This window comes from Anser cygnoides, unplaced genomic scaffold, assembly GCF_040182565.1.
Source record: "Anser cygnoides isolate HZ-2024a breed goose unplaced genomic scaffold, Taihu_goose_T2T_genome scaffold_62_1, whole genome shotgun sequence".
NCBI lineage: Eukaryota > Metazoa > Chordata > Aves > Anseriformes > Anatidae > Anser > Anser cygnoides.
In genome coordinates, this window is record NW_027103079.1 from 230,419 (window position 1) to 374,001 (window position 143,583).

The window sequence follows — 143,583 nt, forward strand, 5'->3', positions numbered from 1 at the left end:
ATGCCGAGGCTGGAGCGGCACTCTCTGGACTCACTGCACTGCATCACCAGTGGTGCTAGTGCACTCTCTGGACTCACTGCACTGCATCCCCAGTGGTGCTAGTGCACTCTCTGGACTCACTGCAGGGCATCCCCAGTGGTGCTAGTGCACTCTGGACTCACTGCAGTGCATCCCCAGTGGTGCCAATGCACTCTCTGGACTCACTGCACCGCATTCCCACTGGTGTCAGTGCACTCTCTGGACTCACTGCGCTGCATCCCCAGTGCTGCCTGTGCACTGTCTGGACTCACTGCACTGCATCCCCTGTGGTGCCAGTGCACTCTCTGGAGTAACTGCAGTGCATCCCCAGTGGTGCGAAATTACTCTATGCACTCCAGGCACCGCATCCCCAGTGGTGCCAGTGCACTCTCTGGACTCAGTGCACCGCATCGCCAGTGGGGCCAGTGCACTCTCTGGACTAACTGCAGTGCATCCCCAATGGTGCCAGTGCACTCTCTGGAGTCACTGCAGTGCATCCACAGTGGTGCCAAAGCACTCTCTGGACTCCTGGCACCACATCCCCAGTGGTGCCAGTGCACTCTCTGGACTCGCGGCACTGCATCCGCAGTGTTGTCAGTACACTCTCTGCAGTCACTGTAGTGCATTCCCAGTGTGGCCGGGGCACTCTCTGGACTCACGGCACTGCATCCCCAGTGGTGCCAGTGCACTCTCTGGACTCACTGCACTGCATCACCAGTGGTGCCAGTGCACTCTCTGGACTCACTGCACTTAATCCCCAAGGTGCCAGTGCACTCTCTGGACTCACTGCACTGCTCCAGCCGCGGCAGCCTCTCCAGCCACACCAGCCGCGGCATCCGCTCCAGACTCGGCATCCGCTCCAGCCGCGTTAACCGCTCCAGCCGCGGTAGCCCCTCCAGCCGCGCCAGCCGCTCCAGCCGCGGCAGCCGCTCCAGCCGCTCCAGCCGCGGCAGCCGCTCCAACCGCGGCAGCCGCTCCAGCCGCAGCAGCCGCTCCAGCCGCTCCAGCCGCGGCAGCCGCTCCAGCCGCTACCGAGTGGAGCGGCTGCCACGGCTGGAGGGTACCGCGGCTGGAGCGGTGCAGTGAGTCCAGGGAGTGCAAAGGCACCAGTGGGGATGGAGTGCAGTGAGTCCAAAGACTTCACTGTCACCACTGGGAATGCAGTGCGGTGAGTCCAGAGAGTGCACTGGCACCACTGGGGATGCGGCGCAGTGAGTCCAGAGAGTGCACTGGCACCACTCAGGGTGCAGTGCGGTGAGTCCAGAGAGTGCACTGGCACCACTGGGGATGCAGTACAGTGAGTCCAGAGAGTGCACTGGCACCACTGGGGATGCAGTGCAGTGAGTCCAGAGAGTGCACTGGCACCACTGGGGATGCGGTGCAGTGAGTCCAGAGAGTGCACTGGCACCACTGGGGATGCACTACACTGAGTCCAGGGATAGCACTGGCACCACTGGGGATGCAGTGCAGTGAGTCCAGAGAGTGCACTGGCACCACTGGGGATGCCCTGCAGTGAGTCCAGAGAGTGCACTGGCACCACTGGGGATGCAGTGCAGTGAGTCCAGACAGTGCATCCCCAATGGTGCCAGTGCACTCTCTGGAGTCACTGCAGTGCATCCACAGTGGTGCCAAAGCACTCTCTGGACTCCTGGCACCACATCCCCAGTGGTGCCAGTGCACTCTCTGGACTCGCGGCACTGCATCCGCAGTGTTGTCAGTACACTCTCTGCAGTCACTGTAGTGCATTCCCAGTGTGGCCGGGGCACTCTCTGGACTCACTGCACTGCATCCCCAGTGGTGCCAAAGCACTCTCTGGACTCACTGTACTGCATCCCCAGTGGTGCCAGTGCACTCTCTGGACTCACTGTACTGCATCCCCAGTGGTGCCAGTGCACTCTCTGGACTCACCGCACTGCACCCTGAGTGGTGCCAGTGCACTCTCTGGACTCACTGCGCCGCATCCCCAGTGGTGCCAGTGCACTCTCTGGACTCACCGCACTGCATTCCCAGTGGTGACAGTGAAGTCTTTGGACTCACTGCACTCCATCCCCACTGGTGCCTTTGCACTCCCTGGACTCACTGCACCGCTCCAGCCGCGGTACCCTCCAGCCGTGGCAGCCGCTCCACTCGGTAGCGGCTGGAGCGGCTGCCGCGGCTGGAGCGGCTGGAGCGGCTGCTGCGGCTGGAGCGGCTGCCGCGGTTGGAGCGGCTGCCGCGGCTGGAGCGGCTGGAGCGGCTGCCGCGGCTGGAGCGGCTGGCGCGGCTGGAGGGGCTACCGCGGCTGGAGCGGTTAACGCGGCTGGAGCGGATGCCGAGTCTGGAGCGGATGCCGCGGCTGGTGTGGCTGGAGAGGCTGCCGCGGCTGGAGCAGTGCAGTGAGTCCAGAGAGTGCACTGGCACCTTGGGGATTAAGTGCAGTGAGTCCAGAGAGTGCACTGGCACCACTGGTGATGCAGTGCAGTGAGTCCAGAGAGTGCACTGGCACCACTGGGGATGCAGTGCCGTGAGTCCAGAGAGTGCCCCGGCCACACTGGGAATGCACTACAGTGACTGCAGAGAGTGTACTGACAACACTGCGGATGCAGTGCCGCGAGTCCAGAGAGTGCACTGGCACCACTGGGGATGTGGTGCCAGGAGTCCAGAGAGTGCTTTGGCACCACTGTGGATGCACTGCAGTGACTCCAGAGAGTGCACTGGCACCATTGGGGATGCACTGCAGTTAGTCCAGAGAGTGCACTGGCCCCACTGGCGATGCGGTGCACTGAGTCCAGAGAGTGCACTGGCACCACTGGGGATGCGGTGCCTGGAGTGCATAGAGTAATTTCGCACCACTGGGGATGCACTGCAGTTACTCCAGAGAGTGCACTGGCACCACAGGGGATGCAGTGCAGTGAGTCCAGACAGTGCACAGGCAGCACTGGGGATGCAGCGCAGTGAGTCCAGAGAGTGCACTGACACCAGTGGGAATGCGGTGCAGTGAGTCCAGAGAGTGCATTGGCACCACTGGGGATGCACTGCAGTGAGTCCAGAGTGCACTAGCACCACTGGGGATGCCCTGCAGTGAGTCCAGAGAGTGCACTAGCACCACTGGGGATGCAGTGCAGTGAGTCCAGAGAGTGCACTAGCACCACTGGTGATGCAGTGCAGTGAGTCCAGAGAGTGCCGCTCCAGCCTCGGCATCCGCTCCAGCCCAGTCAACCGCTGCATCCGCGGTAGCCCCTCCAGCCGCGGCAGACGCTCCAGCCGCGGCAGCCGCTCCAGCCGCTCCAGCCGCGGCAGCCGCTCCAGCCCCTCCAGGCGCGCCAGCCGCTCCAGCCGCGGCAGCCGCTCCATCCGCGGCAGCCGCTCCAGCCGCTCCAGCCGCGGCAGCCGCTCCAGCCGCGGCAGCCGCTCCAGCCGCGGCAGCCGCTCCAGCCGCTACCGAGTGGAGCGGCTGCCACCGCCGGAGGGATACCGCGGCTGGAGCGGCTGCCGCGGCTGGAGCAGTGCAGTGAGTCCAGGGAGTGCACTGGCACCACTGGGGATGCAGCGCAGTGACTTCAGAGAGTGCACTGACACCACTGGGGATGCGGTGCAGTGAGTCCAGAGAGTGCACTGGCACCACTCAGGGTGCAGTGCGGTGAGTCCAGAGAGTGCACTGGCACCACTGGGGATGCAGTACAGTGAGTCCAGAGAGTGCACTGGCACCACTGGGGATGCAGTGCAGTGAGTCCAGAGAGTGCACTGGCACCACTGAGGATGCACTGCAGTGAGTCCAGAGAGTGCACTGGCACCACTGGTGATGCAGTGCAGTGAGTCCAGAGAGTGCACTGGAACCACTGGGGATGCACTGCAGTGAGTCCAGAGAGTGCACTAGCACCACTGGGGATGCAGTGCAGTGAGTCCAGAGAGTGCACTGGCACCACTGGGGATGCACTGCAGTGAGTCCAGAGAGTGCACTGGCACCACTGGGGATGCACTGCAGTGAGTCCAGAGAGTGCACTGGCACCACTGGTGATGCAGTGCAGTGAGTCCAGAGAGTGCCGCTCCAGCCTCGGCATCCGCTCCAGCCGCGTCAACCGCTCCAGCCGCGGTCGCCCCTCCAGCCGCGGCAGACGCTCTAGACGCTCCAACCGCGTCAGCCTCTCCAGCCGCGTTAGCCCCACCAGCCGCGGCAGCCGCTCCAGCCGCGGCAGCCGCTCCAGCCGCTCCAGCCGCTCCAGCCGCGGCAGCCGCTCCAAACGCGGCAGGCGCTCTAGCCGTGGCAGCCGCTCCAGCCGCTCCAGCCGCGGCAGCCGCTCCAGCCGCTACCGAGTGGAGCTGCTGCCACGGCAAGAGTGGTTGCCGCGGTTGGAGCGCCTGCCGCGTTTGGAGCGGCTACCGCGTCTGCCGCGGCTGGAGCGGCTGTAGCGGCTGCCGCGGTCGGAGAGTCTGCCGCGTATGCCGCGGACGGAGAGCTGCCGCGGCTGGAGCGGCTGCCGCGGCTGCCGCGGCTGCCGAGGCTGGAGGGCTACCGCGGCTGGAGCGACTGCCGCGGCTGGAGCAGTGCAGTGAGTCCAGAGAGTGCACTGGCAACACTGGGGATGCAGTGCAGTGAGTCCAGAGAGTGCACTGGCAACACTGGGGATGCACTGCAGTGAGTCCAGAGAGTGCACTGGCAACACTGGGGATGCAGTACAGTGAGTCCAGAGAGTGCACTGGCACCACTGGGGATGCAGTTCAGTGAGTCCAGAGAGTGCACTGGCACCACTGGGGATGCAGTGCAGTGAGTCCAGTGAGTGCTCTGGCACCACTGGGGATGCAGTGCAGTGAGTCCAGAGAGTGCACTGGCACCACTGGGGATGCAGTGCAGTGAGTGCAGAGAGTGCACTGGCACTACTGGTGATGCAGTTTAGTGAGTCCAGAGAGTGCACTGGCACCACTGGGGATGCAGTGCAGTGAGTCCAGTGAGTGAACTGGAACCACAGAGGATGCCCTGCAGTGAGTCCAGAGAGTGCAATGTCACCACTGGGGATGTAGTACAGTGAGTCCACAGAGTGCACTGGCACCACTGGGGATGCAGTGCAGTGAATCCAGTGAGTGCACTGGCACCACTGGGGATGCAGTGCAGTGAGTCCAGAGAGTGCACTGGCACCACTCGGGATGCACTGCATTTACTCCAGAGACTGCACTGGCACCACTGGGGATGCAGTGCAGTGAGTGCAGAGAGTGCACTGGCACCACTGGGGATGCAGTGCAGTGAGTCCACAGAGTGCACTGGAACCACTGGGGATGCACTGCAGTGAGTCCACAGAGTGCACTGGCACCACTAGGGATGCAGTGCAGTGAATCCAGTGAGTGCACTGGCACCACTGGGGATGCAGTTCAGTGAGTCCAGAGAGTGCACTGGCACCACTGGAGATGAAGTCCAGTGAGTCTAGTGAATGCACTGGCAGCATTGGGGATGCAGTGCAGTGAGTCCAGAGAGTGCACTGGCACCACTGGTGATGCAGTATATTGAGTCCAGAGAGTGCACTGGCACCACAGGGGATGCACTGCAGTTAGTCCAGAGAGTGCACTGGCACCACTGGGGATGCAATACAGTGAGTACAGAAATTGCACTGGCACCACTGGGGATGCAGTGCAGTGAGTCCAGAGAGTGCACTGGCACCACTGGGGATGCAGTGCAGTGAGTCCAGAGAGTGCACTGGCGCCACTGGGGATGCACTTCAGTGAGTCCAGAGAGTGCACTGGCACCACTGGGGATGCACTGCAGTGAGTCCAGAGAGTGCACTGTCACCACTGGTGATGCAGTACAGTGAGTCCAGAGAGTGCACTGGCACCACTGGGGATGCAGTGCAGTGAGTCCAGAGAGTGCACTAGCACCACCAGGGATGCAGTGTAGTGAATCCTGTTAGTACACTGGCACCACTGGGGATGCAGGGCAGTGAGTCGAGAGAGCTCAATGGCACCACTGGGGATGCACTGCAGTGAGTCCAGAGAGTGCACTGGCACTACTGGGGATGCAGTACAGTGAGTCCAGAGAGTGCACTGGCACCACTGGGGATGCAGTGCAGTGAGTCCAGAGAGTGCACTGGCACCACGGGGGATGCACTGCAGTGAGTCCAGAGATTGCACTGGCACCACTGGGGATGCAGTACAGTGAGTCCACAGAGTGCACTGGCACCACTGGGGATGCAGTACAGTGAGTCCAGAGAGTGCACTGGCACCACTGGGGATGCAGTGCAGTGAGTCCAGAGAGTGCACTGGCAACACTGGGGATGCAGTGCAGTGAGTCCAGAGACTTCACTGGCTCCACTGGGGATGCAGTGCAGTGAGTCCAGAGAGTGCTCTGGCACCCATGGGGATGCCCTGCAGTGAGTCCAGAGAGGGCACTGGCACCACTGGGGATGCAGTGCAGTGAGTCCAGAGAGTGCACTGGCACCAATGGGGATGTGTCCAGTGAGTCCAGTGAGTGCACTGGCACCACTGGGGATGCAGTACAGTGAGTCCAGAGAGTGCACTGGCACGACTGGGGATGCACTGCAGTGAGTCCAGAGAGTGCACTGGCACCACTGGGGATGCAGTGCAGTGAGTCCAGAGAGTGCACTGGAACCACTGGGGATACAGTGCAGTGAGTCCAGAGAGTGCACTGGCACCACTGGGGATGCAGTGCAGTGAGTCCAGAGAGTGCACTGGCACCACTGGGGATGCAGTGCAGTGAGTCCAGAGAGTGCACTGGCACAACCTGTGATGCAGTACAGTGTGTCCAGTGAGTGCACTGGCACAACTGGGGATGCAGTGCTGTGACTCCGGAGATCGCACTGGCACCACTGGGGATGCAGTGCAGTCAGTCCAGTGAGTACACTAGCACCACTGGGGATGCAGTGCAGTGAGTCCAGAGAGTGCACTGGCACCACTGGGGATGCACTGCAGTGAGTCCAGAGAGTGCACTGGCACCACTGCGGATGCAGTGCAGTGAGTCCAGTGAGTGCACTAGCACCACTGGGGGTGCAGTACAGTGAGTCCAGAGAGTGCACTGGCACCACTGGGGATGCCCTGCAGTGAGTCCAGACAGTGCACTGGCACCACTGGGGATGCCCTGCAGTGAGTCCAGAGAGTGCACTGGCACCACTGGGGATGCAAGTGCAGTGAGTCCAGAGAGTGCACTGGCACCACTGGGGATGCAGTGCAGTGAGTCCAGAGAGTGCACTGGCACCACTGGGGATGCAGTACAGTGAGTCCAATGAGTGCACTGGCACCACTGGGGATGCCCTGCAGTGAGTCCAGAGAGTGCACTGGCACCACTGGGGATGCCCTGCAGTGAGTCCAGAGAGTGCACTGGCACCACTGGTGATGCAGTGCAGTGAGTCCAGAGAGTGCACTGGCAGCACTGGGTTTGCAGTGCAGTGAGTCCAGAGAGTGCACTGGCACCACAGGTGATGCACTCCAGTGAGTCCAGAGAGTGCACTGGCACCACTGGGGATGCCCTGCAGTGAGTCCATAGAGTGCACTGGCACCACTGGGGATGCAGTGCAGTGAGTCCAGAGAGTGCACTGGCACCACTGGGGATGCACTGCAGTGAGTCCAGAGAGTGCACTGGCACCACTGAGAATGCACTTCATAGAGTGCAGAGAGTGCACTGGCACCACTGGGGATGCACTGCAGTGACTCCAGAGAGTGCACTGGCAGCACTGGGGATGCAGTGCAGTGAGTCCAGAGAGTGCACTGGCACCACTGGGGATGCAGTACAGTGAGTCCAGAGAGTGCTTTGGCACCACTGGGGATGCAGTGCAGTGAGTCCAGAGAGTGCACTGGCACCACTGGGGATGCGGTGCAGTGAGTCCAGAGAGTGCTTTGGCACCACTGGGGATGCACTGCAGTTACTCCAGAGACTGCACTGGCACCACTGGGGATGAACTGCAGTGAGTACAGAGAGTGCAGTGGCACCACTGGGGATGCCCTGCAGTGAGTCCAGAGAGTGCACTGTCACCACTGGGGATGCAGTACAGTGAGTCCAGAGAGTGCACTGGCTCCACTGGGGATGCAGTGCTGTGACTCCAGAGAGCGCCCTGGCACCACTGGGGATGCAGTGCAGTGAGTGCAGAGAGTGCACTGGCACCACTGGGGATGCACTTCAGTGAGTTCAGAGAGTGCACTGGCACCACTGGGGATGGGTTTCAAGCCAACTGCATTAACCGCTCATGCTTCTTTCTTATGAGACGTTAGTAAACCAATTACTTAGCCTTGTCAAACTAAATCACAGGTAAAAATCCTGTACATCTCATGTGGCCAACCACTCCCAACTAGGATTCCAAGAACCAGGAGGTTCGGTGAAAATAGGGCTAGTGGTATTAGAGGGGTGATTATTAGGGTAAGCCCTAAGCTGTCTTTAATGGAGAAGTATGGGTGGAATGGGATTTTGTCGCAGTCTGATACGATTCCTAGTGGGTTATTTGAGCCTGATTCGTGTAGGAAGGTTAGGTGGACTAGGGTGATTCCTGCAATTAGGAAGGGCAGTAGGAAGTGGATGGCGAAGAATCGGGTTAAGGTTGGATTGTCTACTGAGAATCCTCCTCAGGCTCATTCTACTAGAGTTTGCCCAATGTACGGGATGGCTGAGAATAGGTTGGTGATTACGGTGGCCCCTCAGAATGACATTTGTCCTCATGGTAGGACATACCCTACGAAGGCAGTTGCTATTAGGGTGAGTAGGAGGATTACTCCTGTGTTTCAGGTTTCTTTTTATAGGTAGGAGCCGTAGTAGAGGCCTCGTCCGATGTGTAAGTAGATGCAGATAAAGAAGAGCGAAGCACCGTTGGCGTGGAGGTTGCGGATGAGCCATCCGTACTGGACGTCTCGGCATGTGTGAGCTACTGAGGAGAAGGCGAGTGAAGTGTCTGCGGTGTAGTGTATGGCTAGTAGCAGGCCTGTTAGGATTTGTGTGGCTAAGCAGATGGCTAGAAGGGAGCCGAAGTTTCATCAGGCAGAGATGTTGGAGGGGGCGGGTAGGTCGATTAGGGAGTTGTTGATTATTTTTAGTAGGGGATGGGATTTGCGGATGTTAGGGGCCATTAGTGAGTCTGTGTGTTATTAGGATTATTACCAGGATGGAGAGGGCGAAGGATCCTAGGTAGGCCTTAATTAGCCCTGTGTGTATTGAGGTTGCGGCTTTGCTTGCGGCTACTTGTAGTTCAGCAAGGCCCTCTGGCCCTATTTTTTTGAGTCAGGAGAGGTCGATCAAGTGTAGGGCAATGTTTTGTCCCTTTTCTAGTAGGTTTTTGGAGAAGAATCGGTGTACTAGGGGGTTGAAGTACCCTAATGCAGAGGAGAAGTTTATGAGGGGGGTTGGTTTGGGGTGAGTGAGGGTGTGTGTTATGTTCGATAGTTCTAGGGCTAGGATGATTCCTAGGATTGTTATGAGGATGGCAGCGGTTTTGGTGATAAGGGGTATGGTTATTGGGGGGGTTTTGGTTGGTGTGATGAAAGAGGTAATGATTATTCCTGCTGTAATGCTGCCTAGGGCGAGTCGGGTTAGGGGGGGCGGTGATTAGTGGGTTGTTTTCGTTTATTGATACTATTGGGGGGATTCGGGTTTGTCCAGCTTGGACTAGGATGGTTATGCGGATGCTGTAGGTTGCGGTGAATGCTGTGGCTATAAGGGCTCAAGTATTTAGGTATGATGTGTTTAAGCTTTCGATGATGAGGTCTTTTGAGTAGAATCCGGCTAGGAATGGGGTTCCTATCAGCGCCAGGTTTCCGATGGTTAGGCAGGAAGTAGTGACTGGGAGTATTTTCTGTAGGCCTCCTATCTTTCGGATATCTTGTTCTCCGTTTAGGTTGTGGATGATAGACCCTGAGCATAGGAATAGTATGGCTTTAAAGAAGGCATGGGTTGAGATGTGTAGGAAGGCTAGTTGTGGGAGGTTTAGTCCGATAGTGACTATTATTAGTCCTAGTTGGCTGGATGCTGAGAAAGCAATGATTTTTTTGATGTCATTTTGGGTTAGGGCGCATGTGGCAGCGAATAGGGTTGATAGAGCACCTAGGCATAGGCAGGCAGTTAGGGCTGTCTGGTTGGTGGCTAGCAGGGGGTGCATGCGGATGAGCAGGAAGATTCCGGCTACTACTATGGTACTGGAGTGCAGTAGGGCTGATACTGGGGTGGGGCCTTCTATTGCTGCGGGCAGTCATGGGTGCAGTCCAAATTGGGCGGATTTTCCTGCGGCTGCGAGGATTAATCCTATGAGGGGGAGGATTGGGGTTTGGTGGGGGTGTACGGCTTGTTGGATCTCTCAGGTGTTGAATGTTGAAGCTAGTCATGCTATGCTCAGGATCAGTCCGATGTCTCCGATTCGGTTGTAGATTACGGCTTGTAGGGCGGCGGTGTTGGCATCTGCTCGGCCTTGTCATCAGCTGATGAGAAGGAAGGACATGATTCCTACTCCTTCCCAGCCTACGAATAGGAGGAATATGTTGTTTGCGGTTGTTAGGAGGAGTATGGCGACTAGGAATGTCAGTAGGTAGGTGAAAAATTTTGTTACGTATGGCTCTGAGGCCATGTATCATATGGCGAATTGTAGGATTGATCATGTTACAAATAGGGCGATTGGAAGAAATGTTATTGAGTATTGGTCTATTTTTAGGCTCAGGGGGATTTTAAAGTTTATAATGAATTTTCACTCCCAGTGGCAGGTGACAGATTCTACTCCCGAGTAGATGAATGCGGTTGTAGGGGCTAGGCTAATTAGGAATGCGGTTTTAACAGCGCGGGTGGTGGCTTGTGGGGTGTTTTTAAAGTTTTTAAATAGAAATGGCAGGATGATTGGGGTTAGGAGGATTGTCAGCGTGAGTAGTGTGAGGGAGTTGATTAGTAGTGTGGGGTTCACTACTTTTACTTGGATTTGCACCAAGATGGGTGGTTCCTAAGACCAGTGGATTGCTGTTATCCTTTAAAAGTAAGGGGGCTGAGGTTTTAGGCTCAGATGTAAGAGTTAGCAGCTCTTGTTGGTTAAACCCTCCCCTCGGCAGGTAAGAAGGTTTGAACTTCTATTCTTAGAATCACAGTCTAATGTTTGGTTTAAACTATACTTGCATGAGGGGATTCCGGAGATCAGTTCGGGTTTGAGGATTAGGAGGAATATTGGGATAATGTGGAGTGTTATGAGCAGGTGTTCTCGCGTGGTTGAGTTTTGCATAGATGTGATGTGGGAGGGGATTGAGCCTCGTTGGGTCATTAGTAGTATGAATAAGGTGTAGGAGGCGGTTAGTAGGGTTGCGATTCCTGTTAGGATGATCGTGAAGGCAGATCAGTTGAATAAGGTGATTATAATGGTTAGCTCTGCTATGAGGTTTGTTGTTGGGGGTAAGGCTATGTTTGTTAGATTGGCCAGCAATCATCAGGTAGCTATGAGTGGTAGGAGAGGTTGTAGGCCTCGTGTGAGTAGTAGAATTCGGCTGTGCGTACGTTCATAGTTTGTGTTGGCTAGGCAGAATAGTATGGAGGAAGTTAGTCCATGGGAAATTATTAGGATCATTGCCCCTGAGAATGATCAGTGGGTTTGGATTATTCCTGCGGCGATAACTAGGCCTATGTGGCTAACGGATGAATAAGCGATTAGTGATTTTAGGTCTGTCTGTCGTAGGCAGATTGAGCTAGTCATTAGGGCGCCTCATAGGGCCAGGGTTAGGAAGGGGTAGTGCAGGAGGTTGGACAGTGGGCCCATAAATAGAGTGACTCGTATAATTCCGTATCCTCCTAGCTTTAGTAGTAGGGCGGCGAGGAGTATTGAGCCTGCGATGGGTGCTTCTACGTGGGCTTTTGGCAGTCAGAGGTGTAGGCCGTATAGTGGGGCTTTTACTATGAATGCTATGAGCAGTGCTAGACCTGATAGTATTCCTGTCCATGAGGTGGATAGGGTTGGGTGGGTTAGTTGTAGGGTTGGCAGGTGCAGGGTGCCAATTTTCACGTATAGGTGTATGATTGTGATTAGCAGGGGTAGAGAGCTTACTAGCGTGTAGAATAGCAGGTAGATGCCAGCGCTTAGGCGTTCTGGTTGGTTCCCCCATCGGGTGATTAAGATTAGGGTGGGAATGAGGGTTGCTTCAAATGAGATGTAAAATAGTGCTAGTTCTGTGGTGGAAAAGGCTAGTAGGATGAATGGCTGGACTGCGACTAAGGTTGAGATAAAGATTCGTTTGCGTTGTAGGGGTTCTTGTTGCAGGTGGTTTTGGCTTGCTATGATTATGAGTGGGAGTAGTCAGCAGGATAGTACTAGGAGGGGGGATGAGATTTGGTCAATTCCTGTTCAGTTGGATAAAAATTTGTAGGGGTAGTAGGTTGGGATTAATCACTGTAGGCTTAGGGCAGCGATTAGGAGGCTGTATAAGGTGGTGTTAGTCCATAGAAATTTTGGTGGAGACAGCAGGGCTGTTGGAAGAAGTATGATTGTGGGTAGGATGATTTTTAGCATTGCAGGAGGTTTAGGTTGTGTAGATGGTCGGAGCCATGTGTGCGGGTGGAGGCTACTAGGATGGCCAGGCCTGTGCCCGCCTCACACGCTGAGAAGGTTAGCATGAGAATTGGTACCATGGTGAATGAGGAGACTTGGTTTTCGATGGATCATATTGATAGGCCTACGAATATCGATAATATTATGCTTTCAAGGCATAGTAGGGCGGATACTAGGTGGGTTCGGTGGAAGGCTAGTCCTAGTCCGCTGAAAATGAAGGCTGAGTAGAAGCTTAAATGTAGGGGCGACATAAGAAAGTTACAGGGTTGGCTGTAATCTGCTGGGTCGAAACCAGCTATCTTTTTGGTTAGACTAACTTTCTGTTATTCTGCTCATTCTAGGCCCCCTTGAATTCACTCGTAGGCCAGTCCGAGTGTTAGGAGAAGGAGGATCACTACAGTTCAGGTGAGGGTCATTAGGGGGGATTGGAGTTGGACGGCTCATGGCAGGGGGAGTAGGAGGGCGATTTCTAGGTCGAATAGGACGAACAGGATGGCTACTGAGGAAGAATCGGACTGAGAATGGTAATCGAGCAGATCCAAGTGGGTCGAACCCACATTCGTACGGTGAGAGTTTCTCTGAGTCGGGGTTTATTTGGGCGAGTCAGAAGTTTAATGCGGTTAGGGCGGCGCTTAGGATTGATGATAGGGCGAATATGAACATGAGTGCGTTCATTGCTCTCCTCTGGGTTTATACCAGATTCTAGAGATTGGAAGTCAATTGTAATTAATATACTAGAAGAGCAAGATCCTCATCAGTAGATGGTTATGTAGAGGAATAGTCAGATGACGTCTACGAAGTGTCAGTATCAGGCTGCTGCCTCGAATCCGAAGTGGTGGTCTGATGTAAAGTGGAACTTGATCAGTCGGAAGAGGCAGACGGTCAGGAAGGAGGATCCGATGATTACGTGGAGTCCGTGGAATCCAGTGGCAACGAAGAAGGTAGATCCGTAGACGCTATCGGCGATTGAGAATGGGGCTTCGTGGTATTCTATTGCTTGTAGGGCTGTGAAGTAGAATCCCAGGAGGATCGTTAGGGTTAGGGCGTGGATGGCGTGTTTTCGGTTTCCTTCTGTGATGCTGTGATGGGCTCACGTTACGGTAACGCCTGAGGCTAGTAGGATGGCTGTGTTTAGTAGGGGGACTTCTATCGGGTTGAGTGGTTTAATTCCTGTTGGGGGTCATTGGCCTCCTAGTTCTGGGGTTGGGGCCAGGCTCGAGTGGAAGAACGCTCAGAAGAACCCTAAGAAGAAGAATGCTTCGGATGTGATGAAAAGGATTATGCCGTATCGTAGGCCTTTTTGGACTGTGGGAGTGTGATGGCCTTGGAAGGTGCTTTCTCGTACAATGTCTCGTCATCATTGGAGTATTACTAGGAGTATTGAGATGAGGCCTAGGGTTAGTAGTATGGATGAGTTGTAGTGGAATCACATGATTAATCCTGAGGTTGTGAGTAGGGCGGCGGCTGCCCCGAAGATTGGTCAAGGGCTTGGGTCAACTATGTGGTATGAGTGTGCTTGGTGTGCCATTAGATGTTTTCTTGTAAGTATAGGCTTAGAAGGAGCACGAAGACGTAGGCCTGGATTATGGCTACTGCTACTTCTAGGATGGTTAGGAGTAGTAGGATGATTATTGTTAGGATGGATACTGCAGGAAGGGTGGGTATTAATGCAATGGAGGCTGTAGAGATGAGTTGGATGAGTAAGTGTCCTGCTGTAAGGTTGGCTGTAAGGCGGACTCCGAGGGCTAGGGGGCGGATTAGTAGGCTGGTTGTTTCGATCAGGATTAGTGCGGGGATTAGGGGTGTAGGGGTACCTTCGGGTAATAGGTGGGCTAAAGAGGCTGATGGTTGGTTTCGTAGGCCTGTTAGTAGTGTGGCGAGCCATAGTGGGAAGGCTAGGGCTATGTTCATAGATAGTTGGGTGGTTGGGGTGAATGTATATGGAAGGAGGCCTAGAAGGTTGATTGTAAGAAGTATGATTATTAGGGATGTAAATATTATGGCTCATTTGTGGCCATTTTTGTTGAGTGGGACTATTAGTTGTTTTGTGATTAGGTGAAGGAGTCATGTTTGGATAGTAGAAAGGCGGTTGTTGATTCATCGGTTGTTTGGGGACGGGAATAGTAGGGCTGGGAAGAGTAGGGATAGTAGGATTAAGGGGATGCCGAATAGATTGGGGCTGGAAAATTGGTCAAAGAAGCTTAGGTTCATGGTCAGGATCATGGTGTGGGTTTGGTAGTGAGGGAGGTCTTATTTGATGGGGGGTTGGTTGTGGTGAAGGCTAGTAGTTTTGGTTGGATGAGGAGTGCTAGGGTTAATCAGGTTATAATTATGATTGAAAATCATGGTGCGGGGTTAAGCTGTGGCATATCATTAAGGAGGGGGAAGTCCCTCTTTGGCTAGCTTAAAAGGCTAGTGCTGTTGCATAGCTTCTTAATGATTAGGATGATGATAGAAGGGACGATCAGGCCTCGAAATGTGGGAGTGGGGTTGATTCTACTACAATGGGTATGTAGCTGTGATTAGCCCCGCAAATTTCTGAGCATTGTCCGTAAAAAATCCCAGGCCGGGTGGTAATGAATGAAGTTTGGTTTAGTCGGCCTGGGATTGCGTCTGTTTTAACTCCGAGCGTTGGGACTGCTCAGGAGTGGAGTACGTCTCCTGCAGTAATGATTACGCGGATGGGGGATTCTATTGGGATAACTACGCGGTGGTCAACTTCTAGCAGTCGGAAGTGGCCGTTGGGTAAGTCTGGGGTGGGCACTATGTAGGAGTCGAATGATAGGTCTTTGAAGTCTGTGTATTCGTAGCTTCAGTATCATTGGTGGCCGATGGCTTTTAGGGTGAGGTCTGGTTCATCGATTTCGTCCATTATGTAGAGGATTTGTAGGGATGGGAGGGCGAGGAGTACCAGGACGATAGCAGGTAGGATTGTCCAGATCAGCTCTACTTCTTGGGCGTCTACAGCATTGGACGAGAGTTTTTCTGTTAGTATGTGGGCTAAAAGGTAGAGAACTAGGCTGCAGATAGCTAGGGCAACGATTAGGGCGTGGTCGTGGAATTCAACGAGTTCTTCTATGATGGGTGATGAGGCGTCTTGGAATCCTAGTTGGGAGTGGTTGGCCACATGAGATGTACAGGATTTTTACCTGTGATTTAGTCTTGACAAGGCTATGTAATTGGTTTACTAACGTCTCATAAGAAAGAAGCATGAGCGGTTAATGCAGTTGGCTTGAAACCAGCATGTGAGGGTTCGATTCCTTCCTTTCTTGTACTTGGACGAAGGCCGGTTCCTCGAAAGTATGGTATGGGGGAGGGCAGCCGTGGATTCATTCAACGTTTGTGGTAGTTAGTTCTGGTTGTAGGACTTTTCGTTTGGCCGAAAAGGCTTCTCAGATGATGAATATTAGTATGATTACGGCTACTATTGAGATTAGGGAGCCGATGGAGGAAATGGTGTTTCATAGTGTGTAGGCGTCGGGATAGTCCGAGTATCGTCGGGGTATTCCTGCTAGGCCTAGGAAGTGCTGGGGGAAGAACGTTAGGTTTACTCCTGTAAATATTACCCCGAAGTGGGCTTTTGCTCATGTTTGGTGTAGGGTAAACCCAGTGAGTAGTGGGAATCAGTGAGTAAATCCTGCTAGAATGGCAAAGACGGCGCCTATGGATAGGACGTAGTGGAAGTGGGCAACTACGTAGTACGTGTCGTGCAGGGCGATGTCTAGGGAAGAGTTTGCAAGAACGATTCCTGTTAATCCTCCGATGGTAAATAGGAAGATAAATCCTAGAGCTCATAGTATTGGGGGGTCTCATTTGATTGTTCCTCCGTGCAGGGTGGCTAGTCAGCTAAATACTTTGATTCCGGTAGGGATGGCAATGATTATAGTGGCTGATGTAAAGTAGGCTCGGGTATCAACGTCTATTCCTACTGTAAACATGTGGTGAGCTCAGACGATGAATCCTAGGAAGCCGATGGATAGTATGGCTCAGACTATTCCCATGTAGCCGAAGGGCTCCTTTTTGCCTGAGTAGTACGTGACTACGTGTGAGATGATTCCGAACCCCGGTAGGATCAGAATATAGACTTCTGGGTGTCCGAAGAATCAGAATAGGTGTTGGTACAGGATTGGGTCTCCTCCTCCAGCGGGGTCGAAGAATGTGGTGTTTAGGTTTCGATCAGTTAGTAATATTGTAATACCGGCGGCGAGTACGGGGAGTGATAGAAGGAGTAGGATGGCGGTAATTAGTACGGATCAGACAAATAGTGGGGTTTGGTATTGTGAGAGTGCGGGGGGTTTTATGTTGATGGCTGTGGTGATAAAGTTGATGGCCCCAAGGATGGAGGAGATACCGGCTAAGTGGAGTGAGAAGATAGCCAGGTCTACTGAAGCTCCGGCGCGGGCAAGGTTACCTGCTAGGGGAGGGTAGACAGTTCAGCCTGTGCCGGCGCCAGCTTCTACAGTGGATGAGGCTAGTAGTAGGAGGAATGATGGGGGGAGGAGTCAAAAGCTTATGTTGTTTATTCGCGGGAATGCTATGTCGGGGGCACCGATTATGAGGGGGACTAATCAGTTGCCGAATCCTCCGATCATGATGGGTATGACTATAAAGAAGATTATTACAAAGGCGTGAGCGGTAACGATTACATTGTAAATTTGGTCGTCGCCTAGGAGAGTCCCTGGTTGTCCTAGTTCTGCGCGGATTAATAGGCTGAGTGCGGTGCCGACTATTCCTGCTCATGCCCCGAAGATGAGGTACAGGGTGCCAATATCCTTATGGTTAGTGGAAAATAGTCATCGGTTGATGAAGGTGACGGGTAAGATGGCTGAGTGTTGAAGCGTTAGGCTGTAGTCCTTTTTACAGAGGTTTAATTCCTCTTCTTATCGGCTCTGTAGTGAAATTCATGTTGAGTTGCAAGCTCATCGATGCGCACTAGGGTGCGTCAGGGTCTTTGTAGGCAGAAGCCAATTGGTTTAGGCATTTAGCTGTTAACTAGAGTTTTGTGGGATCGAAGCCCATCTGTCTAGGGAGGCTTTAGCTTAATTAAAGCGTCTGACTTGCATTCAGAAGATACAGGTTAATATTCTGTAAGTCTTAATGTGCAGAAACTAAGAGGGTTTAACTCTTATTTAAGGCTTTGAAGGCCTTCGGTTTGGGGTGTTATCCTAAGTTTCTAGACAATGGCATGTATTATTGGGGACAGGGGAAGTAAGAGGATTGATAGTGAGGCAAGGACCGCAGTAGGTGTGCTTGGGGCTTTGCTAGTGTATCATTGTTTTATGTGGTTAGAGGAGTTGGGGGGAAGGGTAATTGTTGAGTGGTATGCGAGGCGTAGGTAGAAGAAGAGGCTGAGCAGTGATAGCATGGCAATTGCCATGGCTGCTGGTGTTATTTCCTGTTTAGTTAGTTCTTGGATGATAAGTCACTTTGGTATAAAGCCTGTTAATGGGGGGAGGCCTGCTAGGGATAAAAGTACTAGTATTAGGGTGGCGTTTAGCACTGGGGTTTTTGTTCATGAGGTTGTGATCATGGATAGGTTAAGGGCTTTGATTTTGTTAAGGGCTAGGAATACGGCTGATGTTATGATTGTGTATAGGTAGAAGGTAAGTAAGGCCAATTTGGGGCTGTAAACTAGGATGATGGCGATTCAGCCTAAGTGGGAGATGGACGAGAAGGCTAGGATTTTGCGTGTTTGTGTTTGGTTCAGTCCTATTCAGCCTCCTAGTGCTGTTGAGGCTAGGGCCATGGCGGTGAGTAGAGCTGGGTCGAGGGATTTGGATGTTAGTAGGAGCAGGGTTAGTGGGGGGAATTTTATGAGGGTCGAGAGTAGCAGGGCTGTTATTAGTGGCGATCCTTGTAGTACTTCTGGGAATCAGAAGTGAAATGGCACTAGGCCCAGTTTAATAGCGATTGCTGCTGTCAGTAGTAGACAGGAGGTTGGGTGGTTTATTAGTGTGATGTCTCATTGGCCGGTGACTCAGGCATTGGTTATGCTAGAGAATAGGACCAGGGCGGAAGCAGCTGCTTGGGTTAGGAAGTCTCTGGACTCACTGAAGTGCATCCCCAGTGGTGCCAGTGCACTCTCTGGACTCACTGCACTGCATCCCCAGTGGTGCCAGTGCACTCTCTGGACTCACTGCACTGCATCCCCAGTGGTGCCAGTGCACTCCCTGGACTCACTGCACTGCATCCTCAGTGGTTCCAGTGCATTCACTGGACTCACAGTACTGCATCTCCAGTGGTGCCAGTGCACTCTCTGGGCTCACTGCAGTGCATCCCCAGTGGTGCCAGTGCACTCTCTGGACTCACTGCACTGCATCCCCAGCGGTGCCAGTGCACTCACTGGATTCACTGCACTGCATCCCCAGTGGTGCTAGTGCACTCTCTGGAGTCACTGCGCTGCATCCCCAGTGGTGCCAGTGCACTCTCTGGACACACTGAAGTGCATTCTCAGTGGTGCCAGTGCACTCTCTTGACTCACTGCACTGCATCCCCAGTGGTGCCAGTGCAATCCCTGGACTCACTGCAGGGCATCCCCAGTGGTGCCAGTGCACTCACTGGACTGACTGCACTGCATCCCCAGTGGAGCCAGTGCGCTCTCCGGAGTCAGAGCACTGCATCCCCAGTGGTGCCAGTGCACTCACTGGACTCACTGTACTGCATCACAGGTGGTGCCAGTGCACTCTCTGGACTAACTGCAGTGCATCCCCAGTGGTGCCAGTGCACTCTCTGGACTCACTGCAGTGCATCCCCAGTGGTGCCAGTGCACTCTCTGGACTCACTGCACTGCATCCCCAGTGGTTCCAGTGCATTCACTGGACTCACTGCACTGCATCCACAGTGGTGCTAGTGCACTCTGTGGACTCACTGCACCGCATCCCCAGTGGTGCCAGTGCACTCTCTGGACTCACTGAAGGGCATTCGCAGTGGTGCCAGTGCACTCCCTGGACTCACTGCACTGCATCCTCAGTGGTTCCAGTGCATTCACTGGACTCACAGTACTGCATCTCCAGTGGTGCCAGTGCACTCTCTGGGCTCACTGCAGTGCATCCCCAGTGGTGCCAGTGCACTCTCTGGACTCACTGCACTGCATCCCCAGCGGTGCCAGTGCACTCACTGGATTCACTGCACTGCATCCCCAGTGGTGCTAGTGCACTCTCTGGAGTCACTGCGCTGCATCCCCAGTGGTGCCAGTGCACTCTCTGGACACACTGAAGTGCATTCTCAGTGGTGCCAGTGCACTCTCTTGACTCACTGCACTGCATCCCCAGTGGTGCCAGTGCAATCCCTGGACTCACTGCAGGGCATCCCCAGTGGTGCCAGTGCACTCACTGGACTGACTGCACTGCATCCCCAGTGGAGCCAGTGCGCTCTCCGGAGTCAGAGCACTGCATCCCCAGTGGTGCCAGTGCACTCACTGGACTCACTGTACTGCATCACAGGTGGTGCCAGTGCACTCTCTGGACTAACTGCAGTGCATCCCCAGTGGTGCCAGTGCACTCTCTGGACTCACTGCAGTGCATCCCCAGTGGTGCCAGTGCACTCTCTGGACTCACTGCACTGCATCCCCAGTGGTTCCAGTGCATTCACTGGACTCACTGCACTGCATCCACAGTGGTGCTAGTGCACTCTGTGGACTCACTGCACTGCATCCCCAGTGGTGCCAGTGCACTCTCTGGACTCACTGAAGGGCATTCGCAGTGGTGCCAGTGCACTCTCTGGACTCACTGCAGTGCATCCCCAGTGGTGCCAGTACACTCACTGGGCTGACTGCACTGCATCCCCAGTGGTGCAAGTGCACTCTCTGGACTCACTGCACTGCATCCCCATTGGTGCCAGTGCATTCTCTGGACTCACCACACTGCACCCTGAGTGGTGACAGTGCACTCTCTGGAGTAACTGCAGTGCATCACCAGTGGTGCCAGTGCACTCTCTGGACTCACTGCACTGCATCCCCAGTGGTGCCAGTGCACTCTCTGGACTCACTGCAGTGCATCCCCAGTGGTGCCAGTGCACTCTCTGGACTCACTGCAGTGCATCACCAGTGTTGCCAGTGCACTCTCTGGAGTAACTGCAGTGCATCCCCAGTGGTGCCAAAGCACTCACTGGACTCCCGACACCGCATCCCCAGTGGTGCCAGTGAAGTCTTTGGACTCACTGCACTGCATCCCCAGTGGTGCCAGTGCACTCTCTGGAGTCACTGAAGTGCATCCCCAGTGGTGCCAGTGCACTCTCTGTACTCACTGCACTGCATAACCAGTGCTGCCAGTGCACTCTGTGGACTCACTGCAGTGCATCCCCAGTGGTGCCAGTGCGCTCTCTGGACTCACTGCACTGCATCCCCAGTGGTGCCAGTGCACTCTCTGGACTCACTGCACTGCATCCCCAGTGCTGCCAGTGCACTCTCTGGACTCACTGCACTGCATCCCCAGTGCTGCCAGTGCACTCTCTGGACTCACTGCACTGCATCCCCAGTGGTGCCAGTGCACCCTCTGGACTCACTGCACTGCATCCCCAGTGGTGCCAGTGCACTCTCTGGACTCACTGCACTGCATCCCCAGTGGTGCCAGTGCACTCTGTGGACTCACTGTACTGCATCCCCAGTGGTGCCAGTGCACTCACTGGACTTACTGTACTGCATCATCAGAGGTGCCAGTGCACTCTCTGGACTCACTGCAGTGCATCCCCAGTGGTGCCAGTGCACTCTCTGGACTCACTGCACTGCATCCCCAGTGGTGCCAGTGCACTCTCTGGACTCACTATACTGCATCACCAGTGGTGCCAGTGCACTCTCTGGACTCACTGCACTGCATCCCCAGTGCTGCCAGTGCATTCACTGGACTCACTGTACTGCATCTCCAGTGGTGCCAGTGCACTCTCTGGGCTCACTGCAGTGCATCCCCAGTGGTGCCAGTGCACTCTCTGTACTCACTGCACTGCATCCCCAGTGGAGCCCGTGCACTCTCTGGACTCACTGCAGTGCATCTCCAGTGGTGCCAGTGCACTCTCTGGACTCACTGCAGTGCATCCCCAGTGGTGCCAGTGCACTCTCTGGACTCACTGCACTGCATTCCCAGTGGTGCCAGTGCACTCTCTGGACTCACTGCAGGGCATCCCCAGTGGTGCCAGTGCACTCTCTGGACTCAGTGCACTGCATCCCCAGTGGTGCCAGTGCACTCTCTGGACTCACTGCACTGCATCCCCAGTGGTGCCAGTGCACTCACTGGACTCACTGTACTGCATCATCAGTGGTGCCAGTGCACTCTCTGGACTCACTGCACTGCATCCCCAGTGGTGCCAGTGCATTCTCTGGACTCACCGCACTGCACCCTGAGTGGTGCCAGTGCACTCTCTGGACTCACTGCACTGCATCCCCAGTGGTGCCAGTGCACTCACTGGACTCACTGTACTGCATCACCAGTGGTGCCAGTGCACTCTCTGGACTCACTGCAGTGCATCCCCAGTGGTGCCAGTGCACTCTCTGGACTCACTGAAGTGCATCCCCAGTGGTGCCAGTGCACTCTCTGGACTCACTGCAGTGCATCCCCAGTGGTGCCAGTGCACTCTCTGGACTCACTGCACTGCATCCCCCATGGTGCCAGTGCACTCTCTGGACTGACTACAGGGCATCCCCAGTGGTGCCAGTGCACTCTCTGGACTCACTGCACTGCATCACCAGTGGTGCCAGTGCTATCCCTGCACTCACTGTAGTGCATCCCCAGTGGTGCCAGTGCACTCTCTGGAGTCACTGCACTGCATCCCCAGTGGTGCCAGTGCACTCTCTGGACTCACTGCACTGCATCCCCAGTGGTGCCAGTGCACTCTCTGGAGTAACTGCAGTGCATCCCCAGTGGTGCCAGTGCACTCTCTGCACTCACTTCACTGCATCCCCAGTGGTGCCAGTGTATTCACTGGACTCACTGTACTGCATCCCCAGTGGTGCCAGTGCACTCTCTGGACTCACTGCACTGCATCCCCAGTGCTGCCTGTGCACTCTCTGGACTCACTGCACTGCATCCCCAGTGGTGCCAGTGCACTCTCTGGACTCACTGCACTGCATCCCCAGTGGTGCCAGTGCTATCCCTGGACTCACTGTAGTGCATCCCCAGTGGTGCCAGTGCACTCTCTGGACTCACTGCAGGGCATCCCCAGTGGTGCCAGTGCACTCACTGGACTCACTGCAGTGCATTCCCTCTGGTGCCAGTGCACTCTCTGGACTCACTGCAGTGCATCCCCAGTGGTGCCAGTTCACTCTCTGGACTCACTGCACTGCATCCCCAGTGGTGCCAGTGCACTCTCTGGACTCACTGCTGTGCATCACCTGTGGTGCCAGTGCACTCTCTGGACTCACTGAAGTGCATCCCCAGTGGTGCCAGTGCAATCTCTGGACTTACTGCACTGCATTCCCAGGGGTGCCAGTGCACACTCTGCACTCCCTGCACTGCATCCCCAGTGGTGCCAGTGCACTCTCTGGACTCACTGTACTGCACCCCCAGTGGTGCCAGTGCACTCACTGGACTGACTGCACTGCATCCCCAGTGGTGCCAGTGCACTCACTGGACTCACTGGACACATCCCCAGTGGTGCCAGTGCACTCTCTGGACTCACTGCAGGGCATCCCCAGTGGTGCCAGTGCACTCTCTGGACTCACTGCACTGCATCCCCAGTGGTGCCAGTGTACTCACTGGACTGACTGCACTGCATCCCCAGTGGTGCCAGTGCGCTCTCCGGAGTCACAGCACTGCATCCCCAGTGGTTCCAGTGCATTCACTGGACTCACTGTACTGCATCTCCAGTGGTGCCAGTGCACTCTCTGGACTCACTGCACTGCATCACCAGTGGTGCCAGTGCACTCACTGGATTCACTGTACTGCATCCACAGTGGTGCTAGTGCACTCTCTGGACTCACTGTACTGCATCCCCAGTGGTGCCAGTTCACTCTCTGGACTCACTGAAGTGCATTCTCAGTGGTGCCAGTGCACTCTCTGCACTCACTGCACTGCATCCACAGTGGTGCCAGTGCACTCTCTGGACTCACTGCACTGCATCCCCAGTGGTGCCAGTGCACTCTCTGGACTCACTGCAGGGCATCCCCAGTGGTGCCAGTGCACTCTCTGGACTCACTGCACTGCATCCCCAGTGGTGCCAGTGCTATCCCTGGACTCACTGTAGTGCATCCCCAGTGGTGCCAGTGCACTCTCTGGACTCACTGCAGGGCATCCCCAGTGGTGCCAGTGCACTCTCTGGACTCACTGCACTGCATCCCCAGTGGTGCCAGTGCACTCTCTGGACTCACTGCAGTGCATCCCCAGTAGTGCCAGTGCACTCTCTGCACTCACTTCACTGCATCACCAGTGGTGCCAGTGCACTCTCTGGACTCACTGCAGTGCATCCCCAGTGGTGCCAGTGCACTCTCTGGACTCACTGCAGTGCATCCCCAGTGCTGCCTGTGCACTCTCTGGACTCACTGCACTGCATCCCAGTGGTGCCACTGCACTATCTGGACTCACTGCACTGCATCCCCAGTGGTGCCAGTGCTCTCTCTGCACTCACTGCACTGCATACCCAGTGGTGCCAGTGCACTCACTGGACTCACTGCAGTGCATTCCCTCTGGTGCCAGTGCACTCTCTGGACTCACTGCAGTGCATCCCCAGTGGTGCCAGTGCACTCTCTGGACTCACTGCACTGCATCCCCAGTGGTGCCAGTGCACTCTCTGGACTCACTGCAGTGCATCACCAGTGGTGCCAGTGCACTCTCTGGACTCACTGAAGTGCATCCCCCGTGGTGCCAGTGCACTTTCTGGACTCACTGCACTGCATTCCCAGAAGTGCCAGTGCACACTCTGGAGTCACTGCACTGCATCCCCAGTGGTGCCAGTGCACTCTCTGGACTCACTGCAGTGCATCCCCAGTGTTGCCAGTGCACTCTCTGGACTCACTGCAGTGCAATCCCTCTGTTGCCAGTGCACTCTCTGGACTCACTGCACTGCATCCCCAGTGGTGCCACAGCACTCTCTGGACTCACTGCACTGCATCCCCAGTGGTGCCAGTGCACTCTCTGGACTCACTGCAGTGCATCCCCAGTGGTGCCAGTGCACTCTCTGGACTCACTGTACTGCATCCCCAGTGGAGCCCGTGCACTCTCTGGACTCACTGAAGTGCAACCCCAGTGGTGCCAGTGCACTCTCTGGACTCACTGCACTGCATCCCCAGTGGTGCTAGTGCACTCTGTGGACTCACTGCAGTGCATCCCCAGTGGTGCCAGTGCACTCTCTGGACTCACTGAAGGGCATTCTCAGTGGTGCCAGTGCACTCTCTGGACTCACTGCAGTGCATCTCCAGTGGTGCCAGTACACTCACTGGACTGACTGCACTGCATCCCCAGTGGTGCCAGTGCACTCTCTGGACTCACTGCACTGCATTCCCATTGGTGCCAGTGCATTCTCTGGACTCACCGCACTGCACCCTGAGTGGTGCCAGTGCACTCTCTGGACTCACTGCACCGCATCCCCAGTGGTGCCAGTGCACTCTCTGGAGTAACTGCAATGCATCACCAGTGGTGCCAGTGCACTCTCTGGACTCACTGCACTGCATCCCCAGTGGTGCCAGTGCACTCTCTGGACTCACTGCACTGCATCCCCAGTGGTTCCAGAGCACTCTCTGGACTCACTGCAGTGCATCCCCAGTGGTGCCAGTGCACTCTCTGGACTCACTGTACTGCATCCCCAGTGGTGCCAGTGCACTCTCTGGACTCACTGCACTGCATCCCCAGTGGTGCCAGTGCACTCTCTGGAGTCACTGCGCTGCATCTCCAGTGGTGGCAGTGCACTCTCTGGACTCACTGCAGTGCATCCCCAGTGTTGCCTGTGCACTCTCTGGAGTAAATGCAGTGCATCCCCAGTGGTGCCAAAGCACTCTCTGGACTCCCGGCACCGCATCCATAGTGGTGCCAGGGCACTCTCTGGGCTCACTGCAGTGCATCCCCAGTGGTGCCAGTGCACTCTCTGGAGTCACTGCAGTGCATCCCCAGTGGTGCCAGTGCACTCTCTGGACTCACTGCACTGCATCCCCAGTGGTGCCAGTGCACTCTCTGGACTCACTGCAGTGCATCCCCAGTAGTGCCAGTGCACTCTCTGCACTCACTTCACTGCATCACCAGTGGTGCCAGTGCACTCTCTGGACTCACTGCAGTGCATCCCCAGTGGTGCCAGTGCACTCTCTGGACTCACTGCAGTGCATCCCCAGTGCTGCCTGTGCACTCTCTGGACTCACTGCACTGCATCCCAGTGGTGCCACTGCACTATCTGGACTCACTGCACTGCATCCCCAGTGGTGCCAGTGCTCTCTCTGCACTCACTGCACTGCATACCCAGTGGTGCCAGTGCACTCACTGGACTCACTGCAGTGCATTCCCTCTGGTGCCAGTGCACTCTCTGGACTCACTGCAGTGCATCCCCAGTGGTGCCAGTGCACTCTCTGGACTCACTGCACTGCATCCCCAGTGGTGCCAGTGCACTCTCTGGACTCACTGCAGTGCATCACCAGTGGTGCCAGTGCACTCTCTGGACTCACTGAAGTGCATCCCCCGTGGTGCCAGTGCACTTTCTGGACTCACTGCACTGCATTCCCAGAAGTGCCAGTGCACACTCTGGAGTCACTGCACTGCATCCCCAGTGGTGCCAGTGCACTCTCTGGACTCACTGCAGTGCATCCCCAGTGTTGCCAGTGCACTCTCTGGACTCACTGCAGTGCAATCCCTCTGTTGCCAGTGCACTCTCTGGACTCACTGCACTGCATCCCCAGTGGTGCCAGAGCACTCTCTGGACTCACTGCACTGCATCCCCAGTGGTGCCAGTGCACTCTCTGGACTCACTGCAGTGCATCCCCAGTGGTGCCAGTGCACTCTCTGGACTCACTGTACTGCATCCCCAGTGGAGCCCGTGCACTCTCTGGACTCACTGAAGTGCATCCCCAGTGGTGCTAGTGCACTCTGTGGACTCACTGCAGTGCATCCCCAGTGGTGCCAGTGCACTCTCTGTACTCACTGAAGGGCATTCTCAGTGGTGCCAGTGCACTCTCTGGACTCACTGCAGTGCATCTCCAGTGGTGCCAGTACACTCACTGGACTGACTGCACTGCATCCCCAGTGGTGCCAGTGCACTCTCTGGACTCACTGCACTGCATTCCCATTGGTGCCAGTGCATTCTCTGGACTCACCGCACTGCACCCTCAGTGGTGCCAGTGCACTCTCTGGACTCACTGCACCGCATCCCCAGTGGTGCCAGTGCACTCTCTGGAGTAACTGCAATGCATCACCAGTGGTGCCAGTGCACTCTCTGGACTCACTGCACTGCATCCCCAGTGGTGCCAGTGCACTCTCTGGACTCACTGCACTGCATCCCCAGTGGTTCCAGAGCACTCTCTGGACTCACTGCAGTGCATCCCCAGTGGTGCCAGTGCACTCTCTGGACTCACTGTACTGCATCCCCAGTGGTGCCAGTGCACTCTCTGGACTCACTGCACTGCATCCCCAGTGGTGCCAGTGCACTCTCTGGAGTCACTGCGCTGCATCTCCAGTGGTGGCAGTGCACTCTCTGGACTCACTGCAGTGCATCCCCAGTGTTGCCTGTGCACTCTCTGGAGTAAATGCAGTGCATCCCCAGTGGTGCCAAAGCACTCTCTGGACTCCCGGCACCGCATCCCCAGTGGTGCCAGGGCACTCTCTGGGCTCACTGCAGTGCATCCCCAGTGGTGCCAGTGCACTCTCTGGAGTCACTGCAGTGCATCCCCAGTGGTGCCAATGCACTCTCTGGACCTCCGGCACCGCATCCCCAGTGGTGCCAGTGCACTCTCTGGACTCACGGCACTGCATCCCCATTGGTGCCAGTGCACTCTCTCGAGTCACTGCACTACATCCCCAGTGGTGCCAGTACACTCTCTCGAGTCACTGCACTACATCCCCAGTGGTGCCAGTGCACTCACTGGACTCACTGTACTGCATCATCAGTGGTGCCAGTGCACTCTCTGGACTCACTGCACTGCATCCCCAGTGGTGCCAGTGCACTCTCTGGACTCACTGCACTGCATCCCCAGTGGTGCCAGTGCACTCACTGGACTCACTGCAGTGCATCCCCAGTGGTGCCAGTGCACTCTCTGGACTCATTGCACTGCATCCCCAGTGGTTCCAGTGAATTCACTGGACTCACTGTACTGCATCTCCAGTGGTGCCAGTGCACTCTCTGGACTCACTGCACTGCATCACCAGTGGTGCCGGTGCACTCACTGGATTCACTGCACTGCATCCCCAGTGGTGCTAGTGCACTCTCTGGACTCACTGCAGTGCATCCCCAGTGGTGCCAGTGCACTCTCTGGACTCACTGCACTGCATCCCCAGTGGTGCCAGTGCACTCTCTGGACTCACTGCAGTGCATCCCCAGTGGTGCCAGTGCACTCACTGGACTCACTGCACTGCATCCCCAGTGATGCCAGTGCACTCTCTCGACTCACTGCAGGACATCCCCAGTGGTGCCAGTGCACTCTCTGGACTCACTGCACTGCATCCCCAGTGGTGCCAGCGCTATCCCTGGACTCACTGTAGTGCATCCCCAGTGGTGCCAGTGCACTCTCTGGACTCACTGCAGGGCATCCCCAGTGGTGCCAGTGCACTCACTGGACTCACTGCAGTGCATTCCCTCTGGTGCCAGTGCACTCTCTGGACTCACTGCAGTGCATCCCCAGTGGTGCCAGTGCACTCTCTGGACTCACAGAAGTGCATTCTCAGTGGTGCCAGTGCACTCTCTGGACTCACTGTACTGCATCCCCAGTGGTGCCAGTGCACTCTCTGGACTCACTGCAGGGCATCCCCAGTGGTGCCAGTGCACTCTCTTAGTCACTGCACTGCATCCCCAGTGGTGCCAGTGCTATCCCTGGACTCACTGTAGTGCATCCCCAGTGGTGCCATTGCACTGGACTCACTGCAGGGCATCCCCAGTGGTGCCAGTGCACTCACTGGACTCACTGCAGTGCATTCCCTCTGGTGCCAGTGCACTCTCTGGACTCACTGCACTGCATCCCCAGTGGTGCCAGTGCACTCTCTGGACTCACTGCTGTGCATCACCTGTGGTGCCAGTGCACTCTCTGGACTCACTGAAGTGCATCCCCAGTGGTGCCAGTGCAATCTCTGGACTCACTGCACTGCATCCCCAGTGGTGCCAGTGCACACTCTGGACTCACTGCAGTGCATCCCCAGTGGTGCCAGTGCACTCTCTGGACTCACTGCACTGCATCCCCAGTGGTGCCAGTGCACTCTCTGGACTCACTGCACTGCATACCCAGTGGTGCCAGTGCACTCTCTGGACTCAGTGCACTGCATCCCCAGTGGTGCCAGTGCACTCTCTGGACTCACTGCACTGCATCCCCAGTGGTGCCATTGCACTCTCTGCACTCACTGCACTGCAGCCCCAGTGGTGCCAGTGCACTCTCTGGACTCACTGCACTACATCCCCAGTATTGCCAGTGCACTCTGTGGACTAACTGCACTGCATCCCCAGTGCTGCCTGTGCACTCACTGGACTCACTGCAGTGCATTCCCTCTGGTGCCAGTGCACTCTCTGGACTCACTGCACTGCATCCCCAGTGCTGCCTGTGCACTCACTGGACTCACTGCAGTGCATTCCCTCTGGTGCCAGTGCACTCTCTGGACTCACTGCAGTGCATCACCAGTGGTGCCAGTGCACTCTCTGGACTCACTGAATTGCATCCCCCGTGGTGCCAGTGCAAACTCTGGACTCACTGCACTGCATTCCCAGTGGTGCCAGTGGACACTCTGGACTCACTGCACTGCATCCCCAGTGGTGCCAGTGCACTCTCTGGACTCACTGCACTGCATTCCCAGTGGTGCCAGTGCACACTCTGGACTCACTGCACTGCATCCCCGGTGGTGCCAGAGCACTCTCTGGACTCACTGCACTGCATCCCCAGTGGTGCCAATGCACTCTCTGGACTCACTGCACTGCAGCCCCATTGGTGCCAGTGCACTCTCTGCACTCACTGCACTGCATCCCCAGTGGTGCCAGTGCACTCACTAGACTCACTGCAGTGCATTCCCTCTGGTGCCAGTGCACTCTCTGGACTCACTGCACTGCATCCCCAGTGGTGCCAGTGCAATCTCTGGACTCAGTGCAATGCATCCCCAGTGGTGCCAGTGCACTCTCTGGACTCACTGCAGTGCATCCCCAGTGGTGCCTGTGCACTCTCTGGACTAACTGAAGTGCATCCCCCGTGGTGCCAGTGCAATCTCTGAACTCACTGCACTGCATTCGCAGTGGTGCCAGTGCACACTCTGGACTCACTGCACTGCATCCCCAGTGGTGCCAGTGCACTCTCTTGACTCACTGCAGTGCATCCCCAGTGTTGCCAGTGCACTCTCTGGACTCACTGCACTGCATCCCCAGTGGTGCCAGTGCACTCTCTGGACTCACTGCACTGCATCCCCAGTGGTGCCAGAGCACTCTCTGGACTCACTGCACTGCATCCCCAGTGGTGCCAGTGCACTCACTGGACTCACTGCACTGCATCCCCAGTGGTGCCAGTGCACTCTCTGGACTCACTGCACTTGCATCCCCAGTGGTGCTAGTGCACTCTGTGGACTCACTGCAGTGCATCCCCAGTGGTGCCAGTGCACTCTCTGGACTCACTGCACTGCATCCCCAGTGGTGCCAGTGCACTCTCTGGACTCACTGCACTGCATCCCCAGTGGTGCCAGTACACTCACTGGACTGACTGCACTGCATCCCCAGTGGTGCCAGTGCATTCTCTGGACTCACTGCACCGCATCCCCAGTGTTGCCAGTGCACTCTCTGGAGTAACTGCACTGCATCCCCAGTGGTGCCAGTGCACTCTCTGGACTCACTGCACTGCATCCCCAGTGGTGCCAGAGCACTCTCTGGACTCACTGCAGTGCATCCCCAGTGGTGCCAGTGCACTCTCTGGACTCACTGCACTGCATCCCCAGTGGTTCCAGTGCACTCTCTGGAGTAACTGCAGTGCATCCCCAGTGGTGCCAAAGTACTCTCTGGACTCCCGGCACCGCATCCCCAGTGGTGCCAGTGCACTCTCTGGACTCACTGTACTGCATCCCCAGTGGTGCCAGTGCACTCTGTGGACTCACTGCACTGCATCCCCAGTGGTGCCAGTGCACTCTCTGGACTCACTGTACTGCATCCCCACTGGTGCCAGTGCACTCTCTGGACTCGGTGCACTGCATCCCAAGTGGTGCCAGTGCACTCTCTGGACTCACTGCACTGCATCCCCAGTGGTGCCAGTGCACTCTCTGGACTCACTGCAGTGCATCCCCAGTGGTGCCAGTGCACTCTCTGGACTCACTGCAGTGCATCCCCAGTGTTGCCTGTGCACTCTCTGGAGTCACTGTACTGCATCCCCAGTGGTGCCAGTGCACTCACTGGACTCACTGTACTGCATCACAGGTGGTGCCAGTGCACTCTCTGGACTCAGTGCACTGCATCCCAAGTGGTGCCAGTGCAATCTCTGGACTCACTGCACTGCATCCCCATTGGTGCCAGTGCATTCTCTGGACTCACCGCACTGCACCCTGAGTGGTGCCAGTGCACTCTCTGGACTCACTGCACCGCATCCCCAGTGGTGCCATTGCACTCTCTGGAATCACTGCGTGTCATCTCCAGTGGTGGCAGTGCACTCTCTGGACTCACTGCACTGCATCCCCAGTGGTGCCTGTGCACTCTCTGGAGTAACTGCAGTGCATCCCCAGTGGTGCCAAAGCACTCTCTGGACTCCCGGCACCGCATCCCAGTGGTGCCAGTGCACTCTCTGGGCTCACTGCAGTGCATCCCCATTGGTGCCAGTGCACTCTCTGGAGTCACTGCAGTGCATCCCCAGTGGTGCCAATGCACTCTCTGGACCTCCGGCACCGCATCCCCTGTGGTGCCAGTGCACTCTCTGGACTCGCGGCACTGCATCCCCAGTGGTGCCAGTGCACTCTCTCGAGTCACTGCACTACATCCCCAGTGGTGCCAGTGCACTCACTGGACTCACTGTACTGCATCCCCAGTGGTGCCAGTGCACTCTGTGGACTCACTGCACTGCATCCCCAGTGGTGCCAGTACACTCACTGGACTCACTGTACTGCATCACCAGTGGTGCCAGTGCACTCTCTGGACTCAGTGCACTGCATCCCCAGTGGTTCCAGTGCATTCACTGGACTCACTGTACTGCATCTCCAGTGGTGCCAGAGCACTCTCTGGACTCACTGCACTGCATCACCAGTGGTGCCAGTGCACTCACTGGATTCACTGCACTGCATCCCCAGTGGTGCTAGTGCACTCTCTGGACTCACTGCAGTGCATCCCCAGTGGTGCCAGTGCACTCTCTGGACTCACTGAAGTGCATCCTCAGTGGTGCCAGTGCACTCTCTGGACTCACTTCACTGCATCCCCAGTGGTGCCAGTGCACTCTCTGGACTCACTGCTCTGCATTCCCAGTGGTGACAGTGAAGTCTTTGGACTCACTGCACTGCATCCCCAGTGGTGCCAGTGCACTCTCTGGACTCACTGCACTGCATCCCCATTGGTGCCATTACATTCTCTGGACTCACCGCACTGCACCCTGAGTGGTGCCAGTGCACTCTCTGGACTCACTGCACCGCATCCCCAGTGGTGCCAGTGCACTCTCTGGACTGACTGGACACATCCCCAGTGGTGCCAGTGCACTCTCTGGACTCACTGCACTGCATCCCCAGTGGAGCCAGTGCACTCTCTGGACTCACTGCACTGCATCCCCAGTGGTGCCAGTGCACTCTCTGGACTCACTGAAGTGCATCCCCAGTGGTGCCAGTGCACTCTCTGGACTCACTGCAGTGCATCCCCAGTGGTGCCAGTGCACTCTCTGGACTCACTGCACTGCATCCCCAGTGGGGCCAGTGCACTCTCTGGACTCACTGCAGGGCATCCCCAATGGTGCCAGTGCACTCTCTGGACTCACTGCAGTGCATCCCCAGTGGTGCCAGTGCTATCCCTGGACTCAGTGTAGTGCATCCCCAGTGGTGCCAGTGCACTCTCTGGACTCACTGTAGGGCATCCCCAGTGGTGCCAGTGCACTGTCTGGACTCACTGCACTGCATCCCCAGTGGTGCCAGTGCACTCTCTGGACTCACTGCAGGGCATCCCCAGTGGTGCCAGTGCACTCTCTGGACTCACTGCACTGCATCCCCAGTGGTGCCAGTGCTATCCCTGGACTCAGTGTAGTGCATCCCCAGTGGTGCCAGTGCACTCTCTGGACTCACTGCACCGCATCCCCAGTGGTGCCAGTGCACTCTCTGGACTCACTGCACTGCATCCCCAGTGGTGCCAGTGCACTCTCTGGACTCACTGTACTGCATCCCCAGTGGTGCCAGTGCACTCTCTGGACTCACCGCACTGCACCCTGAGTGGTGCCAGTGCACTCTCTGGACTCACTGCGCCGCATCCCCAGTGGTGCCAGTGCACTCTCTGGACTCACCGCACTGCATTCCCAGTGGTGACAGTGAAGTCTTTGGACTCACTGCACTCCATCCCCACTGGTGCCTTTGCACTCCCTGGACTCACTGCACCGCTCCAGCCGCGGTACCCTCCAGCCGTGGCAGCCGCTCCACTCGGTAGCGGCTGGAGCGGCTGCCGCGGCTGGAGCGGCTGGAGCGGCTGCTGCGGCTGGAGCGGCTGCCGCGGTTGGAGCGGCTGCCGCGGCTGGAGCGGCTGGAGCGGCTGCCGCGGCTGGAGCGGCTGGCGCGGCTGGAGGGGCTACCGCGGCTGGAGCGGTTAACGCGGCTGGAGCGGATGCCGAGTCTGGAGCGGATGCCGCGGCTGGTGTGGCTGGAGAGGCTGCCGCGGCTGGAGCAGTGCAGTGAGTCCAGAGAGTGCACTGGCACCTTGGGGATTAAGTGCAGTGAGTCCAGAGAGTGCACTGGCACCACTGGTGATGCAGTGCAGTGAGTCCAGAGAGTGCACTGGCACCACTGGGGATGCAGTGCCGTGAGTCCAGAGAGTGCCCCGGCCACACTGGGAATGCACTACAGTGACTGCAGAGAGTGTACTGACAACACTGCGGATGCAGTGCCGCGAGTCCAGAGAGTGCACTGGCACCACTGGGGATGTGGTGCCAGGAGTCCAGAGAGTGCTTTGGCACCACTGTGGATGCACTGCAGTGACTCCAGAGAGTGCACTGGCACCATTGGGGATGCACTGCAGTTAGTCCAGAGAGTGCACTGGCCCCACTGGCGATGCGGTGCACTGAGTCCAGAGAGTGCACTGGCACCACTGGGGATGCGGTGCCTGGAGTGCATAGAGTAATTTCGCACCACTGGGGATGCACTGCAGTTACTCCAGAGAGTGCACTGGCACCACAGGGGATGCAGTGCAGTGAGTCCAGACAGTGCACAGGCAGCACTGGGGATGCAGCGCAGTGAGTCCAGAGAGTGCACTGACACCAGTGGGAATGCGGTGCAGTGAGTCCAGAGAGTGCATTGGCACCACTGGGGATGCACTGCAGTGAGTCCAGAGTGCACTAGCACCACTGGGGATGCCCTGCAGTGAGTCCAGAGAGTGCACTAGCACCACTGGGGATGCAGTGCAGTGAGTCCAGAGAGTGCACTAGCACCACTGGTGATGCAGTGCAGTGAGTCCAGAGAGTGCCGCTCCAGCCTCGGCATCCGCTCCAGCCCAGTCAACCGCTGCATCCGCGGTAGCCCCTCCAGCCGCGGCAGACGCTCCAGCCGCGGCAGCCGCTCCAGCCGCTCCAGCCGCGGCAGCCGCTCCAGCCCCTCCAGGCGCGCCAGCCGCTCCAGCCGCGGCAGCCGCTCCATCCGCGGCAGCCGCTCCAGCCGCTCCAGCCGCGGCAGCCGCTCCAGCCGCGGCAGCCGCTCCAGCCGCGGCAGCCGCTCCAGCCGCTACCGAGTGGAGCGGCTGCCACCGCCGGAGGGATACCGCGGCTGGAGCGGCTGCCGCGGCTGGAGCAGTGCAGTGAGTCCAGGGAGTGCACTGGCACCACTGGGGATGCAGCGCAGTGACTTCAGAGAGTGCACTGACACCACTGGGGATGCGGTGCAGTGAGTCCAGAGAGTGCACTGGCACCACTCAGGGTGCAGTGCGGTGAGTCCAGAGAGTGCACTGGCACCACTGGGGATGCAGTACAGTGAGTCCAGAGAGTGCACTGGCACCACTGGGATGCAGTGCAGTGAGTCCAGAGAGTGCACTGGCACCACTGAGGATGCACTGCAGTGAGTCCAGAGAGTGCACTGGCACCACTGGTGATGCAGTGCAGTGAGTCCAGAGAGTGCACTGGAACCACTGGGGATGCACTGCAGTGAGTCCAGAGAGTGCACTAGCACCACTGGGGATGCAGTGCAGTGAGTCCAGAGAGTGCACTGGCACCACTGGGGATGCACTGCAGTGAGTCCAGAGAGTGCACTGGCACCACTGGGGATGCACTGCAGTGAGTCCAGAGAGTGCACTGGCACCACTGGTGATGCAGTGCAGTGAGTCCAGAGAGTGCCGCTCCAGCCTCGGCATCCGCTCCAGCCGCGTCAACCGCTCCAGCCGCGGTCGCCCCTCCAGCCGCGGCAGACGCTCTAGACGCTCCAACCGCGTCAGCCTCTCCAGCCGCGTTAGCCCCACCAGCCGCGGCAGCCGCTCCAGCCGCGGCAGCCGCTCCAGCCGCTCCAGCCGCTCCAGCCGCGGCAGCCGCTCCAAACGCGGCAGGCGCTCTAGCCGTGGCAGCCGCTCCAGCCGCTCCAGCCGCGGCAGCCGCTCCAGCCGCTACCGAGTGGAGCTGCTGCCACGGCAAGAGTGGTTGCCGCGGTTGGAGCGCCTGCCGCGTTTGGAGCGGCTACCGCGTCTGCCGCGGCTGGAGCGGCTGTAGCGGCTGCCGCGGTCGGAGAGTCTGCCGCGTATGCCGCGGACGGAGAGCTGCCGCGGCTGGAGCGGCTGCCGCGGCTGCCGCGGCTGCCGAGGCTGGAGGGCTACCGCGGCTGGAGCGACTGCCGCGGCTGGAGCAGTGCAGTGAGTCCAGAGAGTGCACTGGCAACACTGGGGATGCAGTGCAGTGAGTCCAGAGAGTGCACTGGCAACACTGGGGATGCACTGCAGTGAGTCCAGAGAGTGCACTGGCAACACTGGGGATGCAGTACAGTGAGTCCAGAGAGTGCACTGGCACCACTGGGGATGCAGTTCAGTGAGTCCAGAGAGTGCACTGGCACCACTGGGGATGCAGTGCAGTGAGTCCAGTGAGTGCTCTGGCACCACTGGGGATGCAGTGCAGTGAGTCCAGAGAGTGCACTGGCACCACTGGGGATGCAGTGCAGTGAGTGCAGAGAGTGCACTGGCACTACTGGTGATGCAGTTTAGTGAGTCCAGAGAGTGCACTGGCACCACTGGGGATGCAGTGCAGTGAGTCCAGTGAGTGAACTGGAACCACAGAGGATGCCCTGCAGTGAGTCCAGAGAGTGCAATGTCACCACTGGGGATGTAGTACAGTGAGTCCACAGAGTGCACTGGCACCACTGGGGATGCAGTGCAGTGAATCCAGTGAGTGCACTGGCACCACTGGGGATGCAGTGCAGTGAGTCCAGAGAGTGCACTGGCACCACTCGGGATGCACTGCATTTACTCCAGAGACTGCACTGGCACCACTGGGGATGCAGTGCAGTGAGTGCAGAGAGTGCACTGGCACCACTGGGGATGCAGTGCAGTGAGTCCACAGAGTGCACTGGAACCACTGGGGATGCACTGCAGTGAGTCCACAGAGTGCACTGGCACCACTAGGGATGCAGTGCAGTGAATCCAGTGAGTGCACTGGCACCACTGGGGATGCAGTTCAGTGAGTCAGAGAGTGCACTGGCACCACTGGAGATGAAGTCCAGTGAGTCTAGTGAATGCACTGGCAGCATTGGGGATGCAGTGCAGTGAGTCCAGAGAGTGCACTGGCACCACTGGTGATGCAGTATATTGAGTCCAGAGAGTGCACTGGCACCACAGGGATGCACTGCAGTTAGTCCAGAGAGTGCACTGGCACCACTGGGGATGCAATACAGTGAGTACAGAATTGCACTGGCACCACTGGGGATGCAGTGCAGTGAGTCCAGAGAGTGCACTGGCACCACTGGGGATGCAGTGCAGTGAGTCCAGAGAGTGCACTGGCGCCACTGGGGATGCACTTCAGTGAGTCCAGAGAGTGCACTGGCACCACTGGGGATGCACTGCAGTGAGTCCAGAGAGTGCACTGTCACCACTGGTGATGCAGTACAGTGAGTCCAGAGAGTGCACTGGCACCACTGGGGATGCAGTGCAGTGAGTCCAGAGAGTGCACTAGCACCACCAGGGATGCAGTGTAGTGAATCCTGTTAGTACACTGGCACCACTGGGGATGCAGGGCAGTGAGTCGAGAGAGCTCAATGGCACCACTGGGGATGCACTGCAGTGAGTCCAGAGAGTGCACTGGCACTACTGGGGATGCAGTACAGTGAGTCCAGAGAGTGCACTGGCACCACTGGGGATGCAGTGCAGTGAGTCCAGAGAGTGCACTGGCACCACGGGGGATGCACTGCAGTGAGTCCAGAGATTGCACTGGCACCACTGGGGATGCAGTACAGTGAGTCCACAGAGTGCACTGGCACCACTGGGGATGCAGTACAGTGAGTCCAGAGTGCACTGGCACCACTGGGGATGCAGTGCAGTGAGTCCAGAGAGTGCACTGGCAACACTGGGGATGCAGTGCAGTGAGTCCAGAGACTTCACTGGCTCCACTGGGGATGCAGTGCAGTGAGTCCAGAGAGTGCTCTGGCACCCATGGGGATGCCCTGCAGTGAGTCCAGAGAGGGCACTGGCACCACTGGGGATGCAGTGCAGTGAGTCCAGAGTGCACTGGCACCAATGGGGATGTGTCCAGTGAGTCCAGTGAGTGCACTGGCACCACTGGGGATGCAGTACAGTGAGTCCAGAGAGTGCACTGGCACGACTGGGGATGCACTGCAGTGAGTCCAGAGTGCACTGGCACCACTGGGGATGCAGTGCAGTGAGTCCAGAGAGTGCACTGGAACCACTGGGGATACAGTGCAGTGAGTCCAGAGAGTGCACTGGCACCACTGGGGATGCAGTGCAGTGAGTCCAGAGAGTGCACTGGCACCACTGGGGATGCAGTGCAGTGAGTCCAGAGAGTGCACTGGCACAACCTGTGATGCAGTACAGTGTGTCCAGTGAGTGCACTGGCACAACTGGGGATGCAGTGCTGTGACTCCGGAGATCGCACTGGCACCACTGGGATGCAGTGCAGTCAGTCCAGTGAGTACACTAGCACCACTGGGGATGCAGTGCAGTGAGTCCAGAGAGTGCACTGGCACCACTGGGGATGCACTGCAGTGAGTCCAGAGAGTGCACTGGCACCACTGCGGATGCAGTGCAGTGAGTCCAGTGAGTGCACTAGCACCACTGGGGGTGCAGTACAGTGAGTCCAGAGAGTGCACTGGCACCACTGGGGATGCCCTGCAGTGAGTCCAGACAGTGCACTGGCACCACTGGGGATGCCCTGCAGTGAGTCCAGAGAGTGCACTGGCACCACTGGGGATGCAAGTGCAGTGAGTCCAGAGTGCACTGGCACCACTGGGGATGCAGTGCAGTGAGTCCAGAGAGTGCACTGGCACCACTGGGGATGCAGTACAGTGAGTCCAATGAGTGCACTGGCACCACTGGGGATGCCCTGCAGTGAGTCAGAGAGTGCACTGGCACCACTGGGGATGCCCTGCAGTGAGTCCAGAGAGTGCACTGGCACCACTGGTGATGCAGTGCAGTGAGTCCAGAGAGTGCACTGGCAGCACTGGGTTTGCAGTGCAGTGAGTCCAGAGAGTGCACTGGCACCACAGGTGATGCACTCCAGTGAGTCCAGAGAGTGCACTGGCACCACTGGGGATGCCCTGCAGTGAGTCCATAGAGTGCACTGGCACCACTGGGGATGCAGTGCAGTGAGTCCAGAGAGTGCACTGGCACCACTGGGGATGCACTGCAGTGAGTCCAGAGAGTGCACTGGCACCACTGAGAATGCACTTCATAGAGTGCAGAGAGTGCACTGGCACCACTGGGGATGCACTGCAGTGACTCCAGAGAGTGCACTGGCAGCACTGGGGATGCAGTGCAGTGAGTCCAGAGAGTGCACTGGCACCACTGGGGATGCAGTACAGTGAGTCCAGAGAGTGCTTTGGCACCACTGGGGATGCAGTGCAGTGAGTCCAGAGAGTGCACTGGCACCACTGGGGATGCGGTGCAGTGAGTCCAGAGAGTGCTTTGGCACCACTGGGGATGCACTGCAGTTACTCCAGAGACTGCACTGGCACCACTGGGGATGAACTGCAGTGAGTACAGAGAGTGCAGTGGCACCACTGGGGATGCCCTGCAGTGAGTCCAGAGAGTGCACTGTCACCACTGGGGATGCAGTACAGTGAGTCCAGAGAGTGCACTGGCTCCACTGGGGATGCAGTGCTGTGACTCCAGAGAGCGCCCTGGCACCACTGGGGATGCAGTGCAGTGAGTGCAGAGAGTGCACTGGCACCACTGGGGATGCACTTCAGTGAGTTCAGAGAGTGCACTGGCACCACTGGGGATGGGTTTCAAGCCAACTGCATTAACCGCTCATGCTTCTTTCTTATGAGACGTTAGTAAACCAATTACTTAGCCTTGTCAAACTAAATCACAGGTAAAAATCCTGTACATCTCATGTGGCCAACCACTCCAACTAGGATTCCAAGAACCAGGAGGTTCGGTGAAAATAGGGCTAGTGGTATTAGAGGGGTGATTATTAGGGTAAGCCCTAAGCTGTCTTTAATGGAGAAGTATGGGTGGAATGGGATTTTGTCGCAGTCTGATACGATTCCTAGTGGGTTATTTGAGCCTGATTCGTGTAGGAAGGTTAGGTGGACTAGGGTGATTCCTGCAATTAGGAAGGGCAGTAGGAAGTGGATGGCGAAGAATCGGGTTAAGGTTGGATTGTCTACTGAGAATCCTCCTCAGGCTCATTCTACTAGAGTTTGCCCAATGTACGGGATGGCTGAGAATAGGTTGGTGATTACGGTGGCCCCTCAGAATGACATTTGTCCTCATGGTAGGACATACCCTACGAAGGCAGTTGCTATTAGGGTGAGTAGGAGGATTACTCCTGTGTTTCAGGTTTCTTTTTATAGGTAGGAGCCGTAGTAGAGGCCTCGTCCGATGTGTAAGTAGATGCAGATAAAGAAGAGCGAAGCACCGTTGGCGTGGAGGTTGCGGATGAGCCATCCGTACTGGACGTCTCGGCATGTGTGAGCTACTGAGGAGAAGGCGAGTGAAGTGTCTGCGGTGTAGTGTATGGCTAGTAGCAGGCCTGTTAGGATTTGTGTGGCTAAGCAGATGGCTAGAAGGGAGCCGAAGTTTCATCAGGCAGAGATGTTGGAGGGGGCGGGTAGGTCGATTAGGGAGTTGTTGATTATTTTTAGTAGGGGATGGGATTTGCGGATGTTAGGGGCCATTAGTGAGTCTGTGTGTTATTAGGATTATTACCAGGATGGAGAGGGCGAAGGATCCTAGGTAGGCCTTAATTAGCCCTGTGTGTATTGAGGTTGCGGCTTTGCTTGCGGCTACTTGTAGTTCAGCAAGGCCCTCTGGCCCTATTTTTTTGAGTCAGGAGAGGTCGATCAAGTGTAGGGCAATGTTTTGTCCCTTTTCTAGTAGGTTTTTGGAGAAGAATCGGTGTACTAGGGGGTTGAAGTACCCTAATGCAGAGGAGAAGTTTATGAGGGGGGTTGGTTTGGGGTGAGTGAGGGTGTGTGTTATGTTCGATAGTTCTAGGGCTAGGATGATTCCTAGGATTGTTATGAGGATGGCAGCGGTTTTGGTGATAAGGGGTATGGTTATTGGGGGGGTTTTGGTTGGTGTGATGAAAGAGGTAATGATTATTCCTGCTGTAATGCTGCCTAGGGCGAGTCGGGTTAGGGGGGGCGGTGATTAGTGGGTTGTTTTCGTTTATTGATACTATTGGGGGGATTCGGGTTTGTCCAGCTTGGACTAGGATGGTTATGCGGATGCTGTAGGTTGCGGTGAATGCTGTGGCTATAAGGGCTCAAGTATTTAGGTATGATGTGTTTAAGCTTTCGATGATGAGGTCTTTTGAGTAGAATCCGGCTAGGAATGGGGTTCCTATCAGCGCCAGGTTTCCGATGGTTAGGCAGGAAGTAGTGACTGGGAGTATTTTCTGTAGGCCTCCTATCTTTCGGATATCTTGTTCTCCGTTTAGGTTGTGGATGATAGACCCTGAGCATAGGAATAGTATGGCTTTAAAGAAGGCATGGGTTGAGATGTGTAGGAAGGCTAGTTGTGGGAGGTTTAGTCCGATAGTGACTATTATTAGTCCTAGTTGGCTGGATGCTGAGAAAGCAATGATTTTTTTGATGTCATTTTGGGTTAGGGCGCATGTGGCAGCGAATAGGGTTGATAGAGCACCTAGGCATAGGCAGGCAGTTAGGGCTGTCTGGTTGGTGGCTAGCAGGGGGTGCATGCGGATGAGCAGGAAGATTCCGGCTACTACTATGGTACTGGAGTGCAGTAGGGCTGATACTGGGGTGGGGCCTTCTATTGCTGCGGGCAGTCATGGGTGCAGTCCAAATTGGGCGGATTTTCCTGCGGCTGCGAGGATTAATCCTATGAGGGGGAGGATTGGGGTTTGGTGGGGGTGTACGGCTTGTTGGATCTCTCAGGTGTTGAATGTTGAAGCTAGTCATGCTATGCTCAGGATCAGTCCGATGTCTCCGATTCGGTTGTAGATTACGGCTTGTAGGGCGGCGGTGTTGGCATCTGCTCGGCCTTGTCATCAGCTGATGAGAAGGAAGGACATGATTCCTACTCCTTCCCAGCCTACGAATAGGAGGAATATGTTGTTTGCGGTTGTTAGGAGGAGTATGGCGACTAGGAATGTCAGTAGGTAGGTGAAAAATTTTGTTACGTATGGCTCTGAGGCCATGTATCATATGGCGAATTGTAGGATTGATCATGTTACAAATAGGGCGATTGGAAGAAATGTTATTGAGTATTGGTCTATTTTTAGGCTCAGGGGGATTTTAAAGTTTATAATGAATTTTCACTCCCAGTGGCAGGTGACAGATTCTACTCCCGAGTAGATGAATGCGGTTGTAGGGGCTAGGCTAATTAGGAATGCGGTTTTAACAGCGCGGGTGGTGGCTTGTGGGGTGTTTTTAAAGTTTTTAAATAGAAATGGCAGGATGATTGGGGTTAGGAGGATTGTCAGCGTGAGTAGTGTGAGGGAGTTGATTAGTAGTGTGGGGTTCACTACTTTTACTTGGATTTGCACCAAGATGGGTGGTTCCTAAGACCAGTGGATTGCTGTTATCCTTTAAAAGTAAGGGGGCTGAGGTTTTAGGCTCAGATGTAAGAGTTAGCAGCTCTTGTTGGTTAAACCCTCCCCTCGGCAGGTAAGAAGGTTTGAACTTCTATTCTTAGAATCACAGTCTAATGTTTGGTTTAAACTATACTTGCATGAGGGGATTCCGGAGATCAGTTCGGGTTTGAGGATTAGGAGGAATATTGGGATAATGTGGAGTGTTATGAGCAGGTGTTCTCGCGTGGTTGAGTTTTGCATAGATGTGATGTGGGAGGGGATTGAGCCTCGTTGGGTCATTAGTAGTATGAATAAGGTGTAGGAGGCGGTTAGTAGGGTTGCGATTCCTGTTAGGATGATCGTGAAGGCAGATCAGTTGAATAAGGTGATTATAATGGTTAGCTCTGCTATGAGGTTTGTTGTTGGGGGTAAGGCTATGTTTGTTAGATTGGCCAGCAATCATCAGGTAGCTATGAGTGGTAGGAGAGGTTGTAGGCCTCGTGTGAGTAGTAGAATTCGGCTGTGCGTACGTTCATAGTTTGTGTTGGCTAGGCAGAATAGTATGGAGGAAGTTAGTCCATGGGAAATTATTAGGATCATTGCCCCTGAGAATGATCAGTGGGTTTGGATTATTCCTGCGGCGATAACTAGGCCTATGTGGCTAACGGATGAATAAGCGATTAGTGATTTTAGGTCTGTCTGTCGTAGGCAGATTGAGCTAGTCATTAGGGCGCCTCATAGGGCCAGGGTTAGGAAGGGGTAGTGCAGGAGGTTGGACAGTGGGCCCATAAATAGAGTGACTCGTATAATTCCGTATCCTCCTAGCTTTAGTAGTAGGGCGGCGAGGAGTATTGAGCCTGCGATGGGTGCTTCTACGTGGGCTTTTGGCAGTCAGAGGTGTAGGCCGTATAGTGGGGCTTTTACTATGAATGCTATGAGCAGTGCTAGACCTGATAGTATTCCTGTCCATGAGGTGGATAGGGTTGGGTGGGTTAGTTGTAGGGTTGGCAGGTGCAGGGTGCCAATTTTCACGTATAGGTGTATGATTGTGATTAGCAGGGGTAGAGAGCTTACTAGCGTGTAGAATAGCAGGTAGATGCCAGCGCTTAGGCGTTCTGGTTGGTTCCCCCATCGGGTGATTAAGATTAGGGTGGGAATGAGGGTTGCTTCAAATGAGATGTAAAATAGTGCTAGTTCTGTGGTGGAAAAGGCTAGTAGGATGAATGGCTGGACTGCGACTAAGGTTGAGATAAAGATTCGTTTGCGTTGTAGGGGTTCTTGTTGCAGGTGGTTTTGGCTTGCTATGATTATGAGTGGGAGTAGTCAGCAGGATAGTACTAGGAGGGGGGATGAGATTTGGTCAATTCCTGTTCAGTTGGATAAAAATTTGTAGGGGTAGTAGGTTGGGATTAATCACTGTAGGCTTAGGGCAGCGATTAGGAGGCTGTATAAGGTGGTGTTAGTCCATAGAAATTTTGGTGGAGACAGCAGGGCTGTTGGAAGAAGTATGATTGTGGGTAGGATGATTTTTAGCATTGCAGGAGGTTTAGGTTGTGTAGATGGTCGGAGCCATGTGTGCGGGTGGAGGCTACTAGGATGGCCAGGCCTGTGCCCGCCTCACACGCTGAGAAGGTTAGCATGAGAATTGGTACCATGGTGAATGAGGAGACTTGGTTTTCGATGGATCATATTGATAGGCCTACGAATATCGATAATATTATGCTTTCAAGGCATAGTAGGGCGGATACTAGGTGGGTTCGGTGGAAGGCTAGTCCTAGTCCGCTGAAAATGAAGGCTGAGTAGAAGCTTAAATGTAGGGGCGACATAAGAAAGTTACAGGGTTGGCTGTAATCTGCTGGGTCGAAACCAGCTATCTTTTTGGTTAGACTAACTTTCTGTTATTCTGCTCATTCTAGGCCCCCTTGAATTCACTCGTAGGCCAGTCCGAGTGTTAGGAGAAGGAGGATCACTACAGTTCAGGTGAGGGTCATTAGGGGGGATTGGAGTTGGACGGCTCATGGCAGGGGGAGTAGGAGGGCGATTTCTAGGTCGAATAGGACGAACAGGATGGCTACTGAGGAAGAATCGGACTGAGAATGGTAATCGAGCAGATCCAAGTGGGTCGAACCCACATTCGTACGGTGAGAGTTTCTCTGAGTCGGGGTTTATTTGGGCGAGTCAGAAGTTTAATGCGGTTAGGGCGGCGCTTAGGATTGATGATAGGGCGAATATGAACATGAGTGCGTTCATTGCTCTCCTCTGGGTTTATACCAGATTCTAGAGATTGGAAGTCAATTGTAATTAATATACTAGAAGAGCAAGATCCTCATCAGTAGATGGTTATGTAGAGGAATAGTCAGATGACGTCTACGAAGTGTCAGTATCAGGCTGCTGCCTCGAATCCGAAGTGGTGGTCTGATGTAAAGTGGAACTTGATCAGTCGGAAGAGGCAGACGGTCAGGAAGGAGGATCCGATGATTACGTGGAGTCCGTGGAATCCAGTGGCAACGAAGAAGGTAGATCCGTAGACGCTATCGGCGATTGAGAATGGGGCTTCGTGGTATTCTATTGCTTGTAGGGCTGTGAAGTAGAATCCCAGGAGGATCGTTAGGGTTAGGGCGTGGATGGCGTGTTTTCGGTTTCCTTCTGTGATGCTGTGATGGGCTCACGTTACGGTAACGCCTGAGGCTAGTAGGATGGCTGTGTTTAGTAGGGGGACTTCTATCGGGTTGAGTGGTTTAATTCCTGTTGGGGGTCATTGGCCTCCTAGTTCTGGGGTTGGGGCCAGGCTCGAGTGGAAGAACGCTCAGAAGAACCCTAAGAAGAAGAATGCTTCGGATGTGATGAAAAGGATTATGCCGTATCGTAGGCCTTTTTGGACTGTGGGAGTGTGATGGCCTTGGAAGGTGCTTTCTCGTACAATGTCTCGTCATCATTGGAGTATTACTAGGAGTATTGAGATGAGGCCTAGGGTTAGTAGTATGGATGAGTTGTAGTGGAATCACATGATTAATCCTGAGGTTGTGAGTAGGGCGGCGGCTGCCCCGAAGATTGGTCAAGGGCTTGGGTCAACTATGTGGTATGAGTGTGCTTGGTGTGCCATTAGATGTTTTCTTGTAAGTATAGGCTTAGAAGGAGCACGAAGACGTAGGCCTGGATTATGGCTACTGCTACTTCTAGGATGGTTAGGAGTAGTAGGATGATTATTGTTAGGATGGATACTGCAGGAAGGGTGGGTATTAATGCAATGGAGGCTGTAGAGATGAGTTGGATGAGTAAGTGTCCTGCTGTAAGGTTGGCTGTAAGGCGGACTCCGAGGGCTAGGGGGCGGATTAGTAGGCTGGTTGTTTCGATCAGGATTAGTGCGGGGATTAGGGGTGTAGGGGTACCTTCGGGTAATAGGTGGGCTAAAGAGGCTGATGGTTGGTTTCGTAGGCCTGTTAGTAGTGTGGCGAGCCATAGTGGGAAGGCTAGGGCTATGTTCATAGATAGTTGGGTGGTTGGGGTGAATGTATATGGAAGGAGGCCTAGAAGGTTGATTGTAAGAAGTATGATTATTAGGGATGTAAATATTATGGCTCATTTGTGGCCATTTTTGTTGAGTGGGACTATTAGTTGTTTTGTGATTAGGTGAAGGAGTCATGTTTGGATAGTAGAAAGGCGGTTGTTGATTCATCGGTTGTTTGGGGACGGGAATAGTAGGGCTGGGAAGAGTAGGGATAGTAGGATTAAGGGGATGCCGAATAGATTGGGGCTGGAAAATTGGTCAAAGAAGCTTAGGTTCATGGTCAGGATCATGGTGTGGGTTTGGTAGTGAGGGAGGTCTTATTTGATGGGGGGTTGGTTGTGGTGAAGGCTAGTAGTTTTGGTTGGATGAGGAGTGCTAGGGTTAATCAGGTTATAATTATGATTGAAAATCATGGTGCGGGGTTAAGCTGTGGCATATCATTAAGGAGGGGGAAGTCCCTCTTTGGCTAGCTTAAAAGGCTAGTGCTGTTGCATAGCTTCTTAATGATTAGGATGATGATAGAAGGGACGATCAGGCCTCGAAATGTGGGAGTGGGGTTGATTCTACTACAATGGGTATGTAGCTGTGATTAGCCCCGCAAATTTCTGAGCATTGTCCGTAAAAAATCCCAGGCCGGGTGGTAATGAATGAAGTTTGGTTTAGTCGGCCTGGGATTGCGTCTGTTTTAACTCCGAGCGTTGGGACTGCTCAGGAGTGGAGTACGTCTCCTGCAGTAATGATTACGCGGATGGGGGATTCTATTGGGATAACTACGCGGTGGTCAACTTCTAGCAGTCGGAAGTGGCCGTTGGGTAAGTCTGGGGTGGGCACTATGTAGGAGTCGAATGATAGGTCTTTGAAGTCTGTGTATTCGTAGCTTCAGTATCATTGGTGGCCGATGGCTTTTAGGGTGAGGTCTGGTTCATCGATTTCGTCCATTATGTAGAGGATTTGTAGGGATGGGAGGGCGAGGAGTACCAGGACGATAGCAGGTAGGATTGTCCAGATCAGCTCTACTTCTTGGGCGTCTACAGCATTGGACGAGAGTTTTTCTGTTAGTATGTGGGCTAAAAGGTAGAGAACTAGGCTGCAGATAGCTAGGGCAACGATTAGGGCGTGGTCGTGGAATTCAACGAGTTCTTCTATGATGGGTGATGAGGCGTCTTGGAATCCTAGTTGGGAGTGGTTGGCCACATGAGATGTACAGGATTTTTACCTGTGATTTAGTCTTGACAAGGCTATGTAATTGGTTTACTAACGTCTCATAAGAAAGAAGCATGAGCGGTTAATGCAGTTGGCTTGAAACCAGCATGTGAGGGTTCGATTCCTTCCTTTCTTGTACTTGGACGAAGGCCGGTTCCTCGAAAGTATGGTATGGGGGAGGGCAGCCGTGGATTCATTCAACGTTTGTGGTAGTTAGTTCTGGTTGTAGGACTTTTCGTTTGGCCGAAAAGGCTTCTCAGATGATGAATATTAGTATGATTACGGCTACTATTGAGATTAGGGAGCCGATGGAGGAAATGGTGTTTCATAGTGTGTAGGCGTCGGGATAGTCCGAGTATCGTCGGGGTATTCCTGCTAGGCCTAGGAAGTGCTGGGGGAAGAACGTTAGGTTTACTCCTGTAAATATTACCCCGAAGTGGGCTTTTGCTCATGTTTGGTGTAGGGTAAACCCAGTGAGTAGTGGGAATCAGTGAGTAAATCCTGCTAGAATGGCAAAGACGGCGCCTATGGATAGGACGTAGTGGAAGTGGGCAACTACGTAGTACGTGTCGTGCAGGGCGATGTCTAGGGAAGAGTTTGCAAGAACGATTCCTGTTAATCCTCCGATGGTAAATAGGAAGATAAATCCTAGAGCTCATAGTATTGGGGGGTCTCATTTGATTGTTCCTCCGTGCAGGGTGGCTAGTCAGCTAAATACTTTGATTCCGGTAGGGATGGCAATGATTATAGTGGCTGATGTAAAGTAGGCTCGGGTATCAACGTCTATTCCTACTGTAAACATGTGGTGAGCTCAGACGATGAATCCTAGGAAGCCGATGGATAGTATGGCTCAGACTATTCCCATGTAGCCGAAGGGCTCCTTTTTGCCTGAGTAGTACGTGACTACGTGTGAGATGATTCCGAACCCCGGTAGGATCAGAATATAGACTTCTGGGTGTCCGAAGAATCAGAATAGGTGTTGGTACAGGATTGGGTCTCCTCCTCCAGCGGGGTCGAAGAATGTGGTGTTTAGGTTTCGATCAGTTAGTAATATTGTAATACCGGCGGCGAGTACGGGGAGTGATAGAAGGAGTAGGATGGCGGTAATTAGTACGGATCAGACAAATAGTGGGGTTTGGTATTGTGAGAGTGCGGGGGGTTTTATGTTGATGGCTGTGGTGATAAAGTTGATGGCCCCAAGGATGGAGGAGATACCGGCTAAGTGGAGTGAGAAGATAGCCAGGTCTACTGAAGCTCCGGCGCGGGCAAGGTTACCTGCTAGGGGAGGGTAGACAGTTCAGCCTGTGCCGGCGCCAGCTTCTACAGTGGATGAGGCTAGTAGTAGGAGGAATGATGGGGGGAGGAGTCAAAAGCTTATGTTGTTTATTCGCGGGAATGCTATGTCGGGGGCACCGATTATGAGGGGGACTAATCAGTTGCCGAATCCTCCGATCATGATGGGTATGACTATAAAGAAGATTATTACAAAGGCGTGAGCGGTAACGATTACATTGTAAATTTGGTCGTCGCCTAGGAGAGTCCCTGGTTGTCCTAGTTCTGCGCGGATTAATAGGCTGAGTGCGGTGCCGACTATTCCTGCTCATGCCCCGAAGATGAGGTACAGGGTGCCAATATCCTTATGGTTAGTGGAAAATAGTCATCGGTTGATGAAGGTGACGGGTAAGATGGCTGAGTGTTGAAGCGTTAGGCTGTAGTCCTTTTTACAGAGGTTTAATTCCTCTTCTTATCGGCTCTGTAGTGAAATTCATGTTGAGTTGCAAGCTCATCGATGCGCACTAGGGTGCGTCAGGGTCTTTGTAGGCAGAAGCCAATTGGTTTAGGCATTTAGCTGTTAACTAGAGTTTTGTGGGATCGAAGCCCATCTGTCTAGGGAGGCTTTAGCTTAATTAAAGCGTCTGACTTGCATTCAGAAGATACAGGTTAATATTCTGTAAGTCTTAATGTGCAGAAACTAAGAGGGTTTAACTCTTATTTAAGGCTTTGAAGGCCTTCGGTTTGGGGTGTTATCCTAAGTTTCTAGACAATGGCATGTATTATTGGGGACAGGGGAAGTAAGAGGATTGATAGTGAGGCAAGGACCGCAGTAGGTGTGCTTGGGGCTTTGCTAGTGTATCATTGTTTTATGTGGTTAGAGGAGTTGGGGGGAAGGGTAATTGTTGAGTGGTATGCGAGGCGTAGGTAGAAGAAGAGGCTGAGCAGTGATAGCATGGCAATTGCCATGGCTGCTGGTGTTATTTCCTGTTTAGTTAGTTCTTGGATGATAAGTCACTTTGGTATAAAGCCTGTTAATGGGGGGAGGCCTGCTAGGGATAAAAGTACTAGTATTAGGGTGGCGTTTAGCACTGGGGTTTTTGTTCATGAGGTTGTGATCATGGATAGGTTAAGGGCTTTGATTTTGTTAAGGGCTAGGAATACGGCTGATGTTATGATTGTGTATAGGTAGAAGGTAAGTAAGGCCAATTTGGGGCTGTAAACTAGGATGATGGCGATTCAGCCTAAGTGGGAGATGGACGAGAAGGCTAGGATTTTGCGTGTTTGTGTTTGGTTCAGTCCTATTCAGCCTCCTAGTGCTGTTGAGGCTAGGGCCATGGCGGTGAGTAGAGCTGGGTCGAGGGATTTGGATGTTAGTAGGAGCAGGGTTAGTGGGGGGAATTTTATGAGGGTCGAGAGTAGCAGGGCTGTTATTAGTGGCGATCCTTGTAGTACTTCTGGGAATCAGAAGTGAAATGGCACTAGGCCCAGTTTAATAGCGATTGCTGCTGTCAGTAGTAGACAGGAGGTTGGGTGGTTTATTAGTGTGATGTCTCATTGGCCGGTGACTCAGGCATTGGTTATGCTAGAGAATAGGACCAGGGCGGAAGCAGCTGCTTGGGTTAGGAAGTCTCTGGACTCACTGAAGTGCATCCCCAGTGGTGCCAGTGCACTCTCTGGACTCACTGCACTGCATCCCCAGTGGTGCCAGTGCACTCTCTGGACTCACTGCACTGCATCCCCAGTGGTGCCAGTGCACTCCCTGGACTCACTGCACTGCATCCTCAGTGGTTCCAGTGCATTCACTGGACTCACAGTACTGCATCTCCAGTGGTGCCAGTGCACTCTCTGGGCTCACTGCAGTGCATCCCCAGTGGTGCCAGTGCACTCTCTGGACTCACTGCACTGCATCCCCAGCGGTGCCAGTGCACTCACTGGATTCACTGCACTGCATCCCCAGTGGTGCTAGTGCACTCTCTGGAGTCACTGCGCTGCATCCCCAGTGGTGCCAGTGCACTCTCTGGACACACTGAAGTGCATTCTCAGTGGTGCCAGTGCACTCTCTTGACTCACTGCACTGCATCCCCAGTGGTGCCAGTGCAATCCCTGGACTCACTGCAGGGCATCCCCAGTGGTGCCAGTGCACTCACTGGACTGACTGCACTGCATCCCCAGTGGAGCCAGTGCGCTCTCCGGAGTCAGAGCACTGCATCCCCAGTGGTGCCAGTGCACTCACTGGACTCACTGTACTGCATCACAGGTGGTGCCAGTGCACTCTCTGGACTAACTGCAGTGCATCCCCAGTGGTGCCAGTGCACTCTCTGGACTCACTGCAGTGCATCCCCAGTGGTGCCAGTGCACTCTCTGGACTCACTGCACTGCATCCCCAGTGGTTCCAGTGCATTCACTGGACTCACTGCACTGCATCCACAGTGGTGCTAGTGCACTCTGTGGACTCACTGCACTGCATCCCCAGTGGTGCCAGTGCACTCTCTGGACTCACTGAAGGGCATTCGCAGTGGTGCCAGTGCACTCCCTGGACTCACTGCACTGCATCCTCAGTGGTTCCAGTGCATTCACTGGACTCACAGTACTGCATCTCCAGTGGTGCCAGTGCACTCTCTGGGCTCACTGCAGTGCATCCCCAGTGGTGCCAGTGCACTCTCTGGACTCACTGCACTGCATCCCCAGCGGTGCCAGTGCACTCACTGGATTCACTGCACTGCATCCCCAGTGGTGCTAGTGCACTCTCTGGAGTCACTGCGCTGCATCCCCAGTGGTGCCAGTGCACTCTCTGGACACACTGAAGTGCATTCTCAGTGGTGCCAGTGCACTCTCTTGACTCACTGCACTGCATCCCCAGTGGTGCCAGTGCAATCCCTGGACTCACTGCAGGGCATCCCCAGTGGTGCCAGTGCACTCACTGGACTGACTGCACTGCATCCCCAGTGGAGCCAGTGCGCTCTCCGGAGTCAGAGCACTGCATCCCCAGTGGTGCCAGTGCACTCACTGGACTCACTGTACTGCATCACAGGTGGTGCCAGTGCACTCTCTGGACTAACTGCAGTGCATCCCCAGTGGTGCCAGTGCACTCTCTGGACTCACTGCAGTGCATCCCCAGTGGTGCCAGTGCACTCTCTGGACTCACTGCACTGCATCCCCAGTGGTTCCAGTGCATTCACTGGACTCACTGCACTGCATCCACAGTGGTGCTAGTGCACTCTGTGGACTCACTGCACTGCATCCCCAGTGGTGCCAGTGCACTCTCTGGACTCACTGAAGGGCATTCGCAGTGGTGCCAGTGCACTCTCTGGACTCACTGCAGTGCATCCCCAGTGGTGCCAGTACACTCACTGGGCTGACTGCACTGCATCCCCAGTGGTGCAAGTGCACTCTCTGGACTCACTGCACTGCATCCCCATTGGTGCCAGTGCATTCTCTGGACTCACCACACTGCACCCTGAGTGGTGACAGTGCACTCTCTGGAGTAACTGCAGTGCATCACCAGTGGTGCCAGTGCACTCTCTGGACTCACTGCACTGCATCCCCAGTGGTGCCAGTGCACTCTCTGGACTCACTGCAGTGCATCCCCAGTGGTGCCAGTGCACTCTCTGGACTCACTGCAGTGCATCACCAGTGTTGCCAGTGCACTCTCTGGAGTAACTGCAGTGCATCCCCAGTGGTGCCAAAGCACTCACTGGACTCCCGACACCGCATCCCCAGTGGTGCCAGTGAAGTCTTTGGACTCACTGCACTGCATCCCCAGTGGTGCCAGTGCACTCTCTGGAGTCACTGAAGTGCATCCCCAGTGGTGCCAGTGCACTCTCTGTACTCACTGCACTGCATAACCAGTGCTGCCAGTGCACTCTGTGGACTCACTGCAGTGCATCCCCAGTGGTGCCAGTGCGCTCTCTGGACTCACTGCACTGCATCCCCAGTGGTGCCAGTGCACTCTCTGGACTCACTGCACTGCATCCCCAGTGCTGCCAGTGCACTCTCTGGACTCACTGCACTGCATCCCCAGTGCTGCCAGTGCACTCTCTGGACTCACTGCACTGCATCCCCAGTGGTGCCAGTGCACCCTCTGGACTCACTGCACTGCATCCCCAGTGGTGCCAGTGCACTCTCTGGACTCACTGCAGTGCATCCCCAGTGGTGCCAGTGCACTCTCTGGACTCACTGTACTGCATCCCCAGTGGTGCCAGTGCACTCACTGGACTTACTGTACTGCATCATCAGAGGTGCCAGTGCACTCTCTGGACTCACTGCAGTGCATCCCCAGTGGTGCCAGTGCACTCTCTGGACTCACTGCACTGCATCCCCAGTGGTGCCAGTGCACTCTCTGGACTCACTATACTGCATCACCAGTGGTGCCAGTGCACTCTCTGGACTCACTGCACTGCATCCCCAGTGCTGCCAGTGCATTCACTGGACTCACTGTACTGCATCTCCAGTGGTGCCAGTGCACTCTCTGGGCTCACTGCAGTGCATCCCCAGTGGTGCCAGTGCACTCTCTGTACTCACTGCACTGCATCCCCAGTGGAGCCCGTGCACTCTCTGGACTCACTGCAGTGCATCTCCAGTGGTGCCAGTGCACTCTCTGGACTCACTGCAGTGCATCCCCAGTGGTGCCAGTGCACTCTCTGGACTCACTGCACTGCATTCCCAGTGGTGCCAGTGCACTCTCTGGACTCACTGCAGGGCATCCCCAGTGGCGCCAGTGCACTCTCTGGACTCAGTGCACTGCATCCCCAGTGGTGCCAGAGCACTCTCTGGACTCACTGCACTGCATCCCCAGTGGTGCCAGTGCACTCACTGGACTCACTGTACTGCATCATCAGTGGTGCCAGTGCACTCTCTGGACTCACTGCACTGCATCCCCAGTGGTGCCAGTGCATTCTCTGGACTCACCGCACTGCACCCTGAGTGGTGCCAGTGCACTCTCTGGACTCACTGCACTGCATCCCCAGTGGTGCCAGTGCACTCACTGGACTCACTGTACTGCATCACCAGTGGTGCCAGTGCACTCTCTGGACTCACTGCAGTGCATCCCCAGTGGTGCCAGTGCACTCTCTGGACTCACTGAAGTGCATCCCCAGTGGTGCCAGTGCACTCTCTGGACTCACTGCAGTGCATCCCCAGTGGTGCCAGTGCACTCTCTGGACTCACTGCACTGCATCCCCCGTGGTGCCAGTGCACTCTCTGGACTGACTACAGGGCATCCCCAGTGGTGCCAGTGCACTCTCTGGACTCACTGCACTGCATCACCAGTGGTGCCAGTGCTATCCCTGCACTCACTGTAGTGCATCCCCAGTGGTGCCAGTGCACTCTCTGGAGTCACTGCACTGCATCCCCAGTGGTGCCAGTGCACTCTCTGGACTCACTGCACTGCATCCCCAGTGGTGCCAGTGCACTCTCTGGAGTAACTGCAGTGTATCCCCAGTGGTGCCAGTGCACTCTCTGCACTCACTTCACTGCATCCCCAGTGGTGCCAGTGTATTCACTGGACTCACTGTACTGCATCCCCAGTGGTGCCAGTGCACTCTCTGGACTCACTGCACTGCATCCCCAGTGCTGCCTGTGCACTCTCTGGACTCACTGCACTGCATCCCCAGTGGTGCCAGTGCACTCTCTGGACTCACTGCACTGCATCCCCAGTGGTGCCAGTGCTATCCCTGGACTCACTGTAGTGCATCCCCAGTGGTGCCAGTGCACTCTCTGGACTCACTGCAGGGCATCCCCAGTGGTGCCAGTGCACTCACTGGACTCACTGCAGTGCATTCCCTCTGGTGCCAGTGCACTCTCTGGACTCACTGCAGTGCATCCCCAGTGGTGCCAGTGCACTCTCTGGACTCACTGCACTGCATCCCCAGTGGTGCCAGTGCACTCTCTGGACTCACTGCTGTGCATCACCTGTGGTGCCAGTGCACTCTCTGGACTCACTGAAGTGCATCCCCAGTGGTGCCAGTGCAATCTCTGGACTTACTGCACTGCATTCCCAGGGGTGCCAGTGCACACTCTGCACTCCCTGCACTGCATCCCCAGTGGTGCCAGTGCACTCTCTGGACTCACTGTACTGCACCCCCAGTGGTGCCAGTGCACTCACTGGACTGACTGCACTGCATCCCCAGTGGTGCCAGTGCACTCACTGGACTCACTGGACACATCCCCAGTGGTGCCAGTGCACTCTCTGGACTCACTGCAGGGCATCCCCAGTGGTGCCAGTGCACTCTCTGGACTCACTGCACTGCATCCCCAGTGGTGCCAGTGTACTCACTGGACTGACTGCACTGCATCCCCAGTGGTGCCAGTGCGCTCTCCGGAGTCACAGCACTGCATCCCCAGTGGTTCCAGTGCATTCACTGGACTCACTGTACTGCATCTCCAGTGGTGCCAGTGCACTCTCTGGACTCACTGTACTGCATCCCCAGTGGTGCCAGTTCACTCTCTGGACTCACTGAAGTGCATTCTCAGTGGTGCCAGTGCACTCTCTGCACTCACTGCACTGCATCCACAGTGGTGCCAGTGCACTCTCTGGACTCACTGCACTGCATCCCCAGTGGTGCCAGTGCACTCTCTGGACTCACTGCAGGGCATCCCCAGTGGTGCCAGTGCACTCTCTGGACTCACTGCACTGCATCCCCAGTGGTGCCAGTGCTATCCCTGGACTCACTGTAGTGCATCCCCAGTGGTGCCAGTGCACTCTCTGGACTCACTGCAGGGCATCCCCAGTGGTGCCAGTGCACTCTCTGGACTCACTGCACTGCATCCCCAGTGGTGCCAGTGCACTCTCTGGACTCACTGCAGTGCATCCCCAGTAGTGCCAGTGCACTCTCTGCACTCACTTCACTGCATCACCAGTGGTGCCAGTGCACTCTCTGGACTCACTGCAGTGCATCCCCAGTGGTGCCAGTGCACTCTCTGGACTCACTGCAGTGCATCCCCAGTGCTGCCTGTGCACTCTCTGGACTCACTGCACTGCATCCCAGTGGTGCCACTGCACTATCTGGACTCACTGCACTGCATCCCCAGTGGTGCCAGTGCTCTCTCTGCACTCACTGCACTGCATACCCAGTGGTGCCAGTGCACTCACTGGACTCACTGCAGTGCATTCCCTCTGGTGCCAGTGCACTCTCTGGACTCACTGCAGTGCATCCCCAGTGGTGCCAGTGCACTCTCTGGACTCACTGCACTGCATCCCCAGTGGTGCCAGTGCACTCTCTGGACTCACTGCAGTGCATCACCAGTGGTGCCAGTGCACTCTCTGGACTCACTGAAGTGCATCCCCCGTGGTGCCAGTGCACTTTCTGGACTCACTGCACTGCATTCCCAGAAGTGCCAGAGCACTCTCTGGACTCACTGCACTGCATCCCCAGTGGTGCCAGTGCACTCTCTGGACTCACTGCAGTGCATCCCCAGTGGTGCCTGTGCACTCTCTGGACTAACTGAAGTGCATCCCCCGTGGTGCCAGTGCAATCTCTGAACTCACTGCACTGCATTCGCAGTGGTGCCAGTGCACACTCTGGACTCACTGCACTGCATCCCCAGTGGTGCCAGTGCACTCTCTTGACTCACTGCAGTGCATCCCCAGTGTTGCCAGTGCACTCTCTGGAATCACTGCACTGCATCCCCAGTGGTGCCAGTGCACTCTCTGGACTCACTGCACTGCATCCCCAGTGGTGCCAGAGCACTCTCTGGACTCACTGCACTGCATCCCCAGTGGTGCCAGTGCACTCTCTGGACTCACTGCACTGCATCCCCAGTGGTGCCAGTGCACTCTCTGGACTCACTGCACTTGCATCCCCAGTGGTGCTAGTGCACTCTGTGGACTCACTGCAGTGCATCCCCAGTGGTGCTGGTGCACTCTCTGGACTCACTGCACTGCATCCCCAGTGGTGCCAGTGCACTCTCTGGACTCACTGCACTGCATCCCCAGTGGTGCCAGTACACTCACTGGACTGACTGCACTGCATCCCCAGTGGTGCCAGTGCATTCTCTGGACTCACTGCACCGCATCCCCAGTGTTGCCAGTGCACTCTCTGGAGTAACTGCACTGCATCCCCAGTGGTGCCAGTGCACTCTCTGGACTCACTGCACTGCATCCCCAGTGGTGCCAGAGCACTCTCTGGACTCACTGCAGTGCATCCCCAGTGGTGCCAGTGCACTCTCTGGACTCACTGCACTGCATCCCCAGTGGTTCCAGTGCACTCTCTGGAGTAACTGCAGTGCATCCCCAGTGGTGCCAAAGTACTCTCTGGACTCCCGGCACCGCATCCCCAGTGGTGCCAGTGCACTCTCTGGACTCACTGTACTGCATCCCCAGTGGTGCCAGTGCACTCACTAGACTCACTGCAGTGCATTCCCTCTGGTGCCAGTGCACTCTCTGGACTCACTGCACTGCATCCCCAGTGGTTCCAGTGCACTCTCTGGAGTAACTGCAGTGCATCCCCAGTGGTGCCAAAGTACTCTCTGGACTCCCGGCACCGCATCCCCAGTGGTGCCAGTGCACTCTCTGGACTCACTGCACTGCATCCCCAGTGGTGCCAGTGCACTCACTAGACTCACTGCAGTGCATTCCCTCTGGTGCCAGTGCACTCTCTGGACTCACTGCACTGCATCCCCAGTGGTGCCAGTGCAATCTCTGGACTCAGTGCAATGCATCCCCAGTGGTGCCAGTGCACTCTCTGGACTCACTGCAGTGCATCCCCAGTGGTGCCTGTGCACTCTCTGGACTAACTGAAGTGCATCCCCCGTGGTGCCAGTGCAATCTCTGAACTCACTGCACTGCATTCGCAGTGGTGCCAGTGCACACTCTGGACTCACTGCACTGCATCCCCAGTGGTGCCAGTGCACTCTCTTGACTCACTGCAGTGCATCCCCAGTGTTGCCAGTGCACTCTCTGGAATCACTGCACTGCATCCCCAGTGGTGCCAGTGCACTCTCTGGACTCACTGCACTGCATCCCCAGTGGTGCCAGAGCACTCTCTGGACTCACTGCACTGCATCCCCAGTGGTGCCAGTGCACTCTCTGGACTCACTGCACTGCATCCCCAGTGCTGACAGTGCACTCTCTGGACTCACTGCACTTGCATCCCCAGTGGTGCTAGTGCACTCTGTGGACTCACTGCAGTGCATCCCCAGTGGTGCTGGTGCACTCTCTGGACTCACTGCACTGCATCCCCAGTGGTGCCAGTGCACTCTCTGGACTCACTGCACTGCATCCCCAGTGGTGCCAGTACACTCACTGGACTGACTGCACTGCATCCCCAGTGGTGCCAGTGCATTCTCTGGACTCACTGCACCGCATCCCCAGTGTTGCCAGTGCACTCTCTGGAGTAACTGCACTGCATCCCCAGTGGTGCCAGTGCACTCTCTGGACTCACTGCACTGCATCCCCAGTGGTGCCAGAGCACTCTCTGGACTCACTGCAGTGCATCCCCAGTGGTGCCAGTGCACTCTCTGGACTCACTGCACTGCATCCCCATTGGTTCCAGTGCACTCTCTGGAGTAACTGCAGTGCATCCCCAGTGGTGCCAAAGTACTCTCTGGACTCCCGGCACCGCATCCCCAGTGGTGCCAGTGCACTCTCTGGACTCACTGTACTGCATCCCCAGTGGTGCCAGTGCACTCTGTGGACTCACTGCACTGCATCCCCAGTGGTGCCAGTGCACTCTCTGGACTCACTGTACTGCATCCCCACTGGTGCCAGTGCACTCTCTGGACTCACTGTACTGCATCACAGGTGGTGCCAGTGCACTCTCTGGACTCAGTGCACTGCATCCCAAGTGGTGCCAGTGCAATCTCTGGACTCACTGCACTGCATCCCCATTGGTGCCAGTGCATTCTCTGGACTCACCGCACTGCACCCTGAGTGGTGCCAGTGCACTCTCTGGACTCACTGCACCGCATCCCCAGTGGTGCCATTGCACTCTCTGGAATCACTGCGTGTCATCTCCAGTGGTGGCAGTGCACTCTCTGGACTCACTGCACTGCATCCCCAGTGGTGCCTGTGCACTCTCTGGAGTAACTGCAGTGCATCCCCAGTGGTGCCAAAGCACTCTCTGGACTCCCGGCACCGCATCCCCAGTGGTGCCAGTGCACTCTCTGGGCTCACTGCAGTGCATCCCCATTGGTGCCAGTGCACTCTCTGGAGTCACTGCAGTGCATCCCCAGTGGTGCCAATGCACTCTCTGGACCTCCGGCACCGCATCCCCTGTGGTGCCAGTGCACTCTCTGGACTCGCGGCACTGCATCCCCAGTGGTGCCAGTGCACTCTCTCGAGTCACTGCACTACATCCCCAGTGGTGCCAGTGCACTCACTGGACTCACTGTACTGCATCCCCAGTGGTGCCAGTGCACTCTGTGGACTCACTGCACTGCATCCCCAGTGGTGCCAGTACACTCACTGGACTCACTGTACTGCATCACCAGTGGTGCCAGTGCACTCTCTGGACTCAGTGCACTGCATCCCCAGTGGTTCCAGTGCATTCACTGGACTCACTGTACTGCATCTCCAGTGGTGCCAGAGCACTCTCTGGACTCACTGCACTGCATCACCAGTGGTGCCAGTGCACTCACTGGATTCACTGCACTGCATCCCCAGTGGTGCTAGTGCACTCTCTGGACTCACTGCAGTGCATCCCCAGTGGTGCCAGTGCACTCTCTGGACTCACTGAAGTGCATCCTCAGTGGTGCCAGTGCACTCTCTGGACTCACTTCACTGCATCCCCAGTGGTGCCAGTGCACTCTCTGGACTCACTGCTCTGCATTCCCAGTGGTGACAGTGAAGTCTTTGGACTCACTGCACTGCATCCCCAGTGGTGCCAGTGCAATCTCTGGACTCACTGCACTGCATCCCCAGTGGTGCCAGTGCACTCTCTGGACTCACTGCACTGCATCCCCATTGGTGCCATTACATTCTCTGGACTCACCGCACTGCACCCTGAGTGGTGCCAGTGCACTCTCTGGACTCACTGCACCGCATCCCCAGTGGTGCCAGTGCACTCTCTGGACTGACTGGACACATCCCCAGTGGTGCCAGTGCACTCTCTGGACTCACTGCAGTGCACCCCCAGTGGTGCCAGTGCACTCTCTGGACTCACTGCACTGCATCCCCAGTGGAGCCAGTGCACTCTCTGGACTCACTGCACTGCATCCCCAGTGGTGCCAGTGCACTCTCTGGACTCACTGAAGTGCATCCCCAGTGGTGCCAGTGCACTCTCTGGACTCACTGCAGTGCATCCCCAGTGGTGCCAGTGCACTCTCTGGACTCACTGCACTGCATCCCCAGTGGGGCCAGTGCACTCTCTGGACTCACTGCAGGGCATCCCCAATGGTGCCAGTGCACTCTCTGGACTCACTGCAGTGCATCCCCAGTGGTGCCAGTGCTATCCCTGGACTCAGTGTAGTGCATCCCCAGTGGTGCCAGTGCACTCTCTGGACTCACTGTAGGGCATCCCCAGTGGTGCCAGTGCACTGTCTGGACTCACTGCACTGCATCCCCAGTGGTGCCAGTGCACTCTCTGGACTCACTGCAGGGCATCCCCAGTGGTGCCAGTGCACTCTCTGGACTCACTGCACTGCATCCCCAGTGGTGCCAGTGCTATCCCTGGACTCAGTGTAGTGCATCCCCAGTGGTGCCAGTGCACTCTCTGGACTCACTGCACCGCATCCCCAGTGGTGCCAGTGCACTCTCTGGACTCACTGCACTGCATCCCCAGTGGTGCCAGTGCACTCTCTGGACTCACTGTACTGCATCCCCAGTGGTGCCAGTGCACTCTCTGGACTCACCGCACTGCACCCTGAGTGGTGCCAGTGCACTCTCTGGACTCACTGCGCCGCATCCCCAGTGGTGCCAGTGCACTCTCTGGACTCACCGCACTGCATTCCCAGTGGTGACAGTGAAGTCTTTGGACTCACTGCACTCCATCCCCACTGGTGCCTTTGCACTCCCTGGACTCACTGCACCGCTCCAGCCGCGGTACCCTCCAGCCGTGGCAGCCGCTCCACTCGGTAGCGGCTGGAGCGGCTGCCGCGGCTGGAGCGGCTGCCGCGGCTGGAGCGGCTGCCGCGGCTGGAGCGGCTGGAGCGGCTGCCGCGGATGGAGCGGCTGCCGCGGCTGGAGCGGCTGGCGCGCCTGGAGGGGCTGGAGCGGCTGCCGCGGCTGGAGCAGTGCAGTGAGTCCAGAGAGTGCACTGGCACCTTGGGGATTAAGTGCAGTGAGTCCAGAGAGTGCACTGGCACCACTGGTGATGCAGTGCAGTGAGTCCAGAGAGTGCACTGGCACCACTGGGGATGCAGTGCCGTGAGTCCAGAGAGTGCCCCGGCCACACTGGGAATGCACTACAGTGACTGCAGAGAGTGTACTGACAACACTGCGGATGCAGTGCCGCGAGTCCAGAGAGTGCACTGGCACCACTGGGGATGTGGTGCCAGGAGTCCAGAGAGTGCTTTGGCACCACTGTGGATGCACTGCAGTGACTCCAGAGAGTGCACTGGCACCATTGGGGATGCACTGCAGTTAGTCCAGAGAGTGCACTGGCCCCACTGGCGATGCGGTGCACTGAGTCCAGAGAGTGCACTGGCACCACTGGGGATGCGGTGCCTGGAGTGCATAGAGTAATTTCGCACCACTGGGGATGCACTGCAGTTACTCCGGAGAGTGCACTGGCACCACAGGGGATGCAGTGCAGTGAGTCCAGACAGTGCACAGGCAGCACTGGGGATGCAGCGCAGTGAGTCCAGAGAGTGCACTGACACCAGTGGGAATGCGGTGCAGTGAGTCCAGAGAGTGCATTGGCACCACTGGGGATGCACTGCAGTGAGTCCAGAGTGCACTAGCACCACTGGGGATGCCCTGCAGTGAGTCCAGAGAGTGCACTAGCACCACTGGGGATGCAGTGCAGTGAGTCCAGAGAGTGCACTAGCACCACTGGTGATGCAGTGCAGTGAGTCCAGAGAGTGCCGCTCCAGCCTCGGCATCCGCTCCAGCCCAGTCAACCGCTGCATCCGCGGTAGCCCCTCCAGCCGCGGCAGACGCTCCAGCCGCGGCAGCCGCTCCAGCCGCTCCAGCCGCGGCAGCCGCTCCAGCCCCTCCAGGCGCGCCAGCCGCTCCAGCCGCGGCAGCCGCTCCATCCGCGGCAGCCGCTCCAGCCGCTCCAGCCGCGGCAGCCGCTCCAGCCGCGGCAGCCGCTCCAGCCGCGGCAGCCGCTCCAGCCGCTACCGAGTGGAGCGGCTGCCACCGCCGGAGGGATACCGCGGCTGGAGCGGCTGCCGCGGCTGGAGCAGTGCAGTGAGTCCAGGGAGTGCACTGGCACCACTGGGGATGCAGCGCAGTGACTTCAGAGAGTGCACTGACACCACTGGGGATGCGGTGCAGTGAGTCCAGAGAGTGCACTGGCACCACTCAGGGTGCAGTGCGGTGAGTCCAGAGAGTGCACTGGCACCACTGGGGATGCAGTACAGTGAGTCCAGAGAGTGCACTGGCACCACTGGGGATGCAGTGCAGTGAGTCCAGAGAGTGCACTGGCACAACTGAGGATGCACTGCAGTGAGTCCAGAGAGTGCACTGGCACCACTGGTGATGCAGTGCAGTGAGTCCAGAGAGTGCACTGGAACCACTGGGGATGCACTGCAGTGAGTCCAGAGAGTGCACTAGCACCACTGGGGATGCAGTGCAGTGAGTCCAGAGAGTGCACTGGCACCACTGGGGATGCACTGCAGTGAGTCCAGAGAGTGCACTGGCACCACTGGGGATGCACTGCAGTGAGTCCAGAGAGTGCACTGGCACCACTGGTGATGCAGTGCAGTGAGTCCAGAGAGTGCCGCTCCAGCCTCGGCATCCGCTCCAGCCGCGTCAACCGCTCCAGCCGCGGTCGCCCCTCCAGCCGCGGCAGACGCTCTAGACGCTCCAACCGCGTCAGCCTCTCCAGCCGCGTTAGCCCCACCAGCCGCGGCAGCCGCTCCAGCCGCGGCAGCCGCTCCAGCCGCTCCAGCCGCTCCAGCCGCGGCAGCCGCTCCAAACGCGGCAGGCGCTCTAGCCGTGGCAGCCGCTCCAGCCGCTCCAGCCGCGGCAGCCGCTCCAGCCGCTACCGAGTGGAGCTGCTGCCACGGCAAGAGTGGTTGCCGCGGTTGGAGCGCCTGCCGCGTTTGGAGCGGCTACCGCGTCTGCCGCGGCTGGAGCGGCTGTAGCGGCTGCCGCGGTCGGAGAGTCTGCCGCGTATGCCGCGGACGGAGAGCTGCCGCGGCTGGAGCGGCTGCCGCGGCTGCCGCGGCTGCCGAGGCTGGAGGGCTACCGCGGCTGGAGCGACTGCCGCGGCTGGAGCAGTGCAGTGAGTCCAGAGAGTGCACTGGCAACACTGGGGATGCAGTGCAGTGAGTCCAGAGAGTGCACTGGCAACACTGGGGATGCACTGCAGTGAGTCCAGAGAGTGCACTGGCAACACTGGGGATGCAGTACAGTGAGTCCAGAGAGTGCACTGGCACCACTGGGGATGCAGTTCAGTGAGTCCAGAGAGTGCACTGGCACCACTGGGGATGCAGTGCAGTGAGTCCAGTGAGTGCTCTGGCACCACTGGGGATGCAGTGCAGTGAGTCCAGAGAGTGCACTGGCACCACTGGGGATGCAGTGCAGTGAGTACAGAGAGTGCACTGGCACTACTGGTGATGCAGTTTAGTGAGTCCAGAGAGTGCACTGGCACCACTGGGGATGCAGTGCAGTGAGTCCAGTGAGTGAACTGGAACCACAGAGGATGCCCTGCAGTGAGTCCAGAGAGTGCAATGTCACCACTGGGGATGTAGTACAGTGAGTCCACAGAGTGCACTGGCACCACTGGGGATGCAGTGCAGTGAATCCAGTGAGTGCACTGGCACCACTGGGGATGCAGTGCAGTGAGTCCAGAGAGTGCACTGGCACCACTGGGGATGCACTGCATTTACTCCAGAGACTGCACTGGCACCACTGGGGATGCAGTGCAGTGAGTGCAGAGAGTGCACTGGCACCACTGGGGATGCAGTGCAGTGAGTCCACAGAGTGCACTGGAACCACTGGGGATGCACTGCAGTGAGTCCACAGAGTGCACTGGCACCACTAGGGATGCAGTGCAGTGAATCCAGTGAGTGCACTGGCACCACTGGGGATGCAGTTCAGTGAGTCCAGAGAGTGCACTGGCACCACTGGAGATGAAGTCCAGTGAGTCTAGTGAATGCACTGGCAGCATTGGGGATGCAGTGCAGTGAGTCCAGAGAGTGCACTGGCACCACTGGTGATGCAGTATATTGAGTCCAGAGAGTGCACTGGCACCACAGGGGATGCACTGCAGTTAGTCCAGAGAGTGCACTGGCACCACTGGGGATGCAATACAGTGAGTACAGAGATTGCACTGGCACCACTGGGGATGCAGTGCAGTGAGTCCAGAGAGTGCACTGGCACCACTGGGGATGCAGTGCAGTGAGTCCAGAGAGTGCACTGGCGCCACTGGGGATGCACTTCAGTGAGTCCAGAGAGTGCACTGGCACCACTGGGGATGCACTGCAGTGAGTCCAGAGAGTGCACTGTCACCACTGGTGATGCAGTACAGTGAGTCCAGAGAGTGCACTGGCACCACTGGGGATGCAGTGCAGTGAGTCCAGAGAGTGCACTAGCACCACCAGGGATGCAGTGTAGTGAATCCTGTTAGTACACTGGCACCACTGGGGATGCAGGGCAGTGAGTCGAGAGAGCTCAATGGCACCACTGGGGATGCACTGCAGTGAGTCCAGAGAGTGCACTGGCACTACTGGGGATGCAGTACAGTGAGTCCAGAGAGTGCACTGGCACCACTGGGGATGCAGTGCAGTGAGTCCAGAGAGTGCACTGGCACCACGGGGGATGCACTGCAGTGAGTCCAGAGATTGCACTGGCACCACTGGGGATGCAGTACAGTGAGTCCACAGAGTGCACTGGCACCACTGGGGATGCAGTACAGTGAGTCCAGAGAGTGCACTGGCACCACTGGGGATGCAGTGCAGTGAGTCCAGAGAGTGCACTGGCAACACTGGGGATGCAGTGCAGTGAGTCCAGAGACTTCACTGGCTCCACTGGGGATGCAGTGCAGTGAGTCCAGAGAGTGCTCTGGCACCCATGGGGATGCCCTGCAGTGAGTCCAGAGAGGGCACTGGCACCACTGGGGATGCAGTGCAGTGAGTCCAGAGAGTGCACTGGCACCAATGGGGATGTGTCCAGTGAGTCCAGTGAGTGCACTGGCACCACTGGGGATGCAGTACAGTGAGTCCAGAGAGTGCACTGGCACGACTGGGGATGCACTGCAGTGAGTCCAGAGAGTGCACTGGCACCACTGGGGATGCAGTGCAGTGAGTCCAGAGAGTGCACTGGAACCACTGGGGATACAGTGCAGTGAGTCCAGAGAGTGCACTGGCACCACTGGGGATGCAGTGCAGTGAGTCCAGAGAGTGCACTGGCACCACTGGGGATGCAGTGCAGTGAGTCCAGAGAGTGCACTGGCACAACCTGTGATGCAGTACAGTGTGTCCAGTGAGTGCACTGGCACAACTGGGGATGCAGTGCTGTGACTCCGGAGATCGCACTGGCACCACTGGGGATGCAGTGCAGTCAGTCCAGTGAGTACACTAGCACCACTGGGGATGCAGTGCAGTGAGTCCAGAGAGTGCACTGGCACCACTGGGGATGCACTGCAGTGAGTCCAGAGAGTGCACTGGCACCACTGCGGATGCAGTGCAGTGAGTCCAGTGAGTGCACTAGCACCACTGGGGGTGCAGTACAGTGAGTCCAGAGAGTGCACTGGCACCACTGGGGATGCCCTGCAGTGAGTCCAGACAGTGCACTGGCACCACTGGGGATGCCCTGCAGTGAGTCCAGAGAGTGCACTGGCACCACTGGGGATGCAGTGCAGTGAGTCCAGAGAGTGCACTGGCACCACTGGGGATGCAGTGCAGTGAGTCCAGAGAGTGCACTGGCACCACTGGGGATGCAGTACAGTGAGTCCAATGAGTGCACTGGCACCACTGGGGATGCCCTGCAGTGAGTCCAGAGAGTGCACTGGCACCACTGGGGATGCCCTGCAGTGAGTCCAGAGAGTGCACTGGCACCACTGGTGATGCAGTGCAGTGAGTCCAGAGAGTGCACTGGCAGCACTGGGGTTGCAGTGCAGTGAGTCCAGAGAGTGCACTGGCACCACAGGTGATGCACTCCAGTGAGTCCAGAGAGTGCACTGGCACCACTGGGGATGCCCTGCAGTGAGTCCATAGAGTGCACTGGCACCACTGGGGATGCAGTGCAGTGAGTCCAGAGAGTGCACTGGCACCACTGGGGATGCACTGCAGTGAGTCCAGAGAGTGCACTGGCACCACTGAGAATGCACTTCATAGAGTGCAGAGAGTGCACTGGCACCACTGGGGATGCACTGCAGTGACTCCAGAGAGTGCACTGGCAGCACTGGGGATGCAGTGCAGTGAGTCCAGAGAGTGCACTGGCACCACTGGGGATGCAGTACAGTGAGTCCAGAGAGTGCTTTGGCACCACTGGGGATGCAGTGCAGTGAGTCCAGAGAGTGCACTGGCACCACTGGGGATGCGGTGCAGTGAGTCCAGAGAGTGCTTTGGCACCACTGGGGATGCACTGCAGTTACTCCAGAGACTGCACTGGCACCACTGGGGATGAACTGCAGTGAGTACAGAGAGTGCAGTGGCACCACTGGGGATGCCCTGCAGTGAGTCCAGAGAGTGCACTGTCACCACTGGGGATGCAGTACAGTGAGTCCAGAGAGTGCACTGGCTCCACTGGGGATGCAGTGCAGTGTGTCCAGAGAGTGCACTGGCACCACTGGAGATGCAGTGCAGTGAATCCAGTGAGTGCACTGGCACCACTGGGGATGCAGTGCAGTGAGTCCAGAGAGTGCACTGGCACCACTGGGGATGCAGTGCAGTGAGTCCAGAGATTGCACTGGCACCACTGGGGATGCAGTGCAGTGAGTCCAGAGACTTCACTGGCACCACTGGGAATGCAGTGCAGTGAGTCCAGAGAGTGCACTGGCACCAATGGGGATGCCCTGCAGTGAGTCCAGAGAGTGCACTGGCACCACTGGGGATGCAGTGCAGTGAGTCCAGATAGTGCACTGGCACCACTGCGGATGTGTCCAGTGAGTCCAGTGAGTGCAATGGCACCACTGGGGATGCACTGCAGTGAGTCCAGAGAGTGCACTGGCACCACTGGGGATGCACTGCAGTGAGTCCAGAGATTGCACTGGCACCACTGGGGATACAGTGCAGTGAGTCCAGAGAGTGCACTGGCACCACTGGGTATGCAGTGCAGTGAGAACAGAGAGTGCACTGGCACCACTGGGGATGCAGTGCAGTGAGAACAGAGAGTGCACTGGCAACACTGGGGATGCAGTGCAGTGAGTCCAGAGAGTGCACTGGCACCACTGGGGATGCAGTACAGTGAGTCCAGTGAGTGCACTGGCACCACTGGGGATGCCCTGCAGTGAGTCCAGAGAGTGCACTGGCACCACTGGGGATGCAGTGCAGTGAGTCCAGAGAGTGCACTGGCAGCACTGGGGTTGCAGTGCAGTGAGTCCAGAGAGTGCACTGGCAGCACTGGGGATGCAGTACAGTGAGTCCAGAGAGTGCACTGGCACCACTGGGGATGCCCTGCAGTGAGTCCATAGAGTGCACTGGCACCACTGGGGATGCAGTGCAGTGAGTCCAGAGAGTGCACTGGCACCACTGGGGATGCACTGCAGTGAGTCCAGAGAGTGCACTGGCACCACTGAGAATGCACTTCATAGAGTGCAGAGAGTGCACTGGCACCACTGGGGTTGCACTGCAGTGACTCCAGAGAGTGCACTGGCAGCACTGGGGATGCACTGCAGTGAGTCCAGAGAGTGCACTGGCACCACTGGGGATGCAGTGCAGTGAGTCCAAAGAGTGCACTGGCACCACTGGGGATGCAGTGCAGTGAGTCCAGAGAGTGCACTGGCACCACTGGGGATGCGGTGCCGGGAGTCCAGAGAGTGCTTTGGCACCACTGGGGATGCACTGCAGTTACTCCAGAGACTGCACTGGCACCACTGGGGATGCAGTGCAGTGAGTGCAGAGAGTGCACTGGCACCACTGGGGATGCACTGCAGTGAGTACAGAGAGTGCAGTGGCACCACTGGGGATGCCCTGCAGTGAGTCCAGAGAGTGCACTGTCACCACTGGGGATGCAGTACAGTGAGTCCAGAGAGTGCACTGGCACCACTGGGGATGCAGTGCAGTGTGTCCAGAGAGTGCACTGGCACCACTGGAGATGCAGTGCAGTGAATCCAGTGAGTGCACTGGCACCACTGGGGATGCAGTGCAGTGAGTCCAGAGAGTGCACTGGCACCACTGGGGATGCAGTGCAGTGAGTCCAGAGACTTCACTGGCACCACTGGGAATGCAGTACAGTGAGTCCAGAGAGTGCACTGGCACCAATGGGGATGCCCTGCAGTGAGTCCAGAGAGTGCACTGGCACCACTGGGGATGCAGTGCAGTGAGTCCAGAGAGTGCTCTGGCACCACTGGGGATGTGTCCAGTGAGTCCAGTGAGTGCAATGGCACCACTGGGGATGCACTGCAGTGAGTCCAGAGAGTGCACTGGCACCACTGGGGATGCACTGCAGTGAGTCCAGAGATTGGCTTGGCACCACTGGGGATACAGTGCAGTGAGTCCAGAGAGTGCACTGGCACCACTGGGGATGCAGTGCAGTGAGAACAGAGAGTGCACTGCCACCACTGGGGATGCAGTGCAGTGAGTCCAGAGAGTGCACTGGCACCTCTGGGGATGCACTTCAGTGTCTACAGAGAGTGCACTGACACCACTGGGGATACAGTGCAGTGAGTCCAGAGAGTGCACTGGCACCACTGGGGATGCAGTGCAGTGAGTCCAGAGAGTGCTCTGGCACCACTGGGGATGCAGTGCAGTGAGTCCAGAGAGTACACTGGCACCACTGGGGATGCAGTGCAGTGAGTCCAGAGAGTGCACTGGCACCACTGGGGATGCAGTGCAGTGAGTCCAGAGAGTGCACTGGCACCACTGGGGATGCACTGCAGTGAGTCCAGTGAATGCACTGGCACCACTGGGGATGCTGTGCAGTGAGTGCAGAGAGATCACTGGCACCACTGGGAATGCAGAGAAGTGAGTCCAGAGAGTGCACTGGCACCACTAGGGATGCAGTGCAGTGAGTCCATAGAGTGCACTGGCACCACTGGGGATGCAGTGCAGTGAGTCCAGAGAGTGCACTGGCACCACTGGGGATGCACTGCAGTGAGTCCAGAGAGTGCACTGGCACCACTGAGAATGCACTTCATAGAGTGCAGAGAGTGCACTGGCACCACTGGGGATGCACTGCAGTGAGTCCATAGAGTGCACTGGCACCACTGGGGATGCAGTGCAGTGAGTCCAGAGAGTGCACTGGCACCACTGGGGATGCACTGCAGTGAGTCCAGAGAGTGCACTGGCACCACTGAGAATGCACTTCATAGAGTGCAGAGAGTGCACTGGCACCACTGGGGATGCACTGCAGTGACTCCAGAGAGTGCACTGGCAGCACTGGGGATGCAGTGCAGTGAGTCCAGAGAGTGCACTGGCACCACTGGGGATGCAGTACAGTGAGTCCAGAGAGTGCACTGGCACCACTGGGGATGCAGTGCAGTGAGTCCAGAGAGTGCACTGGCACCACTGGGGATGCGGTGCAGTGAGTCCAGAGAGTGCTTTGGCACCACTGGGGATGCACTGCAGTTACTCCAGAGACTGCACTGGCACCACTGGGGATGAACTGCAGTGAGTACAGAGAGTGCAGTGGCACCACTGGGGATGCCCTGCAGTGAGTCCAGAGAGTGCACTGTCACCACTGGGGATGCAGTACAGTGAGTCCAGAGAGTGCACTGGCTCCACTGGGGATGCAGTGCAGTGTGTCCAGAGAGTGCACTGGCACCACTGGAGATGCAGTGCAGTGAATCCAGTGAGTGCACTGGCACCACTGGGGATGCAGTGCAGTGAGTCCAGAGAGTGCACTGGCACCACTGGGGATGCAGTGCAGTGAGTCCAGAGATTGCACTGGCTCCACTGGGGATGCAGTGCAGTGAGTCCAGAGACTTCACTGGCACCACTGGGAATGCAGTGCAGTGAGTCCAGAGAGTGCACTGGCACCAATGGGGATGCCCTGCAGTGAGTCCAGAGAGTGCACTGGCACCACTGGGGATGCAGTGCAGTGAGTCCAGAGAGTGCACTGGCACCACTGCGGATGTGTCCAGTGAGTCCAGTGAGTGCAATGGCACCACTGGGGATGCACTGCAGTGAGTCCAGAGAGTGCACTGGCACCACTGGGGATGCACTGCAGTGAGTCCAGAGATTGCACTGGCACCACTGGGGATACAGTGCAGTGAGTCCAGAGAGTGCACTGGCACCACTGGGTATGCAGTGCAGTGAGAACAGAGAGTGCACTGGCACCACTGGGGATGCAGTGCAGTGAGAACAGAGAGTGCACTGGCAACACTGGGGATGCAGTGCAGTGAGTCCAGAGAGTGCACTGGCACCACTGGGGATGCAGTACAGTGAGTCCAGTGAGTGCACTGGCACCACTGGGGATGCCCTGCAGTGAGTCCAGAGAGTGCACTGGCACCACTGGGGATGCAGTGCAGTGAGTCCAGAGAGTGCACTGGCAGCACTGGGGTTGCAGTGCAGTGAGTCCAGAGAGTGCACTGGCAGCACTGGGGATGCAGTACAGTGAGTCCAGAGAGTGCACTGGCACCACTGGGGATGCCCTGCAGTGAGTCCATAGAGTGCACTGGCACCACTGGGGATGCAGTGCAGTGAGTCCAGAGAGTGCACTGGCACCACTGGGGATGCACTGCAGTGAGTCCAGAGAGTGCACTGGTACCACTGAGAATGCACTTCATAGAGTGCAGAGAGTGCACTGGCACCACTGGGGTTGCACTGCAGTGACTCCAGAGAGTGCACTGGCAGCACTGGGGATGCACTGCAGTGAGTCCAGAGAGTGCACTGGCACCACTGGGGATGCAGTGCAGTGAGTCCAAAGAGTGCACTGGCACCACTGGGGATGCAGTGCAGTGAGTCCAGAGAGTGCACTGGCACCACTGGGGATGCGGTGCCGGGAGTCCAGAGAGTGCTTTGGCACCACTGGGGATGCAGTGCAGTTACTCCAGAGACTGCACTGGCACCACTGGGGATGCAGTGCAGTGAGTGCAGAGAGTGCACTGGCACCACTGGGGATGCACTGCAGTGAGTACAGAGAGTGCAGTGGCACCACTGGGGATGCCCTGCAGTGAGTCCAGAGAGTGCACTGTCACCACTGGAGATGCAGTGCAGTGAATCCAGTGAGTGCACTGGCACCACTGGGGATGCAGTGCAGTGAGTCCAGAGAGTGCACTGGCACCACTGGGGATGCAGTGCAGTGAGTCCAGAGACTTCACTGGCACCACTGGGAATGCAGTACAGTGAGTCCAGAGAGTGCACTGGCACCAATGGGGATGCCCTGCAGTGAGTCCAGAGAGTGCACTGGCACCACTGGGGATGCAGTGCAGTGAGTCCAGAGAGTGCTCTGGCACCACTGGGGATGTGTCCAGTGAGTCCAGTGAGTGCAATGGCACCACTGGGGATGCACTGCAGTGAGTCCAGAGAGTGCACTGGCACCACTGGGGATGCACTGCAGTGAGTCCAGAGATTGCACTGGCACCACTGGGGATACAGTGCAGTGAGTCCAGAGAGTGCACTGGCACCACTGGGGATGCAGTGCAGTGAGAACAGAGAGTGCACTGCCACCACTGGGGATGCAGTGCAGTGAGTCCAGAGAGTGCACTGGCACCTCTGGGGATGCACTTCAGTGTCTACAGAGAGTGCACTGACACCACTGGGGATACAGTGCAGTGAGTCCAGAGAGTGCACTGGCACCACTGGGGATGCAGTGCAGTGAGTCCAGAGAGTGCTCTGGCACCACTGGGGATGCAGTGCAGTGAGTCCAGAGAGTACACTGGCACCACTGGGGATGCAGTGCAGTGAGTCCAGAGAGTGCACTGGCACCACTGGGGATGCAGTGCATTGAGTCCAGAGAGTGCACTGGCACCACTGGTGATGCAGTCCAGTGAGTCCAGTGAATGCACTGGCACCACTGGGGATGCTGTGCAGTGAGTGCAGAGAGTTCACTGGCACCACTGGGAATGCAGAGAAGTGAGTCCAGAGAGTGCACTGGCACCACTAGGGATGCAGTGCAGTGAGTCCAGAGAGTGCACTGGCACCACTGGGGATGCAGTGCAGTGAGTCCAGAGAGTGCACTGGCACCACTGGGGCTGCAGTGCACTAAGTCCAGAGAGTGCACTGGCACCAGTGGGGATGCACTGCAATGAGTCCAGAGAGTGCACTGGCACCACTGGTGATGCAGTACAGTGAGTCCAGAGAGTGCACTGGCACCACTGGGGATGCACTGCAGTGAGTCCAGAGAGTGCACTGGCACCACTGGGGATGCACTACAGTGAGTCCAGAGATTGCACTGGCACCACTGGGGATGCAGTGCAGTGAGTCCAGAGTGCACTGGCACCACCTGTGATGCAGTACAGTGAGTCCAGAGAGTGCACTGGCACCACTGGGGATGCACTGCAGTGAGTCCAGTGAGTGCACTGGCACCACTGGGGATGCAGTGCTGTGACTCCGGAGAGCGCACTGGCACCACTGGGGATGCAGTGCAGTCAGTCCAGTGAGTACACTGGCACCACTGGGGATGCAGTGCAATGAGTCCAGAGAGTGCACTGGCACCACTGGGGATGCCCTGCAGTGAGTCCAGAGAGTGCACTGGCACCACTGCGGATGTGTCCAGTGAGTCCAGTGAGTGCACTGGCACCACTGGGGATGCAGTGCAGTCAGTCCAGTGAGTGCACTGGCACCACTGGGGGTGCAGTACAGTGAGTCCAGAGAGTGCACTGGCACCACTGGGGATGCACTGCAGTGAGTCCAGACAGTGCACTGGCACCACTGGGGATGCCCTGCAGTGAGTCCAGAGAGTGCACTGGCACCACTGGGGATGCCGTGTAGTGAGTCCAGAGAGTGCACTGGCACCACTGGGAATGCAGTGCAGTGAGTCCAGAGAGTGCACTGGCACCACTGGGGATGCAGTTCAGTGAGTCCAGAGAGTGCACTGGCACCCCTGGGGATGCACTGCAGTGAGACCAGAGAGTGCACTGGCACGACTGAGAATGCACTTCAGTGAGTCCAGAGAGTGCACTGGCACCACTGGGGATGCACTGCAGTGAGTCCAGCGAGTGCACTAGCACCACTGGGGATGCGGTGCAGTGAATCCAGCGAGTGCACTGGCACCACTGGGGATGCAGTGCAGTGAGTCCAGAGAGTGCACTGGCACCACTGGGGATGCACTGCAGTGAGCCTAGAGAGTGCACTGGCACCACTGGAGATGCAGTAAAGTGAGTCCAGTGAATGCACTGGCAGCACTGGGGTTGCAGTGCACTGAGTCCAGAGAGTGCACTGGCACCACTGGTGATGCAGTTTAGTGAGTCCAGAGAGTGCACTGGCACCACTGGGGATGCAGTGCAGTGATTCCAGTGAGTGTACTGGCACCACTGGGGATGCACTGCAGTGAGTCCAGAGAATGCACTGGCACCACTGAGAATGCAGTGCAGTGAGTCCAGAGAGTGCACTGGCACCACTGGGGATGCACTGCAGTGAGTCCAGAGAGTGCACTGGCACCACTGGGGATGCACTGCAGTGAGTCCAGAGAGTGCACTGGCACCACTGGGGATGCAGTGCAGTGAGTCCAGAGAGTGCACTGGCACCACTGGGGATGCAGTGCAGTGAGTCCAGAGAGTGCACTGGCACCACTGGGGATGCGGTGCCGGGAGTCCAGAGAGTGCTTTGGCACCACTGGGGATGCACTGCAGTTACTCCAGAGACTGCACTGGCACCACTGGGGATGCAGTGCAGTGAGTGCAGAGAGTGCACTGGCACCACTGGGGATGCACTGCAGTGAGTACAGAGAGTGCACTGGCACCACTGGGGATGCCCTGCAGTGAGTCCAGAGAGTGCACTGGCACCACAGATGATGCAGTACAGTGAGTCCAGTGAGTGCACTGGCACCACTGGGGATGTAGTACAGTGACTCGAGAGAGTGCACTTGCACCATTGGGGATGCATTGCAGTGAGTCCAGAGAGTGCACTGGCACCACTGGTGATGCACTGCAGTGAGTCCAGAGAGTGCACTGGCACCACTGGGGATGCAGTGCAGTGAGTCCAGAGAGTGCACTGGCACCACTGGGGATGCAGTGCAGTGTGTCCAGAGAGTGCACTGGCACCACTGGGGATGCGGTGCCGGGAGTCCAGAGAGTGCTTTGGCACCACTGGGGATGCACTGCAGTTACTCCAGAGACTGCACTGGCACCACTGGGGATGCAGTGCAGTGAGTCCAGAGAGTGCACTGGCACCACTGGGGATGCACTTCAGTGTCTACAGAGAGTGCACTGACACCACTGGGGATACAGTGCAGTGAGTCCAGAGAGTGCACTGGCACCACTGGGGATGCAGTGCAGTGAGTCCAGAGAGTGCTCTGGCACCACTGGGGATGCAGTGCAGTGAGTCCAGAGAGTACACTGGCACCACTGGGGATGCAGTGCAGTGAGTCCAGAGAGTGCACTGGCACCACTGGGGATGCACTGCAGTGAGTCCAGAGAGTGCACTGGCACCACTGGGGATGCACTGCAGTGAGTCCAGTGAATGCACTGGCACCACTGGGGATGCTGTGCAGTGAGTGCAGAGAGATCACTGGCACCACTGGGAATGCAGAGAAGTGAGTCCAGAGAGTGCACTGGCACCACTAGGGATGCAGTGCAGTGAGTCCATAGAGTGCACTGGCACCACTGGGGATGCAGTGCAGTGAGTCCAGAGAGTGCACTGGCACCACTGGGGATGCACTGCAGTGAGTCCAGAGAGTGCACTGGCACCACTGAGAATGCACTTCATAGAGTGCAGAGAGTGCACTGGCACCACTGGGGATGCACTGCAGTGAGTCCATAGAGTGCACTGGCACCACTGGGGATGCAGTGCAGTGAGTCCAGAGAGTGCACTGGCACCACTGGGGATGCACTGCAGTGAGTCCAGAGAGTGCACTGGCACCACTGAGAATGCACTTCATAGAGTGCAGAGAGTGCACTGGCACCACTGGGGATGCACTGCAGTGACTCCAGAGAGTGCACTGGCACCACTGGGGATGCGGTGCAGTGAGTCCAGAGAGTGCACTGGCACCACTGGGGATGCAGTACAGTGAGTCCAGAGAGTGCACTGGCACCACTGGGGATGCAGTGCAGTGAGTCCAGAGAGTGCACTGGCACCACTGGGGATGCGGTGCAGTGAGTCCAGAGAGTGCTTTGGCACCACTGGGGATGCACTGCAGTTACTCCAGAGACTGCACTGGCACCACTGGGGATGAACTGCAGTGAGTACAGAGAGTGCAGTGGCACCACTGGGGATGCCCTGCAGTGAGTCCAGAGAGTGCACTGTCACCACTGGGGATGCAGTACAGTGAGTCCAGAGAGTGCACTGGCTCCACTGGGGATGCAGTGCAGTGTGTCCAGAGAGTGCACTGGCACCACTGGAGATGCAGTGCAGTGAATCCAGTGAGTGCACTGGCACCACTGGGGATGCAGTGCAGTGAGTCCAGAGAGTGCACTGGCACCACTGGGGATGCAGTGCAGTGAGTCCAGAGATTGCACTGGCACCACTGGGGATGCAGTGCAGTGAGTCCAGAGACTTCACTGGCACCACTGGGAATGCAGTGCAGTGAGTCCAGAGAGTGCTCTGGCACCAATGGGGATGCCCTGCAGTGAGTCCAGAGAGTGCACTGGCACCACTGGGGATGCAGTGCAGTGAGTCCAGAGAGTGCACTGGCACCACTGCGGATGTGTCCAGTGAGTCCAGTGAGTGCAATGGCACCACTGGGGATGCACTGCAGTGAGTCCAGAGAGTGCACTGGCACCACTGGGGATGCACTGCAGTGAGTCCAGAGATTGCACTGGCACCACTGGGGATACAGTGCAGTGAGTCCAGAGAGTGCACTGGCACCACTGGGTATGCAGTGCAGTGAGAACAGAGAGTGCACTGGCACCACTGGGGATGCAGTGCAGTGAGAACAGAGAGTGCACTGGCAACACTGGGGATGCAGTGCAGTGAGTCCAGAGAGTGCACTGGCACCACTGGGGATGCAGTACAGTGAGTCCAGTGAGTGCACTGGCACCACTGGGGATGCCCTGCAGTGAGTCCAGAGAGTGCACTGGCACCACTGGGGATGCAGTGCAGTGAGTCCAGAGAGTGCACTGGCAGCACTGGGGTTGCAGTGCAGTGAGTCCAGAGAGTGCACTGGCAGCACTGGGGATGCAGTACAGTGAGTCCAGAGAGTGCACTGGCACCACTGGAGATGCCCTGCAGTGAGTCCATAGAGTGCACTGGCACCACTGGGGATGCAGTGCAGTGAGTCCAGAGAGTGCACTGGCACCACTGGGGATGCACTGCAGTGAGTCCAGAGAGTGCACTGGTACCACTGAGAATGCACTTCATAGAGTGCAGAGAGTGCACTGGCACCACTGGGGTTGCACTGCAGTGACTCCAGAGAGTGCACTGGCAGCACTGGGGATGCACTGCAGTGAGTCCAGAGAGTGCACTGGCACCACTGGGGATGCAGTGCAGTGAGTCCAAAGAGTGCACTGGCACCACTGGGGATGCAGTGCAGTGAGTCCAGAGAGTGCACTGGCACCACTGGGGATGCGGTGCCGGGAGTCCAGAGAGTGCTTTGGCACCACTGGGGATGCAGTGCAGTTACTCCAGAGACTGCACTGGCACCACTGGGGATGCAGTGCAGTGAGTGCAGAGAGTGCACTGGCACCACTGGGGATGCACTGCAGTGAGTACAGAGAGTGCAGTGGCACCACTGGGGATGCCCTGCAGTGAGTCCAGAGAGTGCACTGTCACCACTGGAGATGCAGTGCAGTGAATCCAGTGAGTGCACTGGCACCACTGGGGATGCAGTGCAGTGAGTCCAGAGAGTGCACTGGCACCACTGGGGATGCAGTGCAGTGAGTCCAGAGACTTCACTGGCACCACTGGGAATGCAGTACAGTGAGTCCAGAGAGTGCACTGGCACCAATGGGGATGCACTGCAGTGAGTCCAGAGAGTGCACTGGCACCACTGGGGATGCAGTGCAGTGAGTCCAGAGAGTGCTCTGGCACCACTGGGGATGTGTCCAGTGAGTCCAGTGAGTGCAATGGCACCACTGGGGATGCACTGCAGTGAGTCCAGAGAGTGCACTGGCACCACTGGGGATGCACTGCAGTGAGTCCAGAGATTGCACTGGCACCACTGGGGATACAGTGCAGTGAGTCCAGAGAGTGCACTGGCACCACTGGGGATGCAGTGCAGTGAGAACAGAGAGTGCACTGCCACCACTGGGGATGCAGTGCAGTGAGTCCAGAGAGTGCACTGGCACCTCTGGGGATGCACTTCAGTGTCTACAGAGAGTGCACTGACACCACTGGGGATACAGTGCAGTGAGTCCAGAGAGTGCACTGGCACCACTGGGGATGCAGTGCAGTGAGTCCAGAGAGTGCTCTGGCACCACTGGGGATGCAGTGCAGTGAGTCCAGAGAGTACACTGGCACCACTGGGGATGCAGTGCAGTGAGTCCAGAGAGTGCACTGGCACCACTGGGGATGCAGTGCATTGAGTCCAGAGAGTGCACTGGCACCACTGGTGATGCAGTCCAGTGAGTCCAGTGAATGCACTGGCACCACTGGGGATGCTGTGCAGTGAGTGCAGAGAGTTCACTGGCACCACTGGGAATGCAGAGAAGTGAGTCCAGAGAGTGCACTGGCACCACTAGGGATGCAGTGCAGTGAGTCCAGAGAGTGCACTGGCACCACTGGGGCTGCAGTGCACTAAGTCCAGAGAGTGCACTGGCACCAGTGGGGATGCACTGCAATGAGTCCAGAGAGTGCACTGGCACCACTGGTGATGCAGTACAGTGAGTCCAGAGAGTGCACTGGCACCACTGGGGATGCACTGCAGTGAGTCCAGAGAGTGCACTGGCACCACTGGGGATGCACTACAGTGAGTCCAGAGATTGCACTGGCACCACTGGGGATGCAGTGCAGTGAGTCCAGAGTGCACTGGCACCACCTGTGATGCAGTACAGTGAGTCCAGAGAGTGCACTGGCACCACTGGGGATGCACTGCAGTGAGTCCAGTGAGTGCACTGGCACCACTGGGGATGCAGTGCTGTGACTCCGGAGAGCGCACTGGCACCACTGGGGATGCAGTGCAGTCAGTCCAGTGAGTACACTGGCACCACTGGGGATGCAGTGCAATGAGTCCAGAGAGTGCACTGGCACCACTGGGGATGCCCTGCAGTGAGTCCAGAGAGTGCACTGGCACCACTGCGGATGTGTCCAGTGAGTCCAGTGAGTGCACTGGCACCACTGGGGATGCAGTGCAGTCAGTCCAGTGAGTGCACTGGCACCACTGGGGGTGCAGTACAGTGAGTCCAGAGAGTGCACTGGCACCACTGGGGATGCACTGCAGTGAGTCCAGACAGTGCACTGGCACCACTGGGGATGCCCTGCAGTGAGTCCAGAGAGTGCACTGGCACCACTGGGGATGCCGTGTAGTGAGTCCAGAGAGTGCACTGGCACCACTGGGAATGCAGTGCAGTGAGTGCAGAGAGTGCACTGGCACCACTGGGGATGCAGTTCAGTGAGTCCAGAGAGTGCACTGGCACCCCTGGGGATGCACTGCAGTGAGACCAGAGAGTGCACTGGCACCACTGAGAATGCACTTCAGTGAGTCCAGAGAGTGCACTGGCACCACTGGGGATGCACTGCAGTGAGTCCAGCGAGTGCACTAGCACCACTGGGGATGCGGTGCAGTGAATCCAGCGAGTGCACTGGCACCACTGGGGATGCAGTGCAGTGAGTCCAGAGAGTGCACTGGCACCACTGGGGATGCACTGCAGTGAGCCTAGAGAGTGCACTGGCACCACTGGAGATGCAGTAAAGTGAGTCCAGTGAATGCACTGGCAGCACTGGGGTTGCAGTGCACTGAGTCCAGAGAGTGCACTGGCACCACTGGTGATGCAGTTTAGTGAGTCCAGAGAGTGCACTGGCACCACTGGGGATGCAGTGCAGTGATTCCAGTGAGTGTACTGGCACCACTGGGGATGCACTGCAGTGAGTCCAGAGAATGCACTGGCACCACTGAGAATGCAGTGCAGTGAGTCCAGAGAGTGCACTGGCACCACTGGGGATGCACTGCAGTGAGTCCAGAGAGTGCACTGGCACCACTGGGGATGCACTGCAGTGAGTCCAGAGAGTGCACTGGCACCACTGGGGATGCAGTGCAGTGAGTCCAGAGAGTGCACTGGCACCACTGGGGATGCAGTGCAGTGAGTCCAGAGAGTGCACTGGCACCACTGGGGATGCGGTGCCGGGAGTCCAGAGAGTGCTTTGGCACCACTGGGGATGCACTGCAGTTACTCCAGAGACTGCACTGGCACCACTGGGGATGCAGTGCAGTGAGTGCAGAGAGTGCACTGGCACCACTGGGGATGCACTGCAGTGAGTACAGAGAGTGCACTGGCACCACTGGGGATGCCCTGCAGTGAGTCCAGAGAGTGCACTGGCACCACAGATGATGCAGTACAGTGAGTCCAGTGAGTGCACTGGCACCACTGGGGATGTAGTACAGTGACTCGAGAGAGTGCACTTGCACCATTGGGGATGCAGTGCAGTGAGTCCAGAGAGTGCACTGGCACCACTGGTGATGCACTGCAGTGAGTCCAGAGAGTGCACTGGCACCACTGGGGATGCAGTGCAGTGAGTCCAGAGAGTGCACTGGCACCACTGGGGATGCAGTGCAGTGAGTCCAGAGAGTGCACTGGCACCACTGGGGATGCGGTGCCGGGAGTCCAGAGAGTGCTTTGGCACCACTGGGGATGCACTGCAGTTACTCCAGAGACTGCACTGGCACCACTGGGGATGCACTTCAGTGAGTACAGAGAGTGCACTGACACCACTGGGGATACAGTGCAGTGAGTCCAGAGAGTGCACTGGCACCACTGGGCATGCAGTCCAGTGAGTCCAGTGAATGCACTGGCACCACTGGGGATGCTGTGCAGTGAGTGCAGAGAGTGCACTGGCACCACATGTGATGCAGTACAGTGTGTCCAGAGAGTGCACTGGCACCACTGGGGATGCAGTGCAGTGAGTCCACAGAGTGCACTGGACCAGTGGGGATGCAGTACAGTGAGTCCAGAGAGTGCACTGGCACCACTGGGGATGCAGTGCAGTGATTCCAGAGAGTGCACTGGCACCACTGGGGATGCACTTCAGTGACTCCAGAGAGTGCACTGGCACCACTGGGGATGCAGTGCAGTGAGTCCAGAGAGTGCACTGGCACCACTGGGGATGCAGTGCAGTGAGTCCAGAGAGTGCACTGGCACCACTGGGGATGCAGTGCAGTGAGTCCAGAGAGTGCACTGGCACCACTGGGGATGCGGTGCCGGGAGTCCAGAGAGTGCTTTGGCACCACTGGGGATGCACTGCAGTTACTCCAGAGACTGCACTGGCACCACTGGGGATGCACTTCAGTGAGTACAGAGAGTGCACTGACACCACTGGGGATACAGTGCAGTGAGTCCAGAGAGTGCACTGGCACCACTGGGCATGCAGTCCAGTGAGTCCAGTGAATGCACTGGCACCACTGGGGATGCTGTGCAGTGAGTGCAGAGAGTGCACTGGCACCACATGTGATGCAGTACAGTGTGTCCAGAGAGTGCACTGGCACCACTGGGGATGCAGTGCAGTGAGTCCACAGAGTGCACTGGACCAGTGGGGATGCAGTACAGTGAGTCCAGAGAGTGCACTGGCACCACTGGGGATGCAGTGCAGTGATTCCAGAGAGTGCACTGGCACCACTGGGGATGCACTTCAGTGACTCCAGATAGTGCACTGGCACCACTGGGGATGCAGTGCAGTGAGTCCAGAGAGTGCACTGGCACCACTGGGGATGCAGTGAAGTGAGTGCAGAGAGTGCACTGGCACCACTGGGGATGCCCTGCAGTGAGTCCAGAGAGTGCACTGGCACCACTGGGGATGCAGTGCAGTGAGTGCAGAGAGTGCACTGACACCACTGGTGATGCAGTGCAGTGAGTCCAGAGAGTGCACTGGCACCACTGGGGATGCACTGCAGTGAGTCCAGAGAGTGCACTGGCACCACTGGGGTTGCACTGCAGTGAGTGCAGAGAGTGCACTGGCACCACTGGGGATGCAGTGCAGTGAGTCCAGAGAGAGCACTGGCACCACTGGGGATGCACTACAGTGAGTCCACAGAGTGCACTGGCACCACTGGGGATGCTCTGCAGTGAGTCCAGAGAGTGCACTGGCACCACTGGGGATGCACTGCAGTGAGTCCAGAGAGTGCACTGGCACCACTGGGGATGCAGTGCTGTGACTCCAGAGAGCGCCCTGGCACCACTGGGGATGCAGTGCAGTGAGTGCAGAGAGTGCACTGGCACCACTGGGGATGCACTTCAGTGAGTTCAGAGAGTGCACTGGCACCACTGGGGATGGGTTTCAAGCCAACTGCATTAACCGCTCATGCTTCTTTCTTATGAGACGTTAGTAAACCAATTACTTAGCCTTGTCAAACTAAATCACAGGTAAAAATCCTGTACATCTCATGTGGCCAACCACTCCCAACTAGGATTCCAAGAACCAGGAGGTTCGGTGAAAATAGGGCTAGTGGTATTAGAGGGGTGATTATTAGGGTAAGCCCTAAGCTGTCTTTAATGGAGAAGTATGGGTGGAATGGGATTTTGTCGCAGTCTGATACGATTCCTAGTGGGTTATTTGAGCCTGATTCGTGTAGGAAGGTTAGGTGGACTAGGGTGATTCCTGCAATTAGGAAGGGCAGTAGGAAGTGGATGGCGAAGAATCGGGTTAAGGTTGGATTGTCTACTGAGAATCCTCCTCAGGCTCATTCTACTAGAGTTTGCCCAATGTACGGGATGGCTGAGAATAGGTTGGTGATTACGGTGGCCCCTCAGAATGACATTTGTCCTCATGGTAGGACATACCCTACGAAGGCAGTTGCTATTAGGGTGAGTAGGAGGATTACTCCTGTGTTTCAGGTTTCTTTTTATAGGTAGGAGCCGTAGTAGAGGCCTCGTCCGATGTGTAAGTAGATGCAGATAAAGAAGAGCGAAGCACCGTTGGCGTGGAGGTTGCGGATGAGCCATCCGTACTGGACGTCTCGGCATGTGTGAGCTACTGAGGAGAAGGCGAGTGAAGTGTCTGCGGTGTAGTGTATGGCTAGTAGCAGGCCTGTTAGGATTTGTGTGGCTAAGCAGATGGCTAGAAGGGAGCCGAAGTTTCATCAGGCAGAGATGTTGGAGGGGGCGGGTAGGTCGATTAGGGAGTTGTTGATTATTTTTAGTAGGGGATGGGATTTGCGGATGTTAGGGGCCATTAGTGAGTCTGCATCTCCAGTGGTGGCAGTGCACTCTCTGGACTCACTGCAGTGCATCCCCAGTGTTGCCTGTGCACTCTCTGGAGTAAATGCAGTGCATCCCCAGTGGTGCCAAAGCACTCTCTGGACTCCCGGCACCGCATCCCCAGTGGTGCCAGGGCACTCTCTGGGCTCACTGCAGTGCATCCCCAGTGGTGCCAGTGCACTCTCTGGAGTCACTGCAGTGCATCCCCAGTGGTGCCAATGCACTCTCTGGACCTCCGGCACCGCATCCCCAGTGGTGCCAGTGCACTCTCTGGACTCACGGCACTGCATCCCCATTGGTGCCAGTGCACTCTCTCGAGTCACTGCACTACATCCCCAGTGGTGCCAGTACACTCTCTCGAGTCACTGCACTACATCCCCAGTGGTGCCAGTGCACTCACTGGACTCACTGTACTGCATCATCAGTGGTGCCAGTGCACTCTCTGGACTCACTGCACTGCATCCCCAGTGGTGCCAGTGCACTCTCTGGACTCACTGCACTGCATCCCCAGTGGTGCCAGTGCACTCACTGGACTCACTGCAGTGCATCCCCAGTGGTGCCAGTGCACTCTCTGGACTCATTGCACTGCATCCCCAGTGGTTCCAGTGAATTCACTGGACTCACTGTACTGCATCTCCAGTGGTGCCAGTGCACTCTCTGGACTCACTGCACTGCATCACCAGTGGTGCCGGTGCACTCACTGGATTCACTGCACTGCATCCCCAGTGGTGCTAGTGCACTCTCTGGACTCACTGCAGTGCATCCCCAGTGGTGCCAGTGCACTCTCTGGACTCACAGAAGTGCATTCTCAGTGGTGCCAGTGCACTCTCTGGACTCACTGCAGTGCATCCCCAGTGGTGCCAGTGCACTCACTGGACTCACTGCACTGCATCCCCAGTGATGCCAGTGCACTCTCTCGACTCACTGCAGGACATCCCCAGTGGTGCCAGTGCACTCTCTGGACTCACTGCACTGCATCCCCAGTGGTGCCAGCGCTATCCCTGGACTCACTGTAGTGCATCCCCAGTGGTGCCAGTGCACTCTCTGGACTCACTGCAGGGCATCCCCAGTGGTGCCAGTGCACTCACTGGACTCACTGCAGTGCATTCCCTCTGGTGCCAGTGCACTCTCTGGACTCACTGCAGTGCATCCCCAGTGGTGCCAGTGCACTCTCTGGACTCACAGAAGTGCATTCTCAGTGGTGCCAGTGCACTCTCTGGACTCACTGTACTGCATCCCCAGTGGTGCCAGTGCACTCTCTGGACTCACTGCAGGGCATCCCCAGTGGTGCCAGTGCACTCTCTTAGTCACTGCACTGCATCCCCAGTGGTGCCAGTGCTATCCCTGGACTCACTGTAGTGCATCCCCAGTGGTGCCAGTGCACTGGACTCACTGCAGGGCATCCCCAGTGGTGCCAGTGCACTCACTGGACTCACTGCAGTGCATTCCCTCTGGTGCCAGTGCACTCTCTGGACTCACTGCACTGCATCCCCAGTGGTGCCAGTGCACTCTCAGGACTCACTGCTGTGCATCACCTGTGGTGCCAGTGCACTCTCTGGACTCACTGAAGTGCATCCCCAGTGGTGCCAGTGCAATCTCTGGACTCACTGCACTGCATCCCCAGTGGTGCCAGTGCACACTCTGGACTCACTGCAGTGCATCCCCAGTGGTGCCAGTGCACTCTCTGGACTCACTGCACTGCATCCCCAGTGGTGCCAGTGCACTCTCTGGACTCACTGCACTGCATACCCAGTGGTGCCAGTGCACTCTCTGGACTCAGTGCACTGCATCCCCAGTGGTGCCAGTGCACTCTCTGGACTCACTGCACTGCATCCCCAGTGGTGCCATTGCACTCTCTGCACTCACTGCACTGCAGCCCCAGTGGTGCCAGTGCACTCTCTGGACTCACTGCACTACATCCCCAGTATTGCCAGTGCACTCTGTGGACTAACTGCACTGCATCCCCAGTGCTGCCTGTGCACTCACTGGACTCACTGCAGTGCATTCCCTCTGGTGCCAGTGCACTCTCTGGACTCACTGCACTGCATCCCCAGTGCTGCCTGTGCACTCACTGGACTCACTGCAGTGCATTCCCTCTGGTGCCAGTGCACTCTCTGGACTCACTGCAGTGCATCACCAGTGGTGCCAGTGCACTCTCTGGACTCACTGAATTGCATCCCCCGTGGTGCCAGTGCAAACTCTGGACTCACTGCACTGCATTCCCAGTGGTGCCAGTGGACACTCTGGACTCACTGCACTGCATCCCCAGTGGTGCCAGTGCACTCTCTGGACTCACTGCACTGCATTCCCAGTGGTGCCAGTGCACACTCTGGACTCACTGCACTGCATCCCCGGTGGTGCCAGAGCACTCTCTGGACTCACTGCACTGCATCCCCAGTGGTGCCAATGCACTCTCTGGACTCACTGCACTGCAGCCCCATTGGTGCCAGTGCACTCTCTGCACTCACTGCACTGCATCCCCAGTGGTGCCAGTGCACTCACTAGACTCACTGCAGTGCATTCCCTCTGGTGCCAGTGCACTCTCTGGACTCACTGCACTGCATCCCCAGTGGTGCCAGTGCAATCTCTGGACTCAGTGCAATGCATCCCCAGTGGTGCCAGTGCACTCTCTGGACTCACTGCAGTGCATCCCCAGTGGTGCCTGTGCACTCTCTGGACTAACTGAAGTGCATCCCCCGTGGTGCCAGTGCAATCTCTGAACTCACTGCACTGCATTCGCAGTGGTGCCAGTGCACACTCTGGACTCACTGCACTGCATCCCCAGTGGTGCCAGTGCACTCTCTTGACTCACTGCAGTGCATCCCCAGTGTTGCCAGTGCACTCTCTGGAATCACTGCACTGCATCCCCAGTGGTGCCAGTGCACTCTCTGGACTCACTGCACTGCATCCCCAGTGGTGCCAGAGCACTCTCTGGACTCACTGCACTGCATCCCCAGTGGTGCCAGTGCACTCTCTGGACTCACTGCACTGCATCCCCAGTGGTGCCAGTGCACTCTCTGGACTCACTGCACTTGCATCCCCAGTGGTGCTAGTGCACTCTGTGGACTCACTGCAGTGCATCCCCAGTGGTGCCAGAGCACTCTCTGGACTCACTGCAGTGCATCCCCAGTGGTGCCAGTGCACTCTCTGGACTCACTGCACTGCATCCCCAGTGGTGCCAGTGCACTCTCTGGAGTAACTGCAGTGCATCCCCAGTGGTGCCAAAGTACTCTCTGGACTCCCGGCACCGCATCCCCAGTGGTGCCAGTGCACTCTCTGGACTCACTGTACTGCATCCCCAGTGGTGCCAGTGCACTCTGTGGACTCACTGCACTGCATCCCCAGTGGTGCCAGTGCACTCTCTGGACTCACTGTACTGCATCCCCACTGGTGCCAGTGCACTCTCTGGACTCGGTTCACTGCATCCCAAGTGGTGCCAGTGCACTCTCTGGACTCACTGCACTGCATCCCCAGTGGTGCCAGTGCACTCTCTGGACTCACTGCAGTGCATCCCCAGTGGTGCCAGTGCACTCTCTGGACTCACTGCAGTGCATCCCCAGTGTTGCCTGTGCACTCTCTGGAGTCACTGCAGTGCATTCCTAGTGGTGCCAATGCACTCTCTGGACCTCCGGCACCGCATCCCCTGTGGTGCCAGTGCACTCTCTGGACTCACTGCAGTGCATCCCCAGTGGTGCCAGTGCACTCTCTGGACTCACTGTACTGCATCCCCAGTGGTGCCAGTGCACTCTGTGGACTCACTGCAGTGCATCCCCAGTGGTGCCAGTGCACTCTCTGGACTCACTGCACTGCATCCCCAGTGGTGCCAGTGCACTCACTGGACTCACTGTACTGCATCACAGGTGGTGCCAGTGCACTCTCTGGACTCAGTGCACTGCATCCCCAGTGGTTCCAGTGCATTCACAGGACTCACTGTATTGTATCTCCAGTGGTGCCAGTGCACTCTCTGGACTCACTGCACTGCATCCCCAGTGGTGCCAGTGCACTCACTGGATTCACTGCACTGCATCCCCAGTGGTGCTAGTGCACTCTCTGGACTCACTGCAGTGCATCCCCAGTGGTGCCAGTGCACTCTCTGGACTCACTGAAGTGCATTCTCAGTGGTGCCAGTGCACTCTCTGGACTCACTGCAGTGCATCCCCAGTGGCGCCAGTGCACTCACTGGACTCACTGCACTGCATCCCCAGTGGTGCCAGTGCACTCTCTGGACTCACTGCACTGCATCCCCAGTGGTGCCAGTGCAATCTCTGGACTCACTGCACTGCATCCCCATTGGTGCCAGTGCATTCTCTGGACTCACCGCACTGCACCCTGAGTGGTGCCAGTGCACTCTCTGGACTCACTGCACCGCATCCCCAGTGGTGCCATTGCACTCTCTGGAATCACTGCGTGTCATCTCCAGTGGTGGCAGTGCACTCTCTGGACTCACTGCAGTGCATCCCCAGTGTTGCCTGTGCACTCTCTGGAGTAACTGCAGTGCATCCCCAGTGGTGCCAAAGCACTCTCTGGACTCCCGGCACCGCATACCCAGTGGTGCCAGTGCACTCTCTGGGCTCACTGCAGTGCATCCCCATTGGTGCCAGTGCACTCTCTGGAGTCACTGCAGTGCATCCCCAGTGGTGCCAATGCACTCTCTGGACCTCCGGCACCGCATCCCCTGTGGTGCCAGTGCACTCTCTGGACTCGCGGCACTGCATCCCCAGTGGTGCCAGTGCACTCTCTCGAGTCACTGCACTACATCCCCAGTGGTGCCAGTGCACTCACTGGACTCACTGTACTGCATCCCCAGTGGTGCCAGTGCACTCTGTGGACTCACTGCACTACATCCCCAGTGGTGCCAGTACACTCACTGGACTCACTGTACTGCATCACCAGTGGTGCCAGTGCACTCTCTGGACTCAGTGCACTGCATCCCCAGTGGTTCCAGTGCATTCACTGGACTCACTGTACTGCATCTCCAGTGGTGCCAGAGCACTCTCTGGACTCACTGCACTGCATCACCAGTGGTGCCAGTGCACTCACTGGATTCACTGCACTGCATCCCCAGTGGTGCTAGTGCACTCTCTGGACTCACTGCAGTGCATCCCCAGTGGTGCCAGTGCACTCTCTGGACTCACTGAAGTGCATCCTCAGTGGTGCCAGTGCACTCTCTGGACTCACTTCACTGCATCCCCAGTGGTGCCAGTGCACTCTCTGGACTCACTGCTCTGCATTCCCAGTGGTGACAGTGAAGTCTTTGGACTCACTGCACTGCATCCCCAGTGGTGCCAGTGCACTCTCTGGACTCACTGCACTGCATCCCCATTGGTGCCATTACATTCTCTGGACTCACCGCACTGCACCCTGAGTGGTGCCAGTGCACTCTCTGGACTCACTGCACCGCATCCCCAGTGGTGCCAGTGCACTCTCTGGACTCACTGGACACATCCCCAGTGGAGCCAGTGCACTCTCTGGACTCACTGCAGTGCACCCCCAGTGGTGCCAGTGCACTCTCTGGACTCACTGCACTGCATCCCCAGTGGAGCCAGTGCACTCTCTGGACTCACTGCAGTGCATCCCCAGTGGTGCCAGTGCACTCTCTGGACTCACTGAAGTGCATCCCCAGTGGTGCCAGTGCACTCTCTGGACTCACTGCAGTGCATCCCCAGTGGTGCCAGTGCACTCTCTGGACTCACTGCACTGCATCCCCAGTGGTGCCAGTGCACTCTCTGGACTCACTGCAGGGCATCCCCAATGGTGCCAGTGCACTCTCTGGACTCACTGCAGTGCATCCCCAGTGGTGCCAGTGCTATCCCTGGACTCAGTGTAGTGCATCCCCAGTGGTGCCAGTGCACTCTCTGGACTCACTGTAGGGCATCCCCAGTGGTGCCAGTGCACTCTCTGGACTCACTGCACTGCATCCCCAGTGGTGCCAGTGCACTCTCTGGACTCACTGCAGGGCATCCCCAGTGGTGCCAGTGCACTCTCTGGACTCACTGCACTGCATCCCCAGTGGTGCCAGTGCTATCCCTGGACTCAGTGTAGTGCATCCCCAGTGGTGCCAGTGCACTCTCTGGACTCACTGCAGTGCATCCCCAGTGGTGCCAGTGCACTCTCTGGACTCACTGCACTGCATCCCCAATGGTGCCAGTGCACTCTCTGGACTCACTGCAGGGCATCCCCAGTGGTGCCAGTGCACTCTCTGGACTCACTGCAGTGCATCCCCAGTGGTGCCAGTGCACTCTCTGGACTCACTGTACTGCATCCCCAGTGGAGCCCGTGCACTCTCTGGACTCACTGCACTGCATCCCCAGTGGTGCCAGTGCACTCTCTGGACTCACTGCACTTGCATCCCCAGTGGTGCTAGTGCACTCTGTGGACTCACTGCAGTGCATCCCCAGTGGTGCCAGTGCACTCTCTGGACTCACTGCACTGCATCCCCAGTGGTGCCAGTGCACTCTGTGGACTCACTGTACTGCACCCCCAGTGGTGCCAGTGCACTCACTGGACTGACTGCACTGCATCCCCAGTGGTGCCAGTGCACTCTCTGGACTCACTGCACTGCATCCCCAGTGGTGCCAGTGCATTCTCTGGACTCACTGCACCGCATCCCCAGTGGTGCCAGTGCACTCTCTGGAGTAACTGCACTGCATCCCCAGTGGTGCCAGTGCACTCTCTGGACTCACTGCACTGCATCCCCAGTGGTGCCAGAGCACTCTCTGGACTCACTGCAGTGCATCCCCAGTGGTGCCAGTGCACTCTCTGGACTCACTGCACTGCATCCCCAGTGGTTCCAGTGCACTCTCTGGAGTAACTGCAGTGCATCCCCAGTGGTGCCAAAGTACTCTCTGGACTCCCGGCACCGCATCCCCAGTGGTGCCAGTGCACTCTCTGGACTCACTGTACTGCATCCCCAGTGGTGCCAGTGCACTCTGTGGACTCACTGCACTGCATCCCCAGTGGTGCCAGTGCACTCTCTGGACTCACTGTACTGCATCCCCACTGGTGCCAGTGCACTCTCTGCACTCGGTTCACTGCATCCCAAGTGGTGCCAGTGCACTCTCTGGACTCACTGCACTGCATCCCCAGTGGTGCCAGTGCACTCTCTGGACTCACTGCAGTGCATCCCCAGTGGTGCCAGTGCACTCTCTGGACTCACTGCAGTGCATCCCCAGTGTTGCCTGTGCACTCTCTGGAGTCACTGCAGTGCATTCCTAGTGGTGCCAATGCACTCTCTGGACCTCCGGCACCGCATCCCCTGTGGTGCCAGTGCACTCTCTGGACTCACTGTACTGCATCCCCAGTGGTGCCAGTGCACTCTGTGGACTCACTGCAGTGCATCCCCAGTGGTGCCAGTGCACTCTCTGGACTCACTGCACTGCATCCCCAGTGGTGCCAGTGCACTCACTGGACTCACTGTACTGCATCACAGGTGGTGCCAGTGCACTCTCTGGACTCAGTGCACTGCATCCCCAGTGGTTCCAGTGCATTCACAGGACTCACTGTATTGTATCTCCAGTGGTGCCAGTGCACTCTCTGGACTCACTGCACTGCATCCCCAGTGGTGCCAGTGCACTCACTGGATTCACTGCACTGCATCCCCAGTGGTGCTAGTGCACTCTCTGGACTCACTGCAGTGCATCCCCAGTGGTGCCAGTGCACTCTCTGGACTCACTGAAGTGCATTCTCAGTGGTGCCAGTGCACTCTCTGGACTCACTGCAGTGCATCCCCAGTGGCGCCAGTGCACTCACTGGACTCACTGCACTGCATCCCCAGTGGTGCCAGTGCACTCTCTGGACTCACTGCACTGCATCCCCAGTGGTGCCAGTGCAATCTCTGGACTCACTGCACTGCATCCCCATTGGTGCCAGTGCATTCTCTGGACTCACCGCACTGCACCCTGAGTGGTGCCAGTGCACTCTCTGGACTCACTGCACCGCATCCCCAGTGGTGCCATTGCACTCTCTGGAATCACTGCGTGTCATCTCCAGTGGTGGCAGTGCACTCTCTGGACTCACTGCAGTGCATCCCCAGTGTTGCCTGTGCACTCTCTGGAGTAACTGCAGTGCATCCCCAGTGGTGCCAAAGCACTCTCTGGACTTCTGGCACCGCATCCCCAGTGGTGCCAGTGCACTCTCTGGGCTCACTGCAGTGCATCCCCATTGGTGCCAGTGCACTCTCTGGAGTCACTGCAGTGCATCCCCAGTGGTGCCAATGCACTCTCTGGACCTCCGGCACCGCATCCCCTGTGGTGCCAGTGCACTCTCTGGACTCGCGGCACTGCATCCCCAGTGGTGCCAGTGCAAACTCTGGACTCACTGCACTGCATCCCCAGTGGTGCCAGTGCACTCACTGGACTCACTGTACTGCATCCCCAGTGGTGCCAGTGCACTCTGTGGACTCACTGCACTGCATCCCCAGTGGTGCCAGTACACTCACTGGACTCACTGTACTGCATCACCAGTGGTGCCAGTGCACTCTCTGGACTCAGTGCACTGCATCCCCAGTGGTTCCAGTGCATTCACTGGACTCACTGTACTGCATCTCCAGTGGTGCCAGAGCACTCTCTGGACTCACTGCACTGCATCACCAGTGGTGCCAGTGCACTCACTGGATTCACTGCACTGCATCCCCAGTGGTGCTAGTGCACTCTCTGGACTCACTGCAGTGCATCCCCAGTGGTGCCAGTGCACTCTCTGGACTCACTGAAGTGCATCCTCAGTGGTGCCAGTGCACTCTCTGGACTCACTTCACTGCATCCCCAGTGGTGCCAGTGCACTCTCTGGACTCACTGCTCTGCATTCCCAGTGGTGACAGTGAAGTCTTTGGACTCACTGCACTGCATCCCCAGTGGTGCCAGTGCACTCTCTGGACTCACTGCACTGCATCCCCATTGGTGCCATTACATTCTCTGGACTCACCGCACTGCACCCTGAGTGGTGCCAGTGCACTCTCTGGACTCACTGCACCGCATCCCCAGTGGTGCCAGTGCACTCTCTGGACTCACTGGACACATCCCCAGTGGAGCCAGTGCACTCTCTGGACTCACTGCAGTGCACCCCCAGTGGTGCCAGTGCACTCTCTGGACTCACTGCACTGCATCCCCAGTGGAGCCAGTGCACTCTCTGGACTCACTGCAGTGCATCCCCAGTGGTGCCAGTGCACTCTCTGGACTCACTGAAGTGCATCCCCAGTGGTGCCAGTGCACTCTCTGGACTCACTGCAGTGCATCCCCAGTGGAGCCCGTGCACTCTCTGGACTCACTGCACTGCATCCCCAGTGGTGCCAGTGCACTCTCTGGACTCACTGCAGGGCATCCCCAATGGTGCCAGTGCACTCTCTGGACTCACTGCAGTGCATCCCCAGTGGTGCCAGTGCTATCCCTGGACTCAGTGTAGTGCATCCCCAGTGGTGCCAGTGCACTCTCTGGACTCACTGTAGGGCATCCCCAGTGGTGCCAGTGCACTCTCTGGACTCACTGCACTGCATCCCCAGTGGTGCCAGTGCACTCTCTGGACTCACTGCACTGCATCCCCAGTGGTGCCAGTGCTATCCCTGGACTCAGTGTAGTGCATCCCCAGTGGTGCCAGTGCACTCTCTGGACTCACTGCACCGCATCCCCAGTGGTGCCAGTGCACTCTCTGGACTCACTGCACTGCATCCCCAGTGGTGCCAGTGCACTCTCTGGACTCACTGTACTGCATCCCCAGTGGTGCCAGTGCACTCTCTGGACTCACCGCACTGCACCCTGAGTGGTGCCAGTGCACTCTCTGGACTCACTGCGCCGCATCCCCAGTGGTGCCAGTGCACTCTCTGGACTCACCGCACTGCATTCCCAGTGGTGACAGTGAAGTCTTTGGACTCACTGCACTCCATCCCCACTGGTGCCTTTGCACTCCCTGGACTCACTGCACCGCTCCAGCCGCGGTACTCTCCAGCCGTGGCAGCCGCTCCACTCGGTAGCGGCTGGAGCGGCTGCCGCGGCTGGAGCGGCTGGAGCGGCTGCTGCGGCTGGAGCGGCTGCCGCGGTTGGAGCGGCTGCCGCGGCTGGAGCGGCTGGAGCGGCTGCCGCGGCTGGAGCGGCTGGCGCGGCTGGAGGGGCTACCGCGGCTGGAGCGGTTAACGCGGCTGGAGCGGATGCCGAGTCTGGAGCGGATGCCGCGTCTGGTGTGGCTGGAGAGGCTGCCGCGGCTGGAGCAGTGCAGTGAGTCCAGAGAGTGCACTGGCACCTTGGGGATTAAGTGCAGTGAGTCCAGAGAGTGCACTGGCACCACTGGTGATGCAGTGCAGTGAGTCCAGAGAGTGCACTGGCACCACTGGGGATGCAGTGCTGTGAGTCCAGAGCGTGCCCCGGCCACACTGGGAATGCACTACAGTGACTGCAGAGAGTGTACTGACAACACTGCGGATGCAGTGCCGCGAGTCCAGAGAGTGCACTGGCACCACTGGGGATGTGGTGCCAGGAGTCCAGAGAGTGCTTTGGCACCACTGTGGATGCACTGCAGTGACTCCAGAGAGTGAACTGGCACCAATGGGGATGCACTGCAGTTAGTCCAGAGAGTGCACTGGCCCCACTGGCGATGCGGTGCACTGAGTCCAGAGAGTGCACTGGCACCACTGGGGATAGGGTGCCGGGAGTCCAGAGTGTGCACTGACACCACTGGGGATGCGGTGCCTGGAGTGCATAGAGTAATTTCGCACCACTGGGGATGCATTGCAGTTACTCCAGAGAGTGCACTGGCACCACAGGGGATGCAGTGCAGTGAGTCCAGACAGTGCACAGGCAGCACTGGGGATGCAGCGCAGTGAGTCCAGAGAGTGCACTGACACCAGTGGGAATGCGGTGCAGTGAGTCCAGAGAGTGCATTGGCACCACTGGGGATGCACTGCAGTGAGTCCAGAGTGCACTAGCACCACTGGGGATGCACTGCAGTGAGTCCAGAGAGTGCACTAGCACCACTGGGGATGCAGTGCAGTGAGTCCAGAGAGTGCACTAGCACCACTGGTGATGCAGTGCAGTGAGTCCAGAGAGTGCCGCTCCAGCCTCGGCATCCGCTCCAGCCCAGTCAACCGCTGCATCCGCGGTAGCCCCTCCAGCCGCGGCAGACGCTCCAGCCGCGGCAGCCGCTCCAGCCGCTCCAGCCGCGGCAGCCGCTCCAGCCCCTCCATCCGCGGCAGCCGCTCCATCCGCGGCAGCCGCTCCAGCCGCTCCAGCCGCGGCAGCCGCTCCAGCCGCGGCAGCCGCTCCAGCCGCGGCAGCCGCTCCAGCCGCTACCGAGTGGAGCGGCTGCCACCGCCGGAAGGATACCGAGGCTGGAGCGGCTGCCGCGGCTGGAGCAGTGCAGTGAGTCCAGGGAGTGCACTGGCACCACTGGGGATGCAGCGCAGTGACTTCAGAGAGTGCACTGACACCACTGGGGATGCGGTGCAGTGAGTCCAGAGAGTGCACTGGCACCACTCAGGGTGCAGTGCGGTGAGTCCAGAGAGTGCACTGGCACCTCTGGTGATGCAGTACAGTGAGTCCAGAGAGTGCACTGGCACCACTGGGGATGCAGTGCAGTGAGTCCAGAGAGTGCACTGGCACCACTGGGGATGCACTGCAGTGAGTCCAGAGAGTGCACTGGCACCACTGGTGATGCAGTGCAGTGAGTCCAGAGAGTGCACTGGAACCACTGGGGATGCACTGCAGTGAGTCCAGAGAGTGCACTAGCACCACTGGGGATGCAGTGCAGTGAGTCCAGAGTGTGCACTGGCACCACTGGGGATGCACTGCAGTGAGTCCAGAGAGTGCACTGGCACCACTGGGGATGCACTGCAGTGAGTCCAGAGAGTGCACTGGCACCACTGGTGATGCAGTGCAGTGAGTCCAGAGAGTGCCACTCCAGCCTCGGCATCCGCTCCAGCCGCGTCAACCGCTCCAGCCGCGGTCGCCCCTCCAGCCGCGGCAGACGCTCTAGACGCTCCAACCGCGTCAGCCTCTCCAGCCGCGTTAGCCCCACCAGCCGCGGCAGCCGCTCCAGCCGCGGCAGCCGCTCCAGCCGCTCCAGCCGCTCCAGCCGCGGCAGCCGCTCCAAACGCGGCAGGCGCTCTAGCCGTGGCAGCCGCTCCAGCCGCTCCAGCCGCGGCAGCCGCTCCAGCCGCTACCGAGTGGAGCTGCTGCCACGGCTAGAGTGGTTGCCGCGGTTGGAGCGCCTGCCGCGTTTGGAGCGGCTACCGCGTCTGCCGCGGCTGGAGCGGCTGTAGCGGCTGCCGCGGTCGGAGAGTCTGCCGCGTATGCCGCGGACGGAGAGCTGCCGCGGCTGGAGCGGCTGCCGCGGCTGCCGCGGCTGCCGAGGCTGGAGGGCTACCGCGGCTGGAGCGACTGCCGCGGCTGGAGCAGTGCAGTGAGTCCAGAGAGTGCACTGGCAACACTGGGGATGCAGTGCAGTGAGTCCAGAGAGTGCACTGGCACCACTGGGGATGCACTGCAGTGAGTCCAGAGAGTGCACTGGCAACACTGGGGATGCAGTACAGTGAGTCCAGAGAGTGCACTGGCACCACTGGGGATGCAGTTCAGTGAGTCCAGAGAGTGCACTGGCACCACTGGGGATGCAGTGCAGTGAGTCCAGTGAGTGCACTGGCACCACTGGGGATGCAGTGCAGTGAGTCCAGAGAGTGCACTGGCACCACTGGGGATGCAGTGCAGTGAGTACAGAGAGTGCACTGGCACTACTGGTGATGCAGTTTAGTGAGTCCAGAGAGTGCACTGGCACCACTGGGGATGCAGTGCAGTGAGTCCAGAGAGTGCACTGGCACCACTGGGGATGCAGTGCAGTGAGTCCACAGAGTGCACTGGAACCACTGGGGATGCAGTGCAGTGAATCCAGTGAGTGCACTGGCACCACTGGGGATGCAGTTCAGTGAGTCCAGAGAGTGCACTGGCACCACTGGAGATGAAGTCCAGTGAGTCTAGTGAATGCACTGGCAGCATTGGGGATGCAGTGCAGTGAGTCCAGAGAGTGCACTGGCACCACTGGTGATGCAGTATATTGAGTCCAGAGAGTGCACTGGCACCACAGGGGATGCACTGCAGTTAGTCCAGAGAGTGCACTGGCACCATAGATTATGCAGTACAGTGAGTCCAGTGAGTGCACTGGCTCCACTGGGGATGTAGGGCAGTGACTCGAGAGAGTGCACTGGCACCACTGATGTTGCACTGCAGTGAGTCCAGAGAGTGCACTGGCACCACTGGGGATGCAGTGCAGTGAGTCCAGAGAGTGCACTGGCACTACTGGGGATGCACTGCAGTGAGTCCAGAGAGTGCACTGGCGCTACTGGGAATGCAGTGCAGTGTGTCCAGAGAGTGCACTGGCACCACTGGGGATGCACTTCAGTGAGTCCAGAGAGTGCACTGGCACCACTGGGGATGCACTGCAGTGAGTCCTGAGAGTGCACTGGCACCATTGGGGATGCAGTACAGTGAGTACACAGAGTGCACTGGCAACACTGGGGATGCAGTACAGTGAGTCCAGAGAGTGCACTGGCACCACTGGGGATGCAGTGCAGTGAGTCCAGAGACTTCACTGGCACTACTGGGAATGCAGAGAAGTGAGTCCAGAGAGTGCACTGGCACCACTAGGGATGCAGTGCAGTGAGTCCAGAGAGTGCACTGGCACCACTGGGGATGCAGTGCAGTGAGTCCAGAGAGTGCACTGGCACCACTGGGGCTGCAGTGCAGTAAGTCCAGAGAGTGCACTGGCACCAGTGGGGATGCACTGCAATGAGTCCAGAGAGTGCACTGGCACCACTGGTGATGCAGTACAGTGAGTCCAGAGAGTGCACTGGCACCACTGGGGATGCACTGCAGTGAGTCCAGAGAGTGCACTGGCACCACTGCGGATGCAATACAGTGAGTACAGAGATTGCACTGGCACCACTGGGGATGCAGTGCAGTGAGTCCAGAGAGTGCACTGGCACCACTGGGGATGCAGTGCAGTGAGTCCAGAGAGTGCACTGGCTCCACTGGGGATGCACTTCAGTGAGTCCAGAGAGTGCACTGGCACCACTGGGGATGCACTGCAGTGAGTCCAGAGAGTGCACTAGCACCACCAGGGATGCAGTGCAGTGAATCCTGTTAGTACACTGGCACCACTGGGGATGCAGGGCAGTGAGTCGAGAGAGCTCAATGGCACCACTGGGGATGCACTGCAGTGAGTCCAGAGAGTGCACTGGCACTACTGGGGATGCAGTACAGTGAGTCCAGAGAGTGCACTGGCACCACTGGGGATGCAGTGCAGTTAGTCCAGAGAGTTCACTGGCACCACTGGGGCTGCAGTGCAGTGAGTCCAGAGAGTGCACTGGCACCACTGGGGATGCAGTGCAGTGAGTCCAGAGAGTGCACTGGCACCACGGGGGATGCACTGCAGTGAGTCCAGAGATTGCACTGGCACCACTGGGGATGCAGTACAGTGAGTCCACAGAGTGCACTGGCACCACTGGGGATGCAGTACAGTGAGTCCAGAGAGTGCACTGGCACCACTGGGGATGCAGTGCAGTGAGTCCAGAGATTGCACTGGCAACACTGGGGATGCAGTGCAGTGAGTCCAGAGACTTCACTGGCTCCACTGGGGATGCAGTGCAGTGAGTCCAGAGAGTGCTCTGGCACCAATGGGGATGCCCTGCAGTGAGTCCAGAGAGGGCACTGGCACCACTGGGGATGCAGTGCAGTGAGTCCAGAGAGTGCACTGGCACCAATGGGGATGTGTCCAGTGAGTCCAGTGAGTGCACTGGCACCACTGGGGATGCAGTACAGTGAGTCCAGAGAGTGCACTGGCACGACTGGGGATGCACTGCAGTGAGTCCAGAGAGTGCACTGGCACCACTGGGGATGCAGTGCAGTGAGTCCAGAGAGTGCACTGGAACCACTGGGGATACAGTGCAGTGAGTCCAGAGAGTGCACTGGCACCACTGGGGATGCAGTGCAGTGAGTCCAGAGAGTGCACTGGCACCACTGGGGATGCAGTGCAGTGAGTCCAGAGAGTGCACTGGCACAACCTGTGATGCAGTACAGTGTGTCCAGTGAGTGCACTGGCACAACTGGGGATGCAGTGCTGTGACTCCGGAGATCGCACTGGCACCACTGGGGATGCAGTGCAGTCAGTCCAGTGAGTACACTAGCAGCACTGGGGATGCAGTGCAGTGAGTCCAGAGAGTGCACTGGCACCACTGGGGATGCACTGCAGTGAGTCCAGAGAGTGCACTGGCACCACGTCGGATGCAGTGCAGTGAGTCCAGTGAGTGCACTAGCACCACTGGGGGTGCAGTACAGTGAGTCCAGAGAGTGCACTGGCACCACTGGGGATGCACTGCAGTGAGTCCAGACAGTGCACTGGCACCACTGGGGATGCCCTGCAGTGAGTCCAGACAGTGCACTGGCACCACTGGGGATGCCCTGCAGTGAGTCCAGACAGTGCACTGGCACCACTGGGGATGCCCTGCAGTGAGTCCAGACAGTGCACTGGCACCACTGGGGATGCCCTGCAGTGAGTCCAGAGAGTGCACTGGCACCACTGGGGATGCAGTACAGTGAGTCCAGTGAGTGCACTGGCACCACTGGGGATGCCCTGCAGTGAGTCCAGAGAGTGCACTGGCACCACTGGGGATGCCCTGCAGTGAGTCCAGAGAGTGCACTGGCACCACTGGTGATGCACTCCAGTGAGTTCAGAGAGTGCACTGGCACCACTGGGGATGCCCTGCAGTGAGTCCATAGAGTGCACTGGCACCACTGGGGATGCAGTGCAGTGAGTCCAGAGAGTGCACTGGCACCACTGGGGATGCACTGCAGTGAGTCCAGAGAGTGCACTGGCACCACTGAGAATGCACTTCATAGAGTGCAGAGAGTGCACTGGCACCACTGGGGATGCACTGCAGTGACTCCAGAGAGTGCACTGGCAGCACTGGGGATGCAGTGCAGTGAGTCCAGAGAGTGCACTGGCACCATTGGGGATGCAGTACAGTGAGTCCAGAGAGTGCACTGGCACCACTGGGGATGCAGTGCAGTGAGTCCAGAGAGTGCACTGGCACCACTGGGGATGCGGTGCAGTGAGTCCAGAGAGTGCTTTGGCACCACTGGGGATGCACTGCAGTTACTCCAGAGACTGCACTGGCACCACTGGGGATGAACTGCAATGAGTACAGAGAGTGCAGTGGCACCACTGGGGATGCCCTGCAGTGAGTCCAGAGAGTGCACTGTCACCACTGGGGATGCAGTACAGTGAGTCCAGAGAGTGCACTGGCTCCACTGGGGATGCAGTGCAGTGTGTCCAGAGAGTGCACTGGCACCACTGGAGATGCAGTGCAGTGAATCCAGTGAGTGCACTGGCACCACTGGGGGTGCAGTGCAGTGAGTCCAGAGAGTGCACTGGCACCACTGGGGATGCAGTGCAGTGAGTCCAGAGATTGCACTGGCACCACTGGGGATGCAGTGCAGTGAGTCCAGAGACTTCACTGGCACCACTGGGAATGCAGTGCAGTGAGTCCAGAGAGTGCACTGGCACCAATGGGGATGCCCTGCAGTGAGTCCAGAGAGTGCACTGGCACCACTGGGGATGCAGTGCAGTGAGTCCAGAGAGTGCACTGGCACCACTGCGGATGTGTCCAGTGAGTCCAGTGAGTGCAATGGCACCACTGGGGATGCACTGCAGTGAGTCCAGAGAGTGCACTGGCACCACTGGGGATGCACTGCAGTGAGTCCAGAGATTGCACTGGCACCACTGGGGATACAGTGCAGTGAGTCCAGAGAGTGCACTGGCACCACTGGGTATGCAGTGCAGTGAGAACAGAGAGTGCACTGGCACCACTGGGGATGCAGTGCAGTGAGAACAGAGAGTGCACTGGCAACATTGGGGATGCAGTGCAGTGAGTACAGAGAGTGCACTGGCACCACTGGGGATGCAGTACAGTGAGTCCAGTGAGTGCACTGGCACCACTGGGGATGCCCTGCAGTGAGTCCAGAGAGTGCACTGGCACCACTGGGGATGCAGTGCAGTGAGTCCAGAGAGTGCACTGGCAGCACTGGGGTTGCAATGCAGTGAGTCCAGAGAGTGCACTGGCAGCACTGGGGATGCAGTACAGTGAGTCCAGAGAGTGCACTGGCACCACTGGGGATGCCCTGCAGTGAGTCCATAGAGTGCACTGGCACCACTGGGGATGCAGTGCAGTGAGTCCAGAGAGTGCACTGGCACCACTGGGGATGCACTGCAGTGAGTCCAGAGAGTGCACTGGCACCACTGAGAATGCACTTCATAGAGTGCAGAGAGTGCACTGGCACCACTGGGTTTGCACTGCAGTGACTCCAGAGAGTGCACTGGCAGCACTGGGGATGCACTGCAGTGAGTCCAGAGAGTGCACTGGCACCACTGGGGATGCAGTGCAGTGAGTCCAAAGAGTGCACTGGCACCACTGGGGATGCAGTGCAGTGAGTCCAGAGAGTGCACTGGCACCACTGGGGATGCGGTGCCGGGAGTCCAGAGAGTGCTTTGGCACCACTGGGGATGCACTGCAGTTACTCCAGAGACTGCACTGGCACCTCTGGGGATGCAGTGCAGTGAGTGCAGAGAGTGCACTGGCACCACTGGGGATGCACTGCAGTGAGTACAGAGAGTGCAGTGGCACCACTGGGGATGCCCTGCAGTGAGTCCAGAGAGTGCACTGTCACCACTGGGGATGCAGTACAGTGAGTCCAGAGAGTGCACTGGCACCACTGGGGATGCAGTGCAGTGTGTCCAGAGAGTGCACTGGCACCACTGGAGATGCAGTGCAGTGAATCCAGTGAGTGCACTGGCACCACTGGGGATGCAGTGCAGTGAGTCCAGAGAGTGCACTGGCACCACTGGGGATGCAGTGCAGTGAGTCCAGAGACTTCACTGGCACCACTGGGAATGCAGTACAGTGCGTCCAGAGAGTGCACTGGCACCAATGGGGATGCCCTGCAGCGAGTCCAGAGAGTGCACTGGCACCACTGGGGATGCAGTGCAGTGAGTCCAGAGAGTGCTCTGGCACCACTGGGGATGTGTCCAGTGAGTCCAGTGAGTGCAATGGCACCACTGGGGATGCACTGTAGTGAGTCCAGAGAGTGCACTGGCACCACTGGGGATGCACTGCAGTGAGTCCAGAGATTGCACTGGCACCACTGGGGATACAGTGCAGTGAGTCCAGAGAGTGCACTGGCACCACTGGGGATGCAGTGCAGTGAGAACAGAGAGTGCACTGCCACCACTGGGGATGCAGTGTAGTGAGTCCAGAGAGTTTACTGGCACCTCTGGGGATGCACTTCAGTGTCTACAGAGAGTGCACTGACACCACTGGGGATACAGTGCAGTGAGTCCAGAGAGTGCACTGGCACCACTGGGGATGCAGTGCAGTGAGTCCAGAGAGTGCTCTGGCACCACTGGGGATGCAGTGCAGTGAGTCCAGAGAGTACACTGGCACCACTGGGGATGCAGTGCAGTGAGTCCAGAGAGTGCACTGGCACCACTGGGGATGCAGTGCATTGAGTCCAGAGAGTGCACTGGCACCACTGGTGATGCAGTCCAGTGAGTCCAGTGAATGCACTGGCACCAATGGGGATGCTGTGCAGTGAGTGCAGAGAGTTCACTGGCACCACTGGGAATGCAGAGAAGTGAGTCCAGAGAGTGTACTGGCACCACTAGGGATGCAGTGCAGTGAGTCCAGAGAGTGCACTGGCACCACTGGGGATGCAGTGCAGTGAGTCCAGAGAGTGCACTGGCACCACAGGGGCTGCAGTGCACTAAGTCCAGAGAGTGCACTGGCACCAGTGGGGATGCACTGCAATGAGTCCAGAGAGTGCACTGGCACCACTGGTGATGCAGTACAGTGAGTCCAGAGAGTGCACTGGCACCACTGGGGATGCACTGCAGTGAGTCCAGAGAGTGCACTGGCACCACTGGGGATGCACTACAGTGAGTCCAGAGATTGCAATGGCACCACTGGGGATGCAGTGCAGTGAGTCCAGAGAGTGCACTGGCACAACCTGTGATGCAGTACAGTGAGTCCAGAGAGTGCACTGGCACCACTGGGGATGCACTGCAGTGAGTCCAGTGAGTGCACTGGCACCACTGGGGATGCAGTGCTGTGACTCCGGAGAGCGCACTGGCACCACTGGGGATGCAGTGCAGTCAGTCCAGTGAGTACACTGGCACCACTGGGGATGCAGTGCAATGAGTCCAGAGAGTGCACTGGCACCACTGGGGATGCCCTGCAGTGAGTCCAGTGAGTGCACTGGCACCACTGGGGATGCAGTGCAGTCAGTCCAGTGAGTGCACTGGCACCACTGGGGGTGCAGTACAGTGAGTCCACAGAGTGCACTGGCACCACTGGGGATGCACTGCAGTGAGTCCAGACAGTGCACTGGCACCACTGGGGATGCCGTGTAGTGAGTCCAGAGAGTGCACTGGCACCACTGGGGATGCAGTGCAGTGAGTCCAGAGAGTGCACTGGCACCACTGGGGATGCAGTTCAGTGAGTCCAGAGAGTGCACTGGCACCCCTGGGGATGCACTGCAGTGAGACCAGAGAGTGCACTGGCACCACTGAGAATGCACTTCAGTGAGTCCAGAGAGTGCACTGGCACCACTGGGGATGCACTGCAGTGAGTCCAGCGAGTGCACTAGCACCACTGGGGATGCAGTGCAGTGAATCCAGCGAGTGCACTGGCACCACTGGGGATGCAGTGCAGTGAGTCCAGAGAGTGCACTGGCACCACTGGGGATGCACTGCAGTGAGCCTAGAGAGTCCACTGGCACCACTGGAGGTGCAGTAAAGTGAGTCCAGTGAATGCACTGGCAGCACTGGGGTTGCAGTGCACTGAGTCCAGAGAGTGCACTGGCACCACTGGTGATGCAGTTTAGTGAGTCCAGAGAGTGCACTGGCACCACTGGGGATGCAGTGCAGTGAGTCCAGTGAGTGTACTGGCACCACTGGGGATGCACTGCAGTGAGTCCAGAGAATGCACTGGCACCACTGAGAATGCAGTGCAGTGAGTCCAGAGAGTGCACTGGCACCACTGGGGATGCACTGCAGTGAGTCCAGAGAGTGCACTGGCACCACTTGGGATGCACTGCAGTGAGTCCAGAGAGTGCACTGGCACCACTGGGGATGCAGTGCAGTGAGTCCAGAGAGTGCACTGGCACCACTGGGGATGCAGTGCAGTGAGTCCAGAGAGTGCACTGGCACCACTGGGGATGCGGTGCCGGGAGTCCAGAGAGTGCTTTGGCACCACTGGGGATGCACTGCAGTTACTCCAGAGACTGCACTGGCACCACTGGGGATGCAGTGCAGTGAGTGCAGAGAGTGCACTGGCACCACTGGGGATGCACTGCAGTGAGTACAGAGAGTGCACTGGCACCACTGGGGATGCCCTGCAGTGAGTCCAGAGAGTGCACTGGCACCACAGATGATGCAGTACAGTGAGTCCAGTGAGTGCACTGGCACCACTGGGGATGTAGTACAGTGACTCGAGAGAGTGCACTTGCACCATTGGGGATGCAGTGCAGTGAGTCCAGAGAGTGCACTGGCACCACTGGTGATGCACTGCAGTGAGTCCAGAGAGTGCACTGGCACCACTGGGGATGCAGTGCAGTGAGTGCAGAGAGTGCACTGGCACCACTGGGGATGCACTGCAGTGAGTCCAGAGAGTGCACTGGCGCCACTGGTGATGCAGTGCAGTGTGTCCAGAGAGTGCACTGGCACTACAGGGGATGCAGTGCAGTGACTCCAGAGAGTGCACTGGCAGCACTGGGGATGCACTGCAGTGAGTCCAGAGAGTGCACTGGTACCACTGGGGATGCAGTGCAGTGAGTCCAGAGAGTGCACTGGCACCACTGGGGATGCAGTGCAGTGAGTCCAGAGAGTGCACTACACCACTGGGGATGCGGTGCCGGGAGTCCAGAGAGTGCTTTGGCACCACTGGGGATGCAGTGCAGTTACTCCAGAGACTGCACTGGCACCACTGGGGATGCAGTGCAGTGAGTCCAGAGAGTGCACTGACACCACTGGGGATGCGGTGCCGGGAGTCCAGAGAGTGCTTTGGCACCACTGGGGATGCACTGCAGTTACTCCAGAGACTGCACTGGCACCACTGGGGATGCACTTCAGTGAGTACAGAGAGTGCACTGACACCACTGGGGATACAGTGCAGTGAGTCCAGAGAGTGCACTGGCACCACTGGGCATGCAGTCTAGTGAGTCCAGTGAATGCACTGGCACCACTGGGGATGCTGTGCAGTGAGTGCAGAGAGTGCACTGGCACCACATGTGATGCAGTACAGTGTGTCCAGAGAGTGCACTGGCACCACTGGGGATGCAGTGCAGTGAGTCCACAGAGTGCACTGGACCAGTGGGGATGCAGTACACTGAGTCCAGAGAGTGCACTGGCACCACTGGGGATGCAGTGCAGTGATTCCAGAGAGTGCACTGGCACCACTGGGGATGCACTTCAGTGACTGCAGAGAGTGCACTGGCACCACTGGGGATGCAGTGCAGTGAGTCCAAAGACTTCACTGGCACCACTGGGGATGCAGTGCAGTGAGTCCAGAGAGTGCACTGGCACCACTGGGGATGCAGTGAAGTGAGTGCAGAGAGTGCACTGGCACCACTGGGGATGCCCTGCAGTGAGTCCAGAGAGTGCACTGGCACCACTGGGGATGCAGTGCAGTGAGTGCAGAGAGTGCACTGGCACCACTGGTGATGCAGTGCAGTGAGTCCAGAGAGTGCACTGGCACCACTGGGGATGCAGTGCAGTGAGTCCAGAGAGTGCACTGGCACCACTGGGGTTGCACTGCAGTGAGTGCAGAGAGTGCACTGGCACCACTGGGGATGCAGTGCAGTGAGTCCAGAGAGAGCACTGGCACCACTGGGGATGCACTACAGTGAGTCCACAGAGTGCACTGGCACCACTGGGGATGCTCTGCAGTGAGTCCAGAGAGTGCACTGGCACCACTGGGGATGCACTGCAGTGAGTCCAGAGAGTGCACTGGCACCACTGGGGATGCAGTGCTGTGACTCCAGAGAGAGCCCTGGCACCACTGGGGATGCAGTGCAGTGAGTGCAGAGAGTGCACTGGCACCACTGGGGATGCACTTCAGTGAGTTCAGAGAGTGCACTGGCACCACTGGGGATGCAGTGAAGTGAGTGCAGAGAGTGCACTGGCACCACTGGTGATGCCCTGCAGTGAGTCCAGAGAGTGCACTGGCACCACTGGGGATGCAGTGCAGTGAGTGCAGAGAGTGCACTGGCACCACTGGGGATGCAGTGCAGTGAGTCCAGAGAGTGCACTGGCACCACTGGGGTTGCACTGCAGTGAGTCCAGAGAGTGCACTGGCACCACTGGGGATGCAGTGCAGTGAGTCCAGAGAGAGCACTGGCACCACTGGGGATGCACTACAGTGAGTCCACAGAGTGCACTGGCACCACTGGGGATGCTCTGCAGTGAGTCCAGAGAGTGCACTGGCACCACTGGGGATGCAGTGCAGTGAGTCCAGAGAGTGCACTGGCACCACTGGGGTTGCACTGCAGTGAGTGCAGAGAGTGCACTGGCACCACTGGGGATGCAGTGCAGTGAGTCCAGAGAGAGCACTGGCACCACTGGGGATGCACTACAGTGAGTCCAGAGAGTGCACTGGCACCACTGGGGATGCTCTGCAGTGAGTCCAGAGAGTGCACTGGCACCACTGGGGATGCACTGCAGTGAGTCCAGAGAGTGCACTGGCACCACTGGGGATGCAGTGCTGTGACTCCAGAGAGCGCCCTGGCACCACTGGGGATGCAGTGCAGTGAGTGCAGAGAGTGCACTGGCACCACTGGGGATGCACTTCAGTGAGTTCAGAGAGTGCACTGGCACCACTGGGGATGGGTTTCAAGCCAACTGCATTAACCGCTCATGCTTCTTTCTTATGAGACGTTAGTAAACCAATTACTTAGCCTTGTCAAACTAAATCACAGGTAAAAATCCTGTACTTCTCATGTGGCCAACCACTCCCAACTAGGATTCCAAGAACCAGGAGGTTCGGTGAAAATAGGGCTAGTGGTATTAGAGGGGTGATTATTAGGGTAAGCCCTAAGCTGTCTTTAATGGAGAAGTATGGGTGGAATGGGATTTTGTCGCAGTCTGATACGATTCCTAGTGGGTTATTTGAGCCTGATTCGTGTAGGAAGGTTAGGTGGACTAGGGTGATTCCTGCAATTAGGAAGGGCAGTAGGAAGTGGATGGCGAAGAATCGGGTTAAGGTTGGATTGTCTACTGAGAATCCTCCTCAGGCTCATTCTACTAGAGTTTGCCCAATGTACGGGATGGCTGAGAATAGGTTGGTGATTACGGTGGCCCCTCAGAATGACATTTGTCCTCATGGTAGGACATACCCTACGAAGGCAGTTGCTATTAGGGTGAGTAGGAGGATTACTCCTGTGTTTCAGGTTTCTTTGTATAGGTAGGAGCCGTAGTAGAGGCCTCGTCCGATGTGTAAGTAGATGCAGATAAAGAAGAGCGAAGCACCGTTGGCGTGGAGGTTGCGGATGAGCCATCCGTACTGGACGTCTCGGCATGTGTGAGCTACTGAGGAGAAGGCGAGTGAAGTGTCTGCGGTGTAGTGTATGGCTAGTAGCAGGCCTGTTAGGATTTGTGTGGCTAAGCAGATGGCTAGAAGGGAGCCGAAGTTTCATCAGGCAGAGATGTTGGAGGGGGCGGGTAGGTCGATTAGGGAGTTGTTGATTATTTTTAGTAGGGGATGGGATTTGCGGATGTTAGGGGCCATTAGTGAGTCTGTGTGTTATTAGGATTATTACCAGGATGGAGAGGGCGAAGGATCCTAGGTAGGCCTTAATTAGCCCTGTGTGTATTGAGGTTGCGGCTTTGCTTGCGGCTACTTGTAGTTCAGCAAGGCCCTCTGGCCCTATTTTTTTGAGTCAGGAGAGGTCGATCAAGTGTAGGGCAATGTTTTGTCCCTTTTCTAGTAGGTTTTTGGAGAAGAATCGGTGTACTAGGGGGTTGAAGTACCCTAATGCAGAGGAGAAGTTTATGAGGGGGTTTGGTTTGGGGTGAGTGAGGGTGTGTGTTATGTTCGATAGTTCTAGGGCTAGGATGATTCCTAGGATTGTTATGAGGATGGCAGCGGTTTTGGTGATAAGGGGTATGGTTATTGGGGGGGTTTTGGTTGGTGTGATGAAAGAGGTAATGATTATTCCTGCTGTAATGCTGCCTAGGGCGAGTCGGGTTAGGGGGGGGCGGTGATTAGTGGGTTGTTTTCGTTTATTGATACTATTGGGGGGATTCGGGTTTGTCCAGCTTGGACTAGGATGGTTATGCGGATGCTGTAGGTTGCGGTGAATGCTGTGGCTATAAGGGTTAGGAGTAGGGCTCAAGTATTTAGGTATGATGTGTTTAAGCTTTCGATGATGAGGTCTTTTGAGTAGAATCCGGCTAGGAATGGGGTTCCTATCAGCGCCAGGTTTCCGATGGTTAGGCAGGAAGTAGTGACTGGGAGTATTTTCTGTAGGCCTCCTATCTTTCGGATATCTTGTTCTCCGTTTAGGTTGTGGATGATAGACCCTGAGCATAGGAATAGTATGGCTTTAAAGAAGGCATGGGTTGAGATGTGTAGGAAGGCTAGTTGTGGGAGGTTTAGTCCGATAGTGACTATTATTAGTCCTAGTTGGCTGGATGCTGAGAAAGCAATGATTTTTTTGATGTCATTTTGGGTTAGGGCGCATGTGGCAGCGAATAGGGTTGATAGAGCACCTAGGCATAGGCAGGCAGTTAGGGCTGTCTGGTTGGTGGCTAGCAGGGGGTGCATGCGGATGAGCAGGAAGATTCCGGCTACTACTATGGTACTGGAGTGCAGTAGGGCTGATACTGGGGTGGGGCCTTCTATTGCTGCGGGCAGTCATGGGTGCAGTCCAAATTGGGCGGATTTTCCTGCGGCTGCGAGGATTAATCCTATGAGGGGGAGGATTGGGGTTTGGTGGGGGTGTACGGCTTGTTGGATCTCTCAGGTGTTGAATGTTGAAGCTAGTCATGCTATGCTCAGGATCAGTCCGATGTCTCCGATTCGGTTGTAGATTACGGCTTGTAGGGCGGCGGTGTTGGCATCTGCTCGGCCTTGTCATCAGCCGATGAGAAGGAAGGACATGATTCCTACTCCTTCCCAGCCTACGAATAGGAGGAATATGTTGTTTGCGGTTGTTAGGAGGAGTATGGCGACTAGGAATGTCAGTAGGTAGGTGAAAAATTTTGTTACGTATGGCTCTGAGGCCATGTATCATATGGCGAATTGTAGGATTGATCATGTTACAAATAGGGCGATTGGAAGAAATGTTATTGAGTATTGGTCTATTTTTAGGCTCAGGGGGATTTTAAAGTTTATAATGAATTTTCACTCCCAGTGGCAGGTGACAGATTCTACTCCCGAGTAGATGAATGCGGTTGTAGGGGCTAGGCTAATTAGGAATGCGGTTTTAACAGCGCGGGTGGTGGCTTGTGGGGTGTTTTTAAAGTTTTTAAATAGAAATGGCAGGATGATTGGGGTTAGGAGGATTGTCAGCGTGAGTAGTGTGAGGGAGTTGATTAGTAGTGTGGGGTTCACTACTTTTACTTGGATTTGCACCAAGATGGGTGGTTCCTAAGACCAGTGGATTGCTGTTATCCTTTAAAAGTAAGGGGGCTGAGGTTTTAGGCTCAGATGTAAGAGTTAGCAGCTCTTGTTGGTTAAACCCTCCCCTCGGCAGGTAAGAAGGTTTGAACTTCTATTCTTAGAATCACAGTCTAATGTTTGGTTTAAACTATACTTGCATGAGGGGATTCCGGAGATCAGTTCGGGTTTGAGGATTAGGAGGAATATTGGGATAATGTGGAGTGTTATGAGCAGGTGTTCTCGCGTGGTTGAGTTTTGCATAGATGTGATGTGGGAGGGGATTGAGCCTCGTTGGGTCATTAGTAGTATGAATAAGGTGTAGGAGGCGGTTAGTAGGGTTGCGATTCCTGTTAGGATGATCGTGAAGGCAGATCAGTTGAATAAGGTGATTATAATGGTTAGCTCTGCTATGAGGTTTGTTGTTGGGGGTAAGGCTATGTTTGTTAGATTGGCCAGCAATCATCAGGTAGCTATGAGTGGTAGGAGAGGTTGTAGGCCTCGTGTGAGTAGTAGAATTCGGCTGTGCGTACGTTCATAGTTTGTGTTGGCTAGGCAGAATAGTATGGAGGAAGTTAGTCCATGGGAAATTATTAGGATCATTGCCCCTGAGAATGATCAGTGGGTTTGGATTATTCCTGCGGCGATAACTAGGCCTATGTGGCTAACGGATGAATAAGCGATTAGTGATTTTAGGTCTGTCTGTCGTAGGCAGATTGAGCTAGTCATTAGGGCGCCTCATAGGGCCAGGGTTAGGAAGGGGTAGTGCAGGAGGTTGGACAGTGGGCCCATAAATAGAGTGACTCGTATAATTCCGTATCCTCCTAGCTTTAGTAGTAGGGCGGCGAGGAGTATTGAGCCTGCGATGGGTGCTTCTACGTGGGCTTTTGGCAGTCAGAGGTGTAGGCCGTATAGTGGGGCTTTTACTATGAATGCTATGAGCAGTGCTAGACCTGATAGTATTCCTGTCCATGAGGTGGATAGGGTTGGGTGGGTTAGTTGTAGGGTTGGCAGGTGCAGGGTGCCAATTTTCACGTATAGGTGTATGATTGTGATTAGCAGGGGTAGAGAGCTTACTAGCGTGTAGAATAGCAGGTAGATGCCAGCGCTTAGGCGTTCTGGTTGGTTCCCCCATCGGGTGATTAAGATTAGGGTGGGAATGAGGGTTGCTTCAAATGAGATGTAAAATAGTGCTAGTTCTGTGGTGGAAAAGGCTAGTAGGATGAATGGCTGGACTGCGACTAAGGTTGAGATAAAGATTCGTTTGCATTGTAGGGGTTCTTGTTGCAGGTGGTTTTGGCTTGCTATGATTATGAGTGGGAGTAGTCAGCAGGATAGTACTAGGAGGGGGGATGAGATTTGGTCAATTCCTGTTCAGTTGGATAAAAATTTGTAGGGGTAGTAGGTTGGGATTAATCACTGTAGGCTTAGGGCAGCGATTAGGAGGCTGTATAAGGTGGTGTTAGTCCATAGAAATTTTGGTGGAGACAGCAGGGCTGTTGGAAGAAGTATGATTGTGGGTAGGATGATTTTTAGCATTGCAGGAGGTTTAGGTTGTGTAGATGGTCGGAGCCATGTGTGCGGGTGGAGGCTACTAGGATGGCCAGGCCTGTGCCCGCCTCACACGCTGAGAAGGTTAGCATGAGAATTGGTACCATGGTGAATGAGGAGACTTGGTTTTCGATGGATCATACTGATAGGCCTACGAATATCGATAATATTATGCTTTCAAGGCATAGTAGGGCGGATACTAGGTGGGTTCGGTGGAAGGCTAGTCCTAGTCCGCTGAAAATGAAGGCTGAGTAGAAGCTTAAATGTAGGGGCGACATAAGAAAGTTACAGGGTTGGCTGTAATCTGCTGGGTCGAAACCAGCTATCTTTTTGGTTAGACTAACTTTCTGTTATTCTGCTCATTCTAGGCCCCCTTGAATTCACTCGTAGGCCAGTCCGAGTGTTAGGAGAAGGAGGATCACTACAGTTCAGGTGAGGGTCATTAGGGGGGATTGGAGTTGGACGGCTCATGGCAGGGGGAGTAGGAGGGCGATTTCTAGGTCGAATAGGACGAACAGGATGGCTACTGAGGAAGAATCGGACTGAGAATGGTAATCGAGCAGATCCAAGTGGGTCGAATCCACATTCGTACGGTGAGAGTTTCTCTGAGTCGGGGTTTATTTGGGTGAGTCAGAAGTTTAATGCGGTTAGGGCGGCGCTTAGGATTGATGATAGGGCGAATATGAACATGAGTGCGTTCATTGCTCTCCTCTGGGTTTATACCAGATTCTAGAGATTGGAAGTCAATTGTAATTAATATACTAGAAGAGCAAGATCCTCATCAGTAGATGGTTATGTAGAGGAATAGTCAGATGACGTCTACGAAGTGTCAGTATCAGGCTGCTGCCTCGAATCCGAAGTGGTGGTCTGATGTAAAGTGGAACTTGATCAGTCGGAAGAGGCAGACGGTCAGGAAGGAGGATCCGATGATTACGTGGAGTCCGTGGAATCCAGTGGCAACGAAGAAGGTAGATCCGTAGACGCTATCGGCGATTGAGAATGGGGCTTCGTGGTATTCTATTGCTTGTAGGGCTGTGAAGTAGAATCCCAGGAGGATCGTTAGGGTTAGGGCGTGGATGGCGTGTTTTCGGTTTCCTTCTGTGATGCTGTGATGGGCTCACGTTACGGTAACGCCTGAGGCTAGTAGGATGGCTGTGTTTAGTAGGGGGACTTCTATCGGGTTGAGTGGTTTAATTCCTGTTGGGGGTCATTGGCCTCCTAGTTCTGGGGTTGGGGCCAGGCTCGAGTGGAAGAACGCTCAGAAGAACCCTAAGAAGAAGAATGCTTCGGATGTGATGAAAAGGATTATGCCGTATCGTAGGCCTTTTTGGACTGTGGGAGTGTGATGGCCTTGGAAGGTGCTTTCTCGTACAATGTCTCGTCATCATTGGAGTATTACTAGGAGTATTGAGATGAGGCCTAGGGTTAGTAGTATGGATGAGTTGTAGTGGAATCACATGATTAATCCTGAGGTTGTGAGTAGGGCGGCGGCTGCCCCGAAGATTGGTCAAGGGCTTGGGTCAACTATGTGGTATGAGTGTGCTTGGTGTGCCATTAGATGTTTTCTTGTAAGTATAGGCTTAGAAGGAGCACGAAGACGTAGGCCTGGATTATGGCTACTGCTACTTCTAGGATGGTTAGGAGTAGTAGGATGATTATTGTTAGGATGGATACTGCAGGAAGGGTGGGTATTAATGCAATGGAGGCTGTAGAGATGAGTTGGATGAGTAAGTGTCCTGCTGTAAGGTTGGCTGTAAGGCGGACTCCGAGGGCTAGGGGGCGGATTAGTAGGCTGGTTGTTTCGATCAGGATTAGTGCGGGGATTAGGGGTGTAGGGGTACCTTCGGGTAATAGGTGGGCTAAAGAGGCTGATGGTTGGTTTCGTAGGCCTGTTAGTAGTGTGGCGAGCCATAGTGGGAAGGCTAGGGCTATGTTCATAGATAGTTGGGTGGTTGGGGTGAATGTATATGGAAGGAGGCCTAGAAGGTTGATTGTAAGAAGTATGATTATTAGGGATGTAAATATTATGGCTCATTTGTGGCCATTTTTGTTGAGTGGGACTATTAGTTGTTTTGTGATTAGGTGAAGGAGTCATGTTTGGATAGTAGAAAGGCGGTTGTTGATTCATCGGTTGTTTGGGGACGGGAATAGTAGGGCTGGGAAGAGTAGGGATAGTAGGATTAAGGGGATGCCGAATAGATTGGGGCTGGAAAATTGGTCAAAGAAGCTTAGGTTCATGGTCAGGATCATGGTGTGGGTTTGGTAGTGAGGGAGGTCTTATTTGATGGGGGGTTGGTTGTGGTGAAGGCTAGTAGTTTTGGTTGGATGAGGAGTGCTAGGGTTAATCAGGTTATAATTATGATTGAAAATCATGGTGCGGGGTTAAGCTGTGGCATATCATTAAGGAGGGGGAAGTCCCTCTTTGGCTAGCTTAAAAGGCTAGTGCTGTTGCATAGCTTCTTAATGATTAGGATGATGATAGAAGGGACGATCAGGCCTCGAAATGTGGGAGTGGGGTTGATTCTACTACAATGGGTATGTAGCTGTGATTAGCCCCGCAAATTTCTGAGCATTGTCCGTAAAAAATCCCAGGCCGGGTGGTAATGAATGAAGTTTGGTTTAGTCGGCCTGGGATTGCGTCTGTTTTAACTCCGAGCGTTGGGACTGCTCAGGAGTGGAGTACGTCTCCTGCAGTAATGATTACGCGGATGGGGGATTCTATTGGGATAACTACGCGGTGGTCAACTTCTAGCAGTCGGAAGTGGCCGTTGGGTAAGTCTGGGGTGGGCACTATGTAGGAGTCGAATGATAGGTCTTTGAAGTCTGTGTATTCGTAGCTTCAGTATCATTGGTGGCCGATGGCTTTTAGGGTGAGGTCTGGTTCATCGATTTCGTCCATTATGTAGAGGATTTGTAGGGATGGGAGGGCGAGGAGTACCAGGACGATAGCAGGTAGGATTGTCCAGATCAGCTCTACTTCTTGGGCGTCTACAGCATTGGACGAGAGTTTTTCTGTTAGTATGTGGGCTAAAAGGTAGAGAACTAGGCTGCAGATAGCTAGGGCAACGATTAGGGCGTGGTCGTGGAATTCAACGAGTTCTTCTATGATGGGTGATGAGGCGTCTTGGAATCCTAGTTGGGAGTGGTTGGCCACATGAGATGTACAGGATTTTTACCTGTGATTTAGTCTTGACAAGGCTATGTAATTGGTTTACTAACGTCTCATAAGAAAGAAGCATGAGCGGTTAATGCAGTTGGCTTGAAACCAGCATGTGAGGGTTCGATTCCTTCCTTTCTTGTACTTGGACGAAGGCCGGTTCCTCGAAAGTATGGTATGGGGGAGGGCAGCCGTGGATTCATTCAACGTTTGTGGTAGTTAGTTCTGGTTGTAGGACTTTTCGTTTGGCCGAAAAGGCTTCTCAGATGATGAATATTAGTATGATTACGGCTACTATTGAGATTAGGGAGCCGATGGAGGAAATGGTGTTTCATAGTGTGTAGGCGTCGGGATAGTCCGAGTATCGTCGGGGTATTCCTGCTAGGCCTAGGAAGTGCTGGGGGAAGAACGTTAGGTTTACTCCTGTAAATATTACCCCGAAGTGGGCTTTTGCTCATGTTTGGTGTAGGGTAAACCCAGTGAGTAGTGGGAATCAGTGAGTAAATCCTGCTAGAATGGCAAAGACGGCGCCTATGGATAGGACGTAGTGGAAGTGGGCAACTACGTAGTACGTGTCGTGCAGGGCGATGTCTAGGGAAGAGTTTGCAAGAACGATTCCTGTTAATCCTCCGATGGTAAATAGGAAGATAAATCCTAGAGCTCATAGTATTGGGGGGTCTCATTTGATTGTTCCTCCGTGCAGGGTGGCTAGTCAGCTAAATACTTTGATTCCGGTAGGGATGGCAATGATTATAGTGGCTGATGTAAAGTAGGCTCGGGTATCAACGTCTATTCCTACTGTAAACATGTGGTGAGCTCAGACGATGAATCCTAGGAAGCCGATGGATAGTATGGCTCAGACTATTCCCATGTAGCCGAAGGGCTCCTTTTTGCCTGAGTAGTACGTGACTACGTGTGAGATGATTCCGAACCCCGGTAGGATCAGAATATAGACTTCTGGGTGTCCGAAGAATCAGAATAGGTGTTGGTACAGGATTGGGTCTCCTCCTCCAGCGGGGTCGAAGAATGTGGTGTTTAGGTTTCGATCAGTTAGTAATATTGTAATACCGGCGGCGAGTACGGGGAGTGATAGAAGGAGTAGGATGGCGGTAATTAGTACGGATCAGACAAATAGTGGGGTTTGGTATTGTGAGAGTGCGGGGGGTTTTATGTTGATGGCTGTGGTGATAAAGTTGATGGCCCCAAGGATGGAGGAGATACCGGCTAAGTGGAGTGAGAAGATAGCCAGGTCTACTGAAGCTCCGGCGCGGGCAAGGTTACCTGCTAGGGGAGGGTAGACAGTTCAGCCTGTGCCGGCGCCAGCTTCTACAGTGGATGAGGCTAGTAGTAGGAGGAATGATGGGGGGAGGAGTCAAAAGCTTATGTTGTTTATTCGCGGGAATGCTATGTCGGGGGCACCGATTATGAGGGGGACTAATCAGTTGCCGAATCCTCCGATCATGATGGGTATGACTATAAAGAAGATTATTACAAAGGCGTGAGCGGTAACGATTACATTGTAAATTTGGTCGTCGCCTAGGAGAGTCCCTGGTTGTCCTAGTTCTGCGCGGATTAATAGGCTGAGTGCGGTGCCGACTATTCCTGCTCATGCCCCGAAGATGAGGTACAGGGTGCCAATATCCTTATGGTTAGTGGAAAATAGTCATCGGTTGATGAAGGTGACGGGTAAGATGGCTGAGTGTTGAAGCGTTAGGCTGTAGTCCTTTTTACAGAGGTTTAATTCCTCTTCTTATCGGCTCTGTAGTGAAATTCATGTTGAGTTGCAAGCTCATCGATGCGCACTAGGGTGCGTCAGGGTCTTTGTAGGCAGAAGCCAATTGGTTTAGGCATTTAGCTGTTAACTAGAGTTTTGTGGGATCGAAGCCCATCTGTCTAGGGAGGCTTTAGCTTAATTAAAGCGTCTGACTTGCATTCAGAAGATACAGGTTAATATTCTGTAAGTCTTAATGTGCAGAAACTAAGAGGGTTTAACTCTTATTTAAGGCTTTGAAGGCCTTCGGTTTGGGGTGTTATCCTAAGTTTCTAGACAATGGCATGTATTATTGGGGACAGGGGAAGTAAGAGGATTGATAGTGAGGCAAGGACCGCAGTAGGTGTGCTTGGGGCTTTGCTAGTGTATCATTGTTTTATGTGGTTAGAGGAGTTGGGGGGAAGGGTAATTGTTGAGTGGTATGCGAGGCGTAGGTAGAAGAAGAGGCTGAGCAGTGATAGCATGGCAATTGCCATGGCTGCTGGTGTTATTTCCTGTTTAGTTAGTTCTTGGATGATAAGTCACTTTGGTATAAAGCCTGTTAATGGGGGGAGGCCTGCTAGGGATAAAAGTACTAGTATTAGGGTGGCGTTTAGCACTGGGGTTTTTGTTCATGAGGTTGTGATCATGGATAGGTTAAGGGCTTTGATTTTGTTAAGGGCTAGGAATACGGCTGATGTTATGATTGTGTATAGGTAGAAGGTAAGTAAGGCCAATTTGGGGCTGTAAACTAGGATGATGGCGATTCAGCCTAAGTGGGAGATGGACGAGAAGGCTAGGATTTTGCGTGTTTGTGTTTGGTTCAGTCCTATTCAGCCTCCTAGTGCTGTTGAGGCTAGGGCCATGGCGGTGAGTAGAGCTGGGTCGAGGGATTTGGATGTTAGTAGGAGCAGGGTTAGTGGGGGGAATTTTATGAGGGTCGAGAGTAGCAGGGCTGTTATTAGTGGCGATCCTTGTAGTACTTCTGGGAATCAGAAGTGAAATGGCACTAGGCCCAGTTTAATAGCGATTGCTGCTGTCAGTAGTAGACAGGAGGTTGGGTGGTTTATTAGTGTGATGTCTCATTGGCCGGTGACTCAGGCATTGGTTATGCTAGAGAATAGGACCAGGGCGGAAGCAGCTGCTTGGGTTAGGAAGTCTCTGGACTCACTGAAGTGCATCCCCAGTGGTGCCAGTGCACTCTCTGGACTCACTGCACTGCATCCCCAGTGGTGCCAGTGCACTCTCTGGACTCACTGCACTGCATCCCCAGTGGTGCCAGTGCACTCCCTGGACTCACTGCACTGCATCCTCAGTGGTTCCAGTGCATTCACTGGACTCACAGTACTGCATCTCCAGTGGTGCCAGTGCACTCTCTGGGCTCACTGCAGTGCATCCCCAGTGGTGCCAGTGCACTCTCTGGACTCACTGCACTGCATCCCCAGCGGTGCCAGTGCACTCACTGGATTCACTGCACTGCATCCCCAGTGGTGCTAGTGCACTCTCTGGAGTCACTGCGCTGCATCCCCAGTGGTGCCAGTGCACTCTCTGGACACACTGAAGTGCATTCTCAGTGGTGCCAGTGCACTCTCTTGACCCACTGCACTGCATCCCCAGTGGTGCCAGTGCAATCCCTGGACTCACTGTAGTGCATCCCCAGTGGTGCCAGTGCACTCTCTGGACTCACTGCAGGGCATCCCCAGTGGTGCCAGTGCACTCACTGGACTGACTGCACTGCATCCCCAGTGGAGCCAGTGCGCTCTCCGGAGTCAGAGCACTGCATCCCCAGTGGTGCCAGTGCACTCACTGGACTCACTGTACTGCATCACAGGTGGTGCCAGTGCACTCTCTGGACTAACTGCAGTGCATCCCCAGTGGTGCCAGTGCACTCTCTGGACTCACTGCAGTGCATCCCCAGTGGTGCCAGTGCACTCTCTGGACTCACTGCACTGCATCCCCAGTGGTTCCAGTGCATTCACTGGACTCACTGCACTGCATCCACAGTGGTGCTAGTGCACTCTGTGGACTCACTGCACTGCATCCCCAGTGGTGCCAGTGCACTCTCTGGACTCACTGAAGGGCATTCGCAGTGGTGCCAGTGCACTCTCTGGACTCACTGCAGTGCATCCCCAGTGGTGCCAGTACACTCACTGGGCTGACTGCACTGCATCCCCAGTGGTGCAAGTGCACTCTCTGGACTCACTGCACTGCATCCCCATTGGTGCCAGTGCATTCTCTGGACTCACCACACTGCACCCTGAGTGGTGACAGTGCACTCTCTGGACTCACTGCACCGCATCCCCAGTGGTGCCAGTGCACTCTCTGGAGTAACTGCAGTGCATCACCAGTGGTGCCAGTGCACTCTCTGGACTCACTGCACTGCATCCCCAGTGGTGCCAGTGCACTCTCTGGACTCACTGCAGTGCATCCCCAGTGGTGCCAAAGCACTCTCTGGACTCCCGACACCGCATCCCCAGTGGTGCCAGTGAAGTCTTTGGACTCACTGCACTGCATCCCCAGTGGTGCCAGTGCACTCTCTGGAGTCACTGAAGTGCATCCCCAGTGGTGCCAGTGCACTCTCTGTACTCACTGCACTGCATCACCAGTGGTGCCAGTGCACTCTGTGGACTCACTGCAGTGCATCCCCAGTGGTGCCAGTGCGCTCTCTGGACTCACTGCAGTGCATCCCCAGTGGTGCCAGTGCACTCTCTGGACTCACTGCACTGCATCCCCAGTGCTGCCAGTGCACTCTCTGGACTCACTGCACTGCATCCCCAGTGGTGCCAGTGCACTCTCTGGACTCACTGCACTGCATCCCCAGTGGTGCCAGTGCACTCTCTGGACTCACTGCACTGCATCCCCATTGGTGCCAGTGCACTCTGTGGACTCACTGTACTGCATCCCCAGTGGTGCCAGTGCACTCTCTGGACTCACTGCAGTGCATCCCCAGTGGTGCCAGTGCACTCTGTGGACTCACTGCAGTGCATCCCCAGTGGTGCCAGTGCACTCTCTGGACTCACTGCAGTGCATCCCCAGTGGTGCCAGTGCACTCTCTGGACTCACTGCAGTGCATCCCCAGTGGTGCCAATGCACTCTCTGGACTCACTGCACTACATCCCCAGTGGTGCCAGTGCACTCACTGGACTTACTGTACTGCATCATCAGAGGTGCCAGTGCACTCTCTGGACTCACTGCAGTGCATCCCCAGTGGTGCCAGTGCACTCTCTGGACTCACTGCACTGCATCCCCAGTGGTGCCAGTGCACTCTCTGGACTCACTATACTGAATCACCAGTGGTGCCAGTGCACTCTCTGGACTCACTGCACTGCATCCCCAGTGCTGCCAGTGCATTCACTGGACTCACTGTACTGCATCTCCAGTGGTGCCAGTGCACTCTCTGGGCTCACTGCAGTGCATCCCCAGTGGTGCCAGTGCACTCTCTGGACTCACTGCACTGCATCCCCAGTGGAGCCCGTGCACTATCTGGACTCACTGCAGTGCATCTCCAGTGGTGCCAGTGCACTCTCTGGACTCACTGCAGTGCATCCCCAGTGGTGCCAGTGCACTCTCTGGACTCACTGCACTGCATTCCCAGTGGTGCCAGTGCACTCTCTGGACTCACTGCAGGGCATCCCCAGTGGTGCCAGTGCACTCTCTGGACTCAGTGCACTGCATCCCCAGTGGTGCCAGTGCACTCTCTGGACTCACTGCACTGCATCCCCAGTGGTGCCAGTGCACTCACTGGACTCACTGTACTGCATCATCAGTGGTGCCAGTGCACTCTCTGGACTCACTGCACTGCATCCCCAGTGGTGCCAGTGCATTCTCTGGACTCACCGCACTGCACCCTGAGTGGTGCCAGTGCACTCTCTGGACTCACTGCACTGCATCCCCGGTGGTGCCAGTGCACTCACTGGACTCACTGTACTGCATCACCAGTGGTGCCAGTGCACTCTCTGGACTCAGTGCACTGCATCCCCAGTGGTTCCAGTGCATTCACTGGACTCACTCTACTGCATCTCCAGTGGTGCCAGTGCACTCTCTGGACTCACTGCACTGCATCCCCAGTGGTGCCAGTGCACTCACTGGATTCACTGCACTGCATCCCCAGTGGTGCTAGTGCACTCTCTGGACTCACTGCAGTGCATCCCCAGTGGTGCCAGTGCACTCTCTGGACTCACTGAAGTGCATTCTCAGTGGTGCCAGTGCACTCTCTGGACTCACTGCAGTGCATCCCCAGTGGTGCCAGTGCACTCTCTGGACTCACTGCACTGCATCCCCAGTGGTGCCAGTGCACTCTCTGGACTGACTACAGGGCATCCCCAGTGGTGCCAGTGCACTCTCTGGACTCACTGCACTGCATCACCAGTGGTGCCAGTGCTATCCCTGGACTCACTGTAGTGCATCCCCAGTGGTGCCAGTGCACTCTCTGGAGTCACTGCACTGCATCCACAGTGGTGCCAGTGCACTCTCTGGACTCACTGCACTGCATCCCCAGTGGTGCCAGTGCACTCTCTGGAGTAACTGCAGTGCATCCCCAGTGGTGCCAGTGCACTCTCTGCACTCACTTCACTGCATCCCCAGTGGTGCCAGTGCATTCACTGGACTCACTGTACTGCATCCCCAGTGGTGCCAGTGCACTCTCTGGACTCACTGCACTGCATCCCCAGTGCTGCCTGTGCACTCTCTGGACTCACTGCACCGCATCCCCAGTGGTGCCAGTGCACTCTCTGGACTCACTGCACTGCATCCCCAGTGGTGCCAGTGCTATCCCTGGACTCACTGTAGTGCATCCCCAGTGGTGCCAGTGCACTCTCTGGACTCACTGCAGGGCATCCCCAGTGGTGCCAGTGCACTCACTGGACTCACTGCAGTGCATTCCCTCTGGTGCCAGTGCACTCTCTGGACTCACTGCAGTGCATCCCCAGTGGTGCCAGTGCACTCTCTGGACTCACTGCACTGCATCCCCAGTGGTGCCAGTGCACTCTCTGGACTCACTGCTGTGCATCACCTGTGGTGCCAGTGCACTCTCTGGACTCACTGAAGTGCATCCCCAGTGGTGCCAGTGCAATCTCTGGACTTACTGCACTGCATTCCCAGGGGTGCCAGTGCACACTCTGCACTCCCTGCACTGCATCCCCAGTGGTGCCTGTGCACTCTCTGGACTCACTGTACTGCACCCCCAGTGGTGCCAGTGCACTCACTGGACTGACTGCACTGCATCCCCAGTGGTGCCAGTGCACTCACTGGACTCACTGGACACATCCCCAGTGGTGCCAGTGCACTCTCTGGACTCACTGCAGGGCATCCCCAGTGGTGCCAGTGCACTCTCTGGACTCACTGCACTGCATCCCCAGTGGTGCCAGTGTACTCACTGGACTGACTGCACTGCATCCCCAGTGGTGCCAGTGCGCTCTCCGGAGTCACAGCACTGCATCCCCAGTGGTTCCAGTGCATTCACTGGACTCACTGTACTGCATCTCCAGTGGTGCCAGTGCACTCTCTGGACTCAGTGCACTGCATCCCCAGTGGTTCCAGTGCATTCATTGGACTCACTGTACTGCATCTCCAGTGGTGCCAGTGCACTCTCTGGACTCAGTGCACTGCATCCCCAGTGGTTCCAGTGCATTCACTGGACTCAATGTACTGCATCCCCAGTGGTGCCAGTGCTCTCTCTGCACTCACTGCACTGCATACCCAGTGGTGCCAGTGCACTCACTGGACTCACTGCAGTGCATTCCCTCTGGTGCCAGTGCACTCTCTGGACTCACTGCAGTGCATCCCCAGTGGTGCCAGTGCACTCTCTGGACTCACTGCACTGCATCCCCAGTGGTGCCAGTGCACTCTCTGGACTCACTGCAGTGCATCACCAGTGGTGCCAGTGCACTCTCTGGACTCACTGAAGTGCATCCCCCGTGGTGCCAGTGCACTTTCTGGACTCACTGCACTGCATTCCCAGAAGTGCCAGTGCACACTCTGGAGTCACTGCACTGCATCCCCAGTGGTGCCAGTGCACTCTCTGGACTCACTGCAGTGCATCCCCAGTGTTGCCAGTGCACTCTCTGGACTCACTGCAGTGCAATCCCTCTGTTGCCAGTGCACTCTCTGGACTCACTGCACTGCATCCCCAGTGGTGCCAGAGCACTCTCTGGACTCACTGCACTGCATCCCCAGTGGTGCCAGTGCACTCTCTGGACTCACTGCAGTGCATCCTCAGTGGTGCCAGTGCACTCTCTGGACTCACTGTACTGCATCCCCAGTGGAGCCCGTGCACTCTCTGGACTCACTGAAGTGCAACCCCAGTGGTGCCAGTGCACTCTCTGGACTCACTTCACTGCATCCCCAGTGGTGCTAGTGCACTCTGTGGACTCACTGCAGTGCATCCCCAGTGGTGCCAGTGCAGTCTCTGGACTCACTGAAGGGCATTCTCAGTGGTGCCAGTGCACTCTCTGGACTCACTGCAGTGCATCTCCAGTGGTGCCAGTACACTCTCTGGACTCACTGCACTGCATCCCCAGTGGTGCCAGTGCACTCTCTGGACTCACTGCACTGCATCCCCAGTGGTGCCAGTGCACTCTCTGGACTCACTGCACTGCATCCCCAGTGGTGCCAGTGCACTCCCTGGACTCACTGCACTGCATCCTCAGTGGTTCCAGTGCATTCACTGGACTCACAGTACTGCATCTCCAGTGGTGCCAGTGCACTCTCTGGGCTCACTGCAGTGCATCCCCAGTGGTGCCAGTGCACTCTCTGGACTCACTGCACTGCATCCCCAGCGGTGCCAGTGCACTCACTGGATTCACAGCACTGCATCCCCAGTGGTGCTAGTGCACTCTCTGGAGTCACTGCGCTGCATCCCCAGTGGTGCCAGTGCACTCTCTGGACACACTGAAGTGCATTCTCAGTGGTGCCAGTGCACTCTCTAGACCCACTGCACTGCATCCCCAGTGGTGCCAGTGCAATCCCTGGACTCACTGTAGTGCATCCCCAGTGGCGCCAGTGCACTCTCTGGACTCACTGCAGGGCATCCCCAGTGGTGCCAGTGCACTCACTGGACTGACTGCACTGCATCCCCAGTGGAGCCAGTGCGCTCTCCGGAGTCAGAGCACTGCATCCCCAGTGGTGCCAGTGCACTCACTGGACTCACTGTACTGCATCACAGGTGGTGCCAGTGCACTCTCTGGACTAACTGCAGTGCATCCCCAGTGGTGCCAGTGCACTCTCTGGACTCACTGCAGTGCATCCCCAGTGGTGCCAGTGCACTCTCTGGACTCACTGCACTGCATCCCCAGTGGTTCCAGTGCATTCACTGGACTCACTGCACTGCATCCACAGTGGTGCTAGTGCACTCTGTGGACTCACTGCACTGCATCCCCAGTGGTGCCAGTGCACTCTCTGGACTCACTGAAGGGCATTCGCAGTGGTGCCAGTGCACTCTCTGGACTCACTGCAGTGCATCCCCAGTGGTGCCAGTACACTCACTGGGCTGACTGCACTGCATCCCCAGTGGTGCAAGTGCACTCTCTGGACTCACTGCACTGCATCCCCATTGGTGCCAGTGCATTCTCTGGACTCACCACACTGCACCCTGAGTGGTGACAGTGCACTCTCTGGACTCACTGCACCGCATCCCCAGTGGTGCCAGTGCACTCTCTGGAGTAACTGCAGTGCATCACCAGTGGTGCCAGTGCACTCTCTGGACTCACTGCACTGCATCCCCAGTGGTGCCAGTGCACTCTCTGGACTCACTGCAGTGCATCCCCAGTGGTGCCAAAGCACTCTCTGGACTCCCGACACCGCATCCCCAGTGGTGCCAGTGAAGTCTTTGGACTCACTGCACTGCATCCCCAGTGGTGCCAGTGCACTCTCTGGAGTCACTGAAGTGCATCCCCAGTGGTGCCAGTGCACTCTCTGTACTCACTGCACTGCATCACCAGTGGTGCCAGTGCACTCTGTGGACTCACTGCAGTGCATCCCCAGTGGTGCCAGTGCGCTCTCTGGACTCACTGCAGTGCATCCCCAGTGGTGCCAGTGCACTCTCTGGACTCACTGCACTGCATCCCCAGTGCTGCCAGTGCACTCTCTGGACTCACTGCACTGCATCCCCAGTGGTGCCAGTGCACTCTCTGGACTCACTGCACTGCATCCCCAGTGGTGCCAGTGCACTCTCTGGACTCACTGCACTGCATCCCCATTGGTGCCAGTGCACTCTGTGGACTCACTGTACTGCATCCCCAGTGGTGCCAGTGCACTCTCTGGACTCACTGCAGTGCATCCCCAGTGGTGCCAGTGCACTCTGTGGACTCACTGCAGTGCATCCCCAGTGGTGCCAGTGCACTCTCTGGACTCACTGCAGTGCATCCCCAGTGGTGCCAGTGCACTCTCTGGACTCACTGCAGTGCATCCCCAGTGGTGCCAATGCACTCTCTGGACTCACTGCACTACATCCCCAGTGGTGCCAGTGCACTCACTGGACTTACTGTACTGCATCATCAGAGGTGCCAGTGCACTCTCTGGACTCACTGCAGTGCATCCCCAGTGGTGCCAGTGCACTCTCTGGACTCACTGCACTGCATCCCCAGTGGTGCCAGTGCACTCTCTGGACTCACTATACTGCATCACCAGTGGTGCCAGTGCACTCTCTGGACTCACTGCACTGCATCCCCAGTGCTGCCAGTGCATTCACTGGACTCACTGTACTGCATCTCCAGTGGTGCCAGTGCACTCTCTGGGCTCACTGCAGTGCATCCCCAGTGGTGCCAGTGCACTCTCTGGACTCACTGCACTGCATCCCCAGTGGAGCCCGTGCACTATCTGGACACACTGCAGTGCATCTCCAGTGGTGCCAGTGCACTCTCTGGACTCACTGCAGTGCATCCCCAGTGGTGCCAGTGCACTCTCTGGACTCACTGCACTGCATTCCCAGTGGTGCCAGTGCACTCTCTGGACTCACTGCAGGGCATCCCCAGTGGTGCCAGTGCACTCTCTGGACTCAGTGCACTGCATCCCCAGTGGTGCCAGTGCACTCTCTGGACTCACTGCACTGCATCCCCAGTGGTGCCAGTGCACTCACTGGACTCACTGTACTGCATCATCAGTGGTGCCAGTGCACTCTCTGGACTCACTGCACTGCATCCCCAGTGGTGCCAGTGCATTCTCTGGACTCACCGCACTGCACCCTGAGTGGTGCCAGTGCACTCTCTGGACTCACTGCACTGCATCCCCAGTGGTGCCAGTGCACTCACTGGACTCACTGTACTGCATCACCAGTGGTGCCAGTGCACTCTCTGGACTCAGTGCACTGCATCCCCAGTGGTTCCAGTGCATTCACTGGACTCACTCTACTGCATCTCCAGTGGTGCCAGTGCACTCTCTGGACTCACTGCACTGCATCCCCAGTGGTGCCAGTGCACTCACTGGATTCACTGCACTGCATCCCCAGTGGTGCTAGTGCACTCTCTGGACTCACTGCAGTGCATCCCCAGTGGTGCCAGTGCACTCTCTGGACTCACTGAAGTGCATTCTCAGTGGTGCCAGTGCACTCTCTGGACTCACTGCAGTGCATCCCCAGTGGTGCCAGTGCACTCTCTGGACTCACTGCACTGCATCCCCAGTGGTGCCACTGCACTCTCTGGACTGACTACAGGGCATCCCCAGTGGTGCCAGTGCACTCTCTGGACTCACTGCACTGCATCACCAGTGGTGCCAGTGCTATCCCTGGACTCACTGTAGTGCATCCCCAGTGGTGCCAGTGCACTCTCTGGACTCACTGCACTGCATCCCCAGTGGTGCCAGTGCACTCTCTGGAGTAACTGCAGTGCATCCCCAGTGGTGCCAGTGCACTCTCTGCACTCACTTCACTGCATCCCCAGTGGTGCCAGTGCATTCACTGGACTCACTGCACTGCATCCACAGTGGTGCTAGTGCACTCTGTGGACTCACTGCACTGCATCCCCAGTGGTGCCAGTGCACTCTCTGGACTCACTGAAGGGCATTCGCAGTGGTGCCAGTGCACTCTCTGGACTCACTGCAGTGCATCCCCAGTGGTGCCAGTACACTCACTGGGCTGACTGCACTGCATCCCCAGTGGTGCAAGTGCACTCTCTGGACTCACTGCACTGCATCCCCATTGGTGCCAGTGCATTCTCTGGACTCACCACACTGCACCCTGAGTGGTGACAGTGCACTCTCTGGACTCACTGCACCGCATCCCCAGTGGTGCCAGTGCACTCTCTGGAGTAACTGCAGTGCATCACCAGTGGTGCCAGTGCACTCTCTGGACTCACTGCACTGCATCCCCAGTGGTGCCAGTGCACTCTCTGGACTCACTGCAGTGCATCCCCAGTGGTGCCAAAGCACTCTCTGGACTCCCGACACCGCATCCCCAGTGGTGCCAGTGAAGTCTTTGGACTCACTGCACTGCATCCCCAGTGGTGCCAGTGCACTCTCTGGAGTCACTGAAGTGCATCCCCAGTGGTGCCAGTGCACTCTCTGTACTCACTGCACTGCATCACCAGTGGTGCCAGTGCACTCTGTGGACTCACTGCAGTGCATCCCCAGTGGTGCCAGTGCGCTCTCTGGACTCACTGCAGTGCATCCCCAGTGGTGCCAGTGCACTCTCTGGACTCACTGCACTGCATCCCCAGTGCTGCCAGTGCACTCTCTGGACTCACTGCACTGCATCCCCAGTGGTGCCAGTGCACTCTCTGGACTCACTGCACTGCATCCCCAGTGGTGCCAGTGCACTCTCTGGACTCACTGCACTGCATCCCCATTGGTGCCAGTGCACTCTGTGGACTCACTGTACTGCATCCCCAGTGGTGCCAGTGCACTCTCTGGACTCACTGCAGTGCATCCCCAGTGGTGCCAGTGCACTCTGTGGACTCACTGCAGTGCATCCCCAGTGGTGCCAGTGCACTCTCTGGACTCACTGCAGTGCATCCCCAGTGGTGCCAGTGCACTCTCTGGACTCACTGCAGTGCATCCCCAGTGGTGCCAATGCACTCTCTGGACTCACTGCACTACATCCCCAGTGGTGCCAGTGCACTCACTGGACTTACTGTACTGCATCATCAGAGGTGCCAGTGCACTCTCTGGACTCACTGCAGTGCATCCCCAGTGGTGCCAGTGCACTCTCTGGACTCACTGCACTGCATCCCCAGTGGTGCCAGTGCACTCTCTGGACTCACTATACTGCATCACCAGTGGTGCCAGTGCACTCTCTGGACTCACTGCACTGCATCCCCAGTGCTGCCAGTGCATTCACTGGACTCACTGTACTGCATCTCCAGTGGTGCCAGTGCACTCTCTGGGCTCACTGCAGTGCATCCCCAGTGGTGCCAGTGCACTCTCTGGACTCACTGCACTGCATCCCCAGTGGAGCCCGTGCACTATCTGGACACACTGCAGTGCATCTCCAGTGGTGCCAGTGCACTCTCTGGACTCACTGCAGTGCATCCCCAGTGGTGCCAGTGCACTCTCTGGACTCACTGCACTGCATTCCCAGTGGTGCCAGTGCACTCTCTGGACTCACTGCAGGGCATCCCCAGTGGTGCCAGTGCACTCTCTGGACTCAGTGCACTGCATCCCCAGTGGTGCCAGTGCACTCTCTGGACTCACTGCACTGCATCCCCAGTGGTGCCAGTGCACTCACTGGACTCACTGTACTGCATCATCAGTGGTGCCAGTGCACTCTCTGGACTCACTGCACTGCATCCCCAGTGGTGCCAGTGCATTCTCTGGACTCACCGCACTGCACCCTGAGTGGTGCCAGTGCACTCTCTGGACTCACTGCACTGCATCCCCAGTGGTGCCAGTGCACTCACTGGACTCACTGTACTGCATCACCAGTGGTGCCAGTGCACTCTCTGGACTCAGTGCACTGCATCCCCAGTGGTTCCAGTGCATTCACTGGACTCACTCTACTGCATCTCCAGTGGTGCCAGTGCACTCTCTGGACTCACTGCACTGCATCCCCAGTGGTGCCAGTGCACTCACTGGATTCACTGCACTGCATCCCCAGTGGTGCTAGTGCACTCTCTGGACTCACTGCAGTGCATCCCCAGTGGTGCCAGTGCACTCTCTGGACTCACTGAAGTGCATTCTCAGTGGTGCCAGTGCACTCTCTGGACTCACTGCAGTGCATCCCCAGTGGTGCCAGTGCACTCTCTGGACTCACTGCACTGCATCCCCAGTGGTGCCACTGCACTCTCTGGACTGACTACAGGGCATCCCCAGGGGTGCCAGTGCACTCTCTGGACTCACTGCACTGCATCACCAGTGGTGCCAGTGCTATCCCTGGACTCACTGTAGTGCATCCCCAGTGGTGCCAGTGCACTCTCTGGACTCACTGCACTGCATCCCCAGTGGTGCCAGTGCACTCTCTGGAGTAACTGCAGTGCATCCCCAGTGGTGCCAGTGCACTCTCTGCACTCACTTCACTGCATCCCCAGTGGTGCCAGTGCATTCACTGGACTCACTGTACTGCATCCCCAGTGGTGCCAGTGAACTCTCTGGACTCACTGCACTGCATCCACAGTGCTGCCTGTGCACTCTCTGGACTCACTGCACTGCATCCCCAGTGGTGCCAGTGCACTCTCTGGACTCACTGCACTGCATCCCCAGTGGTGCCAGTGCATTCTCTGGACTCACCACACTGCACCCTGAGTGGTGACAGTGCACTCTCTGGACTCACTGCACCGCATCCCCAGTGGTGCCAGTGCAATCTCTGGAGTAACTGCAGTGTTTCACCAGTGGTGCCAGTGCACTCTCTGGACTCACTGCACTGCATCCCCAGTGGTGCCAGTGCACTCTCTGGACTCACTGCAGTGCATCCCCAGTGGTGCCAAAGCACTCTCTGGACTCCCGACACCGCATCCCCAGTGGTGCCAGTGAAGTCTTTGGACTCACTGCACTGCATCCCCAGTGGTGCCAGTGCACTCTCTGGAGTCACTGAAGTGCATCCCCAGTGGTGCCAGTGCACTCTCTGTACTCACTGCACTGCATCACCAGTGGTGCCAGTGCACTCTGTGGACTCACTGCAGTGCATCCCCAGTGGTGCCAGTGCGCTCTCTGGACTCACTGCAGTGCATCCCCAGTGGTGCCAGTGCACTCTCTGGACTCACTGCACTGCATCCCCAGTGCTGCCAGTGCACTCTCTGGACTCACTGCACTGCATCCCCAGTGGTGCCAGTGCACTCTCTGGACTCACTGCACTGCATCCCCAGTGGTGCCAGTGCACTCTCTGGACTCACTGCACTGCATCCCCATTGGTGCCAGTGCACTCTGTGGACTCACTGTACTGCATCCCCAGTGGTGCCAGTGCACTCTCTGGACTCACTGCAGTGCATCCCCAGTGGTGCCAGTGCACTCTGTGGACTCACTGCAGTGCATCCCCAGTGGTGCCAGTGCACTCTCTGGACTCACTGCAGTGCATCCCCAGTGGTGCCAGTGCACTCTCTGGACTCACTGCAGTGCATCCCCAGTGGTGCCAATGCACTCTCTGGACTCACTGCACTACATCCCCAGTGGTGCCAGTGCACTCACTGGACTTACTGTACTGCATCATCAGAGGTGCCAGTGCACTCTCTGGACTCACTGCAGTGCATCCCCAGTGGTGCCAGTGCACTCTCTGGACTCACTGCACTGCATCCCCAGTGGTGCCAGTGCACTCTCTGGACTCACTACACTGCATCACCAGTGGTGCCAGTGCACTCTCTGGACTCACTGCACTGCATCCCCAGTGCTGCCAGTGCATTCACTGGACTCACTGTACTGCATCTCCAGTGGTGCCAGTGCACTCTCTGGGCTCACTGCAGTGCATCCCCAGTGGTGCCAGTGCACTCTCTGGACTCACTGCACTGCATCCCCAGTGGAGCCCGTGCACTATCTGGACACATTGCAGTGCATCTCCAGTGGTGCCAGTGCACTCTCTGGACTCACTGCAGTGCATCCCCAGTGGTGCCAGTGCACTCTCTGGACTCACTGCACTGCATTCCCAGTGGTGCCAGTGCACTCTCTGGACTCACTGCAGGGCATCCCCAGTGGTGCCAGTGCACTCTCTGGACTCAGTGCACTGCATCCCCAGTGGTGCCAGTGCACTCTCTGGACTCACTGCACTGCATCCCCAGTGGTGCCAGTGCACTCACTGGACTCACTGTACTGCATCATCAGTGGTGCCAGTGCACTCTCTGGACTCACTGCACTGCATCCCCAGTGGTGCCAGTGCATTCTCTGGACTCACCGCACTGCACCCTGAGTGGTGCCAGTGCACTCTCTGGACTCACTGCACTGCATCCCCAGTGGTGCCAGTGCACTCACTGGACTCACTGTACTGCATCACCAGTGGTGCCAGTGCACTCTCTGGACTCAGTGCACTGCATCCCCAGTGGTTCCAGTGCATTCACTGGACTCACTCTACTGCATCTCCAGTGGTGCCAGTGCACTCTCTGGACTCACTGCACTGCATCCCCAGTGGTGCCAGTGCACTCACTGGATTCACTGCACTGCATCCCCAGTGGTGCTAGTGCACTCTCTGGACTCACTGCAGTGCATCCCCAGTGGTGCCAGTGCACTCTCTGGACTCACTGAAGTGCATTCTCAGTGGTGCCAGTGCACTCTCTGGACTCACTGCAGTGCATCCCCAGTGGTGCCAGTGCACTCTCTGGACTCACTGCACTGCATCCCCAGTGGTGCCACTGCACTCTCTGGACTGACTACAGGGCATCCCCAGTGGTGCCAGTGCACTCTCTGGACTCACTGCACTGCATCACCAGTGGTGCCAGTGCTATCCCTGGACTCACTGTAGTGCATCCCCAGTGGTGCCAGTGCACTCTCTGGACTCACTGCACTGCATCCCCAGTGGTGCCAGTGCACTCTCTGGAGTAACTGCAGTGCATCCCCAGTGGTGCCAGTGCACTCTCTGCACTCACTTCACTGCATCCCCAGTGGTGCCAGTGCATTCACTGGACTCACTGTACTGCATCCCCAGTGGTGCCAGTGAACTCTCTGGACTCACTGCACTGCATCCACAGTGCTGCCTGTGCACTCTCTGGACTCACTGCACTGCATCCCCAGTGGTGCCAGTGCACTCTCTGGACTCACTGCACTGCATCCCCAGTGGTGCCAGTGCTATCCCTGGACTCACTGTAGTGCATCCCCAGTGGTGCCAGTGCACTCTCTGGACTCACTGCAGGGCATCCCCAGTGGTGCCAGTGCACTCACTGGACTCACTGCAGTGCATTCCCTCTGGTGCCAGTGCACTCTCTGGACTCACTGCAGTGCATCCCCAGTGGTGCCAGTGCACTCTCTGGACTCACTGCTGTGCATCACCTGTGGTGCCAGTGCACTCTCTGGACTCACTGAAGTGCATCCCCAGTGGTGCCAGTGCAATCTCTGGACTTACTGCACTGCATTCCCAGGGGTGCCAGTGCACACTCTGCACTCCCTGCACTGCATCCCCAGTGGTGCCAGTGCACTCTCTGGACTCACTGTACTGCACCCCCAGTGGTGCCAGAGCACTCACTGGACTGACTGCACTGCATCCCCAGTGGTGCCAGTGCACTCACTGGACTCACTGGACACATCCCCAGTGGTGCCAGTGCACTCTCTGGACTCACTGCAGGGCATCCCCAGTGGTGCCAGTGCACTCTCTGGACTCACTGCACTGCATCCCCAGTGGTGCCAGTGTACTCACTGGACTGACTGCACTGCATCCCCAGTGGTGCCAGTGCGCTCTCCGGAGTCACAGCACTGCATCCCCAGTGGTTCCAGTGCATTCACTGGACTCACTGTACTGCATCTCCAGTGGTGCCAGTGCACTCTCTGGACTCAGTGCACTGCATCCCCAGTGGTTCCAGTGCATTCACTGGACTCACTGTACTGCATCTCCAGTGGTGCCAGTGCACTCTCTGGACTCAGTGCACTGCATCCCCAGTGGTTCCAGTGCATTCACTGGACTCAATGTACTGCATCCCCAGTGGTGCCAGTGCTCTCTCTGCACTCACTGCACTGCATACCCAGTGGTGCCAGTGCACTCACTGGACTCACTGCAGTGCATTCCCTCTGGTGCCAGTGCACTCTCTGGACTCACTGCAGTGCATCCCCAGTGGTGCCAGTGCACTCTCTGGACTCACTGCACTGCATCCCCAGTGGTGCCAGTGCACTCTCTGGACTCACTGCAGTGCATCACCAGTGGTGCCAGTGCACTCTCTGGACTCACTGAAGTGCATCCCCCGTGGTGCCAGTGCACTTTCTGGACTCACTGCACTGCATTCCCAGAAGTGCCAGTGCACACTCTGGAGTCACTGCACTGCATCCCCAGTGGTGCCAGTGCACTCTCTGGACTCACTGCAGTGCATCCCCAGTGTTGCCAGTGCACTCTCTGGACTCACTGCAGTGCAATCCCTCTGTTGCCAGTGCACTCTCTGGACTCACTGCACTGCATCCCCAGTGGTGCCAGAGCACTCTCTGGACTCACTGCACTGCATCCCCAGTGGTGCCAGTGCACTCTCTGGACTCACTGCAGTGCATCCTCAGTGGTGCCAGTGCACTCTCTGGACTCACTGTACTGCATCCCCAGTGGAGCCCGTGCACTCTCTGGACTCACTGAAGTGCAACCCCAGTGGTGCCAGTGCACTCTCTGGACTCACTTCACTGCATCCCCAGTGGTGCTAGTACACTCTGTGGACTCACTGCAGTGCATCCCCAGTGGTGCCAGTGCAGTCTCTGGACTCACTGAAGGGCATTCTCAGTGGTGCCAGTGCACTCTCTGGACTCACTGCAGTGCATCTCCAGTGGTGCCAGTACACTCACTGGACTGACTGCACTGCATCCCCAGTGGTGCCAGTGCACTCTCTGGACTCACTGCACTGCATTCCCATTGGTGCCAGTGCATTCTCTGGACTCACCGCAACGCACCCTGAGTGGTGCCAGTGCACTCTCTGGACTCACTGCAGTGCATCCCCCGTGGTGCCAGTGCACTCTCTGGAGTAACTGCAATGCATCACCAGTGGTGCCAGTGCACTCTCTGGACTCACTGCACTGCATCCCCAGTGGTGCCAGTGCACTCTCTGGACTCACTGCACTGCATCCCCAGTGGTTCCAGAGCACTCTCTGGACTCACTGCACTGCATCCCCAGTGGTTCCAGAGCACTCTCTGGACTCACTGCAGTGCATCCCCAGTGGTGCCAGTGCACTCTCTGGACTCACTGTACTGCATCCCCAGTGGTGCCAGTGCACTCTCTGGACTCACTGCACTGCATCCCCAGTGGTGCCAGTGCACTCTCTGGAGTCACTGCGCTGCATCTCCAGTGGTGGCAGTGCACTCTCTGGACTCACTGCAGTGCATCCCCAGTGTTGCCTGTACACTCTCTGGAGTAAATGCAGTGCATCCCCAGTGGTGCCAAAGCACTCTCTGGACTCCCGGCACCGCATCCCCAGTGGTGCCAGGGCACTCTCTGGGCTCACTGCAGTGCATCCCCAGTGGTGCCAGTGCACTCTCTGGAGTCACTGCAGTGCATCCCCAGTGGTGCCAATGCACTCTCTGGACCTCCGGCACCGCATCCCCAGTGGTGCCAGTGCACTCTCTGGACTCACGGCACTGCATCCCCATTGGTGCCAGTGCACTCTCTCGAGTCACTGCACTACATCCCCAGTGGTGCCAGTGCACTCACTGGACTCACTGTACTGCATCATCAGTGGTGCCAGTGCACTCTCTGGACTCACTGCACTGCATCCCCAGTGGTGCCAGTGCACTCTCTGGACTCACTGCACTGCATCCCCAGTGGTGCCAGTGCACTCACTGGACTCACTGCAGTGCATCCCCAGTGGTGCCAGTGCACTCTCTGGACTCATTGCACTGCATCCCCAGTGGTTCCAGTGAATTCACTGGACTCACTGTACTGCATCTCCAGTGGTGCCAGTGCACTCTCTGGACTCACTGCACTGCATCACCAGTGGTGCCGGTGCACTCACTGGATTCACTGCACTGCATCCCCAGTGGTGCTAGTGCACTCTCTGGACTCACTGCAGTGCATCCCCAGTGGTGCCAGTGCACTCTCTGGACTCACAGAAGTGCATTCTCAGTGGCGCCAGTGCACTCTCTGGACTCACTGCAGTGCATCCCCAGTGGTGCCAGTGCACTCACTGGACTCACTGCACTGCATCCCCAGTGATGCCAGTGCACTCTCTCGACTCACTGCAGGACATCCCCAGTGGTGCCAGTGCACTCTCTGGACTCACTGCACTGCATCCCCAGTGGTGCCAGCGCTATCCCTGGACTCACTGTAGTGCATCCCCAGTGGTGCCAGTGCACTCTCTGGACTCACTGCACTGCATCCCCAGTGGTGCCAGTGCACTCACTGGACTCACTGCAGTGCATTCCCTCTGGTGCCAGTGCACTCTCTGGACTCACTGCAGTGCATCCCCAGTGGTGCCAGTGCACTCTCTGGACTCACAGAAGTGCATTCTCAGTGGTGCCAGTGCACTCTCTGGACTCACTGTACTGCATCCCCAGTGGTGCCAGTGCCATCTCTGGACTCACTGCAGGGCATCCCCAGTGGTGCCAGTGCACTCTCTTAGTCACTGCACTGCATCCCCAGTGGTGCCACTGCTATCCCTGGACTCACTGTAGTGCATCCCCAGTGGTGCCAGTGCACTGGACTCACTGCAGGGCATCCCCAGTGGTGCCAGTGCACTCACTGGACTCACTGCAGTGCATTCCCTCTGGTGCCAGTGCACTCTCTGGACTCACTGCACTGCATCCCCAGTGGTGCCAGTGCACTCTCTGGACTCACTGCTGTGCATCACCTGTGGTGCCAGTGCACTCTCTGGACTCACTGAAGTGCATCCCCAGTGGTGCCAGTGCAATCTCTGGACTCACTGCACTGCATCCCCAGTGGTGCCAGTGCACTCACTGGACTCAATGTACTGCATCACAGGTGGTGCCAGTGCACTCTCTGGACTCAGTGCACTGCATCCCCAGTGGTTCCAGTGCATTCACTGGACTCACTGTATTGCATCTCCAGTGGTGCCAGTGCACTCTCTGGACTCACTGCACTGCATCCCCAGTGGTGCCAGTGCACTCACTGGATTCACTGCACTGCATCCCCAGTGGTGCTAGTGCACTCTCTGGACTCACTGCAGTGCATCCCCAGTGGTGCCAGTGCACTCTCTGGACTCACTGAAGTGCATTCTCAGTGGTGCCAGTGCACTCTCTGGACTCACTGCACCGCATCCCCAGTGGCGCCAGTGCACTCACTGGACTCACTGCACTGCATCCCCAGTGGTGCCAGCGCTATCCCTGGACTCACTGTAGTGCATCCCCAGTGGTGCCAGTGCAATCTCTGGACTCACTGCACTGCATCCCCATTGGTGCCAGTGCATTCTCTGGACTCACCGCACTGCACCCTGAGTGGTGCCAGTGCACTCTCTGGACTCACTGCACCGCATCCCCAGTGGTGCCATTGCACTCTCTGGAATCACTGCGTGTCATCTCCAGTGGTGGCAGTGCACTCTCTGGACTCACTGCACTGCATCCCCAGTGGTGCCTGTGCACTCTCTGGAGTAACTGCAGTGCATCCCCAGTGGTGCCAAAGCACTCTCTGGACTCCCGGCACCGCATCCCCAGTGGTGCCAGTGCACTCTCTGGGCTCACTGCAGTGCATCCCCATTGGTGCCAGTGTACTCTCTGGAGTCACTGCAGTGCATCCCCAGTGGTGCCAATGCACTCTCTGGACCTCCGGCACCGCATCCCCTGTGGTGCCAGTGCACTCTCTGGAGTCACTGCACTACATCCCCAGTGGTGCCAGTGCACTCACTGGACTCACTGTACTGCATCACAGGTGGTGCCTGTGCACTCTCTGGACTCAGTGCACTGCATCCCCAGTGGTTCCAGTGCATTCACTGGACTCACTGTATTGCATTTCCAGTGGTGCCAGTGCACTCTCTGGACTCACTGCACTGCATCCCCAGTGGTGCCAGTGCACTCACTGGATTCACTGCACTGCATCCCCAGTGGTGCTAGTGCACTCTCTGGACTCACTGCAGTGCATCCCCAGTGGTGCCCGTGCACTCTCTGGACTCACTGAAGTGCATTCTCAGTGGTGCCAGTGCACTCTCTGGACTCACTGCAGTGCATCCCCAGTGGCGCCAGTGCACTCACTGGACTCACTGCACTGCATCCCCAGTGGTGCCAGTGCACTCTCTGGACTCACAGCACTGCATCCCCAGTGGTGCCAGTGCAATCTCTGGACTCACTGCACTGCATCCCCATTGGTGCCAGTGCATTCTCTGGACTCTCCGCACTCCACCCTGAGTGGTGCCAGTGCACTCTCTGGACTCACTGCACCGCATCCCCAGTGGTGCCATTGCACTCTCTGGAATCACTGCGTGTCATCTCCAGTGGTGGCAGTGCACTCTCTGGACTCACTGCAGTGCATCCCCAGTGGAGCCAGTGCACTCTCTGGACTCACTGCAGTGCATCCCCAGTGGTGCCAGTGCACTCTCTGGACTCACTGAAGTGCATTCTCAGTGGTGCCAGTGCACTCTCTGGACTCACTGCAGTGCATCCCCAGTGGTGCCAGTGCACTCTCTGGACTCACTGCACTGCATCCCCAGTGGTGCCAGTGCACTCTCTGGACTCACTGCAGGGCATCCCCAGTGGTGCCAGTGCACTCTCTGGACTCACTGCAGTGCATCCCCAGTGGTGCCAGTGCTATCCCTGGACTCAGTGTAGTGCATCCCCAGTGGTGCCAGTGCACTCTCTGGACTCACTGTAGGGCATCCCCAGTGGTGCCAGTGCACTCTCTGGACTCACTGCACTGCATCCCCAGTGGTGCCAGTGCACTCTCTGGACTCACTGCAGGGCATCCCCAGTGGTGCCAGTGCACTCTCTGGACTCACTGCACTGCATCCCCAGTGGTGCCAGTGCTATCCCTGGACTCAGTGTAGTGCATCCCCAGTGGTGCCAGTGCACTCTCTGGACTCACTGTAGGGCATCCCCAGTGGTGCCAGTGCACTCTCTGGACTCACTGCACTGCATCCCCAGTGGTGCCAGTGCACTCTCTGGACTCACTGTACTGCATCCCCAGTGGTGCCAGTGCACTATCTGGACTCACCGCACTGCACCCTGAGTGGTGCCAGTGCACTCTCTGGACTCACTGCGCCGCATCCCCAGTGGTGCCAGTGCACTCTCTGGACTCACCGCACTGCATTCCCAGTGGTGACAGTGAAGTCTTTGGACTCACTGCACTCCATCCCCACTGGTGCCTTTGCACTCCCTGGACTCACTGCACCGCTCCAGCCGCGGTACCCTCCAGCCGTGGCAGCCGCTCCACTCGGTAGCGGCTGGAGCGGCTGCCGCGGCTGGAGCGGCTGGAGCGGCTGCTGCGGATGGAGCGGCTGCCGCTGTTGGAGCGGCTGCCGCGGCTGGAGCGGCTGGAGCGGCTGCCTTGGCTGGAGCGGCTGGCGCGGCTGGAGGGGCTAGCGCGGCTGGAGCGGTTAACGCGGCTGGAGCGGATGCCGAGTCTGGAGCGGATGCCGCGGCTGGTTTGGCTGGAGAGGCTGCCGCGGCTGGAGCAGTGCAGTGAGTCCAGAGAGTGCACTGGCACCTTGGGGATTAAGTGCAGTGAGTCCAGAGAGTGCACTGGCACCACTGGTGATGCAGTGCAGTGAGTCCAGAGAGTGCACTGGCACCACTGGGGATGCAGTGCCGTGAGTCCAGAGTGTGCCCCGGCCACACTGGGAATGCACTACAGTGACTGCAGAGAGTGTACTGACAACACTGCGGATGCAGTGCCGCGAGTCCAGAGAGTGCACTGGCACCACTGGGGATGTGGTGCCAGGAGTCCAGAGAGTGCTTTGGCACCACTGTGGATGCACTGCAGTGACTCCAGAGAGTGCACTGGCACCAATGGGGATGCACTGCAGTTAGTCCAGAGAGTGCACTGGCCCCACTGGCGATGCGGTGCACTGAGTCCAGAGAGTGCACTGGCACCACTGGGTATAGGGTGCCGGGAGTCCAGAGTGTGCACTGTCACCACTGGGGATGCGGTGCCTGGAGTGCATAGAGTAATTTCGCACCACTGGGGATGCACTGCAGTTACTCCAGAGAGTGCACTGGCACCACAGGGGATGCAGTGCAGTGAGTCCAGACAGTGCACAGGCAGCACTGGGGATGCAGCGCAGTGAGTCCAGAGAGTGCACTGACACCAGTGGGAATGCGGTGCAGTGAGTCCACAGAGTGCATTGGCACCACTGGGGATGCACTGCAGTGAGTCCAGAGTGCACTAGCACCACTGGGGATGCACTGCAGTGAGTCCAGAGAGTGCACTAGCACCACTGGGGATGCAGTGCAGTGAGTCCAGAGAGTGCACTAGCACCACTGGTGATGCAGTGCAGTGAGTCCAGAGAGTGCCGCTCCAGCCTCGGCATCCGCTCCAGCCGCGTCAACCGCTCCAGCCGCGGTCGCCCCTCCAGCCGCGGCAGACGCTCTAGACGCTCCAACCGCGTCAGCCTCTCCAGCCGCGTTAGCCCCACCAGCCGCGGCAGCCGCTCCAGCCGCGGCAGCCGCTCCAGCCGCTCCAGCCGCTCCAGCCGCGGCAGCCGCTCCAAACGCGGCAGGCGCTCTAGCCGTGGCAGCCGCTCCAGCCGCTCCAGCCGCGGCAGCCGCTCCAACCGCTACCGAGTGGAGCTGCTGCCACGGCTAGAGTGGTTGCCGCGGTTGGAGCGCCTGCCGCGTTTGGAGCGGCTACCGCGTCTGCCGCGGCTGGAGCGGCTGTAGCGGCTGCCGCGGTCGGAGAGTCTGCCGCGTATGCCGCGGACGGAGAGCTGCCGCGGCTGGAGCGGCTGCCGCGGCTGCCGCGGCTGCCGAGGCTGGAGGGCTACCGCGGCTGGAGCGACTGCCGCGGCTGGAGCAGTGCAGTGAGTCCAGAGAGTGCACTGGCAACACTGGGGATGCAGTGCAGTGAGTCCAGAGAGTGCACTGGCACCACTGGGGATGCACTGCAGTGAGTCCAGAGAGTGCACTGGCAACACTGGGGATGCAGTACAGTGAGTCCAGAGAGTGCACTGGCACCACTGGGGATGCAGTTCAGTGAGTCCAGAGAGTGCACTGGCACCACTGGGGATAGGGTGCCGGGAGTCCAGAGTGTGCACTGTCACCACTGGGGATGCGGTGCCTGGAGTGCATAGAGTAATTTCGCACCACTGGGGATGCACTGCAGTTACTCCAGAGAGTGCACTGGCACCACAGGGGATGCAGTGCAGTGAGTCCAGACAGTGCACAGGCAGCACCTGGGATGCAGCGCAGTGAGTCCAGAGAGTGCACTGACACCAGTGGGAATGCGGTGCAGTGAGTCCAGAGAGTGCATTGGCACCACTGGGGATGCACTGCAGTGAGTCCAGAGTGCACTAGCACCACTGGGGATGCACTGCAGTGAGTCCAGAGAGTGCACTAGCACCACTGGGGATGCAGTGCAGTGAGTCCAGAGAGTGCACTAGCACCACTGGTGATGCAGTGCAGTGAGTCCAGAGAGTGCCGCTCCAGCCTCGGCATCCGCTCCAGCCCAGTCAACCGCTGCATCCGCGGTAGCCCCTCCAGCCGCGGCAGACGCTCCAGCCGCGGCAGCCGCTCCAGCCGCTCCAGCCGCGGCAGCCGCTCCAGCCCCTCCAGCCGCGCCAGCCGCTCCAGCCGCGGCAGCCGCTCCATCCGCGGCAGCCGCTCCAGCCGCGGCAGCCGCGGCAGCCGCTCCAGCCGCGGCAGCCGCTCCAGCCGCGGCAGCCGCTCCAGCCGCTACCGAGTGGAGCGGCTGCCACGGCCGGAGGGATACCGCGGCTGGAGCGGCTGCCGCGGCTGGAGCAGTGCAGTGAGTCCAGGGAGTGCACTGGCACCACTGGGGATGCAGCGCAGTGACTTCAGAGAGTGCACTGACACCACTGGGGATGCGGTGCAGTGAGTCCAGAGAGTGCACTGGCACCACTCAGGGTGCAGTGCGGTGAGTCCAGAGAGTGCACTGGCACCACTGGTGATGCAGTACAGTGAGTCCAGAGAGTGCACTGGCACCACTGGGGATGCAGTGCAGTGAGTCCACAGAGTGCACTGGCACCACTGAGGATGCACTGCAGTGAGTCCAGAGAGTGCACTGGCACCACTGGTGATGCAGTGCAGTGAGTCCAGAGAGTGCACTGGAACCACTGGGGATGCACTGCAGTGAGTCCAGAGAGTGCACTGGCACCACTGGGGATGCAGTGCAGTGAGTCCAGAGAGTGCACTGGCACCACTGGGGATGCACTGCAGTGAGTCCAGAGAGTGCCGCTCCAGCCTCGGCATCCGCTCCAGCCGCGTCAACCGCTCCAGCCGCGGTCGCCCCTCCAGCCGCGGCAGACGCTCTAGACGCTCCAACCGCGTCAGCCTCTCCAGCCGCGTTAGCCCCACCAGCCGCGGCAGCCGCTCCAGCCGCGGCAGCCGCTCCAGCCGCTCCAGCCGCGGCAGCCGCTCCAAACGCGGCAGGCGCTCTAGCCGTGGCAGCCGCTCCAGCCGCTCCAGCCGCGGCAGCCGCTCCAACCGCTACCGAGTGGAGCTGCTGCCACGGCTAGAGTGGTTGCCGCGGTTGGAGCGCCTGCCGCGTTTGGAGCGGCTACCGCGTCTGCCGCGGCTGGAGCGGCTGTAGCGGCTGCCGCGGTCGGAGAGTCTGCCGCGTCTGCCGCGGCTGGAGCGGCTGCCGCGGCTGCCGTGGCTGCCGAGGCTGGAGGGCTACCGCGGCTGGAGCGACTGCCGCGGCTGGAGCAGTGCAGTGAGTCCAGAGAGTGCACTGGCAACACTGGGGATGCAGTGCAGTGAGTCCAGAGAGTGCACTGGCACCACTGGGGATGCACTGCAGTGAGTCCAGAGAGTGCACTGGCAACACTGGGGATGCAGTACAGTGAGTCCAGAGAGTGCACTGGCACCACTGGGGATGCAGTTCAGTGAGTCCAGAGAGTGCACTGGCACCACTGGGGATGCAGTGCAGTGAGTCCAGTGAGTGCACTGGCACCACTGGGGATGCAGTGCAGTGAGTCCAGAGAGTGCACTGGCACCACTGGGGATGCAGTGCAGTGAGTACAGAGAGTGCACTGGCACTACTGGTGATGCAGTTTAGTGAGTCCAGAGAGTGCACTGGCACCACTGGGGATGCAGTGCAGTGAGTCCAGTGAGTGAACTGGAACCACAGAGGATGCCCTGCAGTGAGTCCAGAGAGTGCAATGTCACCACTGGGGATGCAGTGCAGTGAGTCCAGAGAGTGCACTGGCACCACTGGGGATGCAGTGCAGTGAATCCAGTGAGTGCACTGGCACCACTGGGGATGCAGTGCAGTGAGTCCAGAGAGTGCACTGGCACCACTCGGGATGCACTGCATTTACTCCAGAGACTGCACTGGCACCACTGGGGATGCAGTGCAGTGAGTGCAGAGAGTGCACTGGCACCACTGGGGATGCAGTGCAGTGAGTCCACAGAGTGCACTGGCACCACTGGGGATGCAGTGCAGTGAGTCCACAGAGTGCACTGGCACCACTGGGGATGCAGTGCAGTGAATCCAGTGAGTGCACTGGCACCACTGGGGATGCAGTTCAGTGAGTCCAGAGAGTGCACTGGCACCACTGGAGATGAAGTCCAGTGAGTCTAGTGAATGCACTGGCAGCATTGGGGATGCAGTGCAGTGAGTACAGAGAGTGCACTGGCACTACTGGTGATGCAGTTTAGTGAGTCCAGAGAGTGCACTGGCACCACAGGGGATGCACTGCAGTTAGTCCAGAGAGTGCACTGGCACCATAGATTATGCAGTACAGTGAGTCCAGAGAGTGCACTGGCACCACTGGGGATGCAGTGCAGTGAGTCCAGAGAGTGCACTGGCACTACTGGGGATGCACTGCAGTGAGTCCAGAGAGTGCACTGGCGCTACTGGGAATGCAGTGCAGTGTGTCCAGAGAGTGCACTGGCACCACTGGGGATGCACTTCAGTGAGTCCAGAGAGTGCACTGGCACCAGCAGGGATGCACTGCAGTGAGTCCTGAGAGTGCACTAGCACCATTGGGGATGCAGTACAGTGAGTACACAGAGTGCACTGGCAACACTGGGGATGCAGTACAGTGAGTCCAGAGAGTGCACTGGCACCACTGGGGATGCAGTGCAGTGAGTCCAGAGACTTCACTGGCACTACTGGGAATGCAGAGAATTGAGTCCAGAGAGTGCACTGGCACCACTAGGGATGCAGTGCAGTGAGTCCAGAGAGTGCACTGGCACCACTGGGGCTGCAGTGCAGTGAGTCCAGAGAGTGCACTGGCACCACTGGGGATGCACTGCAATGAGTCCAGAGAGTGCACTGGCACCACTGGTGATGCAGTACAGTGAGTCCAGAGAGTGCACTGGCACCACTGGGGATGCACTTCAGTGAGTCCAGAGAGTGCACTGGCACCACTGGGGATGCACTGCAGTGAGTCCAGAGAGTGCACTGTCACCACTGGTGATGCAGTACAGTGAGTGAAGAGAGTGCACTGGCACCACTGGGGATGCAGTGCAGTGAGTCCAGAGAGTGCACTAGCACCAACAGGGATGCAGTGCAGTGAATCCTGTTAGTACACTGGCACCACTGGGGATGCAGGGCAGTGAGTCGAGAGAGCTCAATGGCACCACTGGGGATGCACTGCAGTGAGTCCAGAGAGTGCACTGGCACTACTGGGGATGCAGTACAGTGAGTCCAGAGAGTGCACTGGCACCACTGGGGCTGCAGTGCAGTGAGTCCAGAGAGTGCACTGGCACCACTGGGGATGCAGTGCAGTGAGTCCAGAGAGTGCACTGGCACCACGGGGGATGCACTGCAGTGAGTCCAGAGATTGCACTGGCACCACTGGGGATGCAGTACAGTGAGTCCACAGAGTGCACTGGCACCACTGGGGATGCAGTACAGTGAGTCCAGAGAGTGCACTGGCACCACTGGGGATGCAGTCCAGTGAGTCCAGAGATTGCACTGGCAACACTGGGGATGCAGTGCAGTGAGTCCAGAGACTTCACTGGCTCCACTGGGGATGCAGTGCAGTGAGTCCAGAGAGTGCTCTGGCACCAATGGGGATGCCCTGCAGTGAGTCCAGAGAGGGCACTGGCACCACTGGGGATGCAGTGCAGTGAGTCCAGAGAGTGCACTGGCACCAATGGGGATGTGTCCAGTGAGTCCAGTGAGTGCACTGGCACCACTGGGGATGCAGTACAGTGAGTCCAGAGAGTGCACTGGCACGACTGGGGATGCACTGCAGTGAGTCCAGAGAGTGCACTGGCACCACTGGGGATGCAGTGCAGTGAGTCCAGAGAGTGCACTGGCACCACTGGGGATACAGTGCAGTGAGTCCAGAGAGTGCACTGGCACCACTGGGGATGCAGTGCAGTGAGTCCAGAGAGTGCACTGGCACCACTGGGGATGCAGTGCAGTGAGTGCAGAGAGTGCACTGGCACAACCTGTGATGCAGTACAGTGTGTCCAGTGAGTGCACTGGCACAACTGGGGATGCAGTGCTGTGACTCCGGAGATCGCACTGGCACCACTGGGGATGCAGTGCAGTCAGTCCAGTGAGTACACTAGCACCACTGGGGATGCAGTGCAGTGAGTCCAGAGAGTGCACTGGCACCACTGGGGATGCACTGCAGTGAGTCCAGAGAGTGCACTGGCACCACTGCGGATGCAGTGCAGTGAGTCCAGTGAGTGCACTAGCACCACTGGGGGTGCAGTACAGTGAGTCCAGAGAGTGCACTGGCACCACTGGGGATGCACTGCAGTGAGTCCAGACAGTGCACTGGCACCACTGGGGATGCCCTGCAGTGAGTCCAGACAGTGCACTGGCACCACTGGGGATGCCCTGCAGTGAGTCCAGAGAGTGCACTGGCACCACTGGGGATGCACTGCAGTGAGTCCAGAGAGTGCACTGGCACCACTGGGGATGCAGTACAGTGAGTCCAGTGAGTGCACTGGCACCACTGGGGATGCGGTGCAGTGAGTCCAGAGAGTGCACTGGCACCACTGGGGATGCCCTGCAGTGAGTCCAGAGAGTGCACTGGCACCACTGGTGATGCAGTGCAGTGAGTCCAGAGAGTGCACTGGCAGCACTGGGGTTGCAGTGCAGTGAGTCCAGAGAGTGCACTGGCACCACTGGTGGTGCACTCCAGTGAGTCCAGAGAGTGCACTGGCACCACTGGGGATGCCCTGCAGTGAGTCCAGAGAGTGCACTGGCACCACTGGGGATGCAGTGCAGTGAGTCCAGAGAGTGCACTGGCACCACTGGGGATGCACTGCAGTGAGTCCAGAGAGTGCACTGGCACCACTGAGAATGCACTTCATAGAGTGCAGAGAGTGCACTGGCACCACTGGGGATGCAGTTCAGTGAGTCCACAGAGTGCACTGGCACCACTGGGGATGCAGTGCAGTGAGTCCAGAGAGTGCACTGGCACCACTGGGGATGCAGTACAGTGAGTCCAGAGAGTGCACTGGCACCACTGGGGATGCAGTGCAGTGAGTCCAGAGAGTGCACTGGCACCACTGGGGATGCGGTGCAGTGAGTCCAGAGAGTGCACTGGCACCACTGGGGATGCACTGCAGTTACTCCAGAGACTGCACTGGCACCACTGGGGATGAACTGCAGTGAGTACAGAGAGTGCAGTGGCACCACTGGGGATGCCCTGCAGTGAGTCCAGAGAGTGCACTGTCACCACTGGGGATGCAGTACAGTGAGTCCAGAGAGTGCGCTGGCTCCACTGGGGATGCAGTGCAGTGTGTCCAGAGAGTGCACTGGCACCACTGGAGATGCAGTGCAGTGAATCCAGTGAGTGCACTGGCACCACTGGGGATGCAGTGCAGTGAGTCCAGAGAGTGCACTGGCACCACTGGGGATGCAGTGCAGTGAGTCCAGAGATTGCACTGGCACCACTGGGGATGCAGTGCAGTGAGTCCAGAGACTTCACTGGCACCACTGGGAATGCAGTGCAGTGAGTCCAGAGAGTGCACTGGCACCAATGGGGATGCCCTGCAGTGAGTCCAGAGAGTGCACTGGCACCACTGGGGATGCAGTGCAGTGAGTCCAGAGAGTGCACTGGCACCACTGCGGATGTGTCCAGTGAATCCAGTGAGTGCAATGGCACCACTGGGGATGCACTGCAGTGAGTCCAGAGAGTGCACTGGCACCACTGGGGATGCACTGCAGTGAGTCCAGAGATTGCACTGGCACCACTGGGGATACAGTGCAGTGAGTCCAGAGAGTGCACTGGCACCACTGGGTATGCAGTGCAGTGAGAACAGAGAGTGCACTGGCACCACTGGGGATGCAGTGCAGTGAGAACAGAGAGTGCACTGGCAAAACTGGGGATGCAGTGCAGTGAGTCCAGAGAGTGCACTGGCACCACTGGGGATGCAGTACAGTGAGTCCAGAGAGTGCACTGGCACCACTGGGGATGCCCTGCAGTGAGTCCAGAGAGTGCACTGGCACCACTGGGGATGCAGTGCAGTGAGTCCAGAGAGTGCACTGGCAGCACTGGGGTTGCAGTGCAGTGAGTCCAGAGAGTGCACTGGCAGCACTGGGGATGCAGTACAGTGAGTCCAGAGAGTGCACTGGCACCACTGGGGATGCCCTGCAGTGAGTCCATAGAGTGCACTGGCACCACTGGGGATGCAGTGCAGTGAGTCCAGAGAGTGCACTGGCACCACTGGGGATGCACTGCAGTGAGTCCAGAGAGTGCACTGGCACCACTGAGAATGCACTTCATAGAGTGCAGAGAGTGCACTGGCACCACTGCGGTTGCACTGCAGTGACTCCAGAGAGTGCACTGGCAGCACTGGGGATGCACTGCAGTGAGTCCAGAGAGTGCACTGGCACCACTGGGGATGCAGTGCAGTGAGTCCAAAGAGTGCACTGGCACCACTGGGGATGCAGTGCAGTGAGTCCAGAGAGTGCA

At 57.1% G+C, this 143,583-nt stretch overlaps 1 long non-coding RNA gene across 1 annotated transcript; it reads left to right on the forward strand.

Moving 5' to 3' along the window:
• Window positions 1-40,329: 40,329 nt before the first annotated feature.
• LOC136789565 (uncharacterized) lies at window positions 40,330-106,888 on the forward strand. Its single transcript, XR_010828253.1, has 2 exons — window positions 40,330-40,568; window positions 105,750-106,888. It is a non-coding gene; the product is annotated as an uncharacterized lncRNA (long non-coding RNA).
• Window positions 106,889-143,583: the final 36,695 nt, after the last annotated feature.